We start from the raw sequence: 125,423 nt of genomic DNA, 5'->3' as shown, positions 1-125,423 counted from the left end.
TTAAACTGTTTTTTTATTTGATGCTTATATGTTGTGCACCATGAGTACTGGAGCCCTACTGTGTAAAATATTAAAGATTGAATATAAAAAATTTGAAACCCAAACACAGCAGCAAAAAACTATGTTGAATTGGATTTACAAACCTTTCTGAGCAACCTTTGACAGTCAGTCAAGTATAGAATTACACCTACGCCAGATGATGGCGCTTTTCAGCAGTGTTGGGTAACTTTTTAAAGTTAATAAATAGATGATAGGATTACTGCCAATAAAAAGTAACTATTAAAGCTGCAGTCTGCAACTCTTTTTCAAGCATAATGCCTGGAACTGTCCGGGGATTCTGAAAGTAGTACATTAAATACCCCAATACAAAAAAAAAATTAGTTCTCTAGGTCCCCTATATGTCCCGCTAGGTCCCTCCAAAGCCAGCAGGTTTGTTTACAAAATTGCAGACCGGACCGGTAAAAGGTAACCAATCAGGTTTACGAGCTGGGCTCTGCTGCCTGTCAATCACCGATTGTGCACGCGCGATACAAGGTAGGCTCGTCCCCACGCTTATTTATCTAGACTATTGAACTTCATCACGGGCTTGTCTACTTACTGTGTCTTCCATGATCGCAAATGACAGGTGAGTTGATGAATGAGGAGTCGTGTAGGCGCATCTGGCGTGCACGTCTACGTGCACGAGTTCTCATGTGTTTTGATGGGGCGGGACAGGAAGTTGAATAACTTTTTATTTTTCGGTTAAAAAATAAGCCTTTCTTGCATTTTGCGACTACGGAGGTCACTGTTTTCAACTTCAAGCGTTCTGATAGATCATGTAAACTCTTAAAATGCCAAAAAGTAGGACTTTACATATGACAACAACAAATCCTGCAAACTGCAGCTTTAACGTTACGAGGCTACTTGCTGAGAAAACAAACTTTTAGAGTCATTTTGTAGTAATGGATTGCTTATTTAACTCAATTTACCATCTACTTGAACAGTTAAATTGACATTTTATCCCCCTTTTAGGCACAATCTCATTGCAAGACATGTTGAATTGGCCAAAATTGTTTCCACACAACCCGCAGAACATGATGACCACAGGCTAGTTATTAACACCACGTGGTAATTCCTTCGTCACTTATTGGCTTCATAAATTCTGTACCACGTTTTATTTAAGTTTTCACCGGCGAACAATAAGAACCAAGTGTATTTGTTTATTTAGAAAGTTTGTTATAGATAAAGAAAAAAATGGAAAGATAAGTTAGCTTTTACATGAGGAGGTGGCTAGGTGTTCCTAGATGCTTACGTACTGTGGCATTGCATGGGAAAGGCATACTCCAGCTCCCATTATCTAGTCTAGTAGAGGAGTTTAAATGTACTTAAGTTAGGGCAGAGCTCCTGTTAGCTGGGAGTAAAGATGTGGTAGTTAGTAAGGTGGTTCCAAACCCAACCAAGGGGAGGAAATGGAATCCAAGAATGGCAGCTCAGGAGGCAGAAGCAACTCTTATGGCGTTTTTCCACAAGCTCGCTTCGGCTCGGCTCGGCGCGCTATTGCGTGTTTCCACTAGCACGCCGTACCTGCAAGCGGGACGATTTTCCGTATTACCTCAGCCCTGGTTCCAAGCGGGCCGAAGCGTTACTAAAACGTGACATCAGCCGACTGCCTTCCACTGATTGGGTGATGAGTGTCGGCACTGGAAGCGTCATAACGCGGATAATGAAAGCTAGCGTTAGCAACCGTTAGCTTACCTCCAAACGTCGTCTTTTTGAAGCTCGTAACAAAATTCTCCGGTACTTTTCAATACTGTTTTGTCTGGCGGCCAGGAGTCTTCTCCGGCTCTCTTCTCTTGCCTTCTGTGCGACAAAAAGCCACAGGGTGAGCAGCAACACGCGGAGCCGTGTTACGACCGAGGAGGCACGAAGTATACTTCTTTGTAATGGAAACACAACCAAACCGAGCCGTGGCGAGCCGCCCCGAGCTAGTGGAAAAGCGCCATTAGACATACAGAGATTGTGGATAATGTTCAAATAGACCGGGGAGGCTTGGGGCTTGGCCCAGGCAAACCGGTGTGGAGTAGAGCAGGTCCCAAGGAGAAGAGAAAGCTAGCTGTTGAGCAGGTTCGTAGACAGGAGGGAATGTTAAGGGGCACAAAGCCAGTGGCTCAGGCTAAGCAGGGATGGTGGTTGAATTGGGAAGGTGTAGAGAAGAAAAAGCTTAGTTGGAAAGAACTGTGGAGTATGGATGAAAGGAGTATTAGATTTTTGATAGGGGCAACATATGATGTATTGCCAACTTCCCAGAACCTAAAACTCTGGATAAATGGAGACCCGTTATGTTCATTATGTTCAGGTACTGCAACTCTAAGGCATATTTTGTCAGGTTGTAAGGTTAGTCTGTCACAAGGCGGTATACATGGCGACATGACCGTGGCTAATGGTTAGAGTTGGTCGTCCAATAACCGGAAGGTTGACGGTTCGATTCCCACTCTCGCCACAAAGATTGGTGGAACTGATAGCTGGAGGGTCCACCTCCTTGTCACGGCTGAGGTGCCCTAGAGCAAGGCACTGTAGCCCACATGCTCCCCGGGCGCTTCATGGCTGCCCACCGCTCCAGGTTGGCATCTGTCTCTGAGTGTGTGACCCTGTGCATGTGCATGTGTGTGTCAAACAGGTGCCAACCTGGATGTGTTAAAAGCGGAGGACAAATTTCGTATGTATGCATGACAATAAAAATCTGATCTTAATCTTGATCTTAAGTATTAAGAAGCTTAGCTGCAGGTATTGAAGAACAACGAAGGCAGGTAAATTTAGGAGGGTCAAAGCCGAAGAGGGTGGCAATTCAGTTTGTTCAAGAGGGGAAAAAGTTAATAAGACAATAAGGAGGCAAGGCAGCTTGGAGGATGCCTTATTATTATAGAAAAATAAGCGTTATAATTCCAGGTCATTCCAGCGTCCTACACTACCCTGTTAGGCTGGCAACTGGGGCTGGGGAGCTAAAACTCTTGAAAAATAACTGTTTTGCACAGCTTCTCACGTATGCTGGCACTCTGTAACTCCAGGGTAGTTAATTTTGCGATGTGGTGCAGCCTTACTTTGTGAAATACAGACACCACAAATGACACAAGCATCATCTCTAAGCCTGACAATCTCAGCCGTCCTGTCAAAATCATCAGGCTTGGGGCGGTTGGTGGCGTAGTGGGTTAAACAGCCGCCCCATATACAGAGGCCATAGTCCTCGCTGCAGCTGGCCCCGGTTCGAGTCCCGCACCGAGCAGCCCTTTGCTGCATGTCTCCCCTCTCTCTCTGCCCCTTGCATTCCTGTCTCTCTCCAACTGTCCTATCATTAAAGGCATAAAAAGTCCCCAAAAAATAAAAAATAAAAAATCTTCAGGCTTGAAGTGCTCACTACAGAGCTTTGACAGCTCAGTTGCAACAAAACCCTCGCGTCTAATAGCAACTTCCCATTGCCTCCTCAAGCCTGTATCACTGGGAAACCTTCAAAATATGAAGAAGAAACAAAAAACAGCAAGAGACAATGAGAGAGAGTAACAGTCCCCGCTGTAATAACGTTGCACGTAACGTTAGTTAGGATGACATATTATATATATGGTAAAATAACCAAAGTTATTGATCAATCTTACTTGTGAAAGGAAATCCCACGCGATCTGGTATAAATGCTGTTCTGGTTATTGCAACCATAAACTGCACTAAATACAAACATAGTTGCTCACTCTCCGTCGACTCCAATTCATTCTGGTGCTCGCCTAGAGTGAGGAGACCCAGCCAATATGGCGGCGACGGTGTTACGTTCCAGCACGCCATGAGGCGTCTACGTATATTATGTCTATGGTGTGGCCCATGTGAGCCTTTTGAAACCAGACGGCCATTTAAGGTGAGTTGGCCTGTATGGCCTTGTTTTTGCTTACATTTTTAGTGACTGTAGAACTGTTTAGGTGAGTTTGTCTGCTGAATCTGCGAGTGTGTCTTGTCATGCTTCCACCTCTGGCACCCTCTATACTTTCATTACCCCCTTCCTGAACCAGGGTTTGTATCCTGTGGGAGAAGGATGTCATGACATTCTCATGACTTCAGGCCTAGTTACATCCTGTGCCTTGTTGACTGGTTCATATGAATATTGTTGATAGTTAGAATGAGCGTGTTTATGATAAACTGCGAAAGCTAGGCGCCTCCAGAGAGGGCCACGTACACTTGTTATGATAAAACGGTATAAAAGGGTGTCACAAGATGAGCTCGTCGGACATTTTGTACATTCTGTATGCATATTTGCTGTGACAGTTTGTTCAATAAACTCCCCAATGGACGGCTGACCAACGCGTGATTCGACTCATTTTCTCCACAACATAATGGTGACCCTGAATTCGTGAGATTTTGCATCTGGATCCCGGCGGAGCGTGTCCTCTGTGCCCCGACAACCGACATCAGCTGTAATAAGCCGGCAGGTTGGATTTTTTTTCCTACCATTACGCAGCTGATCTCTGTTAGTGGAGCACAGCTGACGGCTTCTTCAGGCTTCCCCAAATTTAAAAGAACACAGGAGAGAGTACGGATTCTGCATTCGGTAAGCACTTCCATTGTTTACTTCTGCGCAGGGGGGCTGCTGAAATTGTTTTGAAATTCTGGGCCAAGAGGTGCCAAATGCTTGAATTGAGATAAAATTGGGTAAACAGCAGCATATGTGAGTTGTAAAGCAGACAGCTGTGAGCAGTTGGTCTGGCTTGTGTTGTATTTTTTTTGTGGTAATTAAGGAAGACTAGTCGCTCATGCTCGGGCAGGAAAAAATCGATGAGTTTAAACTGGAATAGTGGATACGCTTTTAGAGCGGGCAGAGTGGAAATCACTCGTTCATAGTGATGTCATAGAGCCAACGGCCGACCTTTTATGCATGGGGGGTAGGAATACCGTGGGACTATGGGTCGCATTAGTCATTAATATATGTGAAAATTATTTTCACTAGTCAAGGAGTAGACGAATGCTGGTAATTGATTGACTTGCGAACATAAAAGTTTGAAGGTGGAATCAAAAGAGCAGTTCAAGAAAACTCCGAAAAAGTCAATTCCAGTTCTATACGGGCACATTTTAAGTATATATGTTTATATCATTTTATATATCTGCTTAGAACTCTTTGGAGTTATCCGAGACCTCAGTAGAAAGACAGTTTGAGAAGAAAATTCAAATTCGTTTATGTATTGACCACAGGAGATTATTATTAAGAGGTCACAGCGAAGCTGATAAATACACGTCAGCATTTGTTGCATTGGTCAAGAAACCATATCACAAGGCTTGTAGGGAAAACACATTTTGTATTCCATATATTGCCGACACCAACATCTCCTGAAAAATTAGAAGTCTAAATGAAAGAAATTGATAATTTAAAACTGTGAAGATTTGAACGGTGACTGACACAAAACTTTGATCGACTGACTTGGTGTGAGTGTGTGGGACCGGTCTCTGTTTGTCTGTCAATGTGTGTGAAATCCTGCTGTTTTATGTGAATCTAAAAAAAAAAAGAAGAAAAGAAAAAAGGTTCTGACTCATATCATCCCTTGACTTTTGAGTAGTCGTAGTATTTTAAGTTACACTCAGATTTGCTTCATTGTTACAATTTGCTTCATTGTTATAATTGCCGCATTGATAGTTTGTTGAAATAAGGTTTTGTTACAGTGAAGAGCTGTGATTTTTAAACGCTGTGTGTTTATTTCTTTAAGATTCTGTATTTTCGTTGAGTGCATCTTGTTACTATTGATTATTGGATACTGCTGTGATTTGTGTTAAGTTTCTAAAGTTCTATTTTCAACAGGCGAGTGAAGGTGTTTGGATTTCAGGGGGAGAGCAAGGTGCTGCGCGGGCACGCTGCTTGTGTGGAGGCGCGCTGCTCTGTCCTTGACATTCTTGTGCTGGTTTTACACTCACAGATGTTCGTGCGTAATCACATTTTCTTTCCTTGTGTCTTCCAGGGGCACTTTATGGTTGAATTGTAATAATTATTAGTTTTCTTTAGGTAATGTGCTAATTGCGGAGTTGTTATCAGTCGAGTAATGAAAGTTTCGCAAATCTTAGAGAAGAGTTTCTGTCTCTAAGGCATTGTTGACATTCCTGATAAAGAGAGTTTTAGCTTATGCATTGTTTCTGTATCTTTTGATCTGTAGTTTCCTTGTCCACAGCGTGTTAAATTGTATTTCTTTCTCTTTCTTAACAAACGCCATTTTGAGGTGAAGAATAGTGCAATTGTTATTTCTGTATTTTTTTTTTGGTTTGTATTTTTTCCCTGTCCAATGCTGGACAGATTGTATTTCTTCCTGTTTCTTAACTTGTCACAAAAAATGTGACAAACGCCATTTTGAGTTGGGGTGTGGTTCAATTGTTATGTCTGGTTCAATTGTTATGCTTGGGAGGAGTTAATAACAGCCTAGGAAGTAGACGTAATGATGTGTTCATATTTGATTGGTTAGAATTCACGTGATTCATTGGAGGCGGGCTTAGAGGTGTGTTCATATTTTATTGGTCAGAAGTTACGTGTCTCAGGCGTGTTTCATTGGAGATAGATTTAGAGGTGTGTTCAGATTTCATTGGTCAAAAAATATTTTTATTTCATTGGTCGGAATTGACGTAGCCGTGACGTGCATTGTATCATCTGGATTGGTGGAGGACATTGTGTGTGGATTGGATCGGAAACATCCGGATGTGAGCAAAAGGGGGGGCAACGCCTTTAGCCTGAGTCACTTCAAACAGAGTAAGCATTAACTGAGCTTTCGATTAGCAATAAATTAACATTGGGTAGCATTAGTAATACAGCTAGTGTGGATTAGCAATAATTAGTATTGATTAGCAATAACTAGCATTGTTTAGCAGTGATTAGCATGGGATAACAAGGAAGCTAGTATTGATTAGCAATAAGTAGCATTGATTAGCAATAGTTAGCATTGGTTAGCATTATTAGCATTTGTTAGCATTTCGTTAGCCATAATTAGCATTGATCAGAAATACAATTAGCATTGATTAGCAATAGCAATAAGGCAAATATTGGTTTAAATCTTAATTAGCAACAGGTTAGCATTTATTAGCAACAGCTAGGAAGCTAACATCAATTGGCATTGGTTAGCAAACATTAACATTAGCAACAATAGTAACCGAACTCCGAACTAGAAGTCAAAAAGCTAAAGTAGCCTAACATTGAATTAACATTGGTTTAATTTAAAAAAAAAAAAAAAAACAACCTAGAGCATAAGCTTTCAAAGCTAACATAGGCTAACCTTAACATTAGCATTGACAATATCCAATCCAATAATTAGCAGCATCTAAGCTAAATTTAGCCGAGCATTAGATTAGCATTGACTAGAGTTAGTTTAATTCAAATTGACTTTCAAAAAAAAAAAAAAAAAAAAAAAGGGGGAATAATAATAATAAATAAGGAAAATAAATAAGTAAATAAAAAGTCAAAAGAAGGGAACTAACTAGGTGAAACAATGGATGTAACACCAATAATAATCATCAGCGCCAAACATCCTGAACATTCCAAAGATATTAAAAAGATATCTCTAAAATGGGAAAAACGAACAAAAAATAATGTCTCACCCTGGCCAAAAGGTGGCACTTTCAATGTAACGGCCTGTAAGATTATGGAACAAAGGATTAAAGCTTACAAACCAAAGGACAAAAGCAAAAAGAGACAGGAAAAGAGAGAGCTTGAATTAACAGTTTTATATTTCTTTGAAAATGCAGAGCTATATCCAACACTGCCAGGAGCAGTAAACATACAAGGATATTCTGAAATAAAAGATCACAAAATATCTCATGAACGTCCAGAACCACAAATACCGACATCAAGCAGGCATGGAGCTCCTGAGCCAGGCGCCGTCTGTAATTCAGATCAGGCAGGGGGACAGCTCCCACAATATCAAAAATCACCAGAACTGGCACCTCCAGTTCAAAAGGCATCTTCTGAAGAACATAAGAGTCCAACAGCGTCAGCACCGAGTTTGATAGAAATGACGCAGGGACAGTATGTGCCGTGGCAGACGCTCGTCCTAGCGGGGCTGGTTGCCAGACTGCCGGACATTCACACAGGTGCAAGTAGATGGATAAGAGCTTTTGAACAAGAGACTGTGCATAAACTGTTGACTGTGGGACACATTAAGGCAGTGTGGGCACTGTGTTTTGGAACTTCTACCATGGAGGGCATTTTGAGACACAGTGAGAATGACTGGATGTTAAGCCACCGAGCTGATGGAACTGATTTTAATGCATATCTAGCTGCACTCTGGAGAGCGTTACGAGCTGAGTTTCCTGTAGGAGTGGACCTCGAAGCATTAAAGGGGGAGCCACTGTCAGGAACAGAGAGTCCGGTTGTGTACATTGCACAACAATTGAAGAAATGGAGTCAAGGGTCTGAGGGAGAAATCGAGAAGAGCCCAGCTTGGGTGACATTGTTCAGAGTTTCCATCAAAGAGGCTCTGCCTGCCCCAGTTCAGGGGAGGCTGGAGGATGTGGTGGGGTTGAATTCACTGTCACATGGACAATTCCGAGACCACATGGTGCATGCAGTAAACAAATACAGAAAAGAACTGAAACGGAAGGAGCAGGAGAAGGATATGCAAAGGGAACTTGCACGGTTGCAGCTAGAAGAACTGCAAGCGAAGCAAGAAGTACGATGTGAGGCCATGACAGCGGAGGGCCGCTGAACAGCCATCACAGGGGCAAGTCCATCGTCGACCCTGTCAAAGGTCAAGAAGAGGTGCACCTGGAGGACGAAGGTCCTCGGGGGCATGTTGGGTCTGTGGCGAGAGGGGACACTTTGTTTACAGCTGTCCGAGAGCACCGAGAAACCCGAGTGTTCGGCAGGACAGTGGCCAGTCCCTGCGGGGCGTAGCAAGTGGCCCGGCAGGTCCAAGGCGTTCCTCTGGCAGAGGAATCCCAGTATTGGTTTACATTGACATATAGAGGTAAGAAGTACACTTACATCAGACGTACTCAAAAGGGTTTAAAAACCGCCCGTGTGTGTCATTATTACAAAACAAAACAACGTTTTTAAGTTAAATGTGTCACGATTACTAAGTTTCTAAAACTTGAATTTAAATATGTCACTGTTACTAGGACAAAACAAAACAAAGTTTCTGAATTTAAAATTTAAATGTGCCACTATTACGAAGTTCTAAAATTTAAACGGAACAAAGTTTCTAATTTAAATTTTAGCATTGATAGCCTAAATTAGAGTATCTATTTAGCCCATAGGGAATTACTGATATCTCTCCATCCCACTTGGAGGGAGTAAGAAAAGCGCCATGTCCAAAATAAATAAATAAATAACAAATGAATAAATAAATAAAATTAAAATTAAACAAGTATGATCTTCTGTTGGGAGGATTATGCAATAAAATTTGCTTCCTCTGAAAGGAATCATGAATAATCCAAAGATCAAAGGTTGAAAGCACAACTGGAGAGGACAACCGAGGCTAAGTTAGCCTTTGAAAATTTGAAACAAAATTAGCAAAAGTCATCCAAAACGGCCAACACTAGTCTATGAGAAGCCATTTTTCTTAAATGTCTCCAATAGACACCATAAGATTCCAGAACTAATAAATCAGAGTAGGTATGTTGTGACTCAGGCAGGATGTTTGCAGGTTGTGCATCTTTTGACACGTCCAGATGTGAATACAGCAGGGTACTACATCGGGATCCTGCAGATGTCATTCCACGTGGGTTTGAAGGAGAACCACATGAGCGTGTGGCAGAAGCTGTGAGATACATTAAACTGAGACCTGACTTAGAAGCAACTTCACTTGTGCAGGCTGACGTCACTTATGTTGTGTATGGATCATGTTTTGAGATCATTTGGGTAATCATGCAGGTTTTGCAGTTGTGAAACAGGAAGGCGGAGAACTTTGTGACGGTGAAAGCTGAGAAGTGTGAACAGCCAAGTTCGGCACAGTTGGCTGAACTGAGGGCATTAACGGAAGCATGTTGACTGGTAAAAGGTAAGGTTACGAATGTGTACACAGATTCTGCATATGCTCATGATATTTGCTATTTGTTTGAAGCAGTTTTGAAGCAGAGAGGGTTCAGGAGGTCAGACGGAAGTCCAGTGCGACAGGAGGTCCAAAAGAAGGAGCGGATTGCAGTCATAAAAATTGAAAATTGGCAGGGTTAAAGTGTCAAGTAATCGTAAAGGTAATGAAATGGTCAATAAAGGTAATAACGCGGCTGATGAGGCAGCGAAAGTAGCATCAAAGTGCCAGCTTGCTGTCTTGGCACCAATGGTGGTACTGGAGCCAGATGTCACGCCACCACAAGGATATTGGTCATACATATTGGATAAATGGTCGTAAACATTTTTTTGGTAAGAGAATTGATTCATCTGTTTGTCATTCCATCAGAGATTAGCTCAAATAATGGTTAAGTGTTGTTTAGAAAAGTGCAAGAGGCATTCTGCAGCAGCTGCGAATCAAGCAGTGCTGTGGGGCCGTTTATCATCCACAGAGTCAAGGGATGGTTGAGAGGATCAATGGAACCTGGAAAGTGAAATTGAATTGAATCTGTGCTTCAACTTAACTAACTAGATGCTTTGCTGCTTGCACTAATGAGCTTTCGTATGCAGACTCATAGAGTCACGCCCTAACACTGCATTAAATGCTAACGGGTCGACCCATGCCGGCACCTCAGTTGAGAGGTCCCTTTAAAGGGCCCCCACTTGAGCAGGTGCAAACAGAGTGGACAGCTTACATGGAGCAATTACCTGCAATCCACAGAACAATCTATCTACAGGAGGAGACCAGAGACTCAGGTCTCGAACAGCTGGTTGAGAGACCAGTGGTGCCAGGCGATCGGGTGCACATCAAAGTGTTCCGAAACAAAGTGGCTTGAGCCAAGACGGAAAGGACCGTACACAATGGTGCGAGCAACGCCAACAGCAGTTCAAGTGGAAGGTAGCAACACATGGTACCATTTGAATCACTGCACTAAGGTTCGGGCTAAAGAAACAGTCGGAGTCGAGTCCGAGGGAAAGGATGAACGAAAGGAAGAGGTTAAGATTTCTGACACTGTGAGCATCCAGGTGTGGGTGTTGGCCGACAGCATGGGCTCAGGAGAACGAAGCCTGGAGATGTTGGACGGGATCCCGCATACAGGAGAGGCTGGAAGGGTCCCGTGATGAAGCCACCCCGCAGGGAAGTAGCCAGCCTGGGTCAGATGAGTATGATGCAACAATACACACCCACTCAGACCATGCCACGCCACAAACTTTGCCAGCAATACACACTAGAGCTAGACGTGAAAAGGCAGATGTTAAGCTTGAATGTAAGTACGTAGGAATAAAGGTTGGTGGAAGTGTGAGGAAGGATGAGTAAGTACGAGTAAGTAGGGGTAAGTGTGAGGAAGGGTGGATCATGGGTCCGGTGGAGGAGACGACCAAATCACCGCCTCCGGACGCCACAACGAAGGGACGATCTGGGGAGATCATGTCAGATTGGGTCAGAAGAAGTTGTTCACAATGGTTGTAAGAACAGAAAGATTTCTCGTGGAAGGCTAGGGGGATTTGATACCATTAGCACTACAGGACAGAATAATCATGTTAACCCAAGAACAGACGGAGTGTACATGCACAGGTAAAGTCAGGAAAACAGTGTAACTGTGGAAGAGGGTTTAAGGCAGCACAGAATATGTGGTATAGATGGGCATGGTACACTACGAGAGAACTGACAGCGATGGAGTGTCTCATATGTGCAGACGCTCCAGGAGCATTGCCTGTTGTTGTTCCAGAGCCACACACCTTCAGGGACTGTGCAGTGGTCCAGCAACGGGAATGCAGGAAAGGTAGGTTCACATCGGAAGAGGATAAATGGTTATTGTTTCCTATGTGTGGTATTAAGTGCAGATCGATGTTTGGGCCAAATAAATTACGGAATTGTTTTCAAAATAAGGAAGGGCCACATATTGGAGTCTTTTTGTGCGGAATTTAATCATAGTACATCACAGGATGGGCCTCCGACTGATTATAGAGCAGATTACGATGGTGAGTTTGAATGCTTTTGGAACTCACGTAGGTAATACTACTGTTAAATAAAACCAATATTTATTAGGATTTATTTATTTGGATCAAATTGTGAAAATATAGAAAAGAGCATTTTAACGCTATAGGTCTTTGGATAGGTCTTTGGGCACTGGTGAGGAGGAAGACATCGGTTGTGTTAGTGTATGACAAGGTAAACGAGATGCAAGGTTTGGATGTGGAAAAAGGGAGAGTTAAAGATCTAGTGATGGCTACATCAGGGATAAGCACGTTTACTTGGATGCAATAGGGCAGCCGAGAGGGATTCCTTTCGAGTTCAAAGCACGCAGGGAGATTGCAGCTGGATTGGAGTCTATTTTGCCGTGGATCATATTTAACAAAATGGTGAGTGGATTAATTACATATAATACAACCAACAGAGGATTCGTGACTACACGAGTGAAGGGTTTGCAGGCTGTGGAGGGGGGCGTGGTGCATCAGGTGCAGAGGAGAGGTGGAGAGGTGGGAAGAGCTCAGAGGACAGTGGGAGGGGAGATGATTGGCACACCTGTACATCGTCGGCTAATCATTCTCCCCTTTATCAGTAGCGTGCTGGTCCAGGCGGAGGAGGAATGAGAGGATCGAGAACGACAGCCAGAGACGGAGTGACGGTGGAACCAAGCACACGGAGGGGCTGGAGTTCATCTGCTGCCGTTTTGGCTAATAATAATATCGATCAATACGGAATAAAAACAAGTCTAAGTAAACACGGTCTCTGCTCATGTGTTGGGTGAACCCACAGTGACACGGGAATTGTTACACAGGCTTTGGAGAACAACTACATGAGACGAGTATGATGGCTTGGTAGAACAGGCAAGGTTTAGAATGGATATTAGAAGGGAAAATGGTGTGTGCCAGATGGTTGGGGAAAATGGTGTACATTTATACCCGGGAACACTGCAGCTCATGGAACGGTTACAACGGCCGTGAAGAAGATCAGAGAACGGAGAGAGGAGCTGACGTGTGATGCTGGTGGAGGTGAACGGTGGTGGACTGGTCTGTTTGGGATTTTGGGAGAAGGGGGAGCGATGACAGTTAAAGCGGGAATAGCAATATTGTTGATAGTGAGAATGGTTTCCCTATTGGTGTGTTGCATTATACCCATTCTGAGAAGGTGTTTGCTGCAAGTGATGTTCAAACGAACAGTGGAGGGAATCTGGAGGCAGATGACCATGCGAGACCAGGTCTGAGGACCAACGCATGGGAGAGCGGGTCAACGAATGAAGGTTACCAACGGACGGTTCACAAGATTCTTTCCTCGGGTGTGGAACCAAGTATAGTCTGATAGGGAGAAGAGATGCTGAAGATCTCTTTGATTGGGAATGACGTACTGGCGACCTCTCCTCCCAGAGTTAGCTTAGCAGTTCCAGACCCAGCCGGACGGATGTTCGGCCAGAAGCAGACGACACCAGAGTACGGGAGATGGGACGGGACTGGAAGAGCTGCATTACATTGCTTTTTATTACTATTGTTGTGTGATAATCCATCATTTTATGTATTGTACTTGATACAAAACGGTGATTAACTGATTTGATGGTGGTGTATTCAGTCTATGTGTATTATCAATCAGAACTGATCACTTATATGTGCATTGCCAGTTGTGTCAGTCAACTGTTCGGAGTGCGACCTTGGTAAAGTGGTCGGTCGCCAAGTGGGGTGGGGCCGTAGGTGAGTTTTCCCAAGATAAGAACATGAGTTACGAAAGTAGCAGCCGGTGGGTTTTTCGCACCTATGCACTGCGAACAGTGGACAAGTGTGATGGCAATGTAAAACTTGTAGTGTTGTTGAATATATCGTTTTATTTAATTTAATCATTTAATCATTTTATGTGATTCGGGTGCGTATATATAATCATTTTCATTTATTCAAAATGTTCCCTTTGTTTGAGATTGTAGAATTATTAGGATGATTTAGTGTTGATTATGTTAATTAATTCTTAATTAACTATGTGGGATGATTTTCTTTCATTTTAGATTATTTCTTTATTAAATCACTGATAAGTGATTTCAGGGGGGACTATGTGGGAGAAGGATGTCATGACATTCTCATGACTTCTGGCCTAGTTACATCCTGTGCCTTGTTGACTGGTTCATATGAATATTGTTGATAGTTAGAATGAGCGTGTTTATGATAAACTGCGAAAGCTAGGCGCCTCCAGAGAGGGCCACGTACACTTGTTATGATAAAACGGTATAAAAGGGTGTCACAAGATGAGCTCGTCGGACATTTTGTAACATTCTGTATGCATATGTGCTGTGACAGTTTGTTCAATAAACTCCCCAATGGACGGCTGACCGACGCGTGATTCGACTCTAATTTCTCCACAACAATCCCCACCACGCTATGACAGGTGTGCAGTCGGTGAGAGGCTGGGGTAGCTTGTGGTTGTGGAAAAAAAAAGATGGTTGTTGTGGTGTGAGAAGCAGTGATGGCTGGCATTAGGGGAGAGACTCTGGGACGCCAGTGATCACTGTCTAGCCTCCTGGAGGTGTCGTGGGCCCAACTAGATGAAACACTGATAAAAGGAGTTTCCCACCTGATGACCCCAATGAGATGTTGGTCAGCACTGCTCACCGATCTATATAGGGAATTATTCACTGAGTCTGGTCCTTTTTATTTCTTTAGCACAAGTTTCTTGTGTTTAACTGGAAATTTGTAATGTCTGTTACCAGTGCTGTACTGATTGTGCATTCAGTGGGAAATAGAAAATCTGTATTTAACCTCCAACTGGTAAGATAAATCATAGCATGTCAGTTAGAAGTCAGATTTTCTTGTTGGGAGGTAAAACATTGCATAAAATATTAGTAGAGAATTATTAACTCATTCATTTGTGAAGTGAACTGTGGAACTAATGTTGAGATTTGATGTTGATATCAAAGCAAAATTGAGACGGAGAAGTTTTATACCGGAACTCTGCCGACAACAGGATGAATTTTATCAAACTTGAGGCCCTCAACTTCCAACATTCAAGTGGGAAGAGATAAGGTGACAAAGGACTGGATCATTTTGTAAAATGATATAAGTTTATATAAATGTTTAAATAAAAGTTCTGCAAATCTGACCGGCTTACATTTCAGTTGTATAAAGCCCAAAACCAAATTCATTGGTTGTTTTTTTTGTTTTTGAGCTGGTCGTACACTCCACATAAGCTCTCAAGCACAGAAAAAAAGATTATTTTTACATAATATGCCCTCTTTAACGAAAAATGTAATGACTTTGTGCTTCAACAAACTGGCTCATCAAACACTATGATAATCTACTGGAAATCTTAGTGTTGTGAAGAACATTCTGAATCCAAGAATCATATCAGATGGCAAGCATAGATATTATTTTGTGTCATGAATAAGCAGAGATCAAGTGCATATTATACTATTAATCATAATCGCTGTCATTATCACAATGGAAAATATGTGATGGCTACATTTCAGAATAGTGCACATCTTTTTAACATACCTAAAGCATCCAATACTTTCATCTCCTGAACTATCACCTCTCAGGTTGCCTCATTAAGTGCCTTGATCTTTTATGCAGTCGGATAAAAACAGAAGCCTTGCAATGCTTTGATCTGTGGCATAAAAGCTCCCCAAGAACTGACAGTATGTCGAGATGGAAACAATGTTAGATAGACCACATTAGAGTAAAATATTGTTTGACATTTTGATGCATTATTGACTGCGATACAAAAAGAAAATATTGACCTCATCAAATATTGAAAGTGAAACGGAAGACTGTGTTTAGTACAGAATAGCCACCCAAAATGCTGTCCCTTTGCAAGTGAAACTACATCAGCACAGTCAGGGCCACTGGGAAAGAGTGTGAAAACTCGCAGGGAGTAGAACAACTGCACTGGACTGCCATTGTTTTCAGAGCACATTTTAGCCATCTTAAGGCCAGTTGTGTTAAACTATTTGTGTATATATATATATATATATATATATATATATATGTACATCATTTAATTAAATAATTTGTTCGAAGAAATCAGTTGGATTTAGACTGCTGTTTTAACAGATAAACATCAATTCAAACTGTCCTCAAGCTGAGAATTAAAAACTCCAAAATGACTTCAAAAGCACTTCCTTCATATGCACCAACAGAGAACAGAATGTGATTTTTTTTCCCCTCTCTTCTTTTGGACACATTTTGAGTAAAGCAAAGACAGAACCCCTTCTCTCTGTACCCATATGGCCACATAAAAAATGTTGTAGAACAAAACATTTTAGAAAAACACTCATGTATTCGTGAAGCAATTACATTTTGTTTTAAAAGACTCTGTAATAACTTTGAAGTACCTCCTAATTGTTCTTTCTGTTTTTGCTTAATTGTTACAGATTTTAACTTTCTTTGTGCGTTTCTCACCTGCTGACTCAGCATTGGTCACACAGGTGCAGGCAATCAGGGCTAGCTTCAAAATGTGTAGTGCTTCATTTGCATTTTGTTATTGTTTTGTTTTGTGTTTTTTTTTCCTTTGGCTGTCGCTTGACTTCCCTCTGAGAATAAGAATATGTACCAATGCCAGGAAAATCAAGGTCCTTACAGAATTAGTACTGGATTGGAATCAATACAGCTGTAGGTTTTTTTCCTGCACAGATGGCTTCACCGTGGCATTGTAAGCTTGTGGCTGCACAAGAGGATTTTGCTGTAGATATTTTTTCTATTGGCAGACAGCAGATTGTACTGTAGTGATGAATTCTTTCTCCAAGGCAACATATGAAATCATCTATTGAACTTCGAACAACACCAAACCCTTACACACCTGACCGTCTTACAGTGAAGCTAAAGAAGTCTAGCCAGGAGAAAGTACTTGTCTTGAAATAATTGGCTTATGCTATTAGTTAGATAAAATACCAAAATAAATGTTCAAATTATCTGGGAAGAAGTACTTGTGCAGCACCTTCCGCAACATGACATAAAAGATTAATTATCTTTGACATATTGTGATTATATATCCTTTTAACAGATTGTTAGCTATATCCCAAAAGGGTGAAGGAAGGCAGTGTAGTACACCAGAGTATTTATATAGTAGTATATTAATTCCTCCTATTTCAGCAGTGTAGTACTCTGGTTTCAGAGGGATGAACAGTGTGTCTTTAATTGTTTACCCTCTTTCTTCTCCTCTCTATCTGAATATGCATGCAATGTAAAATGAGAACTTTTACTCCCAGGGATATATACTGTGAGCGAGTTTGAGAGTTTCAAAACAGAACTGGATTGAACTGGATGATGCTCAAAGAGGAGTAAACCTTGTTTTTCTGCCTTGATCTGATTTGAAGTATTGAGACTGTGACGATTTGAAAAACTTTCAGATCATTCACCTCTAATGAGATGATCATGCTCCGCCGTCAGTGTTCAATTGTTGAAATTTATTGTCAGTTTAAATTTTTTTGATATTGCATCGAGTGACAGCAAGCAAGAATTTTTTTTTAAATAATGAGCTCAAATACAGAATATATATGAACCTGAACTCAAGGGTTTGTTTTTCATTTCATTTCATGTGACTGACATCATGGCTTTTCAAGTCCCTCTTATGTCAATTTACATCCCAGTCTCTATGCAGTGTTTGAATAGCATAGTTTAGATATCATGGTGGCTTAAATGGGAAAACCTTCCTATAAAAGCTCTAACATATTCATGTCTTGTATGAACATGTATGCAGATACCTTCTGCAAGAAAGAACAGACAAGACTGAAGAACTTAACATCTTACAAGTGTTTTACTGGCAGTATATACATAAACAAATCATTGATTTTGCTTTATGAGAACAACATCACTGTCATTTTTCCAAATACATTTGTAGATGTACATTGCTGGTCATTTCATGTTGGATGTATTGAGATTTGCTTTTGTTGTGTTGACAGGAATTTGTGATCTTAGTGACCTGTGTTTTTCTGCATGGAGCAGAATCCTCTGAACCACTCTCCCATTTGAAAACAAACCAACAGCATGCTGAAAGATCAGATAACTGCTGGTGCTCTGCTCACTGCCCGTTTGTGTCAGGTATCTACCACCAAAGGTGCAAGATGGTATTTAGCTCAGTGAAGGATTTCTGAATCAAGACAGAAGTAGGTAGAAAAGGTTCACTGTATTAGGAAACTAATTTGCAAAGAATTATACTATGACCCTTTTGGTTCAAAGATGACTTAGGTCTCACAACCAAATGAAAATAAGAGATACCACATTACTTGTTCATGCTGTATGTATGAGGTACTCAGCTACTCAACTGATCCTGTGAAACTGTATAGTATTCAACATTGCTTTACTGTAGTTTAATCAGATACCTTCAAAATGCAAATGAGTGTGAAACTGTTTTGTTTTCTGTGCCAAGCATGTGCCACTCTATGATGCTCAAGCCAGATTTCATGCTCCCCTGCCTTTCCTGTTGGATACATTCACTGAAAAAGGTTTATATTCCTGCAGAGTGAGATATTCTATCATTTTTCCATACAAAGCAGAACCATGAACTTGAGGTTTAAATGTCTGAAAAAGTCCACATCATACTATTTAATAACAAATTACTTAACACGTCCTGTTCACTCACTGTATGTAACAGTATAAGCTGCTTGGTAGCTTAGCGTTTCCTCACTATGTGGCTCACATATAGGACAGACTTGAGTAAATGCTAATATCATGTGTGGAATAAATTGCTTGTTACGGCCTGAGCTTTCATCTAAATGTACTGTAAATTTTACCGAGATATTCAAAAATTTAAATATAAATCCTAATTTATGTGTGTTTGCACCCATTACTCTTATAAGACATTCAAGAGCAGGATCATCTGGATAAGCAGTAAGTGCCACTAATTCTCCAGCCAGAGTTGTGTAAGAAGATGGTGCAACAACGGGCTGTAATAAGAAGCGCACAAATGAAATTTCAAAGTAAAACAAAGAGAGAATAAATTAACATCATTGAATTGGAAACTGAGATATTTAACAACTAACTTTAAAGCAACACAAGAGAAGTTTGCTAACCTTAAGCAGTATTTTGTTAACCTTAAAACTATGTGTTTATAACTCTGTTTGTTGTAGAGTTCCCTTTGTTATGCATATTCCTGGGCCTAACTCTTTCAAAAAGAGCCCTAGGGCTGAGATTTCTGAGCTGAGCAATTCACAACTTTGGATTCCATTCCTGCACCTCTTCATTTTGGTTGACAGATACTTAACATTTTTGTGGGCTTTTGATGGTGTCTTTGTGGCCAGTACATTTGAAGGGCTCACATGGGGCTTTGTTTTAATGACATTGGTGTCACATCTCACAAATGTAGGAGGAGCCCCAGTTTTTTTTCTAGTGTTACTTTAAAGCTACTATATGTGTTCTTGGAAGAATTCTGACAACAGTCCTATGTGCATTTATAAGTCACCTAATAACTGACCATTAATATAATAACTGATTTCTGTTTAGTATAATACTTTCACTGCACTGATGTAGCAAGTTTACCATTTCTTCAACTCGTAAAAATGATTTTTCACTGTTTCCATCCACCTGTCTTTGAGCACAAACTAAAAAAAATTTATTTAAAAAACTGCATGAAAATGTAGATTTCATTTGCAAAGTAATAGCCATGTAATTCCTTCTGTGCTGGTGAGTTCACTGATGTCAGCAAACAATGACTAATGTTGTTTTAACGGTAGTCTACCGTCAATTTTGGCATCAGAATACAGAGTATGACAAAAATGATAGTGGTCATTTGCTACTGGAATATTGAACAAGACAGACAAACAAAAATATCACCTAAGGATTAACTGGTGGGTAATTATATATATATCGCACACTGTATAAAATGTCAAACCCATGTTTTACAATGCCAGAGATTCAAAAGAAACATGAATAACGAATGGGTTAGAAAACAACACCTAAAGTGCAAGGTTCTTGTCTCTGTTGGTCTGTAACACAATGCACTGTCACTGTAAGTACTTCAGGCTCCTACACCGATGTCCTGACAGTCTGATGCAGATGGAGACATACAGTCGTAGGCTGCACAGAGTGAATTGTTATCTGTGGCAGGTATGAATCTCACTTGATTCATGCTTCTACATCCCAACTGGAACTCAATAAAATGTCCAGGTACATAAACCTCTCTAAAATGAGAGCCACACACTGTTACGTTCTGTCACAGTTGCATCAGTGAATTCTTGTCTCCTTCGTGCACAAAGTGCTTCAACGCAGGGAAGCTAGCTTCGTTAGCTCGTTTAAGTCAGAAACATTGTGGAGCCTGTGCAACTAGCACAATAATTCACAGTGATGAAAATCACAAAAAAAGACCAATGGACTTCATCACCCACAAAATCCTCACTGTCACCTATACCATACACCATGTTAGAGCAGCCCCCCCTCCATCTTAAATATAATGACATATTTTAAATTTATTTAAAAAAAAAGAAAAAGAAAGAAAACATTTTCAGGAGCACTGCTTAAAATTTATACTTTTTCTGCATCTATTTTCATGCATCTATGTCTCATAAAATGTAGTGAGCTAATTAGAAACATTTCAAACACACAATTCCAGACAATGGGCCTCATGCAACAACCGTTCGTACGCACAGATTTGTTCTTAAATCGTCCGTACGAGTGATTTAAGAGAATTTGCGCATCCACCAATCTTTTCGTATTTTACGCTTTCTTTCAGGTATGAACAGAATTTACGAGTGATCCAGACCTGTCGTAGGAGTTTCGTAAAAATAGTCCGCTGTTATTCAAATCAAGTTTGCTTGACTAATGGATTGTATATTTAATTACTTTGAAGAAAACATAAATAAATATATACATTATACCCCCATAATGATGCTGACATTATTCTGTTTGACTTAAATTATGCACTAATTGAAGGTTAATTTGACTCTGTATATAACAAGGTCAATGGGAAGTGTAACCAGCGGCTGACTTGCTACTTTTGGATGCCTTAGCGTAAGGTGGAGACAGACGAATGTCTGACATCGCGATTAAGACTGCAAATATGCAGCTTGCTAGAGCCACAACTCCAGAGAGAACCACGCCGATCAAACCCAATTCCACCACACGTCCAGGTCCTCACCACCCTTGGATTTTTGGCCACTGGAACCTTTCAGAGGGGGACTGGAGACAGATCGGGGGTGTCCCAGTCCTCTGAGTCGTGCGCTCCCCTTGGTCATCAAAACTTTCATCAGTTTATCACCCATGGTAAATCAAATTCCCATACACCGCTGTCCAATAAGTACAAATTAAGAGGGACTTTCATCCCGTGGCTGGACTGCCAATCATAATCGGAGCAATGCACACATATACACATCAAAGCACTGGTGCTCCTGTCGTGGAGCGCACTGAGCTGAAGGCCAGGTGGGTGTGTCTCGATACAGCGGGGGTCAAACTGCTCTATAGCCCAGAGAAGCCATGCCAGATTTGCACAATATTGCCATGAACGAGGGTCTCCACCTGAACCAGCCCAGGCAGACCAGAAGGTGTGGTGCCAGAAGACCCCCCTCATTAACCGCCCCATCAAAGTGCCATCATGATGAGGCAACAAATGATTGCACGGCTTTAGTTGCAGTCATCGATCGCGTGCCCATGGCGAGACGTTTTTTTTAAAAAGCCATTTTCATATCAAACCATTTCTTTTTTATCTTAATGTCTTTTTGACATTACGAACTACAGGTGACAATAAACAGCACTCGTAATTGCTTCCCATTTCTTCGCTTTAGCAGGTCCCGTAATTCCACTACTGACACTGCTAAAAATGACAGATTTTCCTTTTTGGATCTCTGAAAGCAGAACTTCAATCTCAGAGCCCCTAAAGTTGTTCTTTATGCGCCTTGATGACATTCTCATGACTCAACACTCAACACTTCCTGACACAGGAGAGAGGAAGCACAGCCTAATATGGTATAATTTTGGGCGTGGAGTATGCAAATTTACTATCCTCGTGCACGTGCAATTATATACGCACACGTGGGATTCATCATTTACGCAGGTCGTTTACACACTTTTTCCGAAGATAAGAGCGCTTGTTGAATCTGACGTGGCGTGTTCGTACGAGACCTTCATACGAAAAAAATAAGAGAAATTTAGAATAAAAATATGAACATTTTCTTGCATGAGGCCCAATATTATGTATATACTTTGTGAATCACACATCCTGCAAGTTGCACTTTTAAATCAACAACACCCTTTACGAGTCTTAGGGGGAAGAAAAGTCCCCCTCTTTTCTTTTTTTTGTCAATCTGCCAACAAAATCATGACGTAGGAGGGACTACAGTTTGAAAATAAACTTTTACCATGTTAACAAATTGCCAATAATACATTCAGTTGAGTATCTGATTTTGAAGCAGTTCTTTTTGCTTGTTCTCTTGTGGATATTGTTGTTGCCTTCGGTACTCCTGACACAGATAAAGAAGATTAATAAATGATCAAGGATGTCGTGCAGCTGTACAGCTACAGCTGCCTAAAATCAATCAATTGACCCATTTTCAAAGAATCATTGGTTTAAGCAAACACAGGTATTGGAGGCTCTCTTTCATGGCTTAACAAATCTTAGTTAATGTCGTCTTGCTCGCCTCAAACTCTCCCAATATCTGTTTAATCCTGTCTGGCTTTTTGAAGATAACTTCACCTTAAAGGGCCTGAATAAATCTATTAGTTCAAATCAAAGACTAATGTCCGAGACATTTGAATATCTTGTCTGTCAATAACTGGTGGAAGTTCCAAAATTTCTGATCATCATAATCTGCTGTGTCTTTGTTCTGCTGGCAAATGTGCCTGGAATGCTTCAAAGGCATGTTAATCAAGCACTGTGTGAAGATGCCAGGAGACCAATTACACTCGTGAGCTGCACTTCAGCTTTCTCATTTCCCCGAGTCCTGCTGCTCAAACATGGTTATCATCTTGATTCCAGTCCGTTGAAATAGTTGACCTTGACAAAAAGTGGAATTCAGAAAGGAATTGGTTACATGGGCACAGCATGGGATTACTTTAACTTCTGTGCAGCTCTGGTATAATGCAGGGGTATCCACTGTGCGTGAGCCACACTGGTTTTTATTTTTATGAACTGAAGATAGAACAGCTTTGTTGCCCAAGGCCTGTATGAATGAGGCTGTAATTTGAATTTAAGGATCGTTCTGAAGGCAAATGGAAGCTCTCTCTTATATTTTCAGTGATTTAACTTGGATTTGATAGTATTTAATAGCTTTACTTAAGCTCTAGGTACACAATTCTGCCTCAAAATATGATCAGGGAACATATTTCTTAACTTTAATAAGTACCTGAAGTCACTTTAATAATCTAGCATCATCAACTATTTCATCCAAGAAGTCTTCCTTGAGAGCTGCATTTCGCAGAGAAAAGATGCTGGTTGAACAATGAGCTCTCCATTGCTCCAGCTGTTTCTCATTTGGCTATAGGGAGGACTGAAGAGCAGAAAATCTGTCACAAGTGGAAGATGCATCCCAGTTGGCCTTAAGAAGCCACAGCCTCTGCCTAATCATCGTTCATCCATCCATCTGCCACAAGATTGATGTGCTCCCAGATGTCACAAAAAGCCCCGGCATGCCCCACGCACCCGCCAGCCAGCAAGGGTCTGTCTCTGCTCGGCTGGCACTGCGTTCTGCTCACACCAGGACAAACTTGATTTGACCAGAGGGAGGCTCTGGTGATTGATGATTCCGGCACGTATCTTAAGCCACAGCAATCTGGCCTGGCACCACTGCTGCGCTATCACTGTGTGTATGCAATGGATATTCATGTGTGCGCAGCTGTCTGGCTCTGACAGTGAAGAAAAAAAGTCTGAGAAGGCATGTGAGAGTATATAGAAGAAAGAGTTCCAAGTGTGTCCACATGTGTATGCTGAAGCATCCACAATGTCTGAGTCACATTTGCAGCCGTAACAGCTCCAGTTGTTCGCTTGCAGTTTGTGGTGCTGCCGTTCCCAAGTGGGTGACGAGCTCCAGCCCTACTCTGTCTCGGGTTTGTTAAAGAAAGCTCAAAATGTCAATAGGTTCCCCTCACACCCACAGGTTTCCTTAGCTGTGGCAATAATCAGCACTCAGAAACGCCTTCCTTGCCTCGACGCCTAAGCCAGAAGCTTTCCATTATGCCTCTACTTCTACTTCATTTTTTCCCCTGAATGTCATCTCTCATCGTTTTCATCTCCCGTGGTGTTCCTCGGGCTAACAAACATCGAGGCACCAGCATTTCATCACTAATGCAGTCCAGTGCTGATCCATCCCTGCTCTTTATGGTGAAGTGTAGGATTACAAATTGCCAAAAGACGAATTTGTGGGCATGAAGAAGATTATGTAAACAATTTATGCAGAGACAAGGTAGATCGTGTCAGGGTGAATGCTAATTCACGATCATGTCAATCTGGAGAAGCTGCACATGGCATTTCATGTGAGGGTTCATAGCAACCCCATTCCAAATGATGAGTTTCCAAATTTTGTGTGAACCAAAAAAACTGTAATTACATTGTACGTCAAAGGAAGCTGTCAGAAAAAAATCACAAATGACAACAAATGCCCTGGATGCAGACAAACGTTGAACAAGGAGGGACAGGGAGCAAAGGCTTAAACTAACCTGAGGGAATCTGATGGAAATATACAATATAAGCCCAGGTTGCCAAAACCAACTAATTTAGCATGCAATCTTTTATTTTTTTCAGTTTTTTCCACTCTCCTACAGCTGTTTGAAAGTGAAATCCTTTCTTGTTGCATGGCGTGCGTGCCGCTTTTATCTCTTTTTTCTTTTTTTTTTCGAGACCTCAAGCGTAACACACACACATAAAGGCACACAAACACACACCAACCTTAATGACATAAATGGCATGTAATGATGATGATATGGAGCTGGAGGGAGAAATAAATCACTGATGTAATGTTTCCGGTGAAGGCATGCCTCGTGCTGCACAAGAAGTCAATGCGAGGGGCTCCATCTACTGTTCAGCTCTATGAACTTCACATTGGGAGACCTGCGTGTGCTCCGGCTGAATCACTTCACCCCCCGCCCATAAAAACGAAGAGGGACAGCCACAGTCAGTAGTGACGCTGAGGCAGTATAATTTATGCCTTTGAATTATGGACATACCAAGCAAGTGAAGGCCAATATATGTTTTATACCACGCCTCCCTCTGTTTATTTTGGCTGGGGTTATGGCTTAATAGCTTGCAGTTCCATTGATGATGGACCTCCTGATTTATTGGCTCAAGTCAGGCAAGACAATCAATTCAGGCAATTTGTCAGGACAGACATGCCAGATGTACTGTCACCTGTGCTTTATGACTGACTAACTGTGCTCTTGCTAGTCCTGCAGAACATTGCGTTCTCCATTCTACTCTCTGGCATGTGGCAGTAAAACAGTGTGCATTATCCAGTCGCAATTTGTGCATCCAACTCGGAGTATCTATATTCATGTGCTGTGGCAGTATTCATTACAGAAATTGACAGCTTTTTTATCTGATCATCAGAATTACAATAAGTGCTAAATGGAACGATACCCTATACATAGAATTGTTTTATAACCTCATAGAAAGGAACATATAATTTCTCACAGACTGAGATGTATATACTATCCATTCCCCTGGAAGCCATCGGCAGCCATTTACTTCCTCTTTCATCATTCTAAATGCGCCTAAATGGTTTGGGAGGGTGGGGCTGAGCAGCAATAACCACTACTTTGTGTCAGGAGGGGAATTCGGATCTTTGATGCTTTCCCTGGCATGAAATGTATTTACAAATACCTTTGTGGAAGCCAATAAAAGGTTTAATATTTAATTAGGCCTAAGGGCATCTCACAATAACAGGCGCATACTCCTGATCAATGGTAAGATATGGAATCATCCTCCTCTGTCGGTTTATGTAAGGGGAGAGCCTGGCTTCCTGCTTTACATGTTACTACAGGTATTTACATGGAAAGTGCACTGATCATCGAGCAATTACAGCACAGCGCAGATCCTGGAAGACTAAGTGAGCAAAAGAGCCATTAGACTCAAGTCTGTGTACATTTTTGTTAGTTTTGAGGCCTCTGAATTTAGATGAGTACCAGGAATGTCAATTAAAATTGCATTTAGATCATCTTTGTGCAAACACCGATTAAACTTTAATGATCCCCGTGGGGAAACCACAATGTCACTGTGTACTGTGAGAATGGATTGTATAATCAGGTGTCTTAACAGAGCAAAGGGCTGGTTTTGAAACACTTTGCTTTTGTTCTCCAGTTTTTTCAGTGTCTGGCCGAAAATGATGCGGAGGTCTGAGAAAAGCTTTTAAAGCTTAAAATCAGCCAAAGAAATTGCAGAAAAATGCAGATACGTTCCATTCATATTGTTGGGATTGAGTTTTTTAATCTTTTTGCACCTACAGATGTTTTGAAAAAGCTTGACTTAAAACATCATTCCCCAAATGGGTTACTGCAGTTCAAAGGGGTGCATTTAATAGATGCTTGTAAACATTCATTCATTTCCAGTGAACATTATTGTACATTATTTTAGAAAACAAACTTAAATAATCGAATCATATGAAAAACAAACAAACAAAAACTGTGTAACAACCCTCCTTTTGGTCTACTTTGACACTGGGTACTCATAAATTTCAGAAAACGTGGTTCTGAGCCAAATATCAATGTCTGTGGTCCCAAAATTCTTTGGTAAGTCGCAAAGTGCTCTGCTGAGACCAACAGCCTTTAATTTAAGAAGATATTCACTTGGTGCCCCTATAAAGGCACAACTAGCAGTGGCAGCCATTTTGAATCTTTTGCTGCTCAGGGAGCTTGTCTTTTACTCAAATGATACCCTCCTTAATGGTCATTTCATGGTTATTTTTAGCACTGAGGTTTTTTCTTAGTGTTAAATTTGGATTTGATTAACTCATGCTCTCTGTTTTCTATATTTGTTTCTTTCTCTTTTTCTTTTTTGTAATATTATTTTGATTACTCCAAGTGTGTGATTTAACTTCTGGATTTGCCTGAGTGAGCATCCCGGGATCTCGAGAGACCAGAAGTAAAAATTGAGTCCGAACCAAGACTGATGGTTGTATTCTTTGGGTGATTTTATCAACATCTTCAATATCATAACATCTGGCCAGGTCTCTTTTTGGTCTGATCCCATTTAGGTATTCGATGTGTTATGTCTATGTCTTGCGGGGCCATTTTTCTGCCCTGAGTATACTGTTTGCATTTTAGCGCAAGCACATTTAATTAGCTTTTTCACTGTATTAGCTTCTTTTTTCCCCTCTTGTTAGCAGTGACTTTGATTCTCCTTTTAATATATAGCATAAATAACACTTTAAATGATGGATTTCTCTCTCTATTTTTATCTCCCCAAAGTCTCCATTTCGTTTGCTGAGCTGACATTTGGAGGGATGTAGGTTAATTTGGCTGAGACATTATGTCAAAACGTAGCAGTAAGCATCAGAGGAGCATGACAAACTAAACAGCACTGTTGTGTAAATTAGCACACCTGCTCTGTGGCAGTTAAGCCTTTAACATTGTGCCATCAAAATACTTATCAGCAGCTGACAAAACTTTGCGACAGCTGCCACAGAGCCAATGTGCTTCAGTCAGCTCTTTGTGCTGCAAATCCTTTTTTTTTTTAGTGAGTGCTGAGAAAAAATCATGTCACATTATTATTCCCTGTGACGGGATGAGAGTTCTTCTTCCTCTTTAGTTTTTTTTTAGAGAGATTCAGCCTGGATTCTTGAGCCAAAATACAACGAGGGTAAGTAGATAGATAGATAGATAGATAGATAGATAGATAGATAGATAGATACTTAAATGTGTGCTCTGCTTTGGAGACCTGCGCCACGCTGCCACTGAACTCACCGTTGATATCTCAGAGACGAGGCTCACAACATATAAATGCCCAATTACGGTTGCTTCAAAGAGAAATGCATTTCAAAAATTAATAATCTGGGAATTCATAATTAATGACAGTTAGTTATGTAAGCGCCCTAAATAACATGGAAGCAAGTATTGTCTCTGTCTCAAATGGCAGTGCCAGCTTGTCTTTCTTTGTTTCACAGTGTCCACTTGCATCATGTCACCACATGTTTTCTTGCCCTTGTGACTATGTAACTAAGCATATGTATTTATTTTTTTTTTCGGTATGGACATTTTTCCTGAAAGGAACATGCAGACTGAGGACAAGACATTGTTAAAGGCAATGAAGCGTCTCTTTTTTAAATGTTCCGAGTTTCTGTCAAGGTGCATTTGTTCTATGGCCCTCCCATAAGATGTCGACTTGCTCTCTTCTGTTTGCTTGTTGCCTCAATTCAGCATCTAGACTCATCTGTCTGATGTCAGAATGGCTGAGAGTGTGCAGTATTTTCCTAAGAACTATAATATATAAATAGAGAATCCCCAGGCTCACTGAAATATTGTCTCTATGCGCTACTTTTTTTGCAGGTTTAGATAAGGCCTCCGCGGATATGCTTCGTACTTCCACTTGCTTTAAAAATTGTGTTTGTTTACATCATATATCCTAATCAACAGCAAAATATAATTTATTCATATTTGTTTGAATAGTTTCCAACAGAAGAAAGAAAATAGAATGGGAAATTATAACATTGCAGTTACTCTGCAACAAAGAGGGTTGTGCACTGCACGAAAAGAGGGATTTGTGTCACTGTGGACGGCAGTGAACTTCCGCGAATTTGCCTAATTTTCGGACGCACCTGGGCGCTTGCAGGCAGACAAACTTTAAGTTTGTTGAGCGAGAAAATCGTCGGAAACGAACCCGACTCGCGGCGGGCTCTCACAGCGGGGTGCTAATGGCCCAGCGATTAGCACCCCGCTGTGAGAGTGCCTGGACCTCTCACTGGCCTCGCTGGTATTGGACAAAAAAGGCACGTGATTACATAAAAAGCTCCTGTAAAGCTGTCCGCCCATTGGCCAATAAGGTTAATATATGCATACTTTATATGGGCATATCATTCAGCAATTATGATTAATAATTGTGATTATGATTACTAATATTCCTGGGATGTTTGTGTACTTCATATATTCACGTCATTCTTATAAGCTGCACTATGACTAGGCTAATGCAGGCATGAATGACGTGAATGTATTGAGAATGAAAAAGGAAACTTTTTTTTTTTTTTTAAAGCGCTTTTATTGCCACACCACACAATGTACATAGCTTACATTGTAATAAGAACCATGTTGATAATAAAGAATTGAAAACTATATACACACACACTGCTGTAGCCTACGATATACACAATAAGCCTAAACGCCGCCGTTTGGAATCCGCATTCTTCGCATTCCTCCGGTCCCTGCAGAGTCTGCGGAGTTGTCAGACGTCCTCATCCTGGATCAGAAGCTGGCTTCTGGGAGCTGTTGGAATAACCAATAAATAATCCATGCACAGCATATTGACAACTTGTCTATAAAGTAACAAAAGTCATATTGACAGCGTATATGTTCTTACTCTCTTTCACTCTTCTGTGGTGAGACAGTGAGTATTTCGGGTTGGCTTCAAGACGCGCCTGTAGCACAGCACACAGGTCCGTCACGCAGCTAAAAAAAAAAACAAGAGGAATGAATAAAATGACCAGTGCTTAAAAGTATCAGTGCCAGCCGTGGTAAAAGCCAGCGCCGCTCACCCTCGATAGTGTCCCCGTCTGCCTCTCTGAAGTTCGGACTGTTTGCCACCGCCTCCTTCAAGCGACTCGTTACATCCATATTGTGAGGTGACAGTAGCCTGTAAAAACAACAGGCCTATGGTTAATAAAACAAAAAAACTGCATTAACGTAACATCGGGTCCAACTCAACTAGATATTGGGAGAACATTCACTTATTCTTACCCTTGACCTGGATTATAATGCCACGGTGAGTTATGCAGGCGGCGAGCTGCTTCCTATAAATTGAAAACACGAAATTATTTTTTTTTAAATAAAGCAACTCACACTGGTTTTCACGTGATGGACACAATTAAGTTGAGTTTAGCCTAAAGCCACAGTCAATAACCTACTCTTACCGCGGTTTTCGGATTCTGTATCCGCCTTCTCTTGGGGGTGCGCTCTTCAACTTCTCTGGAATGTAACTTCAGTCCGTTCTCGACGGCCATCTTATCTCCAACCTAGCAAATCTCTGGTCCATTCCCTCCAGCACCCTCTCAACGACCGTATCCACGGTGCTGGCCACCATACGAGACATCCCGGTCATAGCATTCAACAGGACTTTCATTTTATCTGCCTGTAAGCAAGTGAGTAAGTAAGTTTAATATACAGCACATTTAAAATCAGCGAGAACTGTCCCAAGTGCTGTACAGTGTCAACAAGACTAAAATTAAACAATCAAATGGTCATGTGCAAGTAGAAAAAAACACACAAACCTGTAGACCCGCAGAGAGTTGCTGGGGAGTTGAAAGCTAGTTGTCTTCCAGCCACAAACCAGGGCAGTTTTCACAGTACGGGACTCTGTCTGCCTTTCTGCCGCCAGATCTGCTCCTTAAACTTTTTGTTTACACTGCACGACACAATGTTTCTCATACGTGATTGAACGAGAGCTTATGCGAGCCGTTAAGCTCCACCAATCATATGCGTATACGTCATTACACGGAATACTCGCGAGACAACCTTCTTCTTCTTCTTTGGAGGCTTTATGGGCGAGTAGCGCTCAGTTTAGGCGCATGTCCGCCCCCTACTGTCCTATAAGAAACATAGTTTTCTTTCCCTTGGTCTCTGGTATTTGTGGAGGGTAACGTGTATGTCTGAAGTAAGTGCGTGTGAGGCGTGTGTGCGTGCATAGCCAATCTAGATTCTGTCAAATAATCCTGTTTCCTTTAGATAGGTGAAAAACATACTCTGTCTAATACAAGTGAAAAAATTAACTAGACTGATTGCCTTACCCTGACTCCTAATCTCTTGGAGAATTTGTCTCCTCTGAAGTACATATTTACCACAATGAAGTAATGCATGTTCCACTGATTCTGGTTCCCTGCAATGCTCACAGAGGCCTGATGGGTGCTTCCCTATGCGTTGAAGATTCTTATTTAAACAAGTGTGACCTATTCTGAGTCGAGTGATTACTCTCTCCTACTTAGTACCTCTGATTCCTGTCCTTCCCTTTAAACCCACAGTTTTCTGAAAAATAAACAGATGCCTCCCCTTCATAGCCCTTTCCCAATTGCCCTGCCATTCCTTAATAAAATAATCTTTAATAAGAGACTTACTTTCTGCTCTACTGATAGCGACGTCCATAAATGGACCGTCTGCCACCACTGCTTTCTTAGCCATCTGGTCAGCTTCCTCATTACCCTCAATACCCCTGTGGGCTGGGACCCACATAAATGAGACTTTCGTATTACGATGTTGCCTATAAAGGCTCTCAAAGGTCTCAACAATTAAATCTTGTCTACTAGTAGACCTGAAGGATTTGATAGCTTCTAGCGCAGAGCTTGAATCAGAGCATATAATTACCTCCTTTATGTTGGCACTCTCTAACCAGTGAAGGGCTGCTAAAATTGCCAACAACTCCACTGTAAAGACTGCTAGATTATCTGGTGTCCTCTTTTTAACAGAAACATGCAGAGATGGGATGACATAAGCGAAGCCTGTGCAACCCAAATTGGGGTCCTTTGAACCGTCTGTGAATACAGAAATACAGGAGCCATACACTAGTCTTAACCTCTCCTCCACAAGCTGAATTACGTCAGTGGGTGGCTTGCGTGACCTCACCCTATCCAGAATACTGAAGTCCACATTAACAGATGGAAACAGCCATGGAGGAGTTACCGACCACGCCACAGAGGGGGAAAACCGCATCCGAGTGAAAGGCATCAAATCAATTCTGCAAGCCTATTTCCTCTCCATGCAAAACATTCCTGCTTTGCCCTCTCACTCTCCCAACACTGCTGCAAAGTGTTAACTGCAGGGTGGAGATTCCCTAAATGCCCTTTAAGATTAACCCAATAGTGCATAATTAATTGCTTTCGTCGCAGAGCTAGGGGCATTTCACCCACCTCTACCTGAAGAGCTGCTACAGGGGAAGTCTTAAAAGCACCGCAGCACAGCCTCAGTGCCTGCGCCTGAATCACCTCCAACTTTTTAAGAGTTGATATTGCTGCTGAGTCATAAACCACACAACCATAATCCAGTACAGACCTAATCAACACTATATAGATTCTTTTCAAGACTGATTTACTGGCCCCCCAATCCATCCCCCATAGACACCGCATCACATTTAAGACTCCCTTACATTTTGTAACCGTGTGCGAAATATGAGTTCTCCATGTCAACTTAGAATCCATCCATATACCTAGGAATTTAAATTCCTTAACTTGTTCAATTACCTGGTCATACATTCTCAATTTTACTTTCACATTCCTCTTCCTTGTAAAGAGTAACATTTTAGTTTTCTCAGTTGAGAACTTAAAGCCCCATGCGTATGACCACTTCTCCACAGAACGGATTGCCTCCTGCACTTTCAAGACTATATGATTGACATTTCGTCCCCGCTTCCATACTGCCCCATCATCTGCAAACAATGAGCAACCAACACCATCATCAACCTGCTTGAAGACATCATTAATCATAATAGAGAATAACAGAGGGCTTATTACACTCCCTTGGGGAGTCCCATTCTCCACTGCGTATCGCCCTGACAAGGCCCCTCCTATTCTAACTTGAATGAGTCTATCAAATAAGAAATCCTTAATCCAATTAAAAACCCGCCCTGATACGCCAAGTTCACTTAATTTGATCATCAGACCCTCTTTCCATACCATGTCATACGCCTTTTCTACGTCCAGGAACACAGCCAAGACTGACTCCTTGTTAGCCTGGGCCTTTCGAATTTCTGTCTCCAAACAAACAACTGGGTCCATAGTTCCTCTCCCCTTTCTAAACCCACTTTGTAACACTGACATACAACCTTTACTTTCCACATGATACAATAGCCTTTCAGCAATCATCCTTTCCATTATCTTCCCCATATGTGACGTAAGTGCAATGGGCCTATAATTGCACGGGTTCGAAGGGTCCTTACCTGGTTTCCTTATCGGGATAATAATAGCCTCTTTCCAGCTTTTGGGGAGAATGCCCAGCTCCCACACCTTATTATAGAATCCAAGGAGCTTGGCTATAGCCATTGGCCCCAGCTGCTTGAGCATGGCATAACAAACATCGTCTTTACCTGGAGCTGAGTTACCAGACCTCCCTATAGCCCTTTCCACCTCCACCCGAGTAAACCGGACATCTATTGTACCCCCATTTCCTTCCCTCCATCTAAGTACATCTGGGTAAGCCGCTTTTGTCTCCTCCCGTCCCTGCTTGCCCAAGACTGTCAGATTATCAGAGCTATGTATTTTAACCAGGGCCTTGGCTATCATTTCAGCCTTTTCTTCATCAGCCACTGCAACTACCTCTTGTAATTTAAGGACAGGGTATTGCCGTTCTCTACGAATTCCCCTCATACTTTTGATTGCACCCCAAACCTCCCCTACCGCCGTTTTCCTCCCTATCCCATCACAAAACTTACTCCAACTTTCCCTCTTTGTCTGTCTCACAACCCTTCGTGCAATAGCTCTCGCCTTTTTATATGCCACTAAATTTCCAAAGGTCAAAGTTTCTCTTACAACATTCAGTGCTAGATTTCTCTCTTTGATTGCCTTACTACATTCCTCCGTCCACCATGGAACAGCCTGTCTCTTCATTCTACCACTACTCTTCGGGACACAGCGTTCTGCAGCCTCTATTAAAACTTTTCTTATTCCTTTATCCATGGCTTCAATATCCTCATCAATCTTAATCTTATCCATCTCCCTTTCAGCAATATATTGAAAAAGTTTCCAGTTAGCCTTACCAAATATCCACCTGTTACCAATACCTACCAATACAATCCCCCTCAGTAAAAGTCTACTTTCTACTGGAAAATGGTCACTACCCACCGTTGAATCCTCCCTCACCTCCCATTCACAGAACTTTGCAATGTTGCTACTCACCAACGTTAAATCTAAAGCTGAAGTATTTCCAGTGCGCACATCAATTCTGGTTCCTCGCCCATCATTAAGGCAGACCAGATCTTTCTCCTCCATCAACTGTTCCATCACATCCCCATTCGGCTCATCTCTAGTGCCCCCCCATAAAGTGCCATGTGCGTTAAAGTCACCACATAATACCACCCTTCTATCCCCAATACCCTCTATAGACAATAGTTTATTCAAATCCAGAGCCTTACATGGGTTGTAGTAATTAATAACACTTAACTTACCCTCTTCTGTCCAAACCTCCACTGACACATACTCTTGGTCCTTACCTATACCTACTTCTTTGAATGAGACACCCTCCTTTATAAACGATGCACAACCTCCACCACCCCCTTCTTTCCTGTCACACCTAACAGCCACATATCCACTAATTCTAAAATCCAAGTTCGGCCGCAACCATGTCTCCTGGACACACACCACATCCGGTTTATGAGGTAAATCATCAATTAATTTCTTAAACTCCTGCCCATTAGCGATCAGGCTCCTAGCGTTCCATTGAAGAACAAAGAACATGAAATACCTATCCACCTGGCTTCTCTGATCTAGCCTGATAATACAACTCCTTACTTACCTCTTCCCACGTCAAATCCTTCAGCCCCAGGTTACACATCGCAGCTTTCACTATTATTTGTGTCCTTTCTGATTTAGATTTCACTTCCATAGTTGAGTTAACGACCGCCACCACAAACGTAACTAACTTTTTTAAGTCGACTAAGATCTCCTGATGTAACTTATCAGGTTCTGTCCTGATTCCTTGGCTACGCTCAATCACTTCTCCTCCCCCTCTGACTGGCTTAAGGCTCTAGCATGGTTGCTGCGTCTGCTCGCGCGAGCGGTGTTGATGACGTCACGAGTTCGTGCCCGCCATAGGACCCTATATAGTGGCGCAAGTCGTTGCGCGCCAGTAGTTGCAATTTTCTCCGTCACAGAGGTGGCGCTGCTACGTGAAGGTTACCGCTATTCTACAACCACGAAAGTGGAGAAGAAAACAATGCCGCTGTCAAGAGCAAGAATACTGTAATTAATGATACTGCTGCAGTTTTCGGATCATTTTAATTTTTTAATTCAGTTAATAGAGGTGAAGGTTTGAAGCCCCCGGCATCAACAGAGTCTCTGCCCTCTTCTTTGCCTTCACGTATCTGTCCCGTAGCTTCTTCCACACATTCTTACAGAACTCTCCCTCTTTCCCCAAAGTTCTGCCCATCTCTGTGCACCAGTTTGGGGAGTTTACGTGCTCCCTGTGCTGTTTCACTGCAGTTTCGTACAGCTGCCTGTACAAACGCACCTCCTCACTGAGCCTGGTCTCACATCGGTCCATCCGGTTCGTTGTGCTCGGCGCCGCCAAGTTACAAAAATCGACTGGTGCACGACAACGCGCTGCGCCGTCTTTTCAAGGGAAGCGCCAGGCCTGAAACGTCATTTTGACGTCACGGTCCACCACCGCCGTGACAGACGCGGCAACCATGCTACCGCCTTTAACCATCTTAGCCGCCGCCGCATATGTGATCATCCGCTTTGCTCTCACCTGTTGTATCTCCTTCTGCCTTTTTACTTCTTCGCACCCTCTAAAGGCCACACTATGCTCCCCTCCACAGTTGCAACACACCGGCTTCACACGCTCACATTCAGAATATTCATGGTCCTCTCCGCATTTAGCGCACCGGCGCTTTCCATTACACATTTTTGCTATGTGCCCAAACCTCTGGCATTTATAGCACCGCACCGGCCTGGGCACGTATTCACGCACAGTATAGCTTACCAGACCCAAAAACACCCTCGATGGCAGTACTTCTTCCTCAAATTCCAGCAGGACACCTTCGCAATCTCTCCTCACACCTTCGCGAAAAACTTGCATACGTTTCACCCCTCTCAGCCTACCTCCCTGTAGGTTGGCCTCCACCTCCAACATGGACATCTCCAGTGGAACTCCCCATATCACCCCTTTAGGCAATCGGCCACGCACTCCCACACAGCTTGTACTAACCACTTTGCGTTGCTCTATAGTCTTCAGACCAAACGCACGCTCACCTTGCATCTTATCTCTGCATATCACCAGCAAATTTCCATCATTTAACACTACTCCTTGGATGATATCCCCAACCTCTTTCTTTAATACATTTGTCAAAAAAACTGGATTCATGGTTTTAATCCCTCCCTGTTCCCCAAACCTTAAGATGACTTTAACCTCAATATTCGCTACCTCTCTGTCTTGTGTAGGTCTTACCTGTCCTTCACTGTCGCTCGCCTCCACTGTTTTACTGCCTTGCCCCTGCATCGTTTGACTATCTGCTTGGTGTGAGTCCATGTCATCCATTTCACTGCCACTTAATTCCCCTTCCCCCGACTCTGGCTCTTTCCCAGGACTGTTTGTAGGAGTTTTCTTCCTCTTTTTACCCATTTGCAGGAAGAAAAAAGAACTGAGTCGCCTGCGTCTAACTGCTGGAAAGTGTAAGTTTGTCCCGCAGTTTAGCACCGGGCTAACAGCAACAACACTGCTCTCAAGTCGCTCGTTCGTTCAGGGGGCGGTCCGTCGCAAAACGAGTCAACACCCCGCGAGACAACCTCCCGTCCTTTTGCTATTTAATGTTGTCTGACCACAGCTGGCAATTTGCACTGTTTTGACACAAAAATGGACTCTGCAAGGACAAAGAAAAGACCTCGGCGATATTGTGACCATTGTGACACCGAATTAAGCCATACACAATAAAACACTGAGCGCACTACTGCACATTATGTATACAGGCCAGATTTCTATATTTTTATTTCTATTTTATTTAAGAAACCTTTTAGAATATTGCTGTTGCATGCTTATTTTATCTTTATCTTATCTTTATTATTATACATTTGGACATCCAGTGCGGGCAACAAAGAAAATAATTTCATTGTTCAGGGAAACACGTTTCTAACTGCACACATGACAATAAACCTTTGAATCCTTGAATCCTTGAATTTTGCCCACAAAAAGCGGTATTACAAAAGAGGTGTTTGGGAGAAAAAAAAAACAGATATGCATCACCTGTCACCAGCAGACAGCGTGCACCTCTTCTTTTTCAAGACAACACAGCAACAAACTTGGCTGGAGTTGGAGGTGATAGTGAACGTGTAGAAACAGGCCTGCCCACCCCCCACCTCACCTCACCCCACCACACTTGAAAATGACTGTGGCAGCTCCTGACCTGATCACTGGCATTTACATATTAAAGGCTCTCCTAAGTAGGGGAGGGGAGGGGGGCATGGGGGAGCAGTTGCCAGGTCAATTTGCGACAATTTGGGCCAAGTTTTCACTTTTACCACCGCAAATGCAGGGGCTCAACGTATGCGGACATGTAAGGGGCCACATACATCCACAAATCCCTCTTTTCATGCAGTGGTGGTTCTGGTAATGTGATGATGATAATAAGGAATCACCAGGAATCATAATTATTCTAGATTATCTAATAAACATTTTCTCCATGAGCCAAGCCATTGTAAACAATTATACCAACGTGTTTGCATCACTCTCCAGTGACACAGTACTTGAAATAATGTTGACAAATGGCAGTTTTTGAAGTAACTTCAGTTCACCGAGTACATGATGAACAATGTGTGTGGTGGTTAGCACTGTCGCCTCACAGAAAGCAGGTTCCTGGTTCAAATCCCAACAGGGGTCTTTTTCTTTGGGCACACCATCGTCTCCCTATGCAGTTGGGATAGGCTCCAGCCCCCCCAATGGATGGCAGGAAGAAACTGGAAACCTTAAGAGAACCCACGCATGAACAGGGAGAACATGCAAACTCCACACAGGGGAACTCAAGAACCCCTTTTCCTGTGAAGCAACAGTGTTAACCACCACACCACCATGCCGTCCTAAGGTATCCAGTTTCCAGAAATATCTAACCTGAAATTATTGAAAATATGGGATTCACCAGCACGGTCTAAGCCAGTAAACAGTATACTTGGGTGACTGAACAGTATCTTCCCAGATAAACCTTCTTTGGAGATTTGTTTCCACCTTGGACAGCTTCATCTTTTATCGAATTACAACCAATAGCAACACATCGATGCTTTAAGGCTTCTCCCTAATAGTCAATTAACCTTTAGCTGGTATTAAAAACAGTGGTTGACCAACCTTGGTTGGTTGGTTAATTGCGGGGTGGGAGAGGTGGTAGTTCTTTGCCATGAACACTGCATATACCTATAGTTACAGTTATTGTTATTAGATAAGAAGCAACCATGATGTTCCCCTCTCTCTCACATTCATGTCCTTGTCAGCTGTCATCTGGCTCCCTGTTCATTAAATTAGCTGCAAGTTGTTTGTATGATCATTAGTATAGTCATTATGTAATGCACCAATACAAAGTTTATCTCTGTACATGAAGCAGGGAGGGGCAGAGAGGAACAAGTAAAAAAGGAAAAAGTAATTAATTTGCTTTAGCAACGTTGCTACATTTTTTTAAGTACACTTATAATGACAAAAGATGCTAAATCTAGTTTGTGACAGTGTGATCTAACGAACATTCCTCTTTACATGATCACGTATCTTTATTATGCGTGTTAGAGGAAACACAACATGTGTGTGTTGCATTTGAGTGCTGCATGCAGCCAACATCTTATGAAAGTTCAACGAATCGTCAACTTCTTGCCACCCTCTGGCGACACTACACAGAACCAGAAAGTGTAATGTGTCTGATTCCTAAATGTATTTTGTGGCTTTTAAAAATCTTGTTGATAGACGCATATTTTATGCGTAATCCAACACAATTCACAATTCAGTGGGAGTCGTTCTTGTCAGATGCATGTTTTCTATCTTTTTATGAGTTCGGGACTTCTCAGGTGATAAGCCAGAAAAAGAGGAATGTTTATAATGTCAATTTGAGTTTTCGACTTAATGCCATGATATTCCAACCAAGCGATTATTAATTTCTAACCCATACGGCTATTTTCATGCCAACGTGCACATAAAGTAAATAAAGAAGTTATAAGATTACTTAAGGACATTATTCAATAGAGGTTGGTGCCTGTTTCACAAACATCCATGCTATTTTGTTAGTCTGTTGTATATTCTGTGGATAGAGCCTACCTCAAGTCTAAAGAATTAATCCAATGCAGAGATACTTTAAACCTGCACTCCATCTACAAGACCGGCAAGGGGGTAATGTTTAGTTGAATAAAAATTTTGATCCCACCTCTCTCATGATTATGATTTGTTATCTCAGTAAACATCCTCCAAATGAGTGTACGGTTTTAGTCGCTAGTTTCAAGTCTTCTTCCATACAGCATGTTACTCAATTTGCAAATTATGGTGCAGTTTAAAGTAAAGCACACAGTATGTGCTCCAGGTTGTCGTTACCTTGTGTTTGGCAAGTGACATAAGTAAGGGTGCACAAAGTGTCTGCGGGTTCTTTTGAAGTGTATTCATGTAGATAATATAGTCTTTGAAGTCTGTACACAGGCTGGCAGAGCTGGGAAAATTTAAAAAAAATAGCATATGGACTATTGCCAACGTTTACATGGTATACCAAGCAAACTATTCATTGTATTGTCATCTGCATGACATGTTGTCAGGCTAAGGTGGAACCACTGCACAGGGAACCTAATTTGACACACCTGAAGGTTTATTTAACATAAGCATCTGGGAAGTCCTCTGTTGTAATCATTTGGAAAAAGGGACGCACCTTCGAACAATACTTAGCAGGTGATTAGATGAAGCATCGATCAATTAAAGTCATGAGCAAACTTTAATCAGTGTGATAAGCCAGAATGACCATGCAGAACAATAAGTCAACAGAATACATTTTTGACTGTCGTCCCACTTAAAGACCTTCAAATAAAGGATGCTGCTTGGTTCGAGCTTTTGTGTTCCAGCCACAAATAGATAGCTTGGATTCTGGGAATATGGTTTATTTTATGTTTGTGACTTTGTGAATGTAGCAAGAATACTGCTGGTTCACAAGGCAAAAACTACTCAGAATACAACACAGAAGTGGCGATTCAACACATAAGAAGCTCAAATATATTTTTTTAAAGACAGCTGATTTATAGGGTGGTTTAATTTAGGTATATGAAAAACCTAAATTTTTCTGCCTATATATTTTTGTGCAAAAATCTCAATATTTCAATATATTTTATAATGGAGTAAGATGTGCAGTAATTGAGATGTGCAATATCTGAGATGTATTGGGGTAGAAAGAGAAAATGCTGAATTCTTTCAATTTGTGTCTAAGCTAGTTGAATGAATGTTTCATAGTTATTTTCCAATGACTACAAAACAAAATATGGTGCAATTTTCCCATTGTAGCAGGAAATCCTGTAGCTGCAAAGATAAGAGATCTGAAACTGTGAGGTTCCATTGTCTGAGAGAAGCTCAATCTTATATCTGTGTAAAGCTTACGGCTTCGTCAGAGCTTCTCCTAGAACAGATGCAGAAAGGACATATGGCAGATGCATGGGACTTCCAGTTTTATCTCTCACGGCCTTTGGTCTGAAATATGTAACTTTTGCTCTTTTTATTACTCTTAGCTTTTGCTGAAATTAATCAGTACATTTTTTCATCAGCAATCTGTGTTTCTTGTTTTCCATCCTTATTTTTTTCTCTTGCATTTAATTTCCTTAAATTTGGTTCAGTTACTTTTGAGGAATGTGTTTCAGTCTGCACCTGCTTTAACAAGCCATGTTTGATGAGTCCTTAATTCCCAAAGAAGCCTGCATTTAAAATATGAGCACTTTTTGCTTTGACCAAGTAAGAAAAACTGACTTTAAAGACAGCTCAAGTCTGGCCCAAATCAATCCAGTGACGGTACATAAGCTCCTGTCAACTTGGAACGATAAGACTAAGGATAACAGAGTGGATGGAAGAAAAAAATAAATCCTGCTGGATAATACTCATGTTTGGGGAGTCGGACCATAAAGTACTTGAATGTTCTCTGCAATGTGATACAGCTGCTAATCAGAAAATACAAAAATTCTAATCACAAATGATATAAAATAGATTGTTTGAAATATACCAAAGTTATTCTTTAAGTGAGCTGGATTTAAACTAAGTACAAGACATCTTGAGCCCATACGGCTGCCATTCCAAAATGTGTAAATGGTTACACATACACAGATCTAAAAATTTGAGCCAATGCAGAAGTGTCTTCAGTCAACTCTTATTAAAAAAAAAACATATATTGGAATACTCAGCCATATGTTTTCAACAAGTCAATATCATGTCAGAAACTAATATTTCTCATTCTGATCAGTGTGCTGAGGACAACAGCCAATGATATGGAGCTTAGACTGTAACGAGCAATTACCGGTATGTGCTATAGCATATCTTGGCTAAGCCTTCCTGATCCTTATGCTAGTCATTGTATGAATGCAAAAATTTACCAAAAAAGGTACCATTTAAAAGTTGAATCACAGTTAAGAGGTTCCAGTGGCAACAGAAAGCAAACGGCTAACTCACGACACACAATCTCTTTTCATATGTCATCTCCGTTCCTCAAAAACCACCATGGGGTCGAGAGCCCTCAGCCCTGCCTCTGGAACTTTCCGCCACAGGACATAAGACATTTTGATTCTTTCACCTACTTCAAATTCCACCTTAAAACTCATCTTTTCTGACAAGCTTATTCCCTGTGATCCTGAGACTGGAATGACCTCACTGTTGCACTTTATTGCAGTTTTATTACGTTTTTTTTTACTAGTTTGGCTGTTGTGTTTTACACTGTATTTATCTATTTTTATCTTGTCTTTTGTAACGTGACCTTGAGTCAAATTTAAATAAAATGTATTATTATTAATAAAAACAAGAAACGCTTTTCACAACAACTTGGCCACAGGGAGTGAAAAACCTGAAGACCAACTGATAATCATGTTTCAAAATAGACCAGCTCTGTACGGCATTATGGAAAAGCACAAAGCACACACTGCAATAGTTACGTTTTGTATCTACACATTCTTACATTTTCCCCGATTATACGATGTACGAACTGCGCTCTTCTGCTCTGGGTAGCTGTCCTCTTGCGTAGGAATAGACTGTACATCCTGACCAACAGTTATAAGTCATCTTCAAGGAGTTTAAAAGAGCCATCATTGTTCTGACTGCAGAAGAGCTTCTAGTGAAATGTAAGAAACACACCTGTACTGAATCTTACAGCTTGTTTTTGCCTTGGAATCTCAAGCTGTACCAGCATGTTAAATAATATATATTCTATTATTCTATTGTTACAGCCTTTTGGTCACGCATGAGTCGCCACTGAAATTAAACACCAAGTTATTGGCTTGAACAAAGAGACTTTTTCAGGGAAAAACAGTAGACCAATAAGCATTCTACCCATTCTAAGCAAAATCATGGAAAGAATTGTATACGAGCAAATACAAAACTATTTCTGTGTAAATGACCTGAACACAGCTCATCAACATGCATACAGGAAGGGGCACTCCACAGCTACTGCACTAACCCAAATGACCGATGAATGGTTAAAAGAAATAGATGCAGGTAAGTTAGTTGGTTCTGTTTTATTAGATTTCAGTGCTGCTTTTGATATTATTGATCACAGTTTATTAGTGAATAAACTACACTGTTATGGTTTCGATAGGGGTTCTGTTGCCTGGATCAATAGTTACCTCACAAATAGGAAATACTGTGTATACTTTAATGGCGGTTTTTCAGAAATGAGGGTTATGAACTGTGGAGTCCCACAAGGGAGTTGCTTAGGGCCACTTTTATTTTCAATATTTACAAATGATTTACCTTTAATTTTAAACCATGCCTCCATTGCAATGTATGCAGATGACTCAACCATTCATTCGGCAGCATTAACATCAATAGATCTTGAAAAGATTCTGAATGAAGAGCTTATACTGATTAAAAAATGGGTTAATTTAAATAAATTGGTTCTTAATATAGAAAAAACAAAATGCATAGTATTATGCTCTAAACGGGGAGGGAGAGTAGAGCCAAAATTGAAATTAAAACTAGATGACAAAGAAATAGCACAGGTCACAGAAGTAAAGCTACTTGGTGTGCTGATTGACAGTCGATTGTCCTGGACAAGCCAGGTAGATGAAATGGTTAAGAAAATGGGTAGAGGGATGGCTGCAATTAGATATTGTAGGCCATATTTACCAGGAGGCTTGGTTAAACAATTAATGCAAGCCTTAGTCCTATCTCAGCTGGATTACTGCACAGTCGCATGGTCCAATACATCTGAAAACAATCTTAACAGGCTACAGGTAGCTCAAAACAAAGCTGCTCGTATAGTGCTGAACTGCTCATACAGAACTAGAGTATGTGAGATGCTGAATGTTGCTGAGGTTACACTACTCTCTCGTTAATATTGTGAGAAACATAATAACAACAAAGAATCCTGTTAATTTATTTAATAGTTTAATGTTTTCCTGTGATAGACATGAATACTCTACACGGCAGTCATCAGAGAGGAGATTTTTGTTGCCTGCTTATAGAACACGGGCTGGACAGAGAACACTGCAATACAGAGCAATGGTAGCATGGAATTCTTTACCACGTTTTTTGGTAAATGAAACAAGTAAGATGGCCTTTAAAATCAATTTGAAATTGTACTTGTTTACACAAGGTGTTACATGATTGTTCTTTTGTTTTTATTCCTCTTTTAAAAGAGGCTACGTGGATCTCAAGATACATAAGGGTACTGTGGCTATAAGTTGATCAGAACTGAATATAACCAACTTATATCAAGTTATGATCTTTATCTCCTCTTTTATTTTTATTTTATTTTATTTTATTTTATTTTTATGTTTTTTGTTTTTGTGTTGTATGCTGTATAAATGCATGTTTATAAAAAGGACAATGCAATTTGTAAACTTGACCACAGGTAGAACAGCGCTCGTCTGTGGATGTGATAGCTGATGTGGATCAATAAACAATTCAATTCAATCCCTTGCTTGCCTTCATATAGTAGTACTGACCCCGCAGGAATGTCAGTGAGCTTGTCTATAATTGTCCTTCAGCCTGCCACATCTGTAACTCATTTATGTTGTCCTTCATGCAGAAATGAGATCTCCTCCTCCTGATATTATGCTCCAATGCAAGTGTGTTCTTATTGCACACCTAAGCAAATCCCTCACAGTTCCAGTGAAACCCCTTCCTCCTCCAGAGACTGACGTAGATTCCAATTATGAAGAAATATGAACAAGAGATGGGTGACTGTCACAGGTCCCATGGAAATTTCATTTTAATTAATCTCGAGCAGAAATCGCCAGCTCTGGTATCCCGACACTCATCACGGCTCCCTGAAGTAGATCCAATTTTCTGTCTCAATAGGCGTTAAATTAGCAAGAACATTTCAACCTTTGTCACCTCTGCACACATAACAAATGAAATACATTTGGCTATGTGTCATAATAAAGTGGTAATGAATGACTCGACACTACATAGAAAGATGGTGGCAGGTGAATCGCCCATGTGGGCACCCCATCACATCTGGGAACGTTGAAAAGCAACGAAATATAAAGGAAGGCACACTTAAGATGTGCAAAATGGGTACGCGTGCATTTTTTGCTTTGCAGGTGAATTTTGTCCTTTATTATTTCCTGTGAAGCTTTGAGAAGATGGGAAAATAGAGCATTGGTGAGACCAATGCTAAAGTACCATGACTCATCACACAAGTATATCCAGGTTTGATTGGTTCTACCTTTGCCAACTTACAATGAGTCAGTGTAAGCATTGCTGACTTAAGTCTATTTATGTTTTCTCTCATTAGAAAATAGCGGTGCCTGACTCATCAACATCACCTTTGTGCCTGTGCTCTGAAATTTAACAAGTATTGTTTCATGAAAAATAGCCCACAACACACTGATATTATTGTTGTGGGGGAAAGCTTTGCATTTCATTTGTGTTTGAAGTTTGGATTGTTATCAAAGTTTTCATCAGAGCAGACACTCGCCGCAGCAACAGATCAATGAACGTCTATATTGAGAAGTTGTGCTGAATTAATTTTCTTTGGAAAACTTTAATTCCAGACTGATAAGAGGAAGTTTATTAAGTTTAAGCACAGACGACCATGTTGGCAGTTCATACAGTGTAAGTATGAGAAAAGTTCATATTAGTCATAAATCTTTAAGCGCCCCACACATGACATGGGGGGATGTGACATTTTAAAAGAGATGTACAGTCCTAAGCTTTGAGTCTAATGAAAGGAAATGGAGTTGGGAGCTCATTTCATATTTATCATATTGTTCATGCATGCCTCACACTGACAGGGAGCGTGCCACCATTCCTGTAAAAGTCTCACCACATCAGTGCCTGATTCTCATCCACCCACAGACTGAGGTGGATCGCTCTATGCTCCATACAGCTCTACATATGCAACACTATCATAAATTCCAACATATATCTCTCTTTTACCAGAGCAGTGAAATCTGAAGTGGAATTTCAAAGAACATTCTCCATACATTGTACAAAGTGATTGTTGACCATTTGTCCAAAAGAGTCCCACTTGAATCCTCGTCCAAAGCCTAGATTTTCCATCACTTTCTTCCAATCCCTTCTTTGATGGTGACTGTGGGCTTTAACCAGCTGCCTTGGGAAGCAGCATAAAAGTAGATACCTTATAAAGGCTTCAACGGGACCAGCATTTCAAAGAGACGTGCTTGAGCAAGGTATTGACCGCATGTAGTGAAAGGAGCAGAGAAAGTGGACTGGTGGCTGTACAGGAGTGGAAAATAATATTTGTATTGGATAAAAGGAGTGATAAGAGTTGTTGAATATGTAGTTGGGCTTTAAGGAGACAGCTCTAAACAACAATTTGCACTTCCAGTGGCTGCATTGAAAGGAAAGAATTACAATTTATTGGATGTTTTGCTTCTGCCAAATGGATTACAATATTTGAAAGTGCAACGTACCAATCCAACAAACCAGATCTCACTTCAAATGTATCTCACATTGCCACTCTGTGAGGATTGTTGGCATCAAATGGCAAACCACGTGTTTTCAGTGAAGTGTCAAAGTTAAGAAAGGGTCAGGAATGAATCCTGAAATGAAATCCTATGACTCAATACGTCACCATTCGCTCCAGCCTCCCGATGCATACGCTGTTGCTCATTAGTGTATTAGTTTGCTCATGCTATCAAATTATACTGAAATCTCCCTTTGGACACCAAAGACCTTTTGCATTTTGCATATGTCAAAGAGCATACTGGCTGACAAAATGGTACCCTTGCAAAAAGAGTGGATTGTTCATACAATAGCTCATTGCCAAAGGACTCTAATACAGAGACCTTGAACACATCGTTTGTCAAGTTACTTAAACAACAGATCTTGATGTTCCTTTAATGTCCTGAGGTACAGTTCCACTGTATGTCCAGCAAATCCAGTTTATAAATAACATCGTAGATAAACAACATCTGACCACCAAAGGGATTCACAAGGTGGCCTAGAAACTCTTTTTAAACTTTTTTTTTTTTTTAAAAACTATTGCTTTCTCTGTTGGACTTTCTTCTAAAACTTCTCAGCAACTCATTGTTGTTTGTCTGGTTTCCTCTACTGTTTGTTTCAGATTTCTGGCTTCTAATTGTAGCCAGCGTTACTTCAACACTATTCCCTTTACACCTCCTAGCTCTGGTACGTGTAATTGGAATTTTATCTGATGTGCTTTTCACTTCTTTTTAGGTGTTTTAGCTCACCATGTAGTTTCGGCCAGAAAATACATTTTATTTCAAAACAGTTTCTCGAATAATTTGAAAAAGAATCAATTTGAATGTCAAAGAAAAAGAATTGAGCCACCAGAACCACTTCACATCCGTCTCAAAAATTTACCATAAATTTAAAAAAAATTTAATTTTAGTATATTGGAGTCACAAGATGAGGATCCCTTTCTATAAGTGCTACCCGACTTGGTCAAGTTACCAACAATAAAATGAAAATCTCTGCAGCAGATTCTTAATTACTGGGGGAAAACTTGAATTTGACTCGAGGCTTTCACTGTTGTTTATCCACTATAGATAAGACTTTTGCACATCAAGTCTGTATTTGTCATTTGTCCAATGTTGTTCTTTACCATCAGTCATATTTACTCAGTGACTCAGAAGCTTCAGTTTGTCCCTAAAGTTTTCAGAAAAAAGTTTGATTTTGTTCATGTTTGTTTGAGGGTTGTTTGACCATTTAGAGCCACTGAACGTGCAACCATCAGTATTGAAAATGTCAGCATCGTTATCCCCAACCAAGCACTTTATGGCCAACAATGTAAAGAATTTAAAGTTACTGGATAGCAGAAATTGTATTGACAATCAAGTATCAAGCAGGACCGCCTGAAATATTTTCAGCCTGGAAATAATCCAGATAATTCTACATCTCTGGCTGGTGACGCTCTCCTCACTACTGACAACAGATTGTGTAGACCCCGTGTTTATCTTTTCTTTTTCTGTTGCGCGGAAGTGAGAAGAACACAAAATCCTCCTCATTGTTTGACAGCTCCATTTTTCTTGTTTTGTGAATATTTACAACAGATAGATGAATAAAGCGCATTAAACTCTGTGTGCAAGCTATCTCTGCAGCAGATAAAGGCCTACAGTTTCAGGACTCTTTCTGGTTGTTTTATCACGATCATTCCCCTGCCTCATCTTTTTTTTTTTTTTGAGTGCTGTTTTTCTACATTAATGATGAGGCGCCTCTTAACCTTCATCCCGGTCATCATCTACTTCAATCTTGCATTTTAATTGAAAGAGGCTTGTGCAACCCTCCAACCCAGCTGTTTCCCTGCCACATCCCAGAGCAAGACAACAATGTTCTTCGCTAATTACTGCTGCAAAGTGAAATGATCTGTGACACTGTCAGCTTCCATTAAATTACCCCCAATTCTATTTACAGTACTTGTCAATATCCTTCCTCATTTTCGTACATCAGTAAGAAACATGGCGCAAAAGATTGACCAAAAAAATTATACGCTTTCAAGAAGGCTGTTGCAAAACTAATGACTGTTAAAAAGCAATCAAGTGGTAGCTGCAGTCTGGGCTGTAGATCTCTGTATTTTATTGCTAAATCCTGGTCACAGCACCTTGGTTCTTTAAATTATTGCTATGTAAATCACCCGAAGTGCCTTGGTGTTCGAAAGTAGCAGATTTAAGATGCTGGTGCATGTGCTAAGTAGACAGTATCTCGATATTTGTGGAGGACCCCATTTAAGAGACTAACTCCTGCCATTCATCAGCATGTCAGTGTACCTCAAGCTTGCACTATATTCTGAGGAGCTCATTGGTGGAACAAATTAAGTTCTCTCCGACTCACATTTGACATGCTTGGGCTGTGTTTGTGCTGGTACCATGGTGGAGCGGTGGTTAGCACTGTCACCTCTGGGTTTAAACCTGCCTGAGCAGCTGAGACCTTCCTGTGTGGGATTCATGTGTTCACCATGTGGTCTCTGAGTCCTTTTAGTGTTCAAAGCTATGCGTGTTCAACATACATGGTCATAGGCGTGAGGGTTAGCGTGCATGGCACTCTGTCTCTCTGTGTTAGCCCTGTGATGGACTGGCGATTTCCCCTAATGTCAGCAGGGACAAGCTCCAGCCCTCTGTGACCTTGTACAAGATAAAGTGGGTATACAGCTGATGGATGGATGCTGTGAAGTATAACACCTAAGAACACGCTTCCACTTTTACCTTACATGGGCCTCTTTTTCCCGTCACATATCGTCCTAAAAGCTTTGTACTCTCTGAGTGCAGTGTAAAAGTTCAGGTTTTTTGCTCAGTGAAAATGTGAGGCTCTTTTTGTATTGCACTTCCTGTCTATTTCAGATTGAGAATTCCTTCAGAAGGATGAGTTAAGGTAGGGGTCTCGTGAGATATAGACTTTTCATCTAAAAAGGAAAATTCCTTACATGTCTCAAATTTAACAAACATTCCGTCAAGAAAAGCAGGAAGATCAATCTGTGTGCAGTGCTCACGGTGAGTGCACTGAACTGAGCCCCACCCAGAGCTCCTGTAAACACCATGTGGATCCTTGTCTTAATGCAAATCTTTACATGAGACGTCACTGTCCTCTACTGGTTTTGTAGTGTACTACAACTGCAGTGTGGAAGTTAATTCTAAGAAAATGCTATTTTGCCCTTTTTTTTTTTTTACTTTGTTTGATGATGTTTGATATATTTATCATTGCTAAGCACTGCCAGTTTATAATTTCAAGTTTAATTCAATTGATTCACTTATGGTGACCCACTTACACTAATTATCACCTTTCACACACCACACAGCACATTTGTGCTGGAATTTGAGCTTGTGGCTTGTTAATGTGCTTGTTACTCCACTGTGAGGTTTAATTGTTGGAAAGTCTTTGTTGTCTTACCCAGTACTCAGGCATTTTGCGGTGGAAATGCATTCCCTTATTCCCCATCTTATTTGTATTCCAGCAACAGATGGTGTGAAGCTTTTTCTCTCAAATTGATTTCTGTTCAGTACAAATATCTTGGTCAAGACCACTCTAAATGGAAGAACGCAAGAACATTTCTCAGTATGAGGTAAGATACCTGCAATTCCTTTTTATTGTTATCACACAACATTGGTCTTTCCTTTCATTCTGGTTTTTTGTTTGAGATTCCAGACCCGAAAAAAATACACATTTTTCATTGATCTGTGCCCACAGGGTGGTTTTTCCACTTACAGCTGTTAGTATACACAATTAATGACTTGCATGCCATTTAAGAAATGAAACAAGAAGTTTGCTGTGCAAGCTTGCATGCAAGGAGATAAGACCTTTACACACACACACATTCTCAGACACTCTCCTCCATTCTCCGCCTCTGGGGTTTTGGTCATGAGGTTTATTCACTCTGTACGCAGAACAGACCTCAGTTTTCTCTCTGCTTATTTAAGTAGTGGGCTGAATTTTCAGCATGAAAGCTTTGAAAACACGGTTCTTATTGAACTAATTACGTTTTAATCATTTGGAATTTGGTGTTATAATTTTAGTCCGACTTATGCTGGAGTGGAGTAGAATATTTTGTCTTTAATACTGAAATAAATCATAGAATTTGTTTGTTTTGGTCATACCCTTATGCTGCTTTGTTTTAGACGTGCTAGCAGTTCCAAAGGGTCCAATGATGAAAATGTCAGTTTCTCTGTTGACCACTGAGATCTAGACCACAAACTATGGGGCAACTTTAGAATGTTTGATGGTCTTTAAATGTATTTCAGGAGGAGTTTTGGTTACTTTGACTGTCTGACCCTTTCTCCCGCATCACCTGAAAACAAGAATTTCCAAATGTGTAACATTTTGTCTTTTGACTAAACACCTGCCAAAGTAATGACTCATCCATCAATTATGTGCTAATCAAAAAATGTCAGCACATAATCACAATAAAAAGAAGAGACACTTGTTCAGTGATATGCTTACCGTCCACACGTTAGCTCTCCCAGTGTGTCATCTACCTGCATTTCAAGTTTGGACTCAAAAAGCAGCGAGCGTGGATTCTTCCTGCTGTTATGTTCGATGTGCTTCAAGCATCGTCAAACAGCTTGTTCAAATGAGGCTTGTTCTTTTAGATACTCTGGTAAATGAGCATGAGGAATAAGGGCTGAGATCAAATAAGTGGCCTGAAGACAACCTGTTATGAGAAAGTGAATGACAAGAAGTTTCAGGTATTATCTGTGAGGATAGGAATGGGGAGAGGGGAGACAAAGAGGCAGACAATCATATGAACCGCTGGTATATAGCTCCCTGCTAATGACTCCCACTGTGCCATTTTTACCAAAGGCAAGGATTACCATTAAGCCCGAGTCACATCTTCTCACATGATCCTCCATCCTGCCCAAGGTTTATTCACACACAGGCGAAGATGTGAGCATACACAGGATGGGAGCAGGGGGAAGTGGGGATGAGAAAGAGGTCGGCTGAGCAGCGGTCACGGGACAAACAGATGAGATGTGTACACGTAGAGCATCACTCCAGTCGATTTCTAGACAATGATGGACTACAAGTTTATTGAAATTGTAAATTCGTAAAGTTAGAGTTTGTGCGCCTTTGTATTTGTTTATTTAATGCATTTATCTCATGTATTGCAATTCATTTAGTATTTTACTGTATTGGTGCCTTCTGTAGCCATTAGATTACCATGACTAAATTTGCATTTTTTTTTCTCTCTATACACTGTTGTCTCAATCTGTGTCTCATAATATTTGATATGCATGGATTCAAAGATAATTGACAATGTTGGCTTTTAAAGACTTATTCAAGACTCCAAGACCAAAATAATTTATAATCTAACTATCAGAGTGCTCATGTTGACATTTAAATATGCAGAAGATGCAGACGTTTGAACATTAGAATTAAATTGTCCTGACAACCTTGCCCAGCAGACCTCCTTGCAGTTTTAAAGGGAGACATGGAAACTACACATGCATAAGGAATGTGGCCCTATTTTCAAATACATGAGAAGGAGCTTAGTGCTAGCTTTGCGTAATCCTGCACGTCACGCGCTAATTATGAAACGATACATCCCGACTGATAACCAACGTGAAACACATGTGACTGGGTTAAGAACCAGTGCTTTTCAGTGTATGATATCACAGATTTTAATGTTGATTGTTGTTGATATTGATGTTGCTCAAGTTGGGGGGTGGTGGGGGGTTGGTATGTATGCAGTGTGGTTGTCGGTGTGATGTTGTGTGTGAGTTTATGCATGAATTGATTTGATTATTGATTTTATTATGTAAAGCACTTTGTGCTGCTTTTTAGTATGAAAGGTGCTATATAAATAAAGTTTGATTTGATTTGATTTGAATAGAAAACCCTTACCTTTTTAGAGAACTGCTGCTTTGCTTCATGGGGTCTTCCAAATAACAAAATAGTTTTGTCCCCAGAACTAAACTTGTGACTTTTAGAGATAACTACATCGAAAATATCACAGATCTTTCCTTTTTTTTTTTTTGTTCTTTAATCATTTGTGATAAAAATAGGAAAGCATCTAAGTAAAACAATGACTGCGTCTGTATAAAAGTGCTCCATGACAAGAGAAAGTGTTGCATTCATTTACATTTATTTGGCAAGATATGATTAAATGATCTAAACTAACAGTTCTGTCAGTGACAGTGTCAACACTGACAATGAACACAGACAATTACTTCCCAAACTGAAGCCTCACGTATATGTGGAGTTCATCAAGGCTCCATCCTGGCCCCTGTTCTGTTCTCATTATCTATGTTGCCTTTGGGGTCCATTTTTCCCCACACATATATTTGCAGATGAAACTGAAACCAATAAAGATAAAAACCAAAGATTATTTGCAGCCTTTGTTCAGTTGCTAAAATTATATCAAAGCATAGATAATTTCTTAATTTCCTTAGTCTAATGGAAAGAAGACTGAGATGATCAAATCTTCAGATGACATTTGGCATCGTAAAATTCATATTCTGTAGAAAAAAAAAACATTCCGAAAAAATAACAAAACATTAGTGTTATTTTTGTCAATTTATTTTCAGATTTGACCAACTGATTAGCTCAGAACAAGGCTTTTTTTCCAGTTAAGAGGTAAATCCCTATCTCTTTTGTGGAGATAATAAAAACATTCATCAAACTTTTATCTCACATCGACTAGGTAATTGTAATTCTCTCTATGCAGGTGTAGATCAGTCTCTTTGTCATATGCAGCTGGTACAAAGTGCAGTCACTCATTCATTAACAAGCACAGGAAAGCATTATTCTAGTACACCAGTGCTGGCTTCTTTCTATTGGCTTCCTGATAGTTTAAGGATCAATTTTAAGATTTTATTGCTGTTTTTTAAAGCTTTTAAAGCTCTTAATTGCCTGGCCCCAGCTTGTCCAGAGAAACATTTACATTGTCATATTCCAGGTAGAGTAATATAGTGCTTTTATGTCATGCTTCTACTACCTTAAGTCTGTTTTTATTGATTTTATTGATTTTACCCACTCTGTTTTACTGTGCTTTTATGAATGTTCTTTTTTTTCTGCTCTGGATTTCTTTATTTTTGTCATGCAGCACTTGTTATATGGTGTATTTTTCTATGTTGTTGCTGTAACAGTGGTTTGTAAAAAAGAAGGACATTGCTGTTGACATTGACATGTGTTACGGAAGTTTGTTGGACCAAATGCTCACAAATTATTGAGAAAGCTCATCTGGGATTTAATTGCACAGAAAAGACAAACTTCTACCTCTTCAACAAAATTTTTTTTTAGATTTTTGGTTCTTTTAGCTCTTTGGACTTGACTAGAAGTTATAGCTGTCCTGGAGGATGTTCTAACAACTTGTCGACAATTGAAGTGTGAAAAAAGGTTGTTCCAAATTAGTTTGTAGTGTGTCTAAATGCACAAAAGACCTACAAAGCCCTACAGAATACAGCAGAGGTGCTTCCATATAACTGGCAAGAGAATTCAAAGCGCTTTTTTGAGATGTTGCTCAAGTAGAAAATGTATGGACATTTGTTATGATCATCTCGGCTGCATATTGTCATCACAACTCAGCAGAACTGGTAACATTATAGATTCCTACACCTGTGATCACGAGTTGGGAAGCATAGCCTTGAAAAAATAAAGACCTAACGGTGGCCTCAACCATAAATATTAGGAAAACAAGAGAGGTCCGAAACATTTTCAGTCTTTATTTCATGTCTTTGAGCTTTGAAAATGATTCTTTGCCGAACATGCAGACAGTTCAAGGTCACGTGAATACTCTTTTGCCATTTCAGAACTTATTTTTCCATCTCCCCTTACACCCATTTTTTTTTCCAGGCATTCAAAACTACCTCCAACGACTGTTAAAACATTTCTGAAACACTCGATTATTTCTTTTTTATCTTTTAAAGTGTACATCAGACTTTTTCGTGCAAAATGTGCTTAAAAAGCATTGATAGAAACCCAACCAGAATCCTATTTTCCCTCTCTTAGGTGTGAAAAAACAATGCACCATCCCCCAGTCATACTATGAAAAGGACAGTACTGGTCGACTTTTAAACAGTTAAAACACCTGATCTTTCCATTGGATAGGGGACCTCTCCAAGTTTATTTCATCCCAAAGGATGACCTTTTCCCAGACATGTCGGTACTTTTGTTGTCTAATCCTAATCAAACAGTGACTTGTAACACAAAGGGTAAAGTAAAAGGAGAATAAAAGCAAAAGAAGTATTGGTCCCAAATGGGACTTAAACCCTTACTCCTTTTTATTAAGAGTTAAGGTCTTGCAAATGAAGCATGATCTTATTATTTCAAGTGGAAACATCACACTGATCTTTTTTCCCCCTCTTCTCCTGAAAGATCTCCCCATCGCCATCATTTGATGTTTGAATTTGCATAGAATCTGGCTGCTAATTAGAGAGTGTTGATCCCTGGAGGGTTGCTGATATTACTTGTCCTAAATAATATTTAACAACTAACAAGTATCCTGTGCCCTCTATGCAGTCCAGGGAAAAGTTTGCAGCCAGCTTGAGGAAGAACATAAAACCGTGGATGTTCTTGAGAGTGCCTACCCTGCTGTTCATGCCCCAGATTCTAAGGATTCTTCAGGGTATCGATTTAGGTTTGACAACAAAAGGAGTATTTCTTACTTGACGTTACAGTAGGAGCACACTGAAATAATATATACTTTGCCTTTGAGCACCAATTTATTGGGAAGAATCAAAGGTTTCAAATGGTGCACAGAATCATGGGGCAGTTGGAAGGAAAATTCAAAGGAGTGTTGCAAAAACAGAGTATGGAGACAAATGTTTGCTTGAAACAGAGTTTCATAACAATAAGCCCTGCACAACACTTTGAAATAGTACACGTGATTTTTATGTATTCATTTTTAAAGATAATTTCTAAGGTGGAGCTGGAAAAGACTTGCCTGAAAATAGGAGCGTAATTAATGGAGAGTCACTACAGCTTGCAAATAGCAAAAGGAATTTAGCATTCCAAGAGGACTTTGTAAATACCATTCATACTTCCATGTCTCACATGCTCAGGACCACACCACACCAGGGGGGGAAAAGGTCTTTTTAAGAAGTCAAATGACCCTAATCACGAATATTTTAACAAACACACAAACCTCTCCATTTCAAAATCCTGACATTTGATATGGTCTGGACAGATGTTTTATGGGACTGAAAGACATTTTAGGTTGTTTAACTTTTATACAACAATCTACCACTGTGCCTGTATGTGAATGGGTGATGTCGATCATAATATTTAGTGTTTTCAGAAATGAAACATTTTTTCCTCACCTTCAGTTAGGTGTGGGGTTTTTTTGTTAGTTTTTTTTTTTTCAATTGGCAACCCCATACACCCACTGACTTTTTAAAAGAACAATACTGGGCATGACCGGATCACACTACCTTCTTTCCCCTCCAGTAGGAAAAACGATGTTATGTGAAGGAATCACGCGGGAGTCAGAAAATCCTGGTAGTCATGCGCTAATCCGGTATTTAAGGTCAACGCTCCAGTGGTTTGGGGGGAAAAGAGAGACAAGGGACTTCATGGGCGCCTTAAGAAAGTGGGCTTCACACACACTCATCTGGCTGAGAAAGTAACCCTGGTGTATTGAAGTGATGCAAGTTTACTTTTTGATAAAAGGTTAACCAAACAATATTTTCAGGTAATTTCCAGAGGATCAGACTGACTCGAACCCTGCCACAGCCGTGTGTAAAAGTTGGCAATACTTTTGGATAATGTGGCCGTGCTGTGTTTTGGTGCTTGTGGGCGCGGTGGCTGTGAGCGCTCAGTTCCCCAGAGAGTGTGTCACACCAGTGGGACTCGCCAGTGGACAGTGCTGTCCGTCGCCCCCCGGACTCGATAACGACCCGTGTGGCTTTAGCGCGGGGCGCGGGCAGTGTGTGTCCATCACGGTGGACGCGCGCCCACATGGGCCTCAGTACCCTCACGACGGGCGGGATGATCGGGAAGGATGGCCCATCCGTTTCTTTAACCGCACTTGTCAATGTAATGGGAACTTCAGCGGTTATAACTGCGGCCGCTGCAAACATGGATGGACTGGGTCCAACTGTGATCAGCGAGTTTCTGTTGGTAAGTGAGCGTAGCCTATTAATAGTTTATAGAAGATAGACATAAATATATATTATTCAAATTCCCAGTAGTCTTGCAATATGAATTGTTTCGTGGAACTTCATCCTTCATTCTACAAACAGAGACTTCGTTCCATTTAAAGTTAATCGATTTGACAGAGTGCACATTTGAACAAAAAGAAGCATACTAAAAGCATTAAGAAAACTAATGAAATTGTAAGACAGATCCCCAATTAGGACTTATGCCTGACATACTGACAAATCCCTTTGTTCCTATTATAATCCCCCAGTAAGGAGAAACGTGATGCAGCTCAGCTCGGACGAGAAGCGCGCGTTCGTGAACGCGCTGGACCAAGCCAAGCGCACTGTGCTGCCCGACCTGGTGATCGCAACGCGGCACTTTTCGGACATCTTTGGCCCTGACGGGAACACCATGCAGTTCGAAAACGTCACCATCTACAATTACTTCGTGTGGTCCCACTACTACTCGGTCAGCAAGACCTTCCTGGGCGCTGGCCAGGCCAGTTTTGGGGGTGTGGACTTCTCCCACGAGGGCCCCGGTTTTGTCACTTGGCACAGGTACCACCTGCTGCAGCTGGAGCGGGACATGCAGGTGGGAAACAATAAAAGTTGTGGGCTTCTTATGCCAATAAGGTGTTTTGAAATGATTTACACTCTCCAACAAGCTGTGTCCCTGCCTCAGTCAAAATCCCAGCTCCTCAACGACACCTTCCTTTCACCATTACACCACCCACTACAGTAATGGGCTTACGTGGCTCTGTTCCTCTGTTCATTTGTTTTGCGTAATGTGTATTGGCACAACTGTATTGGCGAGGAAATCATAATTGACTTTGCAATGTCACGCTTTGACAAGCGAGCAATGGGCAAAATGTGACTTTAAAACGTTTTTTTAATTCGAGCTGCACACCATCCATTTGAAGAGAACAACAGACATATATTCATTAATTTTCATCATTGGTGAGTGGAGTAGCACAGGAGTGGAGAATGTTCATAATACCTTCCAGTAGGGTTGGTATGGCTATTATATTCATCCAGTGGGTGAAAGTTGAGAAAAGAAATTAGGCTGCCATGTGGATTAGAAACCCTGGCCGAGTGTATGACTCCTGCTGAGAAACTCCATCCTTTTTCCAGTGTAGGTTTGTGCTTCAGCTCCCTAATTAGGTGCCTTTGTTCAAACCTGGCACACTGACAGAGTTTGAGTGCGAGTTTATTTTTCACATTTCTTAAATCTCAACTGAGAGGGTTATATATATATGTGTGTGTGTGTGTGTGTGTGATGATGATGATTAAATTATAATTGCTTACAATTGCTTTCACAAAGTCTTTGAGGGGTAGATTTTCATATATTGCACATTTATTCATTCACTGGCATTACTAAGAATATGTTTGCAGCTAAAAACGAGGTTTTAAAACAACTCATTTTATCTGTGCATTCACACCGTTACTACACAACACTACTGTGCAATATTTTCATCTTACCTGCTGCTCATCTGGTGGTTAGCAGTGCAATAAAGTAAAGCCGTGTGCCTGTTTTGACTCTGCACATCTACACCCAACAAAGGACATGCTGCAAGACCCCTCCTTTGCCCTCCCCTACTGGAACTTTGCCATCGGTGGAAGCACATGTGACATCTGCACAGATGACCTGATGGGAGCCAGGAGCAGTTTTGACATGAATTCCCTGAGTCCCAACTCCATCTTTGCTCAGTGGAGGGTCGTTTGTGAGAGCGTAGAAGACTATGACACGCTGGGGACCATCTGCAACAGTAAGACAAGTGTTCATCATTGCAGACAGGCAAGGGGATTTTATTTGAGCGTAGAGATAGACAAGGAATGTTACAGGTGTCCTATTTTATTCTTTCAGAGATCAGATGAATGAATGCTGCCTTTGCTGGATTTTTTTCCCCCCATCCCATTTAGGTACAGAGACTTCTCCTATCAGAAGAAACCCAGCAGGAAACGTCAACAGACCCATGGTCCAGCGCCTCCCAGAGCCCCAGGATGTGGCAGACTGTCTGCAGGTTAACACCTTCGACACACCACCATACTACTCCACCTCCTCTGAAAGCTTCAGAAACACCATTGAAGGTGAGGCACGGGAAAAAAATGTTTCATTTGTCCATCCGTCTGTCTTTTTACACTTTTTGCATTCTGTGACGGCTTCTCATGTTGTCATGGCAGGCTACAGCGCCCCCAAGGGGAACTACGACCCCATTGTCAGGAGCCTCCACAACCTGGCCCATTTGTTTCTGAATGGGACGGGAGGACAGACTCACCTTTCCCCGAATGACCCCATCTTTGTCCTGCTCCACACCTACACTGATGCCATATTTGACGAGTGGTTGAGAAGACACGGTCCAGGTGTTTTAACAACTACTCCTGCTGTTTCCACAATAGTTCCTGCATTTTTTTTGTCTGCTTTATTATCTATTATTATTATTCTCCTCACTAATCTGAAGCTGTTTCCAACAGATTCGGTTGTGTACCCTGAAGAAAATGCCCCCATTGGTCACAACAGAGGCTACAACATGGTGCCCTTCTGGCCTCCAGTGACTAACTCTGAGATGTTTATGACTGCCGCTGAAAATCTGGGTTACACTTATGAAGCTGAATGGCCTGGTACGGCCTGGTGGGCCTGAATCCCTCCCAGCATCATCCCATTTTCCATTCATTTGCTTTCAAACTTGGCTTTGGGTAAAAATTGAGATGTTTGAAGTAATCATCATTTTTGCTTCTCCTCTAGGTCAAGCTTTCACTCTGACGGAAATAATAACCATCGCAATAGTCACCGCCCTTGTTGTCGTCGCAGCCATTTTCGCTGCCACTGCATGCGCCGTACGTGCCAGATCTTACAAGATGGAGGGCCACCAGCCTCTGCTCGGGGATCAGTACCAGCGGTACGATGATGACAAAAGCCAGTCCGTAGTCTGAAATTTCTGCTTAAACACAAGCCCCACCATATGCCCCTTCTCTTTAATTTTCCAGTGACAACTCAGCACTTGGTTCATCTGGGTCTGTTCTCACTACAAACAAGTCTTTTGTAGCTGCATGCGTGCCCCTAAATCAAAAAAGTGGTAGGCTACGGTTCATACAGGAATGGTACAGTTGTAAACTAAAAGAACATTTTTACATTTCCCACTCACTGAGGTTTCTATTAACCAAACGTATGAGAGCAAGGCTGTGCATATATTACAAAGCTCATCTCTTTGAAATTTATAAAAACGGAAAATGTGTTCATTTAAAATTAACTTGAGCAACCTGGGTGTTTGGCCTTTGAAATAAGATTATTATCTGACATTACACTCTGCCCCCACAAGGGGGTGCCATAGTTCAATTTCTGAAACTGTATGTACAGCATTTACTATAAGAGATGTGCTTTGGGTTTTTTTGTTGACGTATTTAGATTTGCTGATGCATTTGAATTGAAACGCTGCAGATGATTTTAGAAATAAAAAGAAATAAATGGAGGTGATGATTCAGAAGAAATGTAGCTGAAAGCCGAGTGTCTTGGTTTGTTTTTGTCTGTTTTTTTTTTAAACTTTTAAATAAATAAAAAATATTTTCAATTGCCATTAATGCTCTTTTGTTTTTGCATTGACTTTATTCATGCACAAAGTGTTGCACACTTTTATTCATCTTTTATTTTTCTTTGTTTGAAAATACCAGCACAATACATAGGCCTAATAAACGTCCTTTAAGTACCAGTCGGCATAATCTTGTTTGGGCTACAACTGGCTCTTAATTTGTGCGGTTTGAAATGTAAATGTAGTTCCTCAGGAACTTCTTCCACACCTCTTACCTGCCTCGTCTCTGGTTTCAGAGGAAACTCCCTTTATGGGAGGGTCCAAAGAAAGCATGCTGTCAGTTAAACTGTCCTACCACTTGTCAGAAGCTTAAATGGGAGGTCTAATCGTGTAGCAGCGGGGCACTGGCTCAACTATGAGGTGTGCTGAACTCGAAACAGTCTGCATGAGTTTGGTGAACATAGTCGTGGTAGGTGCGCGCGCTCCGTGCCACTTGTTACGTTGAATCAACTTTGGTTAAAGCACGCGCGCCTCTCCCCTGCCAACCGAGCGGGATATCTCAAAGTTCGCCGCTCTGTAATTTCCTCCTCTGCCGGCTCCACAATTACACAGTAGCCTAGGCTAGAACGGTCCGCATTTTTCCGACAGTCCACAATGGAAGAGGACAACAGCGTCTCACCTGACTTCAAGGATATAGAGTCAAAGTTGGGTCGAAAAGTTCCGGACAGTCTCGTTCGGTCTCTCGTGGGAGGAAAACACAACGACAAGTCGGCGGCACCTCATTTAGCGACCTGCAAATTTTGTACCGATTCCGCGGATTTGCAAAGACTGGAGAGTAAAATGCGACTCCTGAGACAAGAAATGGTAAGCCTGTAACTTATCTCTGGTTGGTTTATTTTTAGACTGAACGTGCTGAATTAAAATTATATTCTTATACACATGTTTCAATGGCTTTAGGTGTCATAGCGCGTCACTGACTGCATAACTTTTACTGCGGCGTTCAAAACTAACTCAATTCCGACCAAGCTTCTCAACATTCAATTCCTTCTAGATAAGTACACAGTGAAATCTCGTGTGTCTCTCTAATGCGTGACATTCATTAGAAACCCACTTGTGCAGATCACGGTCCCCATAGCAACATGTGGTTTGTTAAATGCCCAATTCCAGGAATAAGTGTCTTGAACAGCGCTGTTAAACCGGCAAACGTGAGAGAGAGCCAGTCACACTTGGTCACAACAGCAGGCGGAGGACCCTCCTCACCCCCTCCTCTCGTGTGACGACTCCTACTGTAAAGATTTATCGACAAAACAGTCACTCAATTCCATTAAAGTGCAACGCACGTTAGATTAAAGCCCCGGTGGACAGCAGACACCTATTTTGAATAAGTAAGATCACTAAAAGGTATTAGGAGTCCTGGGCAGATGGTCTGGCTGGCCGAGTTTTGCAGCCTGAAATAGGGCTGTATCATGGCCAGCAGACTGACCCAGCGCTTGAGACCTTGTGTTGATAGGATTAGATTTATTGTGTTGTGGGTGGGGGTTGTGGGGGGCTCAGTTTCCCCTCCTGAGACACAGCTGTTACCTTGGTCCATAGTCAGCTATGATCAGAGTTTCCACATACTTTGTCATAAGAAAACAAATTGATTAAAAAATATATAGTTGAATTGGATTCCATCAGGGATCTCTTACAATGCAAATTTGACCCATCGCTGTCTCCCTTCTATTATTTACTTTTTTTTTTTTTTTTTACAGTTCCCTTCACAATGTGATTACCAGTCCAGTCAGGTTGTTGCTTGTTGTTTGTACACGTCTGGAACGCATAAGCTTGCAGAAACGATGTGTTCCAAATTTCCTTTTGCATCATTTGAGAGGCCTATTTAGAATTTGCTGCCTATCTGTGAAGTTGCTTATAAATTTGTGGGCTGCTCACAAAAAAAGTTTGGGCCCAATAAAGCACGATGTGGTAAGTTGCCACCCAGAGCAGACCCAATTATGCAGCACTAATCCTATTGGTCTTTCCGAAGCTACAGACCCATCGGTGCCATTCTCTGAACGTGATATGGCTGCTTGGCCTAAAATTCCAGCATAACCCCATCTGCTTGTCCTTTTATGCATGTTAAGCGTGGGCAGTTATGCTCACAAAACAAACACGGCGGTAGCAATATGAGACAAACGAAAGGTGGGTGGAAATCCACTCCAAAGGGAAGCTGTTGTGTCAAGCCAGCTGCCTCAGTCTATGATGACTGCAGGATGTTCCAGCTGCCCATTTACCATTTTTCATTCAAGCTGGTTGTCACTCTGCACTCGCAGGGGAATCCCTCTGAATGACTCCAAAGGCTATCCACTTCCACTCGCACTCAATAGCATGGTTTGTCATGACAGGAAATTTAGTCAATGGCTATACTGTGTAAGAAAGGATATCATTCATTATCCTGGATAAAAACTGTCTCCTGCACGTGCTGTGACGTAAGTTGGAGCCACTCGCTTAACATGACATGACCACGACTGAATTGCATTTTGGAAAGAGAGACAGGAGAGGAAATTTTTTTTTCTTAATCATAAGGGTTAGTTGAGACTAAGGGTGGGCATTCGATTAAATCTTCTTAATTGATTGTCAGGAGAATTAACCATACATTTTTGATTAATCATTAAATTTATTACATTAATGAACTTTTTCTATATTAAAAATGCAATTAAATACAGCGTGTTTTTCCTCTATGAGTTCTTTATCACGAGAAGAACAACTTGTGGCAGTTAAACTGATGTTCAATGGTTGACCCTCGAGCGTTCCAAAATAATAATAATAAAAAAAATCATGTCAAACAATAACTTAACCAAAAAGGTAATAATACTTAGGCCTGACAGGTTTTGTCAAAATGTAACTCAAAAACTATCCAAAAGGGTGAGGGTCTAAAACGAGGGTGAGAAAGAGATAGGATAGCCTACCTAACAATTAATTAGGCTACTTAACAAAGCCTCTTAACAAATAACTAGTAGGCCTAACTCACATACAACTTCAGCACAAGTCTCCTGATTTTTGTTGATGAAGATAAGCATGTTAACACGATCTGGGATCAGACGCGACCGCAGCCTGGTGACCGACAGTCCAGCCGCCAAAAACACCCGCTCTGAGGGGGCTGACGTTGACGGGATGCATAGGTACCTCCGCGCTAACTTGGCCAGCCTGCATTGCTTCACACTATGCAACACAACCAGAATTTTATCGATTTTAAAAAAATAAATAAATAACGTGATCATCGGAATTCTTAACGATCAATTCGTCAATTAATCATGCCCATCCCTAGTTGAGACATTGCCTGGCATATAACTGTCCATAATACCAGAAGTCTTACTCTTCGCTCCTGGTTTTAAATGTTTAAACTAACATGTATTGTAATAAGAAACGCATGCTTTCAGAGAAAGCAGAGTTCTAGGTTTCCTGAATGACACACCTATTTTCAAGTTGAGGGAGCAATCTGTAAGACCATACACTGCCCCTTATACACGGTGACATCTGGGGCATCTGAACGTCGGCCTCTTGTATTTTTAGTGTGTAACACACTGTTGGAAGACGTTATTGTTCTCCGCCGCCGTTGTTTTTTCTGCCAGATCAACATGTTGAATTGACGCCAGACCTGTCAGTATGAGAGCTCGATCTTATTAGCTGTTCAGCGCAGCGAATGAGGAAACTGAAGGACCAACAGATAATCATGACTCGAGAGAGACCAGCTCTGTACTCATCATGACTTGTACTGATGCGTTCGTTTGGAATTTAATTTTCAAAAGGTTAAAGTTAATCGGCAGCCTGCTGTAGCTACGTATTTAATGGAGTGGACTCAGAATGGCATTTATCTGTCAATAAGCATATTTCTACCTTTGTGTTTATCATTTATCTCCACTCCACAGGCAAATCTGCGAGCCATTGACGTGAAGCTGATGCAGCAGCTCATGTCAATCAACGAGGGCATAGAGTCCATCCGCTGGGTGATGGAAGACAAAGGAGGCATCACCAGCCAAGAGGGCAGCCTGGCAGGCAGCTTGTACAGCCTGTCCGATAGCCAGGACGGTGCCTCGCTGCGGGGCAGCTTCAACAGCCTGAACGATGGGAACAGCGACGGCCTGGATGCTCTGTCTGTGGGTAGTTACCTGGACACTCTAGCAGAAGACCTCCGAGACAACCCGTCGCCGACGGACATTGATTGTTTTGTGGATGAAACTGTAATTGATGGCGATGCCTTCACCAAATCCCCTCTGAAACTCAGAGTGGAACCAGGTGAATACCTCTGCTTTGGATAACGCTGACAAGCTTAAACGCGGTGGCCACAGAGACCGCTGAGATATAGATTTTGTGAAGAGCAGTTTAGCAGCTTATTTTCCTGTCCCCACACGCCTGGCAATGAACCATTGAGCGGGGACACAAACTTGCTACTAAATGTCACCAGAGAAACATGTCAACACATCATTTCTTAATACTTAATCATGCAGGTTGATAAAACTCAAAGAAGGTGCTTTTTTTGTCTAATACCTCAGTGGTTTCATCTTTCACGCTCTCTCAGCCTAAAAGTTAACACAACGGGGCGGACAAAAGCCGCAACACCAGATGAACAGCAAAACTTCCTCCCCATCCGTGGAAAACTGGACTGGGATTCTGTGAAGGGTCAACCGCAATCCGCTATAAAGGAGTAGATTAGGGCTCAGTAGCCATTTAAAAAAACTGGACTTTTCATTCTGCGTGATTTAAAAGTTTAAACTGTTTCAAGTGGTAAACTGATTACTTTAAGTGTCTCAGCAAGTGCAATTTGCTTCCCTGCCAAAATCCGAGCACCACCTACTCTGCATGTTGAAATTGTAATTAATTTAGCTGATGGGAGTTCATAAGCTCTGCCCCGCTCAGCATTAGCAGAGGCCACAGCGTGCAGTCGTAAGAGATGAGTTGCACATTCAAAGTACAGACGCTTGACTGGAAACCAAAGAGATGCGATTGTCTTGGAGATCGTTTCCGCCTGAGGCAAAGCCGGCATCAACACCAGATGGGAAAACTGTTGATTGGTCATATGCGAAACACATGTTTGCTTTGAGGGCACATTTTCATTCTGTGTTGTTAAAAAAGGTTTCAAAAGAGCTCTACATTGCTGTAAAGGGATGTTTTTGTTGTTGTTTTTTTTTTTTTCATCAGCTTTGAACTCTTCTTGTTGATTTTATGTATTTTTCGATGCCTGCTTTGGAACTTTTTTCTTTTGATTGCTTATAACTCTGTCGTTGAAATGAAATAATATATTGTGATTTTTCTTCTCGCTTACACTGTGTGACGTTTTTAATGACACGTTTTTAGGATATTTGGGGCTGAGATGGAAGGTTGACACTATGAAGCTTTTCTTTTTCAGCAGATTTACATCGAATGTAATCTCCAAAAAATGAAGGCAGACTTCGCAATGCCCTTTTTTTGTAATGCGGCAAGGCAAATTAACCATCCTAATTCACATCCACTGGGTTCTAAATTTGGCAAATGGATTTACCCTTTCTAAAAGTTCCCAAACTTTTAGCAAAAGAATGGCATTTGGGTTGATGTTTCGGGTGGCGTAACAATAATTTTCAAAGACGGTGGCGTGTGTTTGCAAAGTCTTGTGAGGACATATCGCCTCAGAAGAATGATAGGTTCGTGTTATTTGAAAATAACCATCCCAAACAAAAGCGAGACAGGACTAAGCTTGAAATGCCAACCATGCAGAGCTGTTGATGGTCTTCCTTTGGTATTTTCATTTGTAATGCATCTCACTTGCTTCTTATCTTTCATGTGATAATTGAAGTTCCAGATGGAGAAAACGGGGGAAACTCTGGTAAGAACAAATGAGAAGCGCAGCTGCTTTGGCGTGCAAAGGAATGAGAGGCCATGAGCGTCAGTAATTCAGCAGTTTTTAGCCTTGGATCTGATATCAAGGCAGACTGTCAGTTATTTATTTTGTCCATAGAGCCATTGCATGCAAGGGCCTATTCATATTTTGAAATAGAGTACATGAAGTCATGGATCATGGCTTATTGGGGGTGTTTTTTTTTTTTTCTGTATGGGTGATACTCTTCTTGTATATTTGAAATGTTGAAAATGACAAGATTAGGCACGAGGCAAACACTTTTAGAGTTCTATTAGGTCCAGACAGATGTAATCCCTTTGTCCAAGCAAGTGATGCATACTTGCAACTTTGTCTCACTCCAAAAGAAAAGCAGCTTTATTTGGTTTTATACTTCCTTTCCTTATCTCTGCCTCCCAGAGGCTTTGGAAAGCTTAAGCCCCATGTCAAGCTCAACCAGACTAGCAAAACAAAAAGCTCTGTGAATGGCAGCATGACCTCCTTGTCAACACTTCAATTAAAAGACAAAAAGTTATCTTAACTTCCCCATATGTCATGTCCAAACAAATTTAAGTATGCATTGACTGACCTTTTATAGCTTTGAGCTAAATGTTGAGACTGGAGCTACTGGCCTTGAAATAATTGGACATACAGAACAGGTTCTGTGAGTTTGTGTTGTAATAGGTCTGAGTCAAAATTCCTGAGTGCTACATGGTACGCTACACACGAACGGGAGCTTTCATTGGCTTAAATAAGTGTACATTTCCTTCATAAAAGGGGGAAAAAAACGTTTTGTTGGTGGAGGCGAGTTCTGTCGAAGAAGCAGGAAATCATTTGGGGAAATTTACCTGTGTGTTTTTTTTTTTGTTTTTTTTGAGTGTGCTGCATGCTTAAACTTTGTGTTTCCTCATCACGAACAAAAAAACAATTACATGATGTAAAATCCGATCACAAAAGAAGAGATAACCATCTCCCAGTTCACATTACAGTCAAGTGAAGGCAGTCCCATATTTGTTGTATTCTCCTGTCTGCGATTGCAGTCGCCTTGTTCGGAGGGTGAATGACATCCAGGCTTTGTGGAGAGCAAACAAAAGAAAAGCATTTGCTGTTCCCTGAGCTCAGGAGCAGAGGACAAAACAATGATTTATTCATCCCCCTAGTTAGTCCTCAGTCATCTCACTTGTGCGCCAATAATTACACAGTCGAGACAGCAGCCTCCAGCAGGGATCCATTAGCAAATTAGATGATGAGGTTGGACCTGTGCCGGATGATGAGGGGTAAGCGATACTGTGTGGTATCTGGGAAACTGTCACCATGCTACCAAATGAGGATACAGGATATGGGTTGCTGGAGTGGGGTTCAGACGAATTAGAGATAAAATGGACCCCTCAGACAGGAAGCCTCAGATACAGAATTAACTAACTCTTTTAATCAGCTTGTCTCTCTACAGGCGTGTGGTTTGTTTTATAGTTCTCTTCCATTACAAACAACTTTAAGTAAAGGAAAACGTCGGAAAATTTCAATTTTCCTATTTTCCCTGACACCTGTCCTCCAAAATCGATTTCTCACACTGTTTTACATTATTCAACCCATAACCTTGCGCTCCCAGATTTTTTCACTTCTGGCCATGGGCGCAGCCATGTTCAGCCACATCCGGGCATATTTTACGTCAGAAATGCAATTCTACTTGTGCAGCGGAAATAAAATTCTACTTGTGTGGCGGGAGTGTGCTCTAACAAAGTGTAGAGTGTAACTTGGAAATACACAATGATTGAATACTACCTGTATATAGTAGAATTAGAAATTATTTTTATTTCAACATGTATGTTCACATGTAGTGATAGTCTACAACTGCCTCGTCGGCGTGAAGGAAACCCTTGTAGGTCCCGTCCTGCGACTCATATTTATCCCTGATCGCCCACACCGCACAGGAGGGAATCACTCTTCGGAAGCGCTTCCCAAGTCTCCCATGGAGAAAGTAGATCACCTGCCGGTAGGCCTGGAAACGGTACACAAGGTTGGGCATGGGGTCCGGAAACGCCTCACGGCTCGTGGATACAACCGGTGAGTCGTTAGCATCTGGCGGCGGTGCCGCGGCTGCTGCGACAGCCACTTGTCCATCCTTATTTTTAGCCTTATCCGACCATCTCGGCTGATGGCTATAAGCTAACATAACTTGGATCGAGAGGCTGATCATGATCTGACTCGGACTCAGGCGAAACTTCGCATTCTATCTCCGGGTCCGAGTCAGACCAAGACAGTTCGTAAGTGTCTTCCATTGCTGTAGAAAAAATGTTTGCATTTCTGACGTCATGTTGAGTGAACATGGCGGCGCTAGGGAGGGAGAGCCAGAGCGGTATAACTTGAATTTCAAACATTCGCGAATGTTACTCTCTCGGGCTGACAAATGTAAACAAGGTGAGAAATCGATTTTGGGGAACGTATGTACCAGGGAAAATAGTAAATTTGAAACTTTCCGGAGTAAACTGGGTACTTCCGTAAACATCATTCTTATTCTAGAGAAAATGTAAGTGTTGTGCATATAGTCATCAGACTGAGCATGTTTGTGATGGCTGTACAGTAAATGTGGTCAGCCATATCAAGGATATATAGCACATTAGACCCTCTCTATCAGCCTTATTGCACTGCATTGTTGGAGGGTTGCAAATCCTTGGAAAACTTCTGCCCCACAATATGAATATCCAGTTTCATCCAGGAAAAAAACTTAAGTTAGCCTAACCCTAATGTTGTATTCGATTTCTAACACTGCCAATACTACATGCATTCGTAAGTGTCCAACTTCAGACCATCCAAATAACATCCGTTTTGAGAAGAAAGAGTCTTGGGGGAGCAGCGTTGGCTGCCTGCCAAACTCGAGAGTCCCTTGTAAAGAGCCTCATGCAACCTTGTTGCTCTTGGGAACCGACGTATTCAACCGTGGAACGAGACACTTGAAACTCTTTCTGTCTGTGCAAATATTGGAGGTTAACAATGGCCACCTCTGCAGTTTTAAATGACTCAGCTGATATTTGGAGGAACACCCATTGGACGCTTCTGTAAACATTTCAAAGAGAACATCTGTGAAACCCAAAGACTGAAAGTGGACACACTGAGAACTTACTACCCTCCAGGCTGGTCAGACTGCATTCCTTTCATAATTTGTAGTTATCTGTTATCACCAAAACACAAGAATTACTTGATTATATATCAGATGTACATACAGCTAGAAGAACAAAAGGCACACAGGAACTACCCCGGATCATCTCTCTATGGTGTTCAGGAATCTCACAAACGGATCAACTCTGGAAACTTTTAGGCGTTATCTTTTCCTCCATGCGTGACACTGCAGCGGGCAAACCCGTGTTTCTGTAAAGATATTATTTCATTAAAAAGCAAACGTAAAACGACAGGCGTTGAATCAAAGTGTGATACAGTAAAAGTTCAACAAAGCAAAAGCAGTAAAACATTTTGTAGAAAGAAAATAAAACATGATTGGTGAAATCAAGGTCTCGGCCTCTTGCCAGTGGGAAGAGTTTGGTCTTTAACAGCCTTTGGAGCGTCTCTAAAGACCTTTTTTTAAACAGGTAACTTGTTCCATAGAATAGAAGCAGACAGTGCAAAGGTACAGTCGCCTCGTTTTTTGTGTTTGGATCTTGGAACATTGTAAAAAAGCATGTGACTGGTTGACCTTAGGATCCTAACTGGAATGAAAGTGTAGATAGGGCGAACGTTTACAATGTGAAAAATCTTAAAAGACAGCAATAGAATCTTAAAATCAATCCTGTGACAAAAAGGAAGCCAATGGAGTCAGACCAACACTGGTGCTATATAATAATCATGTTTTGTTCTTGTGATAAGATGATGCTTTTTTTTAGCAGCTGCAGACAATACTTATCTCCGCTCATTTACAAGGAATTACAACAATCCAGCTGAGTCTGAATAAAGACATGAGCTCAAGACGACTGTCAGGGTCATCTCCAAAGTCTGAGTATCCAAATAAAGTTTTGTTTTCGTTTATGTGAAGGACGTTTTAGGACTCATCCATGTTCTGATGTTGTCTTAACAGTTTAGTGGCTCCAAGCACAGCACCATCAGTGGAAATTAGCTCGTGCACCTGGTGTTCCTTTCAAGGCCAATCAGAAGTGGAGCTGATAAACAAATGAGAGTACTGTAGAGGAGTTTTCACATGTTTGTGGCTATTATTACCAGTGTAATTTTTTTTATAAATGGCTTAAGTGATCAGTAAATGTCTGTGTAAACTGATCTGGCTTTTGAGTACAATGGGCAAATCAGTCCTGCATTGAATGACCCGGCAATAATCACCAGTATTCATCAGCCTTGCTTTTGATTGGGATCGATAGGAGTACATGCTAATTTTAGCTATTGATGCTGTGCCTCAAGGCAGCAAAGTTGGTACAGCGCTCTTTTTTTCTGTGAAAAACACAATAGTTTAACCATAACATGTCACATGAAGGCACTGTCTTCAAAATAACAATATGAGGAACAAAGGACATGAGACTGATTCCATTTTACCCTTTTTCAAGACAGCAGGCAGCTCACTCGCTATTGTAGTTCTGACTTTAACAGTCCTATCAACAGTAAAAAACTAGCCTAATTATCTAAGTCAGATATGTTTAACAGAAGCTGTGGTCCATCGCAGCCTGCGAGTTACAGCGTAGTATCATGCGTTCATGTTGCTGTATGAAGGTATGAAGATACAGTTTATGCAAAGGATTTTAGGGGGAAAAAACGTATAAAAGTCATTGGCAACATTTCCTGTGCTTTTTTTTTTTTTTGGTGTTACCTGCTATTGCAAACTGGGTCTTGAATAATTAAAAAGATGTTTCAGGATTTAGAGGCACCAAAACACAGACCTAGATTTTATTAATCGGAAGTAGAGATGCAATAAACTACAGGTTGTGAAACGTTCCTCTCCTAAGCCGCAAACTGGTTGAGCCAGTTTTACACTGTGACCACCGCTAATGTCAACATATGTCTCAACAGTTATGATGTTTCCCAGTGAAAGACGTTCCTTCTAAGCCATTTGTGCTGGAACTAAGGATCGGTTGATCAGTCATCAGAGTATAACCTTTCCCCTTAAGTCTGGGTTTCACCAGCTTTTCCTTTACTAAGGTTTGTTGCACCATCAGTGGTGCAAACCAATGGCTCTAAGTGAATGAAATTAATGAACTAGAAACAACAACAGTAGGATCAGCCTGTCATTCTGTGACTACTATTTTTCTCTTGCAGCCATTGCTCTTTTTTTAATCCCACTATGTGTCGAGTGACCCTGCAACATCCTGCCTGCTTTTGATGCATCTCTGGATCGAGTTCCTTTTATCTGACCATAGTCTGAGCTGTTGAGCCAGCTGAGTTTAAACAGCGAGCTGCATCAGCTGGGAACCTTCAGCAGATATAGAGAAGAGAACAAAACAAACCTCTGTCCTATTTGATCCCCCAGTTTTCACTCCTCTTTCATTTCTATCCAGGCCAGGAAGCCCTTCCGTGATGATATTAGAAATCAAAGAGACTTCTACAGAAGGCGCTGACCCTGGCAGATTCTCTGAACTTTTGCTTTGCTCTTTGACAGCCAAGTTGTGAATCACAAAGGAGTGAGGGGAGAGAGTCATTGCTGTTTTAAAGTTTATAGAAGTTACTGAATTTCAGTTTCTGTGATCCTTTCAGCTATAGTGCAGATATGTTACTGACAGGAATTTGTCAGTGCATTTAATTAGTTGTGTTAACATGAAAAATTTTACCACTGACTTTGGAGATATTCCCACAGTCATTTGTTCGTTGCTAGCTAGCGTGGATGGGAAGCCCTCCCAGCAACAGGTCAAGAGTTCAAAAATCTCTTCAAGTGTTTCCTGCCAACAAGCAGACCCTACTTCCCCCTAATAAAAGAGCAGAGCTGAGACTAATCCTTGGTTGGCAAACACGTTTTTTCCTAAAATAATTCCCTGTGGATGTAATTCCCCAGACACCCATTCAGATCAGATAAGGGCAGCTTGGGGTCAGCAGGAAGCTGTTACCACTGTTTGACCTAAATAGGTCGAGAAACTTTGATCTTATTGGTAAAGTAGTTTGGATATTTGACCAGTCTGCAGGAAATTAGCTCATGTTTTGTCCTGGTGCCAGGGGTTATTTTCAGGATTGGATTACTCTTTTACTGTAGCTGATGCACAAGTTTGAATTGATCTGCGTCTCAATTCCAAAGCCAAGTGTGCTGTTTTTGTTCCAAACAGTTTCTTTTTCTTCAGTTTCCATGCTCTTAAGGAATTCTGCCAAAGAATCTCATAATTCAGTCAGAGCATACTTCTCTGAGTCAATTCTTTTCCACCAATGAGTTGTTCTTTATGTGCTCTTGTATCAACATTTCTGTAAACATTATCCCAGACTGCCAGTTTCTTGACACGATGGGATCCCATTTTCCCAACCATTATGTCTGCACTCCCTCATTAACTGTCAGCATTCACGTGAAAGATGTGATTCTCTTGAAACAAATACTACGCTTCCCACATCACTTTCCTGCAAGAGGACGCCCTCCCACGGTGCACCAGAAGTAATAATTCTTATCTGAAGTCCTCTTACTACAGTATTAGTATGAGACCCCCCAAAATTAAATGTGTTTGAGGCACATTAAGACACATTCTTTGATTCTGTTCAATTTATTTTGGTTTGTCTGCATCTCCACCTTACCTTTTGTCATCATGTCTCTGCTCTCGACTCCTCTTACTGACAAACACAAGAGGTTAGTGTTTATCCCTTCACCCCTCTTGAGGTCCACCCAAGTTCAAACGTCAAGACTTGCCAATAACTCTCTCCTCCGTATCTCAAAACAGCTGGAACAGAACCATGAAGATTTCACTCAGTTGCTTTGGTGTGAAAGATAAAAGACCTCTAATATCCGGTGGGGAAGGCAAAACCGATAAGGTGTTGCTTGGCACCCTCTTAAGGCCTCCTTATTCAAATCCAGATCATAGTCTCCACTACCACAGTTCGACTTTACAAAGAAGAAAGGAAATTCTGCTGTTTTCTACATATGACAATGCAGCCTCTCTTTAAACCATTTTGTGACTACTGTAGAAATATATAAACGAATCTGCCCACCACACATTCAACAGTTGGAAAACCACACAGCTGAATAACACGGGGCTTTTGTCTTGACTTGTCTCTGATTACTCCTGCATTCAGCCTCCCAGCCCCCACATACATACCCTGTGGGGATAGCCACCTGTCTTTGCTGACTCCTGGGATGCCTCCCTGGGCTAACAGACAGCTCTTTGTGCCGGGGTGGATAAAGCCTCTTAGCGGGCTGTTACTGATAGGACTCAAGAGACTTCTACTGTCGAGATGGAGTTACAGGGTTACATGGTTCACCTACTGTATTTTTGTCTATCTTTACTGGTACAGATACTTATGATAAAGCTTTGGTGAAGCTTTATGCATTTGTCAAAAAGTTCTCAAATGCAGGATCAGGGTTAACCCACATAATCAATAAAGCAGCAGAGGCCTGCCTCAGTGACATCAGCTGTAAAACACACAGTACAGCAACTGCAGACACTGATAGCTGACCTAACAGTGTTCAGGCCAGTTTGTGTTAATGATTGCCTCTGAGCAGGATCATCCTTTGAATCAATGGTGCAGAGCTCACTGACAGCTTGTCTGCTTATGTAGATAGATGGCTGGATGTTCTAACCCCACCTTCTCTCCGTGTTGCAGCCGCATAGGTGAGGATGTTATACTTTTGCAAAGTGGCTAATGAAGACAAATGATCGTGCAGAGTGCCGGTAGGCTAAAAGCGCTGGAAGACCAAGGCAGACTTTCTGGCCTTAAAAAACTACCAGCCCATTGAGGTGTAAATTATTCTGCTAATGGCCTTTCAGGAACACTTCCTCCTGTGATTATGCCTGGGAAAAGTTTTAATCTTCTATACTATTGTGGCAGCAATCCATTGATTTATTACTTATGAACTTGAGGAGAAGCCTTTGGGAGTGTGAAGAACTTAATGGTAGCCTTCAGTTTCTTGTGATAGAACTGTTAAGACTTTTTTCTGCAGATCTCATCCTTCGATTGTGCAATAGATGGGGGGATTATAAACCTATAGACCCCTGGACCCAGCAGTAAGTAACTCACCCTCCTGATTGAAACAAACGCAAAGAGACCACAGATGACACATTAACTTTTGTTAATTTTGACCATTCTTTGGCATAAAAGTAGTAAATAAGTTGCCTGAACTCAGCAGGACGCTGACCAAAGCTGCATGAAATACCAGTCAATGAAATACGTTCAGGGAAATCAGCATGGATTTATCATTCAAAGTTTGGGCAATACAACAACCACATTCTGTGGCTGGAAGACAGCATTTTATGGTTAATGTTCTAATAGTTGTTACATTGTCTTTCTGACATTGGGCTTGCAGGATTCACGAGGAATCTCTGGATCTTGGCAATCTGAGCTACATAGCATGGATTCCACTACAGCCCACATCTGAAAACAGTGGGATGATATGTGCGGCTGCAAGGCTCTCTCTTTTGTTTTGCCACTGACATTCCAACTTTTAATGAGAAGATTTTATTGCACCACTTAGTACATCCATCCATCCATTTTCTATACCGCTGAATCCGTCGGTCAGGTCGTGGGGGGGGGGGGCTGGAGCCTATCCCAGCAGTCGATGGGCGAGAGGCGGGGTACACCCTGGACAGGCCCCACTTAGTACATATTATTTGTATTGTTTATAACGGTGGGGTGTTTTATTGCTTGTAGACAGGGGGTGGGGTTCTGTTTTGAAATGTTCTTATTGCACTTTGCAAGTTTTTCTGTGCAATAATATCTGTGTAGTAGGGTGTTCTAATAACAACATTAAATTTGCCACTTAAAGATACACAGTTTGCACAATTAACCGACCTCGTTCATAGGTTAAACTTCTGCAAATTCACTACCTCGGCTTGTGAAATGTTAGATGAACTGAAACCTCAAATGAGAATCCTGGAAATGTTTCTATTTATTCTAAAAAGAGATATTCTGTCTAGATTCCGTTTAAACAACACTGAAGAAACAAGTCATTACAAAGGAATGCTGCTTCTCTGACATGAGTCTTCATGACATTTTGGCTCTTCAGGAGAGATCTGATTTGTCTTACCTAAAGGCCAAATAATACTTGCATGATAATCTGCAGAAGTTCAGGCAGGGATCATAAAATAATGCTCAAAATAATAAACTGACAGAAATATAGATCATCTCAATGCTCTGGCCAAGATGAAATAAGTTCAGTCAAGTCATGCGAACATCATCCTGCATGATGTCACGTGTTTGTTTTTCCCTGAAGTCATGTCTGTTGGCAGCTGTCACACGCAGAAATGTGCTGACTTTATTACTTTTACAACACCCACCTGATCAATGTCTGAAGTTATCCTAAAAGTTATTTAGTAAATCTCCCGAATAAGGTAGAAGCCCACATTAATCCAATTATAAGTCTGTGAACAAAGAGAAATGGTGACACCTCTGTTGGCTGACTTGCCTTAAGGAAACTAGATTAATATATCAGCTCAGCTGAATGCAAATAACAAGTTTATACAAGTCTGATGGAAATGTTTTCCTCGAATACCCCAAAGCTCCGGCAAGAAGAATTCCTTATTGGCTGCAGTGACTTTTTTTACAGTGTTAACTAACGAACAACTTGTTGTTGAGTGTCATTAGTAGCTGAAGGGAACTGACTGTTGAAGAGAAAATATTTAAAGAAAGCGTATGTTGTATTGGGGTTTTATGGCTTTGAAGCATGGAAGAATCTTTTTGTCTCTGATGAAGTCACCCTGCAGAGTGACAATTGTTCATATCAAATGTTCAAACCATTGCCTCACATAAAACAGATTCTTGTTTTACATGTCTTTGAAAAAAAATTCAAATATTTCCAGCATGTGTTGTTAACTTTAAAGAATATGAAACATTGTACCCGTGTTGCATTAGTTTCAAACATTATCAAGCCGACAATCAGACTGAGTTGAGTCAGAAGACAGCGGTACAGATGATAACAACGTAGTGCAAATGGTGCTTGAAAAGAAAAACCACTCATCGTGTTAGTCTGACAACCATTTGACTTTGAAAATGCATGTCAACACATTGGTAACTGCGACTCGACACAACTGTCCATGTAACCATGCTGACAGTTACACCTGTTTAAAACTGGGAAAATAGAGAGGAAAACGTCTAAACTCTTTGGCATCTGTGATCTTGTGGGACAAAAGAAAAATGTTCAGTGGCAGGAAATGATTTACCAGTGAAAAACCAGACACAAAGCAGAGGGATGCATTCACCTGGACATGTAAACGGGCTTTAAAGCACCACTGAGGTGTGCTCTGCCTGCTGTGGTATAGTTTAGAGCCAAGTGGAAGTCTTCGTTGCCTTTTCCCCTGCGGGGATCCGTATAAATCAAGTTGGAGAGCTGGAATTTCAGTGCAGCAGCACCCTTAGTTCTGTCACTGCAGTGCTGTGCTGCTTCATTTATGGCTCCTCTTGGACAAAAAGTAAAAGATGTTGAAAGTCATCTTTGGAATTTGAGCTCACCATCCAAGTAACAATATAGGAAAAATGTTTATAAAATACGCCAAGTTCAAATTTCAAAACTTGATGTGAATTAAAAAACAAAAGTTTTATATCATATTGAGGACTTTCCTCAATTTTGCAATAACACTACCAAGTCCTGATGTTTTTCTACTCAGTATCATTTGACAAGTGCAAATCAAAAGCAACAAATGAAATTTACAATCATTTAAGCAAAGAGCCATTTGGTAACACAAAGCTAGTACAGACATCTCTTAGGGACAACAGATTTGAATGTGAGCTCTAATTTTGAAAGTTTCGACAGCTTTAGTTGACTCGTGTCTCACCTCATAGCCATCAGCACTGCACTTTACAACTCACAATAACTGTAGGTCAGTCTTCAAAATGGGATAAATGCCAGGGTTGTAATTCTGGGGTTGATAATAGGGGCTTTAAAAAAAAAAAACCTGTCATTCTTGGGATAATAAAGGGGGCTCAGCATGAATTAAAACTGAGGCAAACAAGTCAAAGCCTGAGCATGTTCCACTTTAAAAAGGTTATTTATAGTCACATATGTCATTACATGTCACATTCGTTTCAGTGTAATGGCACTGTCAAGTTCTTCTGAGCAAAGATTGAAAATACAGTCACTCAACTGGCAATGAAGGTCAGAAGCTCAAATGGACTTTCATCACTGACTTTTCCATGATGTCTTAAAATCAATAGGATGCCTTTATTTTTAAACCAGCAGTGCAGAGAGGCAGCAGTCAATAATATGGCCCATTAACACATGTGGAGCAAACACATTCCAGTCTGTTTGATGGACATTTGTTACAGGGCTGTGGAGCAAGTGATGACAACCCATTGATTGCTTCAATCACTTTAGTTCACAATGTTATTTCTCAACAGTTATGAGATTCACCAGCAAATGCTGCGTAGACATTAAAGACCTCAAGAGGATAAGGCTTGCTGACGTTGGCAATCACTTGATCTTTCCTTGTGCAACACCACGAGTTATTTTATTTTTTTTATGTTTTCTTTTTCTTTTTTCAAATAACTGTTCCACCATCAAGATAACTAACTTTTACTGCCAAATGTGCAGTGAAGTGTTGGTAGTAAGACTGTAGAAAAACTTATATTTGGCTGGTGTACATAAAAACATTGCCTAAGTACCTTTAACTTCAGAATGGACGACTGGTAGCCTGTTTGCTGGCTCCAAAACATCTTTGGCTCCATAAGGCCCCAACTCTCCTGAAGTTTGAGGTCAGTAGATTTTACTCTGTAAACATCACGGTATTAGGAGCGAGATTCACTCCCTGTCACTATGTGTTTGTGGTATTTCTGATAATATTCCATTATTTTCAAGGAAATTTGTCCTCAGAGATGCATACGTTTTTCCAATCAGCATTCAAGGATAAATAAAGGTTTCCAAATGGCAGTTCACATAACAACCACTTCATGACTCAGTGTTTGCTATGGACATGAAGAATCTGGCAAAAAAGAAAATTATACAATAATATTTAATGATAATAAAGAAAGAAGAAAAAAAAAACAAGCAAGCGACTGAAACAAAACACTAATAGTTCCAGAATGACAATGAATTCTAAATAAATGTGGTGATAACGTCATGAATATAGCCATGGCTCTCACTGTTAAGAAAGAACAGCCTGCCGCACATATCGATTGTTTCATCATGCAAGCTAAGCACAAAAGTAAGGTGACATGTCAGCAAACAAAATCACTAAAAGCAAAAATCAATTTTGACGTCAGGCCGTTTCACAATACTAAGAGTATCAGAATTATTAAGTGTTAACCTTCCTTCAATCATGTGAAAGAATGTTAGCCTACTTGGTTTACGAATTAGCAAACTAGTTCAGAGATTGCTGATTTGCTCTCTGAGCTAGTGTGGTTCCAGCATGAAGTATAAAAAAGTATAACATTAAACTCAGTCAATGAGCTATGAGCCCTTTATTTGACAAAGTATTTTTTCATTCAGACAGAATGTTGATTGAGGTGAGAAGTCAGGTCAGAAGTGATAGTAAACAGTTTTTTACTGCTGCTATCAGGGCAGCCATGTTGGATTTTAAAGTTTGTCTGAGAGGTTGCACTGACTTTTTGAGTCATGAATACAACTTCGACTTTTTTTTAGCTGTATGTAGAGTAGGTGGTGAGAAAAACCACGGCTACGCCTACGTTTGCTTTGTTGCTTTGTTGCTTTGGCACGAATGAGCTTAAAAAGAATATGATGTGCGTTGACCCAGAATAACAGCAATATTTTTGTTCTTAATGTGTTAAGTTCTTAAATGCAAAGCACTTTGAATTGTTTGTACATGAAATGTGCTATACAAATAAATTTGATTTGATTTGACAAACTACCTTTTTGGTTAAGATGTGAATGTCAAAGTTGGGAAGCATTACCTCAGTTACAGGAAAGAAAATGCAGCTGTTTCTCACGTCCAAGGAACTAACTCTGCAAAGACAATAGGTTAGAATATTGTATTAAGATGAATTAACTTTAAATGTTTTTTTTTCTTTTTTTTCTTTCTCTCTCTGCCCTGCACCAATGTCACAAGGTTAGACAAGTGTACCTCTCAATGGCAAGCAGGTGATTCTCCCACCCACAGCTCTGCAAACATTTCAGAGAGGATGTGTCACCATATTACTTCACTCAGAGCTCTAAAAGCGATGATTACACACTCAGCCTTATCGGGTCTCAGCAGCAGTGATGTAATTTAGTGCTGTAACTGAAATGCAAACATACCAAGTGAAGCACATGAGGTGTGTTTAAGACAAACAGTGGCCTTATGATGAGGTAGCTTCCTCTTACCTGCCGCGTAGTCACACATAGACTCTAGTTCACTGTGTGAGATGGGCCATTAAACACATCCTTGTGTACTGTGTTATCATAGCCTGAGCCGAGAGGACTGTTTGTGCTGCTAGCATGTAATAAGTGCAGTTAAGGGATCAGCACCACACATTTAATACCAGTGTTTGGTGTTCCCTGGCTGAACATGTGCTTTGTTGTCTGTGTAAACACGATCCTCAACCGTCGCACTCCATCCACTTTGTGCAAACACACCAAAGGTTGGGAAGCAATCTGACCCTGCATGATGTAATATGGTTAACTTCAATGTTTTTTTTTTTTTCAACAGTCAAGGAATCTGAGGCTGCGCTGAGCTGTAGCTGTAGCTGTAGCTGCCCTTGTAATGAGGAATACCTCACTATGAATCTTGATATCATCTAGCTTCCTTAACTTTGGCAAAATTTTAGGGTTATGAGGAAGAAGGAAAGTGTTTGTTTGTGTCTTGACTATCGAGACTGAAAGAAATATAGTTGTAACCATAGAAATATAAAGGGGATAGTTCTTTATCTTTTTGTCTGTTCTGGAAGCAAGGCGCCAGTGTGGCTTGTGCAAAACTAGAGTAAAAAGTGAATGCCATAAATGCATAAAATTTTTTTCTTGGTTTCTACTCACTCCACCAGCAATAACTTCTGCCTCTGTTTGATTCACAAGACTTTTTCACCTGTCTTCGGTAAATGTTTGGCCAGATTAGAGGTTATAAATAATCTTTTTTTTGATAAAGTTTAATCGTGCACTTCTCATTAACCACTTCCTTGAATTCCAGACCATGTGAGTCATCTAATTACACGTCAAGGCCAACTATTGATTAAGATAAGGGTTCTTGGCATCTGTCATGTTTTTCACTGACAGTCTCCACCCAGCATATGTACAGTTACACCATTGTGTTGACAAGAAGGACTGTTAAAGAGCAACTAATGTGCGCTCAAACAATGCAAAGAATTGTGTGTCTGATATGTGTTAATCATTTTGACAGGTATGCACAGACTTGAGGCAACAGAGTCACCTTGCTGGAAGGTCAAATGATTGCCTCACAGGCCCTTTTCAGGTCCCGCTGTTCTTCAAAGTTGTCCCCCTTTAAAGTATGTCAATCGAGCAGCAATTTGTCACCACAGTGGCAGTGGAAATTTAATTATGGGTGCTAGTTTCTGTATGCCAGACTGCTTTGTTGGCAGAGTGAGCTCTGGAAGACAATCTACTCTCCGAGACTAAAAGACACAACAAAGGAGATGTTTGATGAAGCAATAGATAGACAGTTCCAGATGATGAATAAATTACGTTCGAGGAAGCGTGCCTGCTCAAAGCTGTGAATGTGACAGGTTGATTAGTCAAGCAGATGTGAGACTGGCTAAATAACTTCAGCATCTAATCTATTATCTTAGAAATACTTCACAGGAAAACAGTTTGCACATTAAGTTGGGGCGAGGTTGACATCAATGCATGACAGTGATACGTATCCAGCAACTACATGTGCTGGCTAAATGACATTTTATGGTAAATTCAGTTTAATGTCTTCGATGTTCTTGTTAAGCACAAGTTCACGGACAAATTCCTTCAATAGTGACACAAATGGTACATTTTCAAGTTCAGAGAAATCCCCTGATTTTAAGCCTGATTAAAATTGGCATGCTTGAAAGCATTTCCTCTACCTTGTCTGCATTTGTCTTCTGATCCGCAGACTGATCTGTTCAGCAAACCCTGACTGGTATTCAGACCAGCATGATGGTATCCCATCAGACATGTTTGCTGACTCATCATGGTCCAATCAGGAACTATTAGTTCCTGTTTGCTTAACGTCTTGGTAGTAAGTACAACTGGTGTGAGTCGTGAAGATACTGAGCTTTGAAATGTTTGAGCTGTATGCGATGATCATAGGCCTAATTTCACAGGCCATGTCCAATGCTGCAGGGTGAGACAGATTAGTTACGGAACTGACATTTTGTATGCAGCCGGGCATTCTGGCAATCCACTCCTTTGAAAGCTTCTAGCTTTGGCGCCGTTGCGTAACTTTACACCATGCGGCCACACTCAAGTCGAGCGAGACACAGAAGTAACATTTGATCTCACTTCTTAAGGCCTTGTGCAGTCAAGCTTTGTGTAAACCAAGCAGCGTCTGGTGAACCTGGAGGAGGGCTGGGTTGACCCACAGGGACCTTAAAAAAACAACAGGTGCTTGGAAGAAAGCTCAGCTGTCGAGTGGGAGCTGGCTAGTGCTTTGGTTAACAGCAGCTGCAGGTAACGGCGTTAGGTTTCGACCTAGGGGGGCATAGCAGTTGAACAAATTTACTTCTACAATAAAAGTCCTACAGTTGTTCTTCTCTAACGGCCCACTGACTCGGAACAAGCCTCAGACCTCATTAGACAGAGGACTCGTGGCTGTGGAGCAGCTGTGCTTGTCAGACAGATGGGATGCCATATTTTAATGGAGATCTCTGTCTCTCTATCTGGACTTTATTGAGTCTCGAGTGACAACAGACTTCACTGAGGCAAGACCATATGAGCTGTTCCACTTTTATATCCGGCATCTATAAATCTCTGTCCGTGGACATTTCCTTTAACCGTAGCTGCTGTCTTAGCTCCAGTTGCCTTTCCTTTAAATGTGACCTGCGGCAACAGTAAATTGCTTTCATCTCGTATGGAAAATTTATCTGGGTGTTGTAAGGCAGATGTTACGTATTGGGCAACAGCTGGTGCACTGGTACGCTATTGTTATGCGTTTGTAATGGCATTTAAGGTTTTATACGTTTTCTTAATGAGGGCATGTGTCTTCACTCGAGTTTTAGGTCAATCTTTGTACAAAAAGGGGATCCTGAAAGAAGAGTACAGTCTGCTTTACACATCTTATTTTAAGACGCATGAAACATTGTTGTAGAATGGTAAAAGCTTTAAGTGTGTTCTTGTAAATACATTTGGCTTATGAATATCTCCAGGGTGAAGGGGTTTAACATTCTTTATATATAATACATAAGAAATGCACTTTTATTTCATATATTGTTTCCTCTCTTCTGTTTCAATAGAACGACTAAGTATTGACTTTCATTACTACTGCTATTGTGTGTGTTTGACTGTCAACATTACCCTTGTAAAAACAGGCACGATACAAAAGTGAAAACCTTGATTGAATCCAAAGGTCACTTTTATTTAATTGCGCGTGAATAAACACAATACTGTCACTTTGTCAGTCCTAGAAAACACATTTAAGGTGATGAAACAGAGAAAACCTTCTTCTTCTTTTAACCTCTGGCGCTAAAACCACACAACACATGCCCGATGACTTCACAGACTACACAATGAATGACTTTATTTGGGGCAAACAATAAGGTCCAACTGGACTCGGGTCATGTGTGTAATCATCTGACCAGCTGACCTAAAGAGCAGTTCATTTACTTTCCATTACAGTACTTACATGAAGTGAACATTAATACTTATGAAACAAATACAGTGACATAATACCTTATATATCAGCTTTAGCAGCACTATAGTTCAGTGAGTTTCACCGACTCAAACCACACTCCCAGGATTTCACATCTTTTCCTTCAGAGCAGTTTTAACATACTGTGCATGAACAATATCACACCTGAATCCAGTGTCACGGAATGCTTCACATAATTAAAACTTTGTACTGTACTGCTGTGCAACCTCCTCTCACATTTCCCACTCGTAGGCATTCATAGATCAGTGTTCAGACCTACGTTGAGTAATAAGCTTCATGATTTCAGTGTGGACACTTTCACAGATGAACACGATCCCATAGTTGTGCGATACTGCTAATGTGAGTTCTCCCTATGCTAGAAATGACACCACGTGTGTGTAGCGTGTTACTATTTCAGTCTTTGCAGAACTTTTGGTGCAAGTGTATAAAAATATTGACTATAGTGTGCGTCTGTGTATATCTATGAGAGCACAGTGAGTGTGACGGTTCCTTTGGTCCTTTTCAGGATGCCGACAGCCTCTTCATGAGTAACGCCCTCCAGAGCCTGCCCGTTAACCGCCATGATCTGGTCTCCCCGCTTCAGACGGCCGTCCTCTGCTGCTGCGCCCTGAACTCACACACGGGCACAAGTGGCTTCCATTAATAAGGTGCGGAATGAGGATTGTGAAAAGATGAACCGCTGCAGCTTGCCCCACTTACCTTCCCAAAAACTGTTTTGACATAAATTGGCAAGTCTCCATGGGGGCTGCCGTGCCCTCCAACGATGCTAAAACCCAGTCCGTCAGGTCCTCTTTCAAGAGTGATGCTCTTACACTGAGGTGGGCTGAGGGAAAGACAGAAGCAGGATGGCAGTTTTATTCCTCTATCCTACACTTTCCAAAACAAAACAAAAAATCTTTTCCTGAGTGGATGTTGCAACACGGCAAAACGCCCTGTCCTTGTGATAAAAGCTTCATACCCAATGTCATCCTGGAAGATGCAGCTGGGTGTCAGACCCCCACCCACCTGCTCCTGGGACGGACTGGTCACGCTGGCGTCGCCGCCTGCTACCACCTACAAGCGCGTACACAAATAGACAAACAAACCGACTCTGTTAAGATGTTCTAGACTTGATTTACTGTCACGATAAAGGCTGATAGCATGATGGTAGTGATGGCGAAAGCACCAAGTTTTATGGTACTTCAAAGTCTGCCGCCGCTACTCTTCCCAAAAAAATACGGAATAATCTGTGCAACAGATTATCTCAGTGTCTGCAGGTTTATCTAACGGGGACGTGGAGGCAGAGAACTGTAAAAACAAGACTGTAAGGTGTGTGTTCTGGGAGACCTGCAGCTGTATTTTGCCCGTGGCGTTCTTGAGCAGGCTGACAGCCTGTGAGTGGCTCATGCCTTCAGCAGAGGTGCCACATATGCTGACAATTCTGTCTCCAATCTGAAAAAAAAAAAAAAAAAAGTAACACAGCAGTACAATTAAAACAAATTCACACAGAAAAAAACACTTGTCACAATCTGCAGTGATTATTCTTCAGGAAAAGTTTGTAAATTTAACTCCTGCTCGTTGCTGCTTTTCCTTTGATTCGGAAAAACACAGAAAGTGAAGTGCTGTTATGAGATTTCCTTGGTCTCGGTCATGGGTTTCATGTTATGAAACAGTGGCCAACCCTGTATGCAAAATCCTTTCTTAACGCTATACAAAAGCAAAACTAAGCTTTTGTTCAGCTGTGTAATTTCATTCTGTAGAGATCTCATTTATCACTGGCTGAAAATGTAAAGCAGCATAAATACATCATTCTTCATTTCAATAAGCCTTTCTGAAGACCTCATGATCTAAATGCAGGAGTGGGAGATTTATCATCCATGTTAGCTGTGGCTATTGTCCTCCTCCAGTCGCCGTCAAACAGAGTTACAATCGTCAGCGTGTCTGCGAAGGCCAAAGGCTCCTGACCTTTGGAGGCCTTTGAGATTCACAGACTGAGCAAAGTGAAGAGGAGTGCGATTGTGCTACATGATTTCGATTTTTCGCATAAGATCGCCCCTTAAGAATTGGAGGTATGCAAAATCCTCATTTTACACTTTGTTGAAGGCCAAATACTCAATGGTAGGTGAATCTTTTACCTTTAACTGAGTCTGAGCGGCCAGGCCGACTGGATTCATCATGGCGATGAAGATGGGTATATCGCCCAGAGGGCTGCCCACCCCGCCTGCTATACTGACACCCAGAGAATCAGTGGGGCCCTTGGTAAACTCAATGCTTCTGATGTCCTGACTCTCGGAGGCTGTAGGGATATTGAAAACAGACACACTGTTATCACGGACTGTTCCACATTTTATTGATATGCCCTTTAGATTAACATCTTTTTTCTTTGTCATGCTGCAGCCCCATGATACTTACGCTCCTGACTACTGTTTAGTTTCTCACATTCACCTGGAACATTTCCTGAGTCTGAACATGGCAGATGGGCCACCTTGGAGCTGCCCGTTTCACTCATCTGAAAAGGTATTGAGCACTTTTTTCTTCAGAAGGACTAAATCAAAATTGAACTCCAAACAATGGTAAAAGCATGGGGAATTACCTGACTGCTTTGAGACAGCCTCCTCTCAGAGTGGAAGGGACCGGCCTTAAACCTTCCTACTTCCATCTTTATCGGTCCCACGCAGCACTGCAGCACAAAGCACAAAGCACAGCATTATCTTTACTCTTTTGTTTCTGTTTTAGCGTCATCTTAGCTGTTCAGCTACGTTTTAAGCAGATCAGTTGTTCACCGAGTGAGCGGTGAGGGTTGAGTCACCTTCAGCAGTGCAGCCACGGCCTCCTGAGTGGCCGACCTGACATCTTCACCGTTGACCGACAGAATCTGGTCGCCTTGCATCAGTCGGCCGTCAGATTCCACCAAACCGCCTTTCACAATATCAGACACAAACACTCCTGTGTCATTCCTGCTGGCAAGATACAGACATGATGGTGGGTATGATACATCTGTGACTGTGCACAGGACTGTGTTGTTAAGGGTCATGCCAAGGCATCTTTGCACAAATATTAACTACACCTACTGGGAAGCGCCTCGCCAATTTGAACATTTTGTTTATTCGTCAAAATAGTCTAATTCTGTGCTGGTACAGAGAACAGGGAAAATAGACTTTTTTCCCCAAAAGTGGACAGCATATCTGATGTATCTCTACGTGGATACAGACTAACAAAAGTAGAAGCTGTGAAGACAGGCAACTCGATCTGACTCGATCTTCAAGGCCAGAGACACTTGGCTGTCACAGCTCCTCACCACTAACTACTAGCTTGCACTTTCCTTTCAGCCCAGAGTTTTTAGGTTGTCTGTGTACTTTCCATTCTTTTAAGCATTTAAGATTTATTTTCCACATATGTAGCAGAACCACTGTGATGGAGGCAGACATTTACTACTTTATCAAAAATTGAGCTGCAGGCTGTTGCTGAACCTGAAACTTGTTTTAATGCTAAATGTACCCTCTGCCGAGGTTTTAACTCATGACAATGATGTTTAACGTGTTGTCAACCTAAATCGCCAGATAAGCAACAATTCAACTATAAAATCGGATAAAAGAATCATGTGGGTTTGGCAGTTTGGGGAGTTCTTGCTCTGTACTGTTCACAATTTCAAACTTGGAACTATCTCAGGGTTATAATGACCCCTGTGACCAAGATTATGTAGAAAAATATAATCTGTGTATAGCAGGCACGCCACGTGGCAAAGCAGGCTTTTTTTGAGTCCACACATCAGCACCAAACAATTATTCCCTTTGGTAATTAAAACCAGTTACCTTAGGGATTTCAAAGAGGAAAATATATGCTGGCATTTAGCTCAAGATGCATTAGTCATATCTAGAATCTTATTTTAATGTTGTTCTCTATTTGTATCACCTCCTCTACTCCATATTAGGGTTAATAAACAATGTGTTACCTCTGGTCCCGTGATCTGCATTGAAAAAATAAAAACAAAACAATTACAAACTGCACTGACTCTTACATATCTAATAATTGTCCTAATATGGCTAAAAGCCACAAGGAAAAAGCACTTTCTCAGCTATTTTCATGTATAAAAGCTCATTCGGCACTGTAATCAAAAATAACCATGTGCTGCTAAGAGTAAACATCTCTCACCTCCTTCCTACAATGCTCAGCCCCAGGCCCTGGCCAGGGTTCTTGTGCAGCTCCACAGTGAAGGAGTCCCACAGGTCCTCTTCCTTGTACTGGGCTTCATCCCTGTACACCGTCAGCTGAACCCTGTGTAGGGTCTGCCGCAGTACATTGATGGCCTCGTCATGACTGGCTGCTCGCAGGTCCATATCATTTACCTAAGAGATATATGAGACAAAAATAAACTGTCACAAACACAACAGTGTGGCGGAAATGTTCTTTTTTGGGCAAACTATGAGGTAAAGCAGCCAATCTTTCATTCCTGGCATTAAGTAACTACAGGAAGGGACTATAAAAAGCAATAATGACCCTAATTTAGTGCTAAAACAGACCTCTTAGAAGATACCACGACTGCTGATATAAATGGAAACTGGATAATAACATTTAAATGACAGGGTGATGTCAGAACACGTGAAAATAACTACAGGGAAGCCTTCCCACAAAAGTCAACTCGCATCCAGCTTTTTTCATTATTGCCACATTGAAAAGGGAAATACCGCATTAGCTTTCTCCATGGATGTACACAGGATTTTTCCCATAGCAGCTAATGGCTTGGCTTTGCACTGGGAAACTGCTCTTTTCACTTTGCCTCTCTGACCTTATTTTCTAAACACAGCAGCTTGGCTCGCAGACAGAAATGAATAGTGGAGGGTAATTAAGTCATAATGGTGTGCGTGTGTGTATGTGTGCGTGGGTGTGTGTGTGTGTGCCTTTCAGTTCAGGACTACTGACCCAGCTACAATAACCACACTCCTGAGCCCCACCCCTCCGTGACAAAGCACGAGGTCAAAGTGAGGGCAGATCCAAGTTGAGCCTGGCTACTTAACTTGTCAACTCACATCAAACGCGCAGGATACATCCTACTCTTCCTTCAATCAGTTCATTCTTTTCCATATCGTCTCACTAACAGCAAAAAGCAGTTTGCATTAGGTGCTGTGTTTGAATGTTTTGCTGCCAATGATAACATGACTTTCATCACTCAGCCCTGTCATATCACACTATTTGAGTTTTATTTTCAGAAGCTCAAGCTTTCGTGTTTAAACTTCTCAGGCAAGTCTCCTTGAAATGTTTTCAGTATCTTCTTATTTAGGTCAAATGTGCTGCTCATTACAATGCACGGCACCTCTAGGATTTGGTCTCCTGCCCACAGTCTGCCATCTTTGGAGGCTGCTCCTTCTTCATAAACTTCATGGATAATGATGGCTCCCTGAGGAGAGAGAAAACAGAGTGGGTCAGTAAAGGACAGGCGAAGAGGGTGCCATCGGGAAGTGTTGGAAATAAAATGGGGAAATGACATGGTTATGTTAAAAACCTTTGTTGTTGGATAGAAGACAAATGATGAACTTTGGAGGATGGCTTCTGAGTGTGTATGTGCGTGTTCTTAGTTTGAGTGTTTTTTAGCATTTCTTCTCTGTGCTCCAGTGTGAGTGTCATTTGGGGTCCAGAGGTTACATTCCAGGGTTGGATATTGTCTGCTGTGGTCGAGGCCAGACAAAAAGCTGCTGCTCCCAAGCTTGACTGAGCAGACTCAATAGATGGGCTGAGAGGACGACAGCAGCAGGAGGGAGGAAGGCTGCAACAACATCATTTCCTACATTCCTGAGCAGCCACGGCTATTTCAGACCCAAGTTATAGTACCACCAAAGAAGTTGGTGGCACGGTGGGTGGGAACTGGCAATGTACAATCGCTTTAATATACGTGCGCCTTCGAAATGTATTTCTTATGTGCCAGTCAAAGTTGACTGTATGATGGTTGAGAAGTTACAAATTAGAAACTGTTCCTTTCTTTTTTTTTCCTTTTCTTTTTAAATTGAAATCTCATTTTCAGACTGTTTCCTACCAGCAGGGTGTCAGAGCCTCCTACGATGCTGAGGCCCAGGCCTGTGCGGCCCTTGGAGATTTCGATGGTGGTCTCACAGCCAGGGATGATGGGACAGGTCGCTGGGTCACAGGCCAAAGTGGAGGAGGTGGATGAGCAACCTAAGCCTAAACAAGAGGAGGCAAAGGAAGTGAGATGCAGCAAAACAAGGGAATCTGTCTGGTCTGGTCAAGTGAGCGCATGGATCCATTAGCATTAGCTTGACTGCAAACTGAAGCATGGACTCACTGGTGGCTTCCTCTCCCTCTGGCTGAGTTATGGCACTTGGGGCAGTGCTTGGCATGCTGGGAAAGCTGGTGGGGACTTCATCTGAGCAATCCCTGTCCTCACAAGTTGACTGTGAACAGGAGAAGGAGGAGGGAGTCTCATTTGTAGAGAAGGTTAGCTTCAGTGGACCTTTGTTTTGTCTCAGCAGGGAATGGACCTGAAGGACATTTAAATAGATAATCAGACCTGATTTATTATCTTGTGGACTCTTTTTTTTCCCTAAGTACCTTTTAAAAGGTGTTATAAGATGAAAATCACAGCCTGCTTCCAATGACACAGCATACCTTTTCAACAGGGTATCCGAGCACCGATTCCCCATTTACAGCTAAGAGTTTATCCCCTGGTTTCATGCAGCCTTCCTGCATACAGCACAGTATACCTTTGATGAGCAAAGCCTACATAAAGCATAGGCATGTTTTTTTTCTTCTTTTATTTCATTCATGTGGGAAGCATTACATACTTTTCCAGAGTGTCCCATCACTTCAGAAATACTCTGAATCTCAACTCCACCGTCCGTGTTGCCATCAACAAAAGTGACGCCAAGTCCTCCATCCTCCTGTTGGAGAGCACCGTCATTAGTGCATAATTAGAATTAGAGTCTATCACACATGCAGCACATCTAAACATAGCTGAATAAATGTGTAGAGCTGTACCAGCAACCCCCCCCCCCGCCTAATATATCTGACAAGCCTTAACTCCAGAAAGATAACCATCTTGCATCATTCCAACCTCTAAAGTTATGATCTTTAGTTTCCTGCAAGGACTTTGTGGGCTTATGTCTTTATATCGACTTTTGTTTTGGACTGTGTCCAAGTATAGTTCTCACCCAGGTGTCAGGCTTTTATAGCTTGGTTGTGTTCTTGTTTTTTTTTTTTTTCCAGTGGTGCTCAAAGGATCAAAGAATGATCTTTGAAAAAAGGTCTGTAAAGCTTAAAAATAGGAAGATAAAAATATGCTCCCTCATTTATTATTTGAGGTAACTGAACCTTTAAGCCCCTTTGGAATCCTTCTCTCCCATTCACTCAGTGTTTTGTTGACTTCACTCTTGTTTTACAAGAGTGAAGTCTCTGTCTCTTTTTTTCCTGTCTTTACATCTTGTCAAACTTCACCACTCGTGTGTGCCCACTGGATCTCTTTGTCATACCCTATGGGGCCTGTTTTTGTGGACCCCTCCCCTCATTACTGCCCCCTCCCAACATTTACTTTTTATTATTGTCTCTATGTGCTGATTCAAAAGGAACAGGACTGCCCGGTGTGTTATGATGTCCACGAACCATCCAGTGTGTCTCACCTTTGGCTTTACGATGTGATGAACATATTCCGATGCATCATCACTATTCGTGGCAGTTGTTTCTGGCTGTGGGAGAACAGGAAGTAGTTGGTACACTCTTAACTAAATAAATTAAACGTGTGCTTGTTACATGGCTTCTGGGAAAACAGTCCTTTGTGCATTTCCATGCTGCTGCTTGTGGTTTTTGGTTTACTTGGGAGTTGTACACAAGCGCATGATGCTGGGAATTCCAAGACCACGAAATGTGACTATCATACATGAGCACAATTTAGGCAGATGACACAGAGTGAAAGCTTAATTACTATACAATCAGGATCAGAAGGAAAATTAAAGTGTACCCAGCTTGAAAATCACTCTCCAATAGCTGCGTGTTGTCTGTCTGTGCGAGTGTGTTGTCATGAGCAGAATTGTACCTCAGCGTGGGGCTCCACTGTGTCTCCCTCTTGCTCTCTGACTGGTCCCACAGCCATCTGGTTCAGCGCCTCCGTATTCCTGTTTCAGAGTCATAACTCACATAAATCGCTGCTCCTCTGCTTCGTGACAGCGGGAATGGTAATTTACGCAAGTTGATCACAGTGCCTCTTTCAGGGTTCAGGACTGGGATGTGAGTTAAGTGGGAGGTTAAGTACTGTGATCCTGGCAAAGACTAAACTTGGGTCAGGGGTCAAACTTGTCCGGATTCTGAAGTGATGTGTCAGCTGATACTTTGTCTCTTTTCCAGACAACATGCTTAATGACTGGAAGTAGAATTCAAGGATTTCTTTTTCCCACGCTGTCTTTTAAGACAGTTCAACTCCATTCCAAACTTCTGTAGAAATGATATGTAATGTCTTCTTGGGAAACAGCTGTGTTTGTGGTAAATCATTCAGATGTCACCCACTTTGATGACTTCCCAAGATGTGGATTTTACATATTGACTTTTCTTCTTCTTCTTTTTTTCAAACAAATTCTTGCAATGCTGGACAGCTTTTTTACAAAAAAATTGATAAAGAAAACAGATAATTTAACTACAGCTAACAACTGTCTAATATGTGTAAGAGGAAGAACTGCATATGGACTTCATCACTTCACCTTCAAGTGCATCCCTTTGTAGTATCACAATAGCTCCCTCTACTGAATCTTAAATAGCACTACAATACACTTCTTAGATCAGTTAATTGTCTTATCATAACCTTTCGAAGCTCTTTCAATGGACGGAGAAACACTGTTTTATACCTGATAAAGATGATTTTAACATTCGATGGGGAGCTCTTGATTATGGATGATGCATTCTGATGACTGTGGCCATAAAGAACTTCTCCATTGATCTAACAGAGCATAAAAGAAATATTGCTAAGGCGACTGTTGATAGATGAACATAGAATTTGAGACATTCGGGAAAATAAATGATCTCACCTCCAGCAGTTCATCCCCCACGACCATGCGTCCGTCCCTGCTCGCAGCCCCATTGGGATCTATTCCCACCACAAACACACTCATGCGGGAGCGGTCCCTGTTTCCTGCCAGGCTGAGGCCCAGGCCCGTCTTTCCTTTCTCCAGCTCAATCATGTGTAGGACCCCCTGGAGGCTGCCATAGCGCTGGATTATGTTCTCTATAAGAGGCAGGTGAAGATGTGGCACACAGATGTAAGCCAACACTACATCAGCTATTGTCGTGGTGCACAGAATGTGGTAAGGTTGAAAGCCACTGAAAGTAAATGGTTAAAGTATGAGAGGTCAGACTGATGATTTTTTTTTTTTAACCGATCTTTTTGTCTCAATCTAGTCTCTTTTGTTTTCACTCCAGTTTCTTCTCTTTGTCTCTCCGCCTCTCCTGTCACTGCTGTGTTAGATAGCCACTCTTTAGTCCAATGGGCTTGTGTTGTTCTGGGCTTTCTGCCACCGTTGAACCATCAGTTCTGTGCTAATCTTCACAACTCACCTCTCCAGACCCAACCTCATCAATCTTATTCTTGCAGGACGGGCTTTGCCTATCTCTAATACACACTAACACACACGCAGGGCACACACGCCAACTCTCCGCAGTCCCAGCTGTTTTTCAAGGCTGGAAGTCTGTCCTTTAAACTCATTGGAGAGTGGAATTCATCCTACAGTTGACATCAGACTGTCTGCAAAATGATAAGAGCCTAGTTGGGAAATTGAGTCCTTCAGGTTTTGCTGTGGTTGAACCACCTCAAGCATGTCAGTGCACTTTTATTGCAACTCAACTGCAGGACAGATTTATGGGCAAGCAAAGCAAATATGTAACTTGGATGCCCTCTTGTGGCTGTTTGGTATTACTGCACACAACAACAAGTAAACAGTTTTCTTGTAATTTCCAGTAAATTATATTTGGGTCCAAATATAATGAAAATCTTTACACATCACTGGTAATATTAACACTAAGAATTTACACACTTATATTAATGTCCGATTGTCCAAAGTAAAATGAAATATTACAATGATAAAGATAAAACACAATGTAACTTTTAGTGTTATTTCTTCTTGAATGTATGCTTGGACCCTCAAGAAAAAAAATAAAAAATAAAGTGAACTTACTCCAGCTGTAACCAAACTCATCCTCCTCTTCCTCCTCCTTGTTTTCCTCGAATGTCTCTGCAGGTGTGCCAGGAATCTCTGCGAGCGCGTCCGTATCGCTCTCTCCCACATGGGGCACCACTGGCAGTAGGAGGACGGCGCTGGTGGGAGATGCCTTTGCTGCTTCACGCGTCGCCAGCTGTCACGCCACAGGAGGAGGTTGAAAATGGTTTATTAGTGAGAGATAAAAAAGAGAAAGAAGGTTTCATCTCTGCATTCATGATTTAATCAATTTGTTGTCAGAGATAGGAAGGCGTATAAGAGCTGCTGATGTCATCAACAGAGGCCAGATTTCTGGTTTAATTTACAGCTTCAGACGATTATGTTAGTTTGAAGCTGATTATGGACTTAAAGTTATGAATGTCATTGGTCTAAATCAGAATACAGTTATTGCATCTGTCTAAGAGACAGCCTCGGTGCTAACTTTTCATCAAAAATAGATTTTATCCCATAATTATGACTGGTATAGTTGTATATCATTAAATTAGTACATCCATTAGACAGATATGTCCACTTACCTGAAAAACAATAGTAACAAATCACATTTCTGATTTCTTAAATTGTCTTTTTCCTTCAATATAAAAGTTAAAAATCTCATTTTCCCCCCATCAACCATCAAGGTGATTGCCGATTCTGTTATATTTCAAAATGAGTGGCCAAAAGTAAAATACACACAGAAGCTAAAGACAAAAGGTGATCTTCCAAAGCACACACAAGTTCAGACAGACAGAGGAGATGTTAGGGCATGTGTATGCATGTACACATTGTGGTGTGTAAACATATGTGTACAAGCATACAGAGAAGGGAAAAGTGGAAAGACCAACACAAAGACCCACAAACCTTAAATGGGGTGGGAGTGAAAGGGTTAGTTGGGGAGAGGCGGAGGAAAAGTCTACTGTGACTGTCACCCCCCTAAAGAGAAGGAAAAAAGGGCAACAACTTTAGAGGACAACACAAACGTGACAGATAACTACATCTATTCACAGACGTACACCGGTGTTGCAGGTGACAACATGCTGTATGTGGAGCTGAACATGACAAAGTGAGCTCATCTAAAAACATGGCTTCTTGTATTTCAGACTTTGTTCTTACTGCAGTGAGACAACAGCCGTGAACGGCAACAGGAATACCAACCTTGTCCTTGTTGTCCCTCGTTACAGGCACAACCCTCTCCTCGCTGGAGTCTGTTATCGATGACTGTTGCTTTTAAGATAGACATGAAAGTAAATCACTCGACTCTTCATCAGATAGTGACACAAATGACTTTCAAATTATTTAATGTCACATAAAGAGTGTAAATTCATAATCTCCCCACTCGAATGTCAGCAGATAGAGAAGGATGCTGCATCATACTGCTGTAACAAATACATGAAGCCCAGAAATACTAGTAGGCTGATACAAAGTCATAAGTGATATGAATGGCTAACATCAGTCTCGTGCACAATATACTGTTACATTATTTTTTAAATATTAGAAAAATAAAAATAAAAAAATTAAAGAAAATAAAAATCGACTTTTTCCAAACAGAAGGAAAATTAATAACAGAAGCGAACAAATACACCCGCTCATCATGCCAAAGCATTGATGTGTTGAGTGGAAAAGCCTGCCGAGCACCACATGCCCTTCCAAGCTTTACCATCTCTTCCTAATGATTGTGCTTCAAAAGGCTTGTTCAGAAAACTCTGCCTTTTTGAAAAAAACATCACAGTTAAGAGATCTTCACTCAACAGTGTTTGTGCTGACTGCCAACCATCTAATCAAATTGTCTTTCTTACATTGGCAATGAGGCACTTAGGGCAATATTTGAGGGATAATCGGGGAATAAAATTGCCCCCAGAAAGCTGGAGACAGAGGGAAAATAAAAAATCACTTTCAATAAAAGCCTCAAATATTATTGTATCTTTAGCATGGAGCAACCAAGGAACAAAACAAAGCCAAGAAATGGAAGTCAAATAGCAGAGGTTTACCATAAAATGTTGGTATTTGGAACAAATCAAGCAAACGGTAAAGCAGCTGATTCCTATCTTGAAATAACTTGATGTGGTAAACCTGCATTCAGACTGAAACTGAATCATTTACAAGTTTTAAACCTTGACAGTGCACACACACACAAGAAGGATTCCTTTAATCCAATTCTTCAATCACAACATGCAGTACAGGTCAAGTGAAAACGGACACAGACACACGGGGTAGCTTTCTAACCTGAGGGAGGGCAGGCGCTAAGTGTCTTTGATTAGTGCGGCAAAGGCTTGACTCACGGTGGCTATTTAGCTGCAGAAAGGGCAGAGGCGGCTTCTAAAAGCAACACAAGACCAACAAGCTGACAACATGACACTTTAATAGGATGACTGTGCCTGTGTGACTAAACAGAACTGAAGAGCACCTGGGAGAATAAAAGAGGAAGGACAAAAGCACTGAACATTTTATTCAAATTGGTAACCATTCAGGCAAATAGTTTCCTTAACTAGAGCCATTTCCTTTGTTTGAAAAAATGTATAAATCAAAGAAAAAGGAATTTAAATGTGTAACAGAATGTTTAAATGATCAGCTGACTACCTTGGAATATTCATTGCTCACAAAAGAAGGGGGGGGTAAACAGCATTACTGGTCTGCCCGATTCATTAACATATATCATCCAATCAAACTACATTTTCCATTCAGTCCATTGTGATATATTTTAGTTTCGCTGCAAGTGAAACTCAGTGAGTTAACAGAAAATTAAAAAGTCTCCCCCGAGTTAGAGGCACAAATGATTTCTGTTTGCTTTTATATTTCCAAGGTTGACAACTCAATCAACTCCCAGACATCTACAAAATAAACCCCTTGTGCTTAATGGCCCGTAAGAGCAGCTCAGATAACAATTTCGATATTTGTAGCTTACCAATTAAAAAATAAAGTTTTTTTTCCAGAGTTCAGGACATTTTCTTATTTTTATTTCCACATTTATGACTTTCAAAATGACAAAACGGAAGGATGTGGAGCTAAATTTTGGGCATACCTGCATCGGCTGTATTCAGAAACACTCCCTTGGGCAAGTATCATAGCTGGCCAAACCTGAATTTAAGAGCCAGCTAAGAGCCTTTCAGTTCCTGTTCAGGGGAGTTTTTGCCCATTTTTCTAACAAAAAGGCTATAGTTCTGTCAGATCTGTGGGCAGTCTGGTATGCACTGCTCTTTAGAGGCTATCAACAGAATTTTAATGACATTTAGGTAAGGAGACTTCACGCATGTTTACATGACACACACGAAAAAAAAAAAAATATAGAAATATATAAAGTATTGTGCCCATCCAACCAAAACCAGACGGTATAAGCGCATGTAAACATGTGAGTCTGACCAAAATTGTACAAAATCAAACTTCTCAAGACTGGGCAAACACACCCAGTTTACACCAAGTTTATATCCCTACAGCAAAATTCCCACCGCTGCTCTCGTTCACTTGTTTTTCTGTTCCTTTTGTTAGATTGCTACATGCGTCAGAAACTGTGACTGAAAATCAGCCCATTAAGTAGTCTCATAGTAACAAAAGACTCTAGTATCATTGCCATTAAACTAACTTAGAGACATCTTTGCAGTGACTGCGGCTATGCAAGCGACCACATTGATTTTGCCATTAGCTGACCGTTTGATTATAAACATCATCATGCCCCGTGTCTCTGTCGCCGTTAGAAAACAGAGCAGCATGTCGGCATATTAATATAAACCTTAATTTCTTTCCCCCAGGGGGAATCTTCAGTTCTGCTTTACACCCAGGAGTGCACACATTATTTGTAAATCAAAGTCAAAGAAAGTTAATCAGGAGAGACTCAGCTCTACAGTGTGAGGAGGAAGAACAGATAATGCAGCCAAGATTGCATGTGATGGATAGCTGATGCAATAGCTATGAAAGAATGAAAAATAGAGAGACAGATTACCTGGCATGTGCGAATTGGCATGCATGTGAAAGCGGAGGTGCGTTTCTCTACAACAGGCGAGGGAGCTGGGCTATATATTGACTCAGGCTGAGAAAGCCGAGGGGAGGAACAGAAATGCAGGCATGGTGCGACTCAGAATTTGGTAACTGTTGATAAAAGGTACTTTGAAACACTTGAAAACATCTTAAAAGAGGACATACAATGCTTATGGAGGTTTTGTCTTTTCTTCACGGCGTTAAAGAGACTAAAATAGCAAGATACCATGTATACAATTATTAACTTGTAAATAGGATATAGAAGTAGTTTGACAGCAGCTTTCTTTGAAAATTAGATGAGAAATTACCATTCCCTTCTCTGTGTGTGAAATATCAAGCAAAAATGCAAATCATTAACTAAGTACGTTTGGCACAAAGGCTGGAAACAGGAATATACTTCACCTTCTGATGCAACAGAGTCAACCATGTTAATTTGTATGTTTTTGAGGCCACAGTTAGATGATTCCGTATTCTTTTACACCAAACCGACATCAAGAGTCAGTGCCAATGAGATGCCCCCTTCTGGGTCTCCTCAAGTCGTCAGTGTCAGAACAAACCAAAAGTAATTAGAAAATAATGACAAATGAGAAGAGTGTGTGAGTGTGGCGTCAGGCCACACACCAAAGATAAAAAGAGAGACAGACGTTCATTGATGCCAACAGGCGTACCTGATTGCCGATTGTCGGCTTGGTGTACGTGGTCCCATGAAGCAGTGATTCTCAACCTTTTCAAGTCACGACCACCAGCACCCGCATAATCAAATTGCTGGTCGCAAGCTTCTCCCATCAGAGTCTCTAACATGTGCACTCCAATGCTCGGAAAAACACGATTTACTCTCACTCTGATCGCATCACTGGATAAGATGATGTTATATATAAACTATACCCAGGCATAAGTGTCTCATTTTCCCTCTTGTTTCCAGTCTTTGTGCTTATGCAAACTAACCGTCTGCTGGCTTCATTCAAATCAAACTGAAATATAAGAGTGGTATTCATATTCTCCCCAAACTTTGATCAAAAAAAGTTAATAAGCATGTTTGGGGTTACAAATGAAGTCGATCTGTTATACCGACATTTAGCATTCACCCAGCTAAAGTAAACTCTGTTGTGACAGATTTGTGCAGCTTATTCTCATTGTTTAATTTGGCTTGTTGAGTAGGTTATTACCAGCCTAAGTGCATCAAAATAGTATTGTCCTCTTTGTGTCCTTCTCTTACGTGTGTTACATTAGATTATGAGTTGCTACGTGCTTAATGAGAAACAAGACAGCGTGTGGGAATATTTCACAGATAAGAATACAAGAAAAGGGATCTGACTGAAAGAGATCTGACACTGCAGTCCGGGCCGGTAGCAGCTGCAGCTGGAAACTACTTAGTCATGCTTTAAAGGCCTGAGGGCACTTTCAAACAACAAATGATGTTGTTGATATGGTGATTTTCAGTGAGTGTCTCTCTTAAAGGTTAAAACCTGCTAAGATGGTTAATATGCCAAGCAGGGTTTGTTGTTGCTCTCATAAAAAGTTTGAAAATTACTTTTAACCTTCAAACAACCACAATACTACAGGGGTTGTATTCATAATTCATATTTCATATTTGAAAGTGCCCTAAATGGCCTGTGCAGACACAATAAACTTTTTTCATGAGATGAAAAAGGAGCTACAGCTCGAGGAAATGGTGACCTTTATATTACGAGGTAGTTAATAGCAGTTGGTTTGGTACAATTATACAGACTTACCCTGGGTCTGTGAATAATACTCTGAACCAAGAAGGAAACGGGGTTGCCTGCCCTACGTATGGCTTCCACTGCCTCCTCGTGACTGGCATCTCTTAAGTCTACTCCATCCACCTGAAAAAGGGACGTGCACAAATTTTTTTAATTACAAAACAGCTTGAACTTAATTCTGTCTTCTGAGATGTTCCTTTACCTCTACAATCCTGTCCCCAGTCTTCAGGGTCATATTCTGCCCAGCAGGACTGTCCTCCAGGATGTGCTTGATAAAAATGCCTCTCATCACTTCTCCATTGCTCAGCCGGCTGCCCATCCCTCTGCCTCCAACAATACTGATCCCCAGGGACTTGCCTGGCTCTCTGAAAAGCTCCACTCTGAGGAAGGCACCAATATCGCCTTGATCAATTTTCCCAATTTTCATTTCAAAGCTGTGGCATTTGTGCTGATTAGATATCTTTTGAAAATCATATTGGAGGCTTAGATGTATACTCACTTCCTTGGCTGATTCCAGCTGCTATATGAGGCACTCTCTTCTCCCTCTCCATCTTCACGCTCAGGAAGGTTAGGAATAGCTCTAAAAATATCATTGCCGAGGGAAAAAAGTGGTTTCAAGCTCAAGGAAACAAAAGGTTACGTGATTTTCAGGGGCGTTATTGATGCTCATATGTTCAAAACCTTTAGTTTTCACGAAGCAGGGGGAAAACAAGTGAATACCGCACTGTCAAAGTTGACAAAGAGAGAAAAAAATTATAATTTTCATGTCAGTACGGTGGCGGAAAAACTCCAGTGACCATGACAAATGTGAAAGATGTGCAAGGTTATTAAACGTCTGTGACACCAAGAGTAGCACTTTTAAACAGGCTTTTTGAAATGGGTATACCTGCTTTAAAAAAAACAAGCTAATAAATCCTTTCCCACTGACAGTGGTAACCTTCTAACTCTCAGAGAGCTACCTCCCAGGGCAACAGCCTGTAAACGACCATCACATTAAGGGAATGTATTACACTGTATCCTACAGGCTGTGGTGGACCCCAGTTTCTGATCAGCTTGACTGAGACAATTAAGCAGCCATATGCCTTGCAGCTCAGTAAAATTGATCAACCTCGTCCATGTTTTGTCCACAATCTGTCGCTATCAGTTTTAAAGCTTCCATGTGAAACACAAAGTTCGATAAATGTTTTTCCGGTTTGTTTAAAGAAAAGCTGTAAAGAGGTGCTGGTGGGGTTTTTGGACCGGTGGAAAAGTCTTTATATGAATGTCTTGATGTAAGTAGACCTGCATCATAAAGGTAAAACACACAGATACTAAATCAATGCAATTCCACACTTACGAAAAAAAAAATTATTGTACAGTATTTCTGATAGATCGCCCCCAAATATCATGTTACTGAAACTCTCAACGGCTCTCTGTAGTTTTTATGACCACTAGTGACACTACAGGGCAAAGATTATATGGCTGTAAGGTTTTGGTGGTGACGCACAAAGATGCGTAACAATCGTGAGACAAGAGCTGCAAAGCACTGGTGGACACTAAACAGACCTGCTGCAAACACTGCACATCTTAAAAAAAAAGGGGAGAGTTTTTCATTTGTTTTGGTGGGAAAAACTGAAATGTAAACATCTGGGGTTTTTTTTAATAAGAAATCTCAACAAGGCTTCTTTACGTCTACCTTTAATAACAATTATGTATGACATAAAGACTTACTTTGGAGCTGGAAGTGAGAGTGGAGCTGCTTCTGAGAAGACATCCTCTTTATCTGGCTCTAAGCTGGCCTTGTACTCCTCCAGATATTCAGCTGGGACATACGTAATGCTGAACCCACACAAGCAAACACATGCGCATCAATTAATCAACATTTCTTAAATTTCACAGTCCGACATATTTTGTCACACTTTTACCCAGCTGGCTGGCAATTTAAACCCCTTTCTTATTGTAAACTTATAATAATTTACCAAAAAAATAGAGGAGAGCAATGCAGCTGCCCCTCTTCATGAAACAGTCGGGCTTCTTTTAAATATGCTTTCTTATAATCTAAAGATCTAAAGCTTGTTGTTCTCAGCTCCATCAAATTGAACGTCATGTGCACCTCAATACCAAGACCAAACTCACTTCACCACTTAGTAAAGGCATCCTTCTTACAGCAGGCCCATGGGGAGATGTCTTTGAATTATGGGACGTGGACATCTTGCTGTTCAGAACTTGTTTTTATTTTCACAAATGTCTAAGTAAATCAAGTTTTCAGTCACTATTTGTGACAAATGTAAGAAATGTGAAGAATCCATTTAATCTGCTATTAATTGAGACAGCAGACCACTGACTCGTTTTCAGAGATGAGCCAAAAGACATCCACTTGCATTTCAAAACAATTCAGAGTGAAGCTGATTCTCAAGGACACATTAACACATCTGAGTGAAGCTGACAGATCTTCAATAGATGGGTTGACTTTGTTTTTTTAAACAGGGTGGCATGCAAACAGAGCAGGAGGAATCTCAGGGAAATAATGAAATGGATGAGTCGGTTCGTTAAAAACATCACGGCTGAGAGTGAGGGAATGGCAAAGCTTTAATACCACAGATGAATTTGAAAAAAATAGTTAGAAAAGGTTTTAATTATGTTAGTCACAGAAATGAAAGAAAATAGGTAATGCGGCAAGTTTAGTGGAGTAAATGAGTGATACAGCCAGACAAGATTTATCCAGACAGGCGTGTTAAAATTGATCTTTAAGCCTTTTTTTCCCACAAGAAAGATTTCTTTCATTCCGTGGTTATTAACTGAGTGGAACGTACATATTTCAAATGTTAATCTGTATCACTGGTGTTTAAACAGCTACTAAAAACTCAAAGCTTTAAAGTATTACATTTTGGAGTTGTCCTTGTTTTGACATTTAACTGATCTAACCTAAATCTTCTGGATAAACCTCTTAATAAGAGTGCAATGAAGCCTGACAGCAAATGGAGAGCAAATGAAGAAGAGACCCGAGGTGACGGCTTCCTTCTGAAATCCCACCTGCACGGAAGTTAGACATACTCACACATAAAATGGGCACAGATCGTCCTCAGGTGCACAAGCAGATCTAGAATGTGAAGAGTTGGCTTTTATGCACTGAAGCTAACAAACGGCCAAGTTTAGTTCAGCAAGCAGAATTTGTAAAATAACACATCCGCTTTACTTGCAATTCCTTCAAGTGAATAACATAGTACAGCACATTAGTCCAGATACTAAAAATAAATTTTGCTTGTTTTATATTCTCACTTAATAACATATCTAAGACAGTCCTCAAGGCTTAGTTGAGTTGCATCCCTACACAGGCCTCTTTTCATAGTTCATTGAGAGAAGTATACATAAGTATACATAATTCATGTATTGATAGTTATAATCAATGGCTACTTTTCGGTGCACAGCAATATTCTGATATGAACAAGATTTAAAAAAATTAAAAACACTCTGAGTAAGACACTGCCATGTAAATGACTTTGTCCCGTGGGAGTTTTAATGGCATCTTGCGCCCCACACAGATGCTTTACAAAGCTCAGCCCGGGTCTACTTATCATGAGCAACTTTCGGGTTGCTTGTTTTCTGTCACAGGGTCTGGCAACAGCCGCTCTGGTTGAGTTCATTACAAAAAAACATCAAACAAAAGGCTGTGGTAAAGAACACACACACACTTTTGGGGTGTGAGAGAAACCCAGGAAGGCTAATGCTGAGCGTTCTGAGGAATAGGAATCTAATTAAGACTTCATATGTGTGCAAACACTGCAATTGAATCAGGGTCTTAATGTGGGCATGAGTCATTCATCATACTATGCTCTGTAACATATAAAAAGGGAATATGAATGGGATATCCTGTCAACAAGCCATGTAAACGATATAATTAGAATTTAAATTAAGGGCAGTGCTGTGCATGTACACACGGACAATGTGTTGTGATGGCTTTGTCAATGAACAAATGAACCTGATACTGCACACCTCTGTAGAACTTCATTAACGAGCGTACCCACTGCTATGCAATTAGAGTTTCTCACCCGAGGTCTGGTCCGATGAGAGAATGTCTTCTGAGCATGGCACGGGCCTGGACGTTGGTCAGGTTGGTGGTGGTCTCTCCGTTAATAGCCAGGATGAGATCGCCGACCCCAAGACGGCCATCACGACTAATGGACCCGCCGTGGATTATACTGCGGATCAGCATCCCCAGGCCATCTTTCACGGCACTGACCGTCATCCCTTAAAAGTGATCAGAAAACATTTTTACAGCCATTTTGGAAGTTTTACCAGAAATACTCAAATGCTGCATTGCTCTACTGGTTTCAGCTGTGGCACAACAAAGTTTGCTTGTACTTGTACAAAGTGCTGGACTCGTGATCTGCTTATCGTACAGTTGGAAGGATATGATAATGTGCACACACAGTGCATCTTAACTCCTGTTTGGTACAACAATTCAGTTGGAAACATCCAAACACTTTATGCAAAATGTTTCAACCATAAGATAAAGACCTTCAAGGAATGTCAAGAAATTGGTACTGTAAATGAGTTTGTTTTCCATGAGAAACCGAAGATTTTAAAGACTGTTTTCAAAACGCCTATTTGTTTTAGAGGTTCATACTTTGTGTTCTGTGTACCAGGAGCAGCCCCTTGGGTAGGTTTTGAAATGCAAATTCATCTGTAAAGCAATGAAATTATCCTTTTTTCCCATCATGATAAAAAGTAAAGGCCAAATATGCCTTTCAATCCAAAGCCTCATTAACACTTTTTCCAAGGATGAGAGACAAATGAATATAAAGAACAAATAAAAGAATGTGAAGAAATAAACACAAACCAAGGCTGGAGTTGCCCTTAACAACTGTGATAGTCCTTTCAAAATTGCTCCCCGAGGTCAGTACTGCTTTGTCACCGTCTTCCGCAGTTTCTTTCACACCAGCATCTTCATCCTTGAAGATAGTTCAACAAAATTCTTCATGTCAGTAAATAAAAATGCTTGTGCAGATTCCAAACACAGCTAGGTCTCTTGAGAAGAGGTAGGAGCAGCAGTACATAATGAACTTTAAAACAAAAAAAAGGTTGATTATTGTTGCATTTCTGGCATAGCAAGGACTAGTACTCAGATTTTTTTGTCATGACGTAAAGTGGTAAAAATGATAAAAAAGATTTTGCTTTTATCATTTGGCTTTGACTTTACCTTAAAAATCTCTGTATTTCCAACGTTTCCTAAAGGGATTGGAGGCTCCTTCTGATAGAGAAGCGGCTGGACAGGGGAATCTCGGGCGGTAGATCTGGTCCCTATTTCAGCAAACGGGCTGAAGGAGTCTGGGCACTCCACTGGTTCTTCTTTGGTTCCGCTCGGGTGCGGCGCCAAGTATTGATCGGAGCCGCTTAGAATGGCATTAATAGCCGGGATGTGACCTGTCAAACTCGCAGGAGTGTACGAAGCTGACTTTTCTGGAGAGAATGCTTGAGTGCTGTCTGCAAAGCCTGATGATGTCGCAAAGCTGGGATGTTCATCCAACACGTTCAGGCGAGCTGTCAGCTAAAGTGAAACAAAGCATAGCAGCTGAATGAACATCCACTCAGGGAGAATTCATCTCACTCAGGCACCATCCTGTTGTTCTTGTAATGAGTCACAGAAAAGCTATCAGCGGCCAGTATACATACTTACATACATATATGAATATATATATATAGAAGAAACCTGTATGTTACAATTCCTTAAAACAAGTAATTTATTTTGAGGAGGGTAGCACTTAAAATTTCAGGTCATCTTGGCTGTTACAAGAATTTGACCTTGGATCCAAACAGGAACTGAGGTGGTTGCCTCTCTTTAGAGCTTATCATCACGAGGAGTCTGATCTATTTGACCTCATACAAACATTTGAAATCTGTTTTGTGAAATTCACAAAATGCCATGATATCCTGGCTCAAGGCTGTCTCTCCAGGCTGCCCTATTATACATTAAATGACTCAGGAAGGCCCAGCAAATAAGGTCAGCTGAGACGTCTGGGAAAACTGGAAGTTAGCCTGGCCCTTGCCCTGGCGTGTTTATCTTCCTTATAATTTAACAACCATTTGGGGAGTTGTTGTTTGTGGGGCAACCAGGGCAACGAAATCAGTCGCAGCTACAGACCTGATAAAACAACAGTGTCAGCAGTGTAGTTGCTGTTATAACAAAGAAGAAAAACAATAATGTCTTGTGATTTTTCTGCTCTAAGTTGAAAAAAAAAAAAAAGGGCATGATAACAACATGCTGAATCGCTTACTGTGACAAAGGGTATGAGCTGTTGCAGTCACATTTAATGAAACGAAGAGCTGTGCCTCTCGTCCTTCTGGTTACATACTTTTTGTGATGTTAAAAACATGTTTGCTTACCTTAGGTGTGGATGAGTGCAGATAATCCAGGTCAGCGCTACAGCTGCTACCATGGAGAGCAATCATGGATGCCTGGAAAGTGTCATCCTCTATTGCAGAATAACTATGGTCGAGCAACTTGTCATCAGACAGGTCTCCTTCGCTGGTGTCAATCTGTAATAATGAATGAAAATATAACTAACTGGGACTGTAAGGCGGCCTTTACTACTGAGCAATCTGACAGCTGACAGTTACAGACAGCTGAAATTACGATGATATGCTATCATTCTAAAAAAAAAAAAAAAAAAAATCACTACATCCAGACTTATCTAACTACAAAATACTACAAAAAAACATTAACACAACCCTTGATGAATTGCATTTGTCAGAATACTAACTTTTCAAACAGACCTCTTTTCATTATTAATTGACAAAAGCAAAAATCACATGTAAAGAATGATTTGTTTCCCTTTTCAGGCGTTCTGATTGTTCAGTTTTCCCAAAAGCTAACTAACCAATGCAGGCTCTGCTCGGTAAAGGATGCCCTCAGTCAGTCCTCCTTCCTCTCCTTCTTCAACCAAAATATTGTTGAAGTCAAATGAATGGATGGTGGATGATGAAGTTATTTCCTGCTCACCATATGGGTGTGAAGAGTGGGAATATCCACATATTCCCTAGGAAAGTGGAGAAATTTATTCAGTGTCTCCAGCTTTATGTCATCGTTAGACTTTAGATGTATCTTTTACCAAATCTTATATCAATCAATTAGTCTGGAATGAAGATGGAAAGAGGTGTTAGGAACGTTTCTGGAATGATGGTGTTAGGAATTACGGAGAGTGTTAAAAACTAGAAAGTTGAATAAAATCTTGTCCCAACTGGCAAATTGCTGAAAAAATGACACACTGAGAGTTTCTTTGATTAATTCTCAACAGAAAAGATCTTAAACATTTGACAGGTATTCTTTCGCAGGAGCTCTTAACATTGATTTTGCGTAACATGCAGCCCAGACAGACATATGAAAAGCAAAAAGGCATAGTGGGAGGATTACACACGTCAGATTCAATTTTGAAAGGCAATCCAACAAAATGCCCCTCAGAAACACATTCCATGTCCTGCAGGAGAGCTTCCTGCAGTTCTGTAATCCAGCTAACCCTGGCAGCCCAGAGGTCTCTCTGAGTAACCCAATGGCAGATTCAATACAAGAAAAATGCAGCTCTACAGCAGATAGAACGCACGCTGTCTTTGCAGAGAGAAACATCTCATTGAAAGGGCACAGGTGCTTGGAGTAATGAACACGCCTCTTGACAGACCTACTATTTTGACAGATGCCCCGATGGGTTTATATGTACAACAGGGAGGCTGCTCTTGGAAAATAGATACCGTAATAATATGAAACAAAGGGCTCGTGTCAGTTTAGGCTGACCACCTCCTTTGTATGGAATGCTACACCGTGCAGCCTACCTCCACACCTTTTTCCTGCATAAATAATTTAAGCTCTTGTAAGCTGAGCCATCATGACAGTATACGCATCAAGAAAACCCAGCACAGCAGAAGTGATAAATCCTTCACTGCTACACATCTATTACAGAGAAGCCACATATTAAACTCTTAATTCCAACAAATATGTGCACACTTTTCAGACAGGTTTAAAGAAAAAAAAAGATGAACACAAATACTAATGCTTACAGGAAGCGGTTTGGCAACACCAATCTGGACCTTGCCGAGCTTAGCCCCCTTAAGGGCCTGGACAGCGTCCTCCAGGCTGGCGTTCTCCAGGTTTGTGGTGTCAACATACATGAGTCGGTCTCCTGGTAACAGTCTGCCATCCCTCTCTGCAACACCGCTCGGTACCAGTGAACGAATCACGATCACCGTCTTGGCAGGGTCCAGTGGGTCCTTTGGGAGAACCAGAGAAGTCATCAGGTGATCCCATGTAACAGAGACAAAATATCTTTGCAAAAAAAAACTAAAATAAAGAATCTCCCTCTATGGCACAAATACTTTATTTTAAACCCGTTAAATGAAGGGAAGCTTTCCCACCTGGTAATCCAAAATACTAAATCCCAATCCATCTTCTCCCTTTTCAAGCTCGATATTCTGGATCTCCAACTCCCACATAGCCAAAGGAGATCCTACCGCCTCCCCTGTCACGCTATCCGGTGTTGCTGCTGCCGCGTTCACCTCTGAGTCTTCGGTAACCAGTGCACTGCTGAGGTCTATTTGATTCTGCAGAGAGAGGAAATGCCCAAAATCACAATGTAACACCATGCCGTCTTTACTTTCCCTCCCAACCCATAGGCTCCTACCCTCTTGTTGTGTTTCCAGCTCAGGTTTCTGGCAGTAGATAAAAGGGGAAATATCTTTGGGATGCTAGGGCCTCAGTACATTATCACAGATAAAGCTACATAGATGAAAACCCTTTCCCCGAAGGGAAGCTGTATTTGATGTCTCATATCTCCATCAAGTGATATTTGCTACTGCTGAGGTATTGCTAAAATTGATCTAAATAAACTTTCAGTCCCCCCTGCTTATCACTAAGTCTTAATCCATCATGACTGTCAATGTAGAAAGCCACTAAAGCCATTGGCAGCAATGCAGAGCTAATAACGGTAGATGGGTTACAGCAGAGAAGTAGTGTCACTCTCCAATCATATTGCCTCACTTTCCCTGTACGGGCAGGGAAACATGTTTCATGATACATTCATGGATATCAAAACGAGGCGGGGGTGTGCGTATATGTTCAGGTGCAGCAGTGCTACGTGAATAATAAGGTGCTCGTTTTTAGTCTTAAGGAAGGCAAAAGGATTATAATTTTTTTGTAGTTTTTATGCAACATAACAGCAAATGCTATTTTCCTGCAATAACTTGTATGATATAGCAATGAGAATACAGTACCTTCACTTTTGATGCTGTGGACAAAGCCTCTGATTCTGGCTGGACAGGATCAATGTCAGTGGGCGGATCAGGTGCAGGCCTGCAGCATGTCATGTGTACACAGAGTGGAAGCTCCTTCAAGATTCTCACAACTTCTTTGTGGGTCTCACCAATCAGGGAAATACCATTGACCTAAGAGAGAATAGGTTGGTATAAGTTTTATTTTAAAAGTACAATACATGTTCAGCACATGCTCCAGGGCCCTCACAATTTCCCTGTTGTTTAAATCTTTCCACAAAACAAGTTAACATGTCAAAATATCACCTTTAGAAGACATTGCAGAATACGTAATGTTTTGAGTAGCTTTGAGGGATTTTTTTATTCGTACACTTCTGCCTGCATGGGGACACAAATCCCATTTTCAGCACAGGTTGCTGTGCTGAAAACATGAGCATGAGCTACATGAGCATATTTTGAAGACATTTACACACTTTACAAACAGTGCTTTTGGACCACAGAAACTATTTTATATTATTATCTTTTGAGATGTACCCTCTCTTTTGTGTCCACGGTGAAATTACTTTTAAATTAGTTTGTGGAGTCTCAGGGTCTATTTTCTGCCTTGAGGTAGTAACTCTTCCAGCATGAAGGGAACGCAAACTGACCAACAATGTAGCCACTGACCCAACATGAGAATAAGGGGAATTATAACTTGATTTTGAGTTGTATAGCACATGTTGTGTCACTTCGGTGTTCCTATTGGCAGTGCAAATTCAACAAAAGAAAAGGCCTTCGAGTCCTCAGGTTCCTCAGTCTCTACTGACTATTAGTGAACCTATAAGGCTGTCTAGTCTGAAAGCATCAATAGAGCAATTTTGCTGTTTCATATATATTTACACCAGGGACACATTTGGGGCAATTCTGGGGTTCAGTATTTTTCCCCAAGGCATAAGACTGGAAAAGCCAAGGGTTAAACGGTTGACCATTTGATTAGTGGGGACCTGCTCTCTTGAGCAACATCCAGGTAAGAGTGGTCCAAAAACACTACAGCTGCTAAAACTGCTAAAGCTAAAGGCTTCCAAAAAAAAATAAAAATAAAAAATCAGTTCATGCAGTGCTTAAATCTCTGAAAATAGAACAAAACAACAACAAATGCAACACTTGGACAACTGAAATGACACCTTACCTCGAGCAGCTCATCTCCACTGAACAGCTTGCCACAGCGACCAACGGGTCCCTCAGGAAGGACAGAGCGGATGTAGTGATGCCCACTGTTGGCTTCAAGACTGATGCCCAGGCCACTGTTCTCTGTGAACTTCTCCACCTGAGCCACCTTTCATGAAAACAAGGAAATAATGGGCTATCATTCATTCATATTCTTATGGGATTTTTTTTTTTTTACTGCTGTTAATATGCTAATGATATATATGCATGTAGGCTGATGATTGACATTCTAAAATACCAGCTTAGCAGGAACTCGCTGGTTTTAAGTGCAACTGAAAAGCAGACTTACCACAACCTCATTGCTTGGACCAAGAATCTCTTGCCACTTCTTCATCAGTTCTTCCTCTTCGAAAGGTGTTGACTTTAATGCTTGACAAAAATTGGGAGCATTAGTATTAATATGACAAAACAGCATCAAATGAAGGCAACTTTGTGAGGCACCATGCATCTAAACTTCCATCCAAATGCAAAGTCCATACAACATATGTGTTACAGACCAACATCTGATAAACCTTTCACCAATTTAAATACTACATTTTCTCTTAGAAACCGACAACAGCGTCCATCTCAGTATTTCCTCACATTGTGTAGTGATAGCCGACGTGGTCCTGTCAACAATCTCCCTCCTATGTCATATGTGTGCCTCCACAGAACGTAAAGTAGAGAAGAATCCCAGCCTCCTACCATGTTTGTCTGCTGTTAGCTGATCCGTTGCTGGGCTGACATCAGATCCGTCACTCATTGTGTGGAGCTGCCTTTCATCTGCGGTGACTGTCAACACACAACAGACAGTGAGAAAGGAAGAAGCAGGTACAGGCCAAAAAAAATACCAAGAAATACATGAAAAAACATTCATCAGCTGTCCTTTTCGTTCAGTCCTCAATTACTTCATCATGTTCCCTTTATCAATACGACCTTATTTCATCTCCTATTTGTATAGAAAGAATATAAATCCCTTTGCTGATGTTACCCTTTGAACTGAAAACATATGCTTAATGATCCTACTGTACTTGTTTTAATAGCTTCATGCTACTGTTTGTCTTCAGGTTCCCCGAGGGCACAGAACTGTTCATCCGTTTGATTACTATTCATGCACTTGTGAAAGACGTGGTACGTATCAGCATCTTTTAAGTACCAACATAAAACCAGTATTTGGCAGTTTGGGATGGAGGAAGAAAACCGGCAGTCGAAAAGTCGAAAACTGACACAACAACAGTTTGAGCAGGCAGTTGAATTTCTTTCCATCGTCCCACCCATTTTAATGATTACTGCACACCAAAATTATAGCCTGGCATTGCCAGACAAATGCATGTATGCGGAGTGAGTCGGGAATTTCTCCATTTATTTCTAATTCCCAAGGCAATTATATGCCAATTTCCTGTAAAACAGACGAGTTACTCAAAAGTAGGTTTGTAACTTTATACGTTTCTTTTTTTTTTTTTAAAAACCCAACTTTCAAACCTGTGTAATTTGTTTTCTATGTTTGACAGCAACCAAGAAAACTAAGTCTTTGTCTGTTATCTGTTGGCTGCAAGCTTTTATTCAGGTTTTTGAGCTACGATTTCTTTCTGCCAAATTTAATCTCTTCCAGTCTCCATCTATCACTGTTGACAACTCATGCAAGTTGCTTTTCCTGCTTCTTTAATAGCCTGGAGGTCTTGTCAGTACAGAGGGAGACAAGATTCTTTCTGTTTACTTTCTGTCTATCTTGCTTTATGCTAATATTCAAAGAAAATAAATAAATAAATGCATGGAGCTGTTCAAACAAACATGATGTACATTCCTGCAGACATGTTTAAATCCACTGCTGTCTTAGCGGCGTGGATTTCATGCTTTGTGCATCATATGCAGATGTTTTAGTAAGTAAAACGAGTCAATGTTAAATGAGATCACAGTTAAAAAGCATGATAATAAGCTTTGGATTCTTTTCTCTGAGAGGGGATATTTCTACATCCATTCAGCCAGTGTGAAGGATAAAATTTGTGATCTTGCTATCCACTTGTGAACAGATCACCCAGGACACGTTTAATATGAGATCTTAACAGGCCCCGAACATGTACAGGCCCTTTCACATCCAGAAACGGGTTTAAACACAGCGGGTTTAACTTTATTTCCATAAACTTTATCTTAGAAAATCGTTTTCTCTTGTACTTTGTGACTTTTTGAGTGTCGCAGCCTTATTTCGGGAAGATTGGTGGAATATGTGAGATGGAAATCTTTCAGGAGATCCACATTAAGTTGTCTCATATAGAAATAGACATATATTGCACTTTACTCCTTGGCCAAAAAGAACAGGCAGCACGAGCGCAGACTGATAAATGTAACGCTGTGAGTGAGAACTAACATTGTATGTAAGCAGTTCTGCACCACAGAAATGTTTGCATGAGTGGATAAGAATGCTCGTGAGAGCAAACGCCTTCATTGTGTGCACAGATGTGTTCCAGTGAGCACGCAGCAGTGATAAGCGCTCGCTCGACTTCTCCTACACACTCTAAGTTGTTCTGTGTACATTCGCTCGACCTGTTGACTTTTGATGCTCTGGAGGTGGGCCAGTGTCGGATGCCTCCTCTCTCCCTCCTTTTCTCGTTGCCACTTTTAATATTAGTCATAAGCTCCTCTCACTTCAGTTAGCGAACATCATTTTAGTAGCCACTGTAGCCAATATCAGTAGGCCCACATTTACGTGCACTTAATAGTTGTTAATGGCGTTTTTTGGCAAACAAGGCTTTTTCTTTGATTGTGAGAGTTGCTAAGGTTGACAACACTTAGTTAGGCAGCCATGTTATATACCTGATATTAATGATGGTGAACTGACTCACCAAGAAGACACGTTAACTTGTATTTTGCGAGATTGTTCCTTGGCTAATTCAGTCAGCATTACACATACTTTATGAGAGTGAATTTCTCTTCTCCAAGAGAAACATTTGAGCAAAGAATATTCAGAAGAACACCATCTGCGAACCCAAATGCCGCACTAAAACATTCATGAGAATTATTATCGTAATCGTAAACACATCAGATCATGAAGTTAAGTGCTGTAGGTTAGCACATCTAACACACTGACAGCTGTATACATGCAGAAACTCTCTCAGGAACAAGCTCTTCAACCACGACAACCTAAATTCTTTATGAATAATTTACACAGGGCACAGAATTATCACCACAAAGGAATTCACACATCTCTGCTTTCATCTGCTGATAAACGAGTGCTTTTTATTTTACTGTAAGACCACTCAACGCTACAAGCTACAGTCACCCATTCACATAAACATTTACACATTGCTTTCTCTGAGACTGAGCTAGATCGCCGCGGTGAGTGATGCCAAACATAAAACCTGCCGTCGAAGAGGTTACGCTCTTAATTTCACAAGAATAGGGCTTTTTAAAGTGCTAACATTTTACTTATGCTTTTCGAGCAGAGTGACTCTCAGCACAGGAAACACATTAATATCCAAACTTTCTTGACCTCTTGCCTTTAGACTAAGCTGAGGAACTTACATGCATTCAACATGCGATGCAAAAGTAGAGAAGCCTACTTCTATGTTTGGTCCTGGGATAATAAATTGTATCTATATGCTATATTTCCATCATAGAAATAAGTAAGATCTTTCTTCACAGCATCATGAAAACTCCCATCAGAGCCGCATTTACACATAAAATCACATATTTTTTTGACAGGATGATGAACTGAAAGAAATGTGAATTTGTTATTTATTCATTTTTAATTTTTTCCAATCAATAATACATTCTTCTTACCTTGAGCAGGCTCCTCCGATTCGTTCCTCTCCAGCTCCAGTTCCCTCAAGACAGTGGCGGTGGTGGGGATGGTGAAGGAGGGGGACAGGACGGTGACACTAGGGGCCACAGCAGGGGGGATCTCATCGGGCCTGAAGCCCCGTCGGATCAGCTTAAGGTGGACTGTATGGCCAGTGTGTCTGAGCACTTCCACTGCCTGTTGATTGGTGCATCCCTGAATGTTTACACCATCGACCTGCAGGGGGCGATCATTTGTGAGCCCGTGGATTAAATGTTGCAGAAGAGGTTGTTTGGACATTAAGCGTAAGTTTGCTTATGTAAGTATATTCTCAGTTTAAATGCAAGTTGTGGTAAACACCAGTGGGAATACAACAAGCTCAGTGCTTCACCAAAAGATTTCCAATCATTTGATGCACTCGTTCATTCATTCAGATTGTAAGCAGGTAAGCTGAAATACTTCAGTAATTAAGTAAGTATTCATAGTGCAGAGCACCAGAACAAAGGCAGAGTTTGAAGAACATAATAGAAAACACTACACTATAAATGTCCTCGGTAATAAGATCAAGAATGTATTTGCTCGGCGTTAATTAAACACTTTTATGTTCACATTTATGAGAAAAAACTACTTCATGAATTATCAGTTCATTGTGAATTATTCAAAATTATGCATCTCATTCTTCCCCCCTCTGACTGAGAAAATGTGATAACTATAATACACAATATGAGCTATTCGCTGCATATTTTCCCTCACACCACTGTCAACCAAAAAAACAATGCTCCAAAGAACATAATTAGGGTACTTACAGCTATTATCTGGTCTCCAACATGAATACGGCCATCTTGATCTACAGCACTGTCTTTTGTTATGCTCTTAACAAAGATACCAGAGGGCTCTGTGGAGTCAGAACAAGTTGTTAAATCAAAGGGTAATATAATTTGCCTTTCTCTGTTTCTTTCTTACGTGGAACTGTTACAGTTTGATGAGAGCTAAGTGTGTGGGAGCGCAAACCAGCAGGACACAGCTCATAATAAGCAAGTCCATTACTAATCTGATCCATAGTTTTGAAAGAAAAATACTCATTATACCATAAAATGTATATTTAGCAAAGATTTTAAAGATGTGTGCTATCCCTTGTGGTTATTCTCTGTAGTTACCGGCTTCATCTTCTTCTGATTACTTGTAGGGAACTGCAGGCTAAGTGCAGAGTGCTAAAGCCAGTTTGAGTCTTGTTGAGCTTGTACATGAGTGACCCCACCCCCAACCACATTATCTGGATATGTTAGTCCAGCTTTAAGAAGTTTGATATTGTCTGATTAAGGGGCGACTGCAGCTCAGGGGGAGAAGCGGTCATCTGCCAATCAGAGATGTCGGTGGTACGATTCTCGGCTACCATGGACCACATGTCAAAGTGTCATGGGCAAGACAATGAAGCCTATGTTGCCTCCAATGTGTCCATCGGTGTGCTAATATGTATGATAGAAAAAGCACTGTGTAGCCTGTAACACCTGTGGAGACTAAGAAGTGTGTGAATGGATGAATGTCGCTTGGGAGTGTAACAACAGAGTGTGATCATCTAGACTAGAAAAGCGCTACATAAGTACATTCCCTTTCCAACTTTAGATAGATTATTTTCTCCAACACTTCACCAGTGTTGAGGCTATTTACATTTGTCATATATTGCAGGTTTCGCTGAGTTCTTTGTTTCCTCATTTTAGTGTCTTTTGGATCTCCATTTTCAGTAAACTAGTCAACCTCCTTTCTGTTTCTCTCTGCACTCTGTAAGCTGTACTTCCTGTATTATTTTTAAAAACTTGTCCCCTTGTATATTCTTTCCAGGTTTGCTTCCTGTCCTTGCTCACCTGGTCAATGCTAACTGATTAACTTACACCTGCAATGTATTTATCATTACCTCCCTCACGACTTTTTTTCTTTGGTAGATCCTCACTGTTTTTTTCCTCCAGTGTAAGTCCTCTCCTGTTCTCTGCCTTGGTTTGGGGTTTTAAGAAAATTTCCAGAGGCTCAGCCAACCGATAAAATGGAACAAAGCATTCGTTATAACTGTTAAAGTGTGAACAGATGAAGCTGCAGCATCTCTACAGAACTCTTAAGCCCACAGACTGGCTAGTTTTCAGATATGCTGCCACCCAGAGGGACCACAACAATCTTGAGAAACATACATCAGCGAATGCATCGTTGATGTAGTCACAAAGACAAAGAAGAAAATCATTCCCAAACCAAGAGGCCTGGATGAATTAGGAGATGACGTTTCTGCCCGAAGCGTAATAACTGCCTTTTGGTCAGGGAACAGGTTGGTATATAACACTGCCAGAGCAAGACTCTGGAGCAGTTTCCCTCCTCAGGCTGACAGATTTACGGACTCAGTCTATACAGTCTTGTGTGAAATAATGAGATCACCTGAATTTTTATCTCCAACATAACCAGCAATAGTGATCCCCAGTCCCTGTGTGTTTTTGGTTAGGTTCACATCAAACGCTTCAGCCTCCTCTTCCTCCTCCTCCTCCTCACAGCCCTGTGAATAGATCAAAAGGTTAATCAGAATTAAATGTAAACAAAAAAAGAATAATCTAACGAGCAAACTTGTGTGAATAAAGCACTAGGTTAGTCACGTATACTGTGAGTCAGTGAAATACAGTCATATTTACTCTGAGCTGACTATACAGCGTGGCTTCGAAATCGCTGTGTGTGGGATTTCTTTCTGGGAGTTAAAATTCTGACCTCCAAAGTGTGAGTCACAGATGATGGAGCTTTCACTTGTCTTTAATTATGTTTTTACAGCGAAGTTAAGACGTAAGAAGATCAAATTAAAACCTCTGAATGTTATCATACAGAATAAGGCAGTCAGAGAAACTGTTTTATTTTAGGAAATTAGTTTGAATGTGGAAATATACTATTACAGTAAAAACGTAAGTGGTAAATTCCTGCTATATTTGTGATTCCTACTGAAAGTCTCTTTTACCTGCTGTTCGGTGACAGTTGGAAGTTGTACAGACATGACAGCAGAGGGAGTCTCCTCCACGGGACCCCTGGTAACAACCAGCTTCACCCTGTTGCCACACTGCCTGAGGACCTGGGCCACCTGATCGCTGCCCATACCACACAGGTCGGTATCTCCGATTCTTAGGATGTGGTCCCCGCTGCGTAGGCGTCCATCCTGAGGCAAAAAATTAATAAATCGTGTTTTCATAGTTACGTCATTACGTGTTTAAAAAAAAAAAGGTATCAGTATCAACGGGTATCAATGCAATTACCTGATCTGCTATGCCTCCAGGAAGTATAGTTTTGACTATAACCCCTGTAGTCTTTCCTCCGACAATACCGAAGCCAAGACCCGTCCCATCGTTCACCAGCTCAATTGTCTCAACATGTTGCCACTGAGAGCAGTATGGGTCACAAAAACAACAATGCAAAAACGTAAATAAATCAAATAGTATTATCTATCCTGAGAAAAATAATCAGCCTAATTTAGAATTGGCTATAGATAGTAAAAAACTAAAGTCCTGGGTAATAACAGGACAACGTTGTGGTAGTTTGGGAAAACTCAAGTTTGTCAGCTATAATCTCATTGTGTTTCTTAAGTGAAGCCTTCTTTGGAGTATGCAAAGGCAACTTTAGCGTGTGAATATATTTATACCGCGCTGGATTTGGCTGACAGTGTACTGGCATCAGAAGGCGTGCGGGACACTGCAGGACTGGTCAGCTGTGGTATTGGCCCTCTTGCCACTGCGAGTTGCACCCTCTCAGAAGCGCTCTGCAGGATGCCTATAGCTTGCTGGTGGGTCACTGTCTGATCCAGGGGCTGGCCATTGATGGCCAAGATCTGGTCAGCCTCTTTGAGCTTCCCATCACTTTTAGGTTAACAGACATGTATGACAAAGAGAGAAAACAAAATGCAGTGTTAGAGACACCGATAAAGTAATTATCCTCATCTTTGCCCTCATTTTGAATATTGTAAGTAGCCCTAAAATGTGCAAAGTACAGGTTGAAAATGTATACTTTTACTTAATTTTTGTGGCTTATTTTGAAGCCACAAACAATCATAACAAATAGTAAATTGTCCTTCATTTGGAGTTAACAATTGTCAAATAGTCAAAGGTTTCCTTTAAATTTCTCAAACTCTGGGTTCTTCTGGTTCTTAGAATGACAGCATCTTGATTTTTACATACCAGTGAGCAACACTTCCAGGCTGAATTTCTTGAATAAATATGCCAAGCTCTCCGCGGTTCTCGCTTTTAAGTCCCACCACGCTGAAGCCAAGACCTCCTGACAGTGGTTTCTGCAGCTCCACATGTGTCACGTAGCGCCCCTGCACCATACGCACATATAGAGCATCAAAGCTACAGGAAACTTATAGAAGTCTACCTGAAGTACCTCAAGAGATGAACATTTGGTTAAAATGAGTAAATCATTCAAATACGCAGTCATAAATCTGACACCTAAAAAAGACCTGACACAATGGTACTACAGAGGGAAAAAAAGCCTCGTGAAAACTGTGTGCATTTCAGTTGGTTGTACCTGTGCCATGGACTGGATAATTTGTTCAAATTCTTCTGAGGCTGTCTTGCCATTGATGTGCGCAGAAGCTGACATGTCGGGGTAGGAAAGGTGGCTGCCATTGGGCTTGGCTGCTTGGCCGTGATCACCAAAGTCGTTCCCTGTTGATGATGGGACGCTTCCCTGGAAAGAGTGATGGAAAAAAGTGGAAAATGGTACTGTCAGTCATCCCTGCCTGACAAGAAAAAAATGCTACAAGAATTTTTGTCAAAATTGTCAGAGCTCCTCAATCCATGACTATAAATTGTGTGATGGCAACATATCTCGAGACTGTTGTTTTCTATAAGGCAGCGTTCATGTGACATGACAGGATTCGCAACCCATAAAGAGTAAAATATATAAACTAACAATGTACATTACATCTAATACCGAACCATGTAACTTCAGCCTCAACGTGAACAATTAATGGGTGAGAGTACAGTGACTTACAGTATATGGCAGAGGTGATACGTACACGCCTCATTATTTCTCAAAGTTTTTGTGTTGACAAGCCAAAAGTGCTGTTTGTCACACGTGTCATATTTCTCTGACAGCACTGACATGTGATCTCACCACAATTGTCTCATTGTGTGGGTGAAGCAGCTCAGATAAAATTCTCTCATTATTTTGCGGCATTAACCACTTCATTCTCAAAGTTCTGATCGGGTCTGATCCAAAACTGGTGATGGTGGAGCGGCTGGGTGTTAGATTATGAAGCTGTGACCTCCACAGGTCATGCTGACACCTCTGTTCTTCAATATAGTTGGCATGCAACTACATGTAAAAAACAAGAATAATGAAGTAGTAGTGCTATCATTTTTAAGCCTTTAATGTGAAACTACAACATTTTGTGCTGTGGACCATTGTAGCTAGTCTAAGTTCTTACATGAGATTGGGCTGAAACGGTCCATCTTTCAGTATTGTTCGATTTTGACAATGCAATTCCACTTAAATGCACGCTTTAAATAAACATTCAGGTCAAACAGAGAGTGAGACTGGACCTGAGTTCCTATTTTGTGACATTTGTTTAAATGCAACGTAACAGCTTTGAAGTTCAGCAAAGGAATCCTGCACACATGGCTTTTATCCAACATAGACAATTAAAGGTTTAAATGCTAACATCGGGACTTAGTCCACTACTGTGGACGTAAACGTTTACCAAGTTTAATTTTGGATAACAAAGCCCTGAATCTGGCTGTCTAAAACCACTGGGATGGCAGATAGCTTGTTATCCCACTATGATTAGTAGGATCTATGGCAGCCTAATCCCTCAAGAGATAATGGCTCTTAGCTGATGTTCCAACAATGACAGAGGTCCAAATACTATATTTCCATCATGGCGGGGGAGTCCATCTGGATGCCTTAATATCCTTTGGTTTTAATTACGGCAATGACTTTAGTTGCGTGACAGAAGAATTGCACGAGTGAGATGGCTACATAACAGTGTTTCCCTGGTTTTATGAGCCAAAGGACATAATGTTATGACAGTCTGAATTGGGATTCAAAAGGATGGACATCATGAAAAGCAATCATTTCATAAATAGTCCATTTGACATATGGCTTTGCGAAACTAAAGATGTCCTTGTGCATGCAACTTTACATGATAAAGTTGACAGTACAACCTTCAGAGCTTGCCCTGTAAATTATGCCTCCTTTTAAACACATCCCCAGATTAGTTGTCAGCAACAAAACTCCATTGGACAGGACACATTAGAGCTGCGTGCTACTGCAAACAAAACCCCACGGGCCGGGTTAAGTTAGTGTTGCATGCTACTAAGTTGCCGTCCTCATGCATGAGCTTTGTTAGCTGGGGCCTGGCTAAGAGGATTAAAGTTCCAGTTTGGTTCTTGCACATTTAAGAAATTGTTTCTGCCCCACTTCACTCGATGGCGGCGGCCTCTTTCTCATGGAAGAGTGTGGCCTTGTCTCCATAGCAACGTGGACTGAGCAAGGCCTAACTAGCAGAAGCCAGAAGACAGCCACTGTGTGTGTGTATGTGTCTGGCTCCGGTCTCAGAACAAAACACAACATGCAACGTCCCTCCTAAATTGGTCCTTCTCTATGGGGCCAAACAAGCTCAGTTGGAACAGACACACGTATATTAGTTCCTTTTTCTAAAATATGTCTCTTAATCCTTGTTATAACATGAAAGAGGTCCAGTTTTGGATCTGAGGGGAATCTATGCCAAAGTCCTGCTTGATATGTTTTGCTTGGTAAGAGCAACATGTGCAACAAACACAGGAATGCACCAACTTTGAAATAACTTAAATTGACGAAATTGCCGCAAGGGGTTTTTATAATCTAAATTCTGCAAGGGGTCAAAAGCGCTCTCATCCCACCACCTCCCTGCATAGCTCACATATTTTCATCCCCATTTCTCAAACGCTTACCCTGGCCCCTCTCCACTTTGACTTAAGAGCTCTTTGCCGTCACTGAAATGTTCCAATTCTCGATGGAGAGAATCGGCTTGGAAAAGAGTTCCCCACTTGGACCAACTATCTCTGCTCACGTATCTATATAATGTCAGACTTGTGTGAACCCTGTAAGCAATTTGGCCTAGGCAGTAACCACGAATGGGGATGGGGATTGAAAGGGGAGGGAGCGAGTGCTTTGACACATGCCAGAAACAGAATCAGTGAGGTCACCCTGGAGGATAAAGACTGAAAAAAATGGACACAGAAAGTATTCCAACCTTACTTTGCTATTTAGTGTGTTTGGACAGCACTTCTTTTCTAAATGCAACTTTAAACTTCATGCTATATTAATCAAATTAAATCATATAAATTGACTTTTTTTCCCCCCCCATCAGTTGACATTCAAAATATCAATGCCAAATGTAAGAAAACAACAATTTTTTCCCCAACTTAATCAAAAAGGAACATGTTCATTTTCAGATTTTTAACTTAATTTGCAGTTCAAACACCTTTTGTTATTATTGACAACTGCATGTTTTATTGTGTGTTTCACATGTGAATTTGAGGAATTATCTGCCCCTCCTTTCTGCAGATCCTCTCAAGTTCCTGTCTTATAGGATGTAGACCATCGATGAACCATCATAATCAGATCTCACCAAAGACGGCGGATTGAGATCAAGACAAAGCTCTAGCTAGGCCCCTAAAGAGCATTTAGAGTCACCCTTAAGCCATTCTGGAATTGTTTCGCCTGTTTCCTCTGGGTCATTGTCCTGTTTGAAGATAAACCATCAATCTAATCTGAGAACCAGAGAGCTCAGATGCGGGTTTACATGAGTATATCTATAGTTTGCTCTGCTCTGTCTTCCCTGTCTCTTCTGGAACCGATTTGAATAAGAAAAAAAAAGTCCCGTCCGCACACCCCACACACCCACCTCCCCACCCCCATAGCATGAGTCTGCACTCACCATGCTCTGCTGTTAAGAAGAGTTTGACCAAATGATGACCCCTTTTCAAAACCCATGACACTTCAAACTGAGCCCAAACGGTTCAATACTGATCCATCAGACCAGATAATGTTCTGGTCAGGGACCTTTACTGCAAACCTCGAGTGTGTTTTCTTTAGCATTCACTGAAGAAAGGTTTCCACCTGGCCACTCTGCCTTACAGAATGCGTTGGTGGAGTTCACTGATGGCTGTCTGGGAGTTCTTCCATTTCCACAAAGGATCTCTGTTGCTCTCCCAGTGACCATCAGATCCTTGGTCACCCTGCTCAGTGCAGCCCTTCTCCCCCGACTGCTGAGTGGAGGCTGCCGTACTCATGGAGCAACGTTTGTATTCTTACCCACATCGCTCCATCACAACACAATTCTGTGTCTGAACTAAACAAGTACTTTCCTCAAACCCATGGGTTGGTTTTTACCCTCATAAACAAAGTCAGATGCGGGTCCCTTACAGACGAGAGTGAACCTTTTAATTCTCTCCCATCCTGGTGATTATCAAAGAAAATGCAGTAATATGGATTGTTGCAGAGTCTCAGTCGTATTAACTATCGTGTCCCTGTTTTCATAGTACTGCAGTCCATGTCAGCTGTATATAAAAACACAAAAAAAGGCCACCCAGTATCTTACAATATCATTATAATTGAACCATGTGTGTTTTTGGTGTCTCTCTGACTATTCGGGCTTGGGATTGTACAGTAATGGGGGAAAACATTGTGGATATGCCGAAACAACTCGTACTTACCTGGTCTTTGAGATGCTGGACAGACTTCTGCAGGGCCAGGATCTGGTGGAAGAGAGAGCTCTGAAGCACTGATTTGAGCAGGCTGAGCTTCTCCTCAGTGGGCACCTCCCCCCGCTCTTTTAGTTTGGCCTGGAGACGCTCCACCGCCTGCAAGGCACGCTGTGTGTCTGCAAGCCGTCGCATATTTCAGTGACAGTGCCGGGCGGAGTGCAGGCGGTGATGCAGCGAGAAGGAGACGTGGGAGAAACGGGAGTTTATTAGAGAGGAAGGAAATTTAACCAGTGATTTATTCATTTTTTTGGATGAAATGCTTTTAAAATGAGTGTTTCCTAACTATTAGGTGACTTTTTTTCTTTATATCTTATATGATTTCCTGGATGAATAATGTTTTGAGCAACATATCATAACTTGGGCTCAGCCGAGTCTGACAAGCGCTCAACAGACCTTATAGTATACTATACTGTATCAAAATCACGTCACAATAGGTTTTGCCCTGCAGCAAAAACTCCACTTTCAACAAACTGTTTGTTTTAAGAAAGCATTGTTTCCTCTTTTTTCTTTGCCGTTAGGGTCAAAGCAGGGCTGCACAGGAGCATAGAATGGCTATCAGGAGGAAGAGATAAGAGAACCAAGCCCTCCACTGCTTGCTTGCTGGACCCTGCATAAGCCCGCCAATCAAGCAACTCCAGAGTGGCTTGTTAGTGAAGAAGGGCCAGCAGGACGTTGTCTCTGCAAAAATGAAGCAATTTTTGAAGCTCACCAACTGTGACTAACACCTAACTGGACATACACATGGTCTGAAGCACTCTTTGGACTGAGAAGCTTTGTTCTTTGAACAAAGGTTGTAAATAGGCCACTAACACTTGAGTCTGTGCAGGTCTTTTTTCTGATAGCCACTGTACTGTGAATAACGAGTCTTCCCAGAAAGTAACGTGCAGACGAAATGTATTTCAAGCCTCAATTCTAAAGATTCCAAAGTTGCAAAACACCCCCAACCAGCACGCCACAGCTGATAATATACAGCCAACATGCCACTCTTGAAAGTGTCCACAGATTGTAGCTTTAAATAAAGTATCTGGCAGTACCAGTTTGGCTTCATGCTTGACAGTTGGACAAATAAATCTCTTTGGGGACAAACAATCACATTTATGGCAACATTATCAGATATGGAAACACTGGCAGTTCATATGCCTTGAACAGCATCCAGGGCCTCTCTAAGGTGCCATTTATACTAATCTGTTTCTATATCGTTTCTATCGCGGATGCACTGTCCATTTACATTAAAATACTGGAATACGACTTCATAGGTGGAAGGATTCAAAGACGCCGGAGCCCACGTAAGCATTCGCATACGATGCTGATTTTAGCAGTTGTAAACGGTGAAAAACGAGGATCCGCAGTGCTGAGCTCTAGCTACTGCGGACGTACTCCTCCCTGATTCGCTAGGCTGGTATCGTTGGTCATGTGACTTGAGTGCTGGGAAACTAAAAACAAACAGGCGTGCTTCACTTCAGTTACACACTTCCTTTCTATTCGTGTCATCGAGAAGAATATGGAAATCATGGACAACCACGATCAGCATGGGAGCCTGCTCCATGTCCTACTGCTGGTAGTACGCTGTGCACAACAATACGTGGCAAGGAGGCGCCAGATTCAACAAGCTTTTATGATGAGAACCCAGCCACTGCAGCAACGCAAGCCGTACATGGAGCGCCGCTTTTGGGTTAGACCGGGAAGAAGCAGCGCATGGTGGGACAATTTCGTGGACCAAGTTGTTGTCGCCGAAGAATAAATAATAAAGAATAAATAATAAAGCATAATAAATAATAAAGCAAGGGCGATCATGTGATGTGATGGCTGATTAGTCATGTGACTAGCGAATCAGCCGATCCCCGTTTGTGTGTAAATGTAAATAGTTTGCAAGACGCCGACACGAAGAAATGGTGAAATGAATGAATGTAAACAGAGCCTCAATCAGATTTGGGGGGGGGGACAAAAAAAACCTCAGCAGAGCCAAAATATGATGCAGTACCAGCAGAGACGTGACACCCATCTGACTAAACAAAACCCCTGTGAGAAAACCGCCCAGTTAAAAGTGAGGACTCGGATTTGGACACAGAGTTCTAATATCATGACAACACTTAACACTGAGACCAGGCTGGCTTCAGTTTAGAAATAGTTTGGAAAAATATCGTATTTTCAAATGATTAGAAATGCAATGGATGCAAGCATGAGTCCTGAACTGACTGCAAAACATAAATATATAACACAATGACTAAATCAAGAAAATCCTTCTGAAATTAAAAAAAAAAAAAGACTTACCCATTGTTTCGATCATTTTTAGACCCAAAGGTGAGCTTGAATTCTTTTCCTTTCTCAAGGCCTGGAAAATGAACATGACACCGAGTTATGTCTTTTCTTAACAGTGGAAAAACACACACTTAGAGGAATAATTGACGTAGTTTTATGACTTTACGAAAAGAAAAAGGAAGTAGAACCAATTCTCTTCTGAATCCAACTTCTTGGACATCGTCTATGCATGGATCAACGTGAAACAGCACACGTGTTTCCTCACTCAGGGCCATGTGTATCTTGTAAGAATGCCTCCCACCGAATCCCCCTCCACTTCGTCTATCAAGAACATTTACAGTGCTCCTTGCTGGTGCCCTTACATTTGACTAATGCTCTAAATGATGGATTTGTACCAGGTGTTATATATCCCGTTCACCTCAGCGCAGGGGATATCACACCAGGAAGAGGCTTTGTTACAAAGCATGACTTGGCTCACAGAGACATTACATGGTTAAAGGTGATTGGTCAGATAATTGAAGGTACTGTGTAGACTCAGAATAGCTACAGATGCCTATGCAATGTATGACGGCATCAGCATGACTCAGCACTGGGTGGTAGAGGTTTATAACAAGTGCATAACAGTATACTTGTTTATTGAAGTGATATGACGAAAATACTGTGCACCTTGGCTGTGTATTCCATTTGTTCATTAAATCCATGTAGCCAACTTATTTATGCTCCAATATGACCTGACAGTCATGGCTATAAAAAATGTTGTAGGTCTTGTTTTCAGGAGCACGTGAATCAGTGCCAGTTAACATTTTGCATGTATAGCTACCCTTTTTTTTATTTTTTAGAGATGATTTACTCTTGAGACGTCTTGCAATGATTCACACACGGCCTGCGGAGCTCGTTACCACTGAACTTTAACCGAAAACTGGTTAGTTTTAAGGCAGAATTTGCCTTTGAAAATCTTTGTTAAAGGCACGCACGAGCTTTGTAGCGACCACAGACGGCTAATTATAGCAAACAGTCATATTATTATCGCGGAAAAAAAAGAGCTTTGACAATGTCGGTGGAGAACTGTGGAAAACCGTTTACATGTTTGTATTAATAAAACGTGTGGTGTGAGATGCGGTTAATATAACCAGTTCGGGTTTGCTTGTGTTTTGAATGCAGTCGCCGGAGCACCCGGGACAATCCGCTTTTCTCAACTCCTCCTCCTTCCCCATCTCTGCAATGGAGCAAGAGAGCAACAGGCTTCCGAGAAGGAGACTGTCAACAAGTTTGATAGTATAACGGTTCCGAGGCTACAGAAAACCCGGTGTTGCTATTGCTGTCCACGGGAAATCCATTCTGCTTTAAATAAACTGTTATGGCTACTTAAATCCAGTTTTTCTGGCTTGTCGGTCCACCGTGTCAAAAGGCGTCTCCTTATTTTCCTCTTAACTGTGGCTACGCCACAGCAAACAAAGACGAATTTCGCATACGCCGAAGTTTACGCCATTCCGAAACGTTCGGCAACGTTTTGTGAAGCGAAACGTGTTTTAAAGTAGTCACTTACATGAGTGTTGAGCCTTTACTCTCCAGGCGACCGGTATCCTGTACTTTCTTCTGTTGTCCCGCGGCTAACGGCGCAGTGACTGGGGCTTAAAGATGGGGCGTAGAGTAACTCGATCCTCTATGGACATTTTCAGCGATAGCTGCATTAGCAAGTGAGCTAGGACTGAAGCGCCGCTTGCTGGCTGCCCCTTAACCTAGAACCTGTAGGCTACGGTCTCAGTTCCACACGATTGATAAAAACTGAGAAACCAATGTGAGTGTAGAGCAACTTGTTGAGTTAACCATGGTTTCTATCAAGTTCACTAACGCTATAAATGTTCACTTCATGTTATTTCCACGGAGATGTTAACAACAATGCAAAATTAAGTACTTTGTCACAACAGAGAATAACCTTAAGCAATGAAAAAAAAAATGCCCAATGGGAATCTTTTTGCCTAACTATTAGATGAATATCTAATTCTCACATGGTTAAACAGTTGAGACAACATTTTTTTGAATAAGCTCAACAAATATGCCCCGAAGCAACACAGTCACTGCTTGCACACTGCTCTCCAGATTTAATGAAGTTTGGTGTATGCACTCATATACATATTTTTTACCACCTAGGCTACCTCATCAATTTCTGCTGACCAGTCAGGCAACAGCACTACCCTACAGTAAAA

At 41.2% G+C, this 125,423-nt stretch overlaps 3 protein-coding genes across 11 annotated transcripts; 2 read left to right on the top strand and 1 right to left on the bottom strand.

Annotated features, from left to right (window-relative positions):
• Positions 1 to 55,575: 55,575 nt before the first annotated feature.
• LOC142368655 (5,6-dihydroxyindole-2-carboxylic acid oxidase-like) lies at positions 55,576 to 58,881 on the top strand. Its single transcript, XM_075450859.1, has 7 exons — positions 55,576 to 55,930; positions 56,220 to 56,542; positions 57,512 to 57,716; positions 57,871 to 58,038; positions 58,132 to 58,311; positions 58,423 to 58,569; positions 58,694 to 58,881. Exons 1-7 carry the CDS (start codon positions 55,576 to 55,578, stop codon positions 58,879 to 58,881), a joined length of 1,566 nt encoding a protein of 521 aa, XP_075306974.1.
• Positions 58,882 to 59,842: 961 nt separating this feature from the next.
• Positions 59,843 to 64,772, top strand: lurap1l (leucine rich adaptor protein 1 like). The gene is made up of 2 exons (XM_075450676.1): positions 59,843 to 60,338; positions 63,380 to 64,772. The coding sequence occupies exons 1-2, from the start codon at positions 60,129 to 60,131 to the stop codon at positions 63,767 to 63,769; spliced, it is 600 nt and encodes a 199-aa protein (XP_075306791.1). The 5' UTR covers positions 59,843 to 60,128; the 3' UTR covers positions 63,770 to 64,772.
• Positions 64,773 to 81,836: 17,064 nt separating this feature from the next.
• mpdz (multiple PDZ domain crumbs cell polarity complex component) lies at positions 81,837 to 124,876 on the bottom strand. Of its 9 annotated transcripts, none has more exons than XM_075451472.1 (49): positions 124,763 to 124,876; positions 123,229 to 123,289; positions 120,907 to 121,073; positions 116,732 to 116,893; positions 116,383 to 116,522; positions 115,851 to 116,064; positions 115,468 to 115,590; positions 115,176 to 115,370; positions 114,614 to 114,728; positions 113,002 to 113,090; positions 112,198 to 112,432; positions 109,126 to 109,212; positions 108,731 to 108,810; positions 108,404 to 108,550; positions 107,239 to 107,409; positions 106,384 to 106,569; positions 106,030 to 106,239; positions 104,859 to 105,017; positions 104,365 to 104,517; positions 103,181 to 103,528; positions 102,821 to 102,932; positions 102,030 to 102,228; positions 101,039 to 101,080; positions 99,712 to 99,819; positions 98,501 to 98,581; positions 98,204 to 98,381; positions 98,014 to 98,124; positions 93,467 to 93,535; positions 93,173 to 93,244; positions 92,294 to 92,471; positions 91,151 to 91,347; positions 90,971 to 91,062; positions 90,169 to 90,247; positions 89,756 to 89,821; positions 88,925 to 89,020; positions 88,749 to 88,823; positions 88,426 to 88,621; positions 88,159 to 88,304; positions 87,442 to 87,525; positions 86,283 to 86,476; positions 86,083 to 86,097; positions 84,940 to 85,090; positions 84,724 to 84,810; positions 84,543 to 84,639; positions 84,266 to 84,426; positions 83,478 to 83,582; positions 83,110 to 83,204; positions 82,851 to 82,974; positions 81,837 to 82,758 (listed from the first exon to the last, which is right to left on the bottom strand). In XM_075451472.1, the coding sequence occupies exons 2-49, from the start codon at positions 123,242 to 123,244 to the stop codon at positions 82,612 to 82,614; spliced, it is 6,354 nt and encodes a 2,117-aa protein (XP_075307587.1). In that variant the 5' UTR covers positions 123,245 to 123,289; positions 124,763 to 124,876; the 3' UTR covers positions 81,837 to 82,611. The 9 variants fall into 9 exon arrangements, with proteins under 9 accessions (XP_075307587.1, XP_075307588.1, XP_075307592.1 ...); XM_075451473.1 differs by having other exon boundaries at positions 84,940 to 85,087; XM_075451477.1 differs by having other exon boundaries at positions 88,426 to 88,534.
• Between the last annotated feature and the right edge of the window lie 547 nt (positions 124,877 to 125,423).

The sequence above is a fragment of the Odontesthes bonariensis genome, chromosome 19 (assembly GCF_027942865.1).
Source record: "Odontesthes bonariensis isolate fOdoBon6 chromosome 19, fOdoBon6.hap1, whole genome shotgun sequence".
NCBI classification, from domain to species: domain Eukaryota; kingdom Metazoa; phylum Chordata; class Actinopteri; order Atheriniformes; family Atherinopsidae; genus Odontesthes; species Odontesthes bonariensis.
This window is presented reverse-complemented; position numbering and strand designations above follow the sequence as displayed.

Coding starts and splice junctions, on each gene's coding strand:
- LOC142368655 (XM_075450859.1), top strand. CDS start 55,576: ATGTGGCCGTGCTGTGTTTTGGTGCTTGTGGGCGCGGTGGCTGTGAGC. Junction 55,931..56,219: donor TGATCAGCGAGTTTCTGTTG/GTAAGTGAGCGT, acceptor ATAATCCCCCAG/TAAGGAGAAACGTGATGCAG. Junction 58,312..58,422: donor GTTGAGAAGACACGGTCCAG/GTGTTTTAACAA, acceptor TGTTTCCAACAG/ATTCGGTTGTGTACCCTGAA.
- lurap1l (XM_075450676.1), top strand. CDS start 60,129: ATGGAAGAGGACAACAGCGTCTCACCTGACTTCAAGGATATAGAGTCA. Junction 60,339..63,379: donor GACTCCTGAGACAAGAAATG/GTAAGCCTGTAA, acceptor TCCACTCCACAG/GCAAATCTGCGAGCCATTGA.
- mpdz (XM_075451472.1), bottom strand. Junction 91,348..92,293: donor TGAGTTTGGTTACAGCTGGA/GTAAGTTCACTT, acceptor TGCCTCTTATAG/AGAACATAATCCAGCGCTAT. Junction 90,248..90,970: donor GTTAAAATCATCTTTATCAG/GTATAAAACAGT, acceptor ACTCTGAAACAG/GAATACGGAGGCGCTGAACC.